The sequence below is a fragment of the Somniosus microcephalus genome, chromosome 32 (genome assembly GCF_052327205.1).
Source record: "Somniosus microcephalus isolate GS21.2 chromosome 32, FLI_Smic_1.0, whole genome shotgun sequence".
In the NCBI taxonomy this organism is placed as follows: Eukaryota; Metazoa; Chordata; class Chondrichthyes; order Squaliformes; family Somniosidae; genus Somniosus; species Somniosus microcephalus.
The window spans coordinates 31,893,941-32,030,476 of record NC_141018.1 but is presented as its reverse complement, the minus strand read 5'-3'; the positions used below and the strand labels follow the sequence as shown (position 1 = coordinate 32,030,476).

The window sequence follows — 136,536 nt, the reverse complement described above, 5'->3', positions numbered from 1 at the left end:
AATGTCAGGCAGCGCCCAGGATTGAACCTCCGACTAGTGAGCATTTATCTAAAGTGCAGCCAACGTTTTACAGCAAGATGCATTTTGCTGCCCTTGTTCATGTTAAAGCAACAAACACTTAGGGGAATGGGGAACAGCAGAACTGGCACTCACTGGGAGTGACAGTCGAATCACTTCAGGTTGAAAAATGAATTTGTTTTAATGTATGCCACTTTGAAAAATAAAAGTTTAAATCGGACTGCTTGGAGTCGGAAGGGACTCCGTACAGTCCACGCAAGCAGCAACCATCGGTCACTGAAAGACTGCAAAGATATGATAATAGGACTGTGACGAGTGTCAGCTGTGGATCAGTGGGGAGCCCCCGAGTCAGAAGGTTGTGGGTTCAAGTCCCACTCCAGAGAATCGAACATAAAAATCTAGGCTGACACTCCCAGTGCAGTACTGAGGGAGTGCTGCACTGTCAGAGGTGCTGTCTTTCAGATGAGATGTTAAACCCTGTCTGTTCTCAGGTGGAAGTAAAAGATCCCATGACACTATTTTGAAGAGCAGGGGAGTCCTGGGCCAATATTTATCCCTCAATCAGCATCACTAAAACTGATGATCTGGTCATCATCACATTGCTGTTTGCGGGAGCTTGCTGTGCGCAGATTGGCTGCTGCGTTTCCTACATTACAACATTTGGAGAGAAGGGCAGTTTAATAGACTAAACAGAAACCTGTGCTAAACAAAAGTCATAAGGTCCTTTCCAAAGGGGTTTCATAGCTATAGTAATTTATACCTTACACGACAAAGCATGAATCAGAGGGAAAGAAATGAATAGTTTAACATGGGACTCTATATTCCTACCTACCTTGTTGACCTTTGACTTCCTGTTAATAAGGTTGCTGAAACAGCCGGTCGAAATACAATGCTCACCATTGAGGAGTGTGGGAGGGGCAAGGGTTGGGCTCATTCCATTTGCAGTTTGCTCACTGATCAGCTGACAACTCAACTCAAGCAACAGCAGTCAAGCTCAGCAAGCCTCCCCTTTTCTTACCCGCCTCGGCTTTCAAATCGTAAAATTGTCAGGCAGCGAAATAACTACACTGAATCACAGGGATAAGCAGGCCTGACTGAAGCTTTGGAAGATTAGCTAGTTGAGTTAGATGCTCATGTATCATGTTCCACATATTGATGAGCAGGCTTTTTTTGTGGTGTCTGTACATCCATAGGGGCATAGTTTCAGAATAAGGGGTCGTCCATTTAAAACTGAGATGAGGAGGAATTTCTTCTCTGAGGGTCATAAATCTGTGGAATTCTCTGCCCCAGAGAGCTGTGGAGGCTGGGTCAGTGAATATATTTAAGGTGGAGATAGACAGATTTTTAAACAATAAGGGAGTGATGGGTTATGGGGAGCGGTCAAGGAAATGGAGCTGAGCCCAAGATCAGATCAGACATGATCTCATTAAATGGCGGAGCAGGCTCGAGGGGCCGAATGGCCTACTCCTGCTATTTCTTATGCTCAATACCTTTCCATACAAGTTGGCACACTGAAGAATGCTGTTCTCCACATGAACCCCATCCAATTAAAGGATGCAAATAACTCAGGGCTAGGTTAATTCTAATTTCTGACACTATCATCTCTTGACATTCACTGTCCAGGGTCACACACAAATTAAAGCCATTGGAGCAAGGGATCAAGGAGAAACCATTGAACCATCCCCTAGCAATGATTTTACATCTTCATGCTTCAGATTGTTTCAGCTTTGTGTTTGGTTTTAGTACATCAGTAAGATGAGACACAATATGGTGGCACTTAATGTTGCAAAATGCTCAGTGCCAAACTGTGAGAGGGCACATATTTTAATCCAATCCACCCAGCTTCATTCCAATGCTCTCCTGGCCAGCCTTCCACCCTCTGTAAACTTGAGCTTGTCTAAAGCTCGGTTGCCTGTATCCTAACTCGCACCAAGTCCCGTTCACCATTCATCCCTGTGCCAACCTACATTGGCTCCCAGTCTGGCACACTGCCTCGATTTTAAAATTCTCATCCTTGTTTTCAAATCCCTCCATGGCATCGCCCCTTCCCATCTCTGTAACCCCTTACAACCCTCAGATCTCTGCACTCCTCCAATTTTGGCCTCTTGCGCATCCCCGATTTTCATCACTCAATTGGAGGCCGTGCCTTAAGCTACCTACGCCCTAATCTCTGAAATCTCCATCTTAAACCTCTCCACTTCACTCTCGTCCTTTAAGACGCTCCTTAAAATCTACCCCTGACCAAACTTTGGGTTACCTCCCCTGGCTGGCGAGGAAGAGCTGAATGTCAAGTTATTCAGTTCTAAAGATCTGCAGTTCAAGCCTGCACACATGGAAGTACTCAAATGGAGTATCAAGACATTCTTCAGATCCAAAGAGCTATGAATCAAATACTCAGAGGCTTACTGTCTTTTCTCTCAGGGTCTGCTTCTAAGACTATTGAATTTATACTTTCCAAGTCAGTCCATTCTTGGAGTTGAATATCTCATAGAATCTCAGAAAGTTACAGCACGGAAGGAGGCCATTTTGGCCTATCGTGTCCGCGCCGGCCAACAAAGAGCTATCCAGTCTAATCCCACTTCCCAGCTCTTGGTCCGTAGCCCTGCAGGTTAGAGCATCCCAAGTGCATATCCAAGTATTTTTTAAATGTGGTTAGGATTCCTGCCTCCACCACCCTTTCAGGCAGTGAGTTCCAGACCTCCACAACCCTTGGTGAAGAAATTACCCCTCAAATCTCCTCTAAACCTTCCACCAATTACTTTAAATCTGTGCCCCCTGGTTTTTGACCCTCCTGCTAAGGAAAATAGGTTATTTCTATCCACTTTATCTATGCCCCTCAATTTTATATACCTCAATAAGGTCTTCCCTCAGCCTCCTCTGTTCCAAGGAAAACAGACCCAGCCTATCCAGTCTTTCCTCATAGCTAAGATTCTCTACCCCCAGCAACATCCTTGTAAATCTCCTTTGTACCCTCTCTAGTGCAATCACATCTTTCCTGTAATGTGGTGACCAGAACTGCACGCAGTACTCTAGCTGAGGCCTAACTAGTGTTTTATACAGTTGATGAAGCATAGCCCTGCTGCTCTTGTATTCTATGCCACGGCTAATAAAGGCAAGCATTCCGTATGCCTTCTTAACCACCTTATCTACCTGGCCTGCTACCTTCAGGGATCTGTGGACATGCACTCCAAGGTCCCTTTGTTCCTCTACACTACTCAGTGTCCAACCATTTGATGTGTATTCCCTTTCCTTGTTAGCCCTCCCCAAATACATTACCTCACACTTCTCCAGATTGAATTCCATTTGCCACTGTTCTGCCCACCTGACCAATTTATTGATATCTTCCTGCAGTCTACAGCTTCCTTCTTCAGTATCAACCACACAGTCGATTTTAGTATCATCTGCAAACTTCTTAATCATATACCCCCTATATTCAAGTCAAGATCATTGAAATATACCACAAAAAGCAAGGGACCTAATACTGAGCCCTGCAGAACATACATCAAGTTTGATCAAAAAGTTTGCATGCCATGAAACATCTTTAGTTGGTCGAAAGAACAACTGCGACTGAGTTAAAGACCTTTATTTGAGCACAAATGTTTTAAAAGGACATTTGCATGGAATTTTTTTTTTTAAACAATGAAAAGCTAACACCATACATTCCATTGGAAAGCTTGTTCAAGCAAATGAACATCCCACTTACATTTGTGAAATGAAAAAAAAATTACATCAGCTCACTTTGATATGATTTTAATATACAATACTCAAATGATAAAGATAAGTCCTGTAAACCAAGAGCTCTGAAGCTAAAGGGTGACAATCCCTAAATTGACACTGTGCTCATTCTGTCTAGTTTTGTGCTAAGCTCATGTACCCATATTCAGTTGGTAGTACAGCACTTGGTTATATGCCAAACTAACCTGTAGGGGGAAAAAAAGAGATCTTTGTGAATAATTCAAACAGGAATTTTGCAAGCTATATCCTCTTAAGTGTTCTAACACTTCAGTGGCAATTACACTGAATATCACAAAAATGGTTCACTCTTCAAGTTCAGGGGTCTGAAAAATCAATTTCTATGAGTGAGGTCTGAGAAAAAGTTCATCACCACCATGGGAGTACTAGTTATAATGAGTTAGGACGGAGCTTGCAGCGACAGGGCTGGAGAGCAGTGGACTTCCAACTAGTGACCAAGAGGCCAAATCCCAGTCTCAACCAACAGTCACACTTGGGGGTTTCCTATGGGCTTGGTTGAGCCAGTTATCTGGGAGAAGGACAAGTAAGAAGAGACAGACGCAGCTCAACGAAGGAGACGTTTTAACACAAGTCCATGGATTGGTCCATGGGCCTATCCTCCTACCCGAGGAAGGTACGGTTTTTTTGGAAAAGGGGGATGGGGGGGTTAGGGGGAAAAAGAGAAAAAGCAAAAAAAAAGGTACCAAAATAAATAAAGTTTGCATACCATCTAGTTTTTGCAAGTATGAACCAAAAATAATCCCAATTTGGAAGCCCTGATACAAGCATATTTTGACAAGCTGGTTATACTGTTGCCAGCATTCAGTTGCACAACAGTAGGGCAAAAAGAGGTAAACCAATTTAACCCAAAGGGGAGGGGGGTAAAGCTTTGGGAGTGGAGATCCCAGTTGCAAAGAAACTCATTTACAAAGAATTATCGGGAGATCCCAATGATTGAAGGGAACTATTTAAAATGAGTTGCGAGGAAACAATTGTTTAGCCCCAAATGAATTAAGACCAATTAAGTCACCCGGGTCATTGGCCTGAACCGTCGACTCGGTTTCGCTCGCCACAGATGCTGCCTGACCTGAGTATGCCCAGCATCATCTGTTCTTATTTCCGATTTCCAGCCGCTGCAGTATTTTGTATTGTTCATCCACATCATTCAGAGCAAACATCAAATCTGACCAATTAAGTCCTTAAGAAACCGGTTGCAAATACTTGCTCCTCTCACGCCCCCACCCCAAAAATACTTCAGATAGAATTTAAAAAAAAAAAAGGGGGGGGGTTGGTTGAGATGATTCTTACAAGGGCATTAGTGTTTCAGAGTAGAGATTAAGCAATTGCTTTGATGAAGGAAAAAAACAGCACATATATTACCATTGCCTAAAAGCACACCTTTAAATACCCATAAAAAGCAACAACAAAAAACCTACAGACAGATGCAGGAAAAAATTCAAACCAAGAAAATTCTGTAAACACTCAACAGGTCGGTCCGCGTCTGTGAAAAGAACAGATCAGTTAATGTTTTAAGTGCAGATATTTTGGTCAGACTGGAAGAAATTATAGATGAACAGCATTTTAAAAAAAGGGGGAAAAAACAAAAGGGAAGGTAGTAGGGAAAAAATTGTGCTCGTTTCCCCCCCCCCCCCCTTCTCTTTGCTCTTTTTTATAAATGCTGTTCCTCTGCCATTTCTTCCACTTCTGAGGGTTTACACCTGAATCATTAACATCTGTTCTCTCCACAGATGCTACCCGACCTGTTGAAAATTTCCAGAGTTTTCTGCCTTTAAATACCCAATTGCTTTTTAAGTAGCCGAATGTTTGAAAATTTACGATTGTAAGAAAATGATTGACGAGAGGCAAACACAAGCTATGTACTTAAAGCTTTTACTGCCGGACGTGTAGCATTGTCATGATGCTGCCAGGTTTCTATGATGCAACTTTTTTTAAAAACATGTTTTTTTTTTTTTTTAAATAAAGAAACATTAAGCCTGGCCACCATACCAAAAACTGATCGCACCCAGCGTATCCCCACACAGTTAACTAGGCTGAAGTAACGCTGCAGAATAACAGCAGATGACCAGACCAGCTCTTGCATACAACAATCATAGTGTTGAACAATACTTCAGGTGCTAGTATAATCTGCTGTGCTTAATGGATTGTTGAAGACAATTAAAACAAAGACTTACAAAAGCTAGCTTGATATTTTACCCTCTTATGCAAACGTACCTCCCCATTGATCAATACACTGGCCAATGATTCTTCATATACATGAAAAAATATATATATTTATATATATTTTTTTAAACCGTTGAGCAGCTGTTTTCCTAAAGTAGGAAATGCAATGATATTATCAAACCCTCTGTTTGAAACCCTTTGATTAAAAGCCAAATATATCCTTCCCCCTTCTTATAGGCAGACACACACCACACACATTTTGTCCAATGAAAGTGCATCTTTATAATGAACGTACAAAGAGGAAAAGTTTTGAAACAGCAATTTTCAGTATTTAGTTTCCTTGGAGGGTGCTTTGTGCAGCAGCTGAAGCAGCGGAAGCTGCAGCACTGCGCGCTGCGGTGTTGGAGAAGACCCCGTGGGAAAATTCTTCCTGTGCTCTCTGAAAGCTGGCCCCTGTTCTGCGGAATATTGAATGTACCTAGAAGGAAGGGGAAAATGGTCAAAACACAAAATATCAAAAAACACTTTTAAATTCAGATTCGTCCAAATTTACACCCAGTGCATTTCTTATTCTTCATCATTTTCACCATCAACCTGCATTTATATAGTGCCTTTAAATGTAGAGAATCATCCCAAGGTGCTTCACAGAGGCACAAGGAGGGGTGCAAGAGGTGGGTTTGAAGGAGGGGCTCAACAGTAGAGTGGGAGATGGAGGGGTTTAGGGAGAGAATTGCTATCCAGTGAAGGCACAGCCTGGTGGTGGGATGCACATGGCCAAGTCAGAAGAATGGGAAACACAGGAAGAGGAGGCCATTCAGCCCCTCGAGTCTGTTCCCCCATTCAATGAGATCATGGCCGATCTGTATCCTAACGCCATGTCCCTTCATACCCTTGGCTAACAAAGACCGATTGATCTCAGATTTAAAATTAATTGAGCGAGCATCTACTGCTTTTTGCGGGGGAGGGTTCCACACGTCTACCGCCCTTTGCATGAAGAAGTGTTTCCTAACTTCTCTCCTGAATGGCCTGGCTCGGATTTTAAGGTCATGTCCTAGACTCCTCCGCCAGTGGAAAAAGTTTCTCTATCTACTCTATCAATTCCTTCGAAAATCCTAAAAACCTCAAAACACCCCCTAACCTTCTATATTTCAGGGGGTACAAGCCTAATTTTTGCAATCTCAATTTAACCCTTGGAGTCCGGATAACATTCGGGTGAATCTTGTGCTGCACTCCATCCAAGACCAGTATATCCTTTCTAACGTGTGGTGCCCAGAACTGTACACAGTACTCCAGATGTGGTCTAACCAGGGCTTTGTATTGCTGTAGTAAAACTTCCTCCTCTTTATATTCTAGCGCATTAGATATAAAGGCTAACATTCCATTCACCTTTCTGATTTTTTTTTTGTACCTGATCACTACATTTTCGTGATCTGTGTACATGAACCCCATAATCTCTTTGGAACTCCACTGGGATGAGTGGGGAGTGGTGCTGGTAACGGTTAGAGAGATAGGGAGGGGCAAGGTCATGGAAGGATTTAAACACCAGGATAAAATGTTTAAAATTGAGGCATGGGGGGGGGGGGGGGGGTGGTGTTGTGGATCAGGAGTCAATATAGGTTAGCAAGGCCTTGGGTGAGGGGCGAGTGGGATAGCATACAAGCAGCAGGCTTTTGGATGAGCTGAAGTTTACGGAGGGCGAAGGCTGGATGGGCAGGAATAGTCAAGTCTGAAGGCTTGGATAAGAGTTTCAGTGAAAGATGAGCTGGGGTAGGGATGGAAGCAGGCAATGTTACAGAGATAGTTCTTACCCTTTGCATCAGAAACAAAGACAAGGCTGCACACACTGTGAAGAATACTGCTACCACCATCATAACCACTGCCACAGCAAGGTTTGTTTGTGTCCAACTAAGAGCCGCAATCCAACCACTGAAAAGAGAAATACAAATGGGTTTAAGTTAGTTACTTAGTGGTACGTTATGGCTATTTTACAGAACCCGAGGGCCATTGTTAAGGCAGGAGGCAAACTGTTCTGGTAAGTTGAACTAGTAAACAAATTGCAAAATCATGCCACTTCATAAACATGATAGGAAGATGAAGGGGAAACTAGTGTAGTTCTACATAATTTACAGAAAGTACATCAAGCTGCAAGTCTTTTTTCCCCCAACTGTGTAGATCACAGAGAGGGTGAAGAGATTCGCAGTTATCAGCATTGCGAATTTGGGTCTTCCAGAGATATCTACTTGGGCGCAGTATGTCGGCCGCTCCCTTAAGCTTTTTACATGAGTTGACTCCTACTGCCCTGCATCTCCGAGCGCGACAGTCAGTCCCAGGAGTGCAACAATACTCGGTCAATCTTTCTGACGATGGACTGAGCTAAAACTAGGTGAGATAACATTCTGTTCAATTCGTAAACTGCTTTATTCCACAGTAGGCAAAACAGACAGAACACAGTACAGAATTTGATACTAAATCCATTTAACTTGCATTCACATACCATTAAAATAATCAAGAATGCGTGTATACTAACTCACTCGGTGGATCCTTTACTTAACATAAAGGTACCAACTCTCCCTGATCAGAGCAGCGACTCCCCCTTGTAGCCTGCCTTTTTGGTGTCAGCCCTGTTTTTAAAAAGCCTTTCTTCAAATGATTTTGTCAACACTGAGGCACTAGATGTCTTCCCGAGTGACCAGGCACTGCTCATGAAATGCCTATTGTTGGGTCTCTGAAAGAAACCACTTCTCATCTTGCATATTAATTACCAATGGCGAGTTGCGATTCCAAAGGTGTTCAAAATAGGAGAGATTTTCTTAAGGTAAATAGGGAACAATTATTTACACCGATTGGTGTATCAGTAACTAGAGCGCATAAATTTAATCACAAAAACAAAAGAGGGGCTAGGAGAATTTTTTTTTTTTTATAAATAGAACAGTTAGAAATTAGGGTATCCAAAATATATGGGGTTATGCAAATAATACTGTGCTGAGATGATTGTATTGGAACTTGAGACAAAAAGTCTCTCCAGACTAGTATTGGACTTATGTTTTGTTTCCCTGCGGATGTTATAACATTCTGCACCGTGGCGGTGACCTGGTTTCCAGACTAGCTGTCTGCTGTGTGTGTTAGAAAGGTTGTTGACTGTATCTTTGATTTGGCCCATGTTTCTTCCATCATTGCTAATAACCATATTATAATGCTAAGTTAGGATTTTCACTTTGTTTAACAAAGCTGCTTTAAAATGCACAAGTTAATTAAGTATAACGACATAGAAGATATCTTTGGGAATTTAATGATTCATTCCATGGTACAATAGTTGCCGGAACAGTTTGGACATAAATAACTGATAACAAGCAGTCACGAACATCTGATGGCCGAGGATGGCATGTCTGACTCCAAACTAGGGAGGATAGGGACAAGGGAGATAGGAGAAATTCTGATGGGTAGGCCTTCAAAACATATAAACAATAAGCGTGTGTAATGATTGTGAAGACCCCTCCTGGAGGGAGGATCTTCATCTCGAAGCTGAGACAAAGAACTCGACGTGTCATTGGGCACCTTGGCTTAGGAAGAACCCTTACAGGCCAGATAGCCCTGTCTATATCCTACTTTAGGCCCCCTAAAAAGAGAATAAAAGAAAGATCTAAAGAGCCTTTAACACAGATGGTGAAGAGAGCTGTTCGCACACGCCAGCCGTCTGTCCAGTCGGGCCCAGTACCAGCTGCTGGTCAGTCATATGTTTCTGCTGTATAACTAGTGTGCTATATTCCATCTTGGTGTGGAGATGCCGGTGTTGGACTGGGGTGGACAAATGTAAGAAGTCACACAACACCAGGTTATAACCTGGTGTTGTGTGACTTCTTACATATTCCATCTTAAACTCTGATTAAACACAATATTCCCACCATATTGGTTTGCAGTCAATCCTGATTATTTGAAAGACTAGAGATAAGCTAACGTCAACAAACAATGCCCTACTAGAAACGGTAATAGAAGCAGAATCCAGGGCGTGGGAAATGTCAACAAAATGGGATTAAGTGGTCACGCTTTCAAAGCGCTAGCACAGGCGTAATGGGCCGAATGGCCTCCTTTGGTGCTGTAAAATTCAATGATTCTAACTGCATTTATTTGGATAAGCTGCTTTAATATTTCATACGTTTGACAAAATGCAGCTTTATAAAATCACAGCAGCACAGGACTAACAGCGGCCATTTATGACTCGATGGGAACAGAATTAAAACTTGGGAGTATGATATACCTATATAAATCTCCAATTGGATTTATTCAAACTGAAGTGCTGTCAATTATAACTCATTTCCGTTGCCTTTTAGGCACAAAGTAAAATACAATTAACTAGAAATCCCCTCCCAAAAAGATGATTCTAAAACTACAAAAAACACTGAAGCAAGCACATTTTCAGATATGTGCTTACGAGACATTTCCATATACATGTTGTACTGTTTGGAAAATTGGCATTTTGTAGCTTTACTATTTCCTACCATACAAACATCTTAAAAATAAACCCCCAGTTGATGAGGATTTTGGTTTAGTGGATTTTGTAAATGCGAGGGATGAACGGCGAAACGTATTTTTCCCTCCAGTTGTGGCGCCCATCTCGGGTACAGCTAGATGCAGACTGCACTTTCTTTCCTCGTCCTTCTATTCTGTCCTTACAATGACCCGTAACTAAAGACTCAGAAATGCACCCCTACTGAACCAGTGTGTGAAGCTTTTTGCATTTGCCGCACCAGGCTCCCTCGTGGCCTCTGAATGAGATTGCCAATTTGTGCGCAGTTTGACACGCTGGAGCCATGTTTACTGGGAACTGAGCGGAGACTGCCCAAACTTACGTCACATAGGAAAACACAGAGGACTCGTGAACCCATCAGACTGGGCTCAGTTCAGTTACGTCTGCTTTCCCTTCTGGAACAGAGTTCTTAAACAATTGGTGCAACTAAGATTTTGCGTTATGAGTATGTAAAACATTGGTGTTATTTCTGGCTCACCCAGCCTTGGAAGGAACGAGTAGTTAAGTGGCAGGAAGTTTTACCTAGTTTGGAATTTTAAGTTATTGAGGATATGAAATTAGACCAGTTTTTGGAAGCTACCCCAGGATGACGGAATCCCACAGGTCCAGCAGAAAACAAAATTTTAAGGAGATAGGTCCCTTCTTATCGACATACAAACACAGTACAGTATGGCCTCGCTGTATCAACCTCTCCTACCAAAACTCCAGATTTACCTGCTTATATTTGTTTGTTACGTGTCTCATGCCAGTGGGTTTGACTGTTTACATTTTGTTCATTAGTACTGCTGCACCCTCTTGATGGATCAATCTACCTGCACAGCAAACATCACAGCAGATACAGAGCATTGCCTCAGGCTGGTGAGTCAGCAGGGCTGAAAGGAACCCATAATTTACCGAAGACCTATTCTGAAACTCTGGACCCATCAAACATTCGCTCTACTGAAGTGGTCTTGTCCCAGTTGTTTTGGTAGGGAAAGGTTCTAATGTATGCAGTTAATTTGTAGCACACCCATTTTAAAAAAGGGAACATTACTTTAGATAAAGGTGAAGTTACATTAACAGCTGGCTGAGCCTCTTACATTATTCAAGTAATTAACAAAAAAGCCTCTCTGGCTTGTTAAGGATTTTATGCAACCAAGCTTTATAATTATATATACACAAATGTCCAAGCTCATTTGAGTCCAATCCACCTCTTCTTCCTACCGCTATTGTGAAGTTCCTGGGGACATATTGCGATGTTAAAAGCTCTATACAATTGTAACGAAACTAAACCAGCAAGTCTACCATGGACTATATGAGGAGTATGCAAAATGTTTTATAGTGCATTGAACGATAAAAATACAATATCGCCTCCCCCAATGAAAAAAAGGGACTTATCTGGGACAGGTACCGCTGAACTAATCAGTACTCTCAAGTTAGATTCCTGCTAGCAAGGTGTTTGGGCACGACTAGATCAGAATTCCATACAGCCAAGAATCAACTTTTAAAAGACTGCAATTTGAATTAGAGTTGGCCCGTGCTTCAGTAACACAATTAATCTGGTCCTGTAGAAGTTTCTACAGTTTAGCCAAAGCAGTGCAAAATTAGAATCAAGGGTGTGGGGGAATAATGCAAAACCATAAATACTCTGTACAGTCTACTCCTCAATCCAAAATTAGTCCATTTGAATTACTGGATAATTCAAATTCTTTTTGCGCTGTTTCTGAATGCTACCATTATATTTCCCTTGGTTAAATCCAATTACAGTACTGGTCAATTCAAATCACTGGATTATTCAATTTTGTTCTTGTGCAAAAATAAAACGACTCGAGTTATCAGGAGTAGAATGCGTTTTGATGAGCACTTTATATTATCTTAATCATTTAACCCAGACAATGTTAGGAGAGGTTTTGAATTGTCAGAAATACATGCAATTCATTTGTAGCACCATTTTTCTTGCACCAGTATAGAAGAATATTTATTTTGGGGCTGAAAAGAATCTAATCAACCAGTGGTACAGCAATCATAAGAAATGTGCTACAAGTGGACAACAGTCACAAAGGGATCGGCCAAGGCAAGCTAGTTTTGGGACGCCTGAGCCCAGATGATCAGACAGAGCAGAGCACATAGATTAAGGAAATAGAGGGATTTTAAAAAAAACACAAAAAACAAGCATGAGTGGGAAAGAATGGTCAGTATAAGAAATACGTGCCTCTCCAGTGACACGTCAGCACGGACCGTATCTGATCAGCTGCCTATACAGACTACTGAAATCTGTTGAAGAAAGGGTATAGACAAAGATGCAGAAAGCCACAGATAGCTCACAAAAGACTCAAAAACTCACAATGAAGAGTTAAGTTTCCCCTACACTTATCACAGAATGGAATGCTTACCTAACACCCCAGTTGGGAATGCCGACTGCCTGAATGACATAGAGAGCAATTTGACAGAAGAACACAAAGAAGAAGTAAAAGAAGTTGAACGAACTGTCAGACCTGAAAAACGAGATTGAAAAAAAATTAGTGCTTACAAAAAATATTCTCCCGACACATTTAACTCCTCCCAATCCCTCAGTTCATTCCCACATCAGTACCGCAACACTGATTCTTTTGTTACACACAAGACAACCACCTCTAAAACCAACTTTATATCCGTGATGATTCAATTACCTGGAACAAGTTCTGCTTGGCGGAGGTTAATATTTTGCCGTAACACCAACATCAGTGTTTTAATTCCACAAATTTTAATTTTGTAGTTTCAGCCTCATCCCTGGATCTCAATTTGACTTGAGTTTTGTCATAGCCGCCTGGAGAAATTTAGTTCTAGTTTTAATCTGCTCTTAAATTTTAGTCACATTTGTGCTTGAATCTCAAAAAACAAACAAGTTTCTCTGTCCCCATTTAGTCTCGTCTTTTCAAAACTTATGTTGCAATTATGTCATGACCGTTTCATCTCTGAAAACAGTCAAGAAAATGTTGAGAAATTGGAGAAGGTGCAAAAAAGATTTACAAGGATGATACCAGAACTGAGAGGTTATACCTATCAATCAGGAAAGACTGAACAGGCGGGGGCTCTTTTCTCTAGAAAAAAAAGAGAAGGCTGAGTGGTGGCCTAATAGAGGTCTTTAAAATTATGATGGGCTACATAGGGTAGATGTAGAGAAGATATTTCCACTTATAGCGAGTCCAAAACTAGGAGCCATAAATATAAGATAGTCACTAATAAATCCAATAAGGAATTCAGAAGAAACAACTTCATCCAGAGAGTGGTTAGAATGTGGAACTTGCCACTGTAAAGGAAATAGCCATATTCCAAGAGATACACCATCCTATGAACAGATTTCTGATATTAATACATGACATACTGGGTTTAAAAATCTAAAAAGCCTCAACGACACATGCTGTAAACAGAAATACAGGCTTTGGAGATAAGATGAAGTGTTAACACAAAAGTTGTAAACACCACACAAGCTTTTGAAATGGGAATTGATTGTTAATACTAAGACAATGGCCCTATTGAAACAGTAGGCTGGAGGTTCCTCTATGTCTGAACATTGGAACCAACACAATAGCTATGCCCAAGTGTTAAAAACTGACACTCTGAACAGGAACACAGAATATTAAAAAACCATGTGCCTTCGTAAAAGTAACATCAAATGAAAAAGAGGAAACACGATTATATATGCAACCAATTGAAGTAGCTAAGAAATGCAACAAACACCCTAGTTGAAGTGGTTTTGATTTACATATTGTAAAAGGTACACAAACAGAAGACTTTGTAGCTATGACTTCAATAAATGCACCAAGCAATCACATTGTGTTTGTGTTGAACTCTGAACACAGGAGTCACGATGTCTGCTTCCAAACAGCTAGGTGATAAAGAATTGAATTGAAGACCTTTGATAAGAATGACATCAGAGATAAGAGATAAATCTGTTATAACCATTTTATGATAAGTTTTGAAACACCTAAACAACAGACAGAAGTCTGCAAGCTAACAGCTAAATTGACAGTAAGTATAGAAAGATGACTAGAGATAATTAGCTTACATCAGCAGAAGACTTCAAAGGGTAAACCACTAAAAAAAATGTATAAAAATAGAGCTTTTCAGATGGAAAGTCAGAAGTTGCTGGAAAAGGCAAGCGATTCTCAACTTCAGAGGCACACTCTAAGTTTCTAATTTTGAGAGTCTCGGGGATCAAAAAGGTACTCTTATTTGATTTTGGTGGATATTCTGGATTAAGAATAATAGAAATGTACGAGGTTAAGATTTGAGAATATGGATCTCTGAGAATAAGAAATGTAAGCTATTTGTATTTTGAACTGTTAAAAGTCGCGATTGACTCAAGTTGTTAACTGTAGGTCGGCTCTTAAATAAATCTATATATTTTTAGAATTGTCTCGAATAGTATTTCTGTATCAAACTCGCAAACTCAATTTCTGTACACTCTTTTGTAAGGAGTTGCAGAATTCTGGGGGTGGTTTTCCAGACCCTCATAATATCTGGAAAGTTACAGTCTACTTAAAGTTATTAAAAGTGCTATCTGGAGGACGGTAACATCTTTATGTTATTCCTTTCTTTTAGAGAGAGGTAGCCTGGACCTTTAGGCCCAATTAAGCGTCTTATAGAATTCGACTATCTCTAACTTTAGTTGAAGGTGAACGTCTGGGGAATACGCCTGATCTGGGGTAGCCCGAAAAGGGCTAGGACTAGTAATTATCCCTTCACTACCACGGAGTGGTTGAGGTGAATAGCATAGATACATTTAAGGAGAAGCCAGATAAGTACATGAGGGAGAAAGAAATAGAAGGGTATGCTGATAGGGCGAGATGAAGTAGGCTGGGAGGAGGCTAGTGTGGAGCATAAACACCGGCATTGACCAGTTGGGCCGAATGGCCTTTTTGTGATGTAAATGCTATGTAATGTAATAAATTGGGATGTTATTCACCCAATTTAATTTCTAGCATCAGTTTCAAATGTTCTGCATTTAGTCCGAGAAAATCATTGAGGTCATTTTCTTTAAGTGTCCCATATCATTCTGCGAGTGAGCAGGAGAGCAGACAAGTGAGCCCCTTCAATGCCTGTGATAGTTCTATTCTTGAAATGGCTACCAAGAGATGCTGAACAGCCCAACCTAACTGTTCCTCAGATTTTCCCCTCTTCCTTCTGTAGGTACAGCCAGCAAGAGGGAAGACGTTTAGTTCAGGCTGGAGTTGAACCCAAGTCCCAACGATAATGTAGTCTTCCATCACTACCCAGTCCCTCTGATCCCAATACAGGAAACTTTGTGCTATCCGGCACCCACGGGACCGAGCTGCTGCTGTTGCCTAAAAAGTGCCGTACTCTCCAGAGTTAATGTTGAGAGATACGGAGATTCTTATCTCCGTATTTGACAACAAACACTGTTGCTTAGCAACAGCTTCTAAACACTCGGGTGTGGCCCTAAAGCTCTGTAGCTGAAGCTGTTGCTATAGCTACAGACCTTGCACAGCTTGACTGTTCAAACAAAGCAAAAAAAACAAACAAAAAGAATAAAAAACGGCTGCTGATTTTTGCCGGTGGCTCCAGATTGCCGGATAGCTCACCTCCGGATAGCACAAAGTTTCCTGTACTTTTATACCTATATATCTATGATATTGAAAATGTATTTTGCGGCCCTTACGGGTGCGTTCGCGCCCATAAGGGCCATACAAGTTCTGGGTTTAGGCATGCGCTGCACTGCGCATTAAACCCGGAACTTGCGATCGGTCAAGAATTTTCTCGACCAATCATCCGCATCCCCGGGAAAAGGTCATCTGCGGGCGGAGAGTTGGGTTATTTAAAAACCTGTGAAATAAGGCAAGTTTATTGATAGCCCCTTTAAAACATGTAAATTTATTTTTCAAAAAATTAAATTTTAGTTTTAAATACTTAATTAAATGCCATTTCAATTAATTTTAAATGTGTGATTTTTATTTATTTATTTAAAGTGTATAGGTATTTTTTGGGGGTTATTCCCATTCATACTTATGGGGTTTCCGTGTGCGTCCCCGGGATACGTGAGCCTCTACGCATATCTATGCACAGAGGCCCAGGAGTGCGAGTCTCCGCGGATCCCGAGTCAGAAGGTAAGTTCGTAGATTTTTTGCCGGTCGCAGGCATCTTCCCACGGGAAGTCGCTGACCGCAAATTCAGGCCTGCTATGTCTGTGCGCATTATAAATGGTTATAAATTACGATGACCACATTTAAAATGGAAACTACCTATGCTAACTTGTCATGCTCCACTAGTGGAGGCACTGCAGCGCCATCACAAATGGCAGGATAACATCTGTGCGCGCTGGTTCCATTATCCCCAAGCTCTAATACTACTTCGCCATTTGGTCTCGACTCCCCACGTGCCATGGGAGGTCGAGAGACACACGCCCCTCTCCCACAGCAAGTTGCAGATACGTTGTTTTATGCCCTGCAATGTATAATATGTTACCAGGGCCACTGAACTACAGTGATCGAACAAATCAAAATTATATTTTTATTAGAGCATTGTAGAAATATTGAGTGATTTTTTTGGTGCATTTGCCATCAGAAGCAAACTGTAAAGGCGAGTTTCAAAAGTTCGGTCACAATCAGAAAGGCAGCGTGCACTGCCTCAATCACTCTTCAAATAAAGTCAGATTTCTGAAGCAGACGCCATCTCAATATTAGCTGGAAATGCACAGGCAAAGTGAAATGAAAATCTGCAGTGACCCGGATTACACCTTACCTGAAAGCCTTGTAAACTGGCCTATACCAACAGAGGAAGGCACAAGGAGTGAAGAGCAGAAGCCACAGGATTGCCAAGCCAAAGTCTACTCCATATTTTGTTTCAACAATAAACTCAGCCAGGCAAGCAAGGAGGTTCAAGAATAGTGTGACTGCATGAACTGTTGGAAGAAAAAAAAAGATTTCAATGACTTACACTAGCACATTTAACCAGATGAGCACTTCAAAGTAACTTGCTGCCGAGAATGTAAAGTCAGATAATTATAGAATGTTACAGAGACAGACCATTCAGCCCATAGTCTTTGCCAGTGTATGTTTTTTTGTTAAAAAGAACAGATTTTAACTTAAACCTAGTCTTATCCTGCTCAAATGTCAGCCCCTTTGATATTGTTCTTTTTCAAGCAACTATCTAATTACTTTTTAAAAAAGGATTTATGCTTAAACAATGGCTTGAGAGAATTCTATAACCTAAACACCCTGTGGGGGGGAAAAAATCTCAACCTTCCCTTTTATTCTTTTTGTGATTTATCTTAATGTCCTTGATACCATCTCACCAACCAGTGGAAACAATCATAACTATTTGTGATCTTGTGGACCTCTATCAAGTCATCTCACAAATTTAACACGTGAAAAAAAGTTCCAACTTAGAGCATCTTTTCATAACTAATTCCTCAGCCTTGCCAACATCCTAGTAAATCTATACTGCAACTTTTCCATCGAGTTTGTATCCTTCCTATCCTTAAAACGGCAAATAATACTCCAGCTGCAGACTAAATAAGGCCTTGTACAAGTTCAACATCATCTTTCTTTAGTATTCTCTACAGCTGGATACAAAACCAAAAGGATTCTGTTTGACTTTCTTATGGCTCATCTTTGCCAGTGTATCTGCATGCTGTGGTCCCTCAATTTAAAATCTTACTAGTTAAGGTGCAATTCCTTTCCCTGCTCCAACTTTTAACATACTAGTTCATACTTTTCTACATTGAATTGTATCTGCCACCTTTCCGCCCATCCTGCTAGGTTTTGCTCTACTCTTTCACAATTTGGCAGACTCCAAATTTGGTATCATCAAATTTCAATTCTCAAATCCAGGACATTTAACTATATAGTAAATTAAAAAAGTGCTCCCAATATATATTAGAATTAACTGTTTTTACCAAAATGGAAATTTAAACATTGTTTTCATGCCGACATTAAAAATACGCCACTCACTACAGGAAACTCTTTTATCCGGCACAGACGGGACTGGCGTGGTGCCGGAAAAGTCTGGATTACAGAGGTATACTTACTAAGGTGCGGGAACCCCGGTTACACGGCCACAGGTGCGGGAACCCCGGTTACACGGCCACAGGTGCGGGAACCCCGGTTACACGGCCACAGGTGCGGGAACCCCGGTTACACGGCCACAGGTGCGGGAACCCCGGTTACACGGCCACAGGTGCGGGAACCCCGGTTACACGGCCACAGGTGCGGGAACCCCGGTTACACGGCCACAGGTGCGGGAACCCCGGTTACACGGCCACAGGTGCGGAACCCCGGTTACACGGCCACAGGTGCGGGAACCCCGGTTACACGGCCACAGGTGCGGGAACCCCGGTTACACGGCCACAGGTGCGGGAACCCCGGTTACACGGCCACAGGTGCGGGAACCCCGGTTACACGGCCACAGGTGCGGGAACCCCGGTTACACGGCCACAGGTGCGGGAACCCCGGTTACACGGCCACAGGTGCGGGAACCCCGGTTACACGGCCACAGGTGCGGGAACCCCGGTTACACGGCCACAGGTGCGGGAACCCCGGTTACACGGCCACTAATATAAAGTAAAACTTACCTGAACCTACTCCTGAATTTTGCCGGTTAAGAGAGATTTCCGGTTATTTAGGTGCTGGTTAAAAGAGTTTCCTGTATATCTTTCCAGTCTGAGGAACTTTTTTTATTCTGACCCTTTGCTTTCTGCCCTCCCACCACCTCTCTCCATGTAGCCATATTCTCCTCAAATACACCAGTCATTCTGTTCACCATCAGATCCCACATGGTACCTTATCAAATGTTTTTTGAAAAGCCAAACCCACACCATTTCATTTAACTATCCTTTGTTTCTTCAAAAGAATTTTATTAGGTTGCTCAGGCATGTCCTGCCTTTTTAGAAACTTATCCTGGATAGTCCAGAGTAACTCATGTTTCTCTACGTGCTTAATCATTTCATCACACATTATGGGCTCTAGTATCTTACCAACAGCTGAAGAGTTATTTGACTTTGCTTCTTTTCAGGCTCAAATACAACCCATTTAAGATAACAAATCATGGAAGCTCCTCGGTATTGCAATGGCTTTGCCTCAGGCTAATGCAAGCTAACAATTGGGCCAGAAGGTGCATTTGGTCAAACTGAAACCTGTACGTACAAGCAGATCCTTCAGTACCGACTCCGCGCAACTGCCAATAAAGGCGGCCAGCTCTGCCCCGAATTCAGAATCCGTGTCTGTGCTATTTATTTATTTAAAAATCTAAGCAAGCCAATCTCCCCAGCGGTCGAAGGATATCAAAACACCCTGATATCTGTTTAATGAGCGTTGTGATTTCAGACACCGCAGTTGTTAGTGTGAACGAGACAAATTAGGCACGTAACACATTTTACATCTCTGAAACCTTAAAGAAAACACCTCTGACATAAGAAAACTACCAGGCACTTGGTCAGAGTATTAAACAAGGCTTTAATCGACTGTTTCACAACATGGAAGTCTAGTTATCCTTCACTAGTTCCTGTTTACAAAATGTCCGAGCAAGCTGGGCCCATGCCCGAGTATTTATACACTCCCTGGACAACGCCACCAGCAGGCCGCCCAGTATATTTCATAAGTCATTTCTACATGAATAGCACGATTTATGTCAACCTCTACTTGAACTTCTGTAAACTCTCTAAATAAACAGTTCAATTCATTTGACCAACTTATATTGTTGTCGAGCCCTTGAGGCTGGATCAACTAGCTCAGTGCAAACCAAGGATGCGAATTGGTATCTTCATCACCTGTACTGTTCACTCACTTGTCTTTTACCAACTGAGGCATCACAGGAACTACAAGTTATGTTGCACCTCGATTTGTTAGCTTACACCAATAAAAGAGTTGTAACTTACACATCCACAAGTAGTACAGCATTTTTACTGTCCTCTGGAAGCCTGATGGGATCTCTTCTGCAAAGTCCTGGTAGAAGCATGGCTTGATGGGGCAGAACGAAGGTAAAGGAGGCCAGTTATTTCTTTTTGCTGTATGGAAGAATGAAGAAACTTTTTTTAAAAAAAAGCTTTCAGGCTTGTTAAAGGGGAAGAGTATTCTAAACTGCCACAGAATTCTCAATGTTCTAAAGAGAATTGATAATAAGTCATACTTTCAGCTGCTAAGCTTTATGCATTGTAATTGTTGATGCGGTCTTGGAACCAACGCATGGGACCGCACTCAATCTGACATGACCGTATTCAGTTCTGATATCTATGCACTTACTGATTCAGGATAACTGCTTTCATTATATTTAACTTCAGGTAATAATTCTCCTTTAAGGGCCAAGTGTAGGCTTAATAGTCTTGCAACACAGTGGAGGGATTGCAAGGCTATTAAATCACTTCTGGAAATGATCACAGTTCAAGGAGTTAGTTTGTTTTTTTGTCCTTTCCCAATTTTTAATCCTTTTTGCCACAACATCTATGTTTACTCTAGTGATCTTTTCCTAATATTTCATAGTGCTTTGCATCGATGCTTCAACAGGCTGCACTGCTCAATCAAATCCTAATGCTTATAAACAACTTGGATTAACATAGCAGTTTTAACTTTACAAAACAGCCCTTCCTTTTCAGCTGAGTTGGACCAGAGCAGCAATAACAAAAGGAACATATGAGAGGAGATGGCCACAGAGATAGGTTTTAAGCAAGCCGCTGAAGGTGGTGAAACATGAGGACAAGGGGGAGGGGTTTAGTGAAAGAATTCTACAATGTGAGGGCAAGATGGATGAAGGCTCTGTTACAGTCAAGGCAGGAGAGAAAATGGACAGTAGATGAGAGTTTGAAAGGCAGAAGATGATATGAGCAGGAGCATATGGCTAGAGGAGGTTATACAGGAAAGCAGAGTAAGACCATGGAGGAATTTATTGACAAGGATGAGAATTTTGAAGTTGATGCACTGAGGGATAGGGAGTCAACGGAGATTGGTGCGGACAGGAGCGATAGGCAGGGAGGACTTTTAAACAGGTTAGCAACTCCTTACCATTATACGTTTCATTCTTCAGTTCTTGCTCCTTGCGGTCTAGTTCTGCAGCTTTTCTTTCTAGCTCTTCCTGCTGTCGAAGCAGTGCCAACTGTGCAGCTGTAACACTGGCCTGTATAGTACAATAAACAAAATGTAAACCAAGAGCAAAAGCCAATATCTTTGCAGAAAAATGGCACATGTTTCTAATTTTCCAATTCCCCAAAACATTTTGACTTGTGGTAGAAGCATGGGGTGATTCAACTAGCAGACCAGTGTCAGGGGCACCATGTCCAGCCGACAGTTATATAACCCTAATGCAGGACTGGTTCTGCTAATTTTCTCTTCCTCCCCTGCCATCTTGGATCTCTACTGCCAAGCAATGCTCCATCAAGCAGTGCAAAGTAGGGCGAGGGGGATGAAGCACTGGGCTGCACAGTGCGGTGGCACGCTGGCTTTTCAACTTTGGAACTCCAGTCCAAATCTAAAATCCAAAATTGATGGGATGGAAAGTTAATCTCCCTCTCTGCAAGCGTCCAACATGAAATGAGCTTCTACCAACTCAACCCAGTTCTTGGTGGACACAGACTCACAGCAAAAATAGTCAATGATGACGTGTGAAATTAAAGAACCATATTGGTGCATTAGGAAGCACTCTTCGGAGACTGGAGATAGGCTACATCATTAGGCCCAATACAATGAGACATCTAAACTGGGAATACTGCCGCTGTCACTGCGGCAACATAGCCAAAGTGGAAAAGTGAGTCATTTTCAGAACTAACGCTGACATTTGAAAATTTTTTGTTGAATTTTTGTGCATATATCGAATATTGAAAGCTATTAAACACAAGACGAAAAACAAACTTTCTCCTGCTGTACAGACAAACTGAAGTGATATTGACAGCGGAAATGAAATAACTGATTTTTCAATTCAAGAATGAGCCACTATGTGCAAGAAAGGGTCGGGGGGGGGAAACCATATGGCCAATGTGATGGCAAACCCCATGAAGAGGCAGTATCTTAGTGGTTCCCCACCCCCAACTTGATTGACCACTTATTCAGTTGTACATATAGGGTCATTAAACTACTAAAACTGAATGAAGAAACTGGGTTACATTCTCAGACAGATATGAACTTGGGGTGCCTGTGTTTAAAGCCCATCAGGATACCAAGATAGTTATTTTTTTTCCCCAAACTAGTTTGACACAGAAATGTATCTTTTGGATAATTGATCAGGAAAAAACACATACTAAAACTGTGACAACACACATCGGTAACCCAATTTGTAATGTTGTTTAATAAAAATCTACCTTTTTCGGGATGCAGCTAGTTTGCCTACCTGATCCTATCTTCCTTCTCACCTTGTCTTTATATTCGAAAGGAACGCCCCCTAATAACCTGCAGGTCTCTGAGTACTTGGCATTGGTAATTGGAGTAGGCAATGGACTGGATAAGGTAGTCAGAAACTTCCTGGCCTGCTGTAACAGTAGAATCTGCAATACAAGCTAGACAGTCCATCTCCATGATCTTCAATAGCTGAAAAGGGCCCATCTCAAAAGTTCGCACTCCTGCCTGAAGTGTACGGTCATTGATACGTTATGATCACACACAGTTAGGTTGCACACTACATACACCCCCAATTGCAAAAAAGAAATCACATTATCAGAATGAATGATTGAAAATGAAAATGATAGAGAGAAGGAATGGTAGGGTTCCTAAATTGGGGAAAGTTGCCAAAATTTTTTTTTACAAATCCTCAAAAAAAGATACAGCCGAGAGGAAGGGTTCTTCAAGTACGATAGATGCATCTGGTGGGTGGGTAATGTTAACATACTAGCAGTTTTACATCTGCCTGTAAAGCAAAATGTACCAGTTCAGAATTAACTTTCAGCTGGAGGTTTAAAGAGGATCACAACCCTGAAACCAAGTAAACCGTATAGACACTTGGAGTACGACTGAACTTTTGAGACCGACTCTAGTTTTACTACATTAAATACGTAACACTGGCATCAACCTAAAAGCAACTGTAATTCTTTAGAAAATACTATTTAGAATAATTCTGAAATGAAATATCAGGACTCCATACTAACTTTTCAGGTACAGTAATTTACTGAGTTCACTTCAGCTGCAAAAGTGCTTCAACATTGAAAGCTCAAGTGGTTTATAAATGACATTAGATATTCCTTCTTTGAATTACTATCTCATAACTCACCCCCCTGCTGCTGGCTAATTGCCTGTGTAGATGAATTCAGGGTGCGATAATGCACCGTACTCCTTGACTATAGGTTTGGCACCAGGGAATGGGTCACAAACTTAACAGTAATCATCAATATGAAAGTTGCTTATATACATGAAGCTACAGGATAAGCCATCAAAGCTGGAAAAGGACCCTGTAAAACATGTTGACTTCAAAAAGTACTTTTGTTAGAGGAATTTTGCAGCAACGTTCCCCCCTAAGGTGCATGGGCGTGCAATCGGGAGGTCCTGCACAGGCCGCGTACAAGCTGTTGCTGTTGGAAGAGATACCGCGCAGCAAATTTAAAGGGACCATGCATGAAAAAAAAATTGAGGAAACATTGATCCTCAGGGTTATGGTTGCTTGGGACTGAATAGCAGCATTCTACAACAGGTATTTCAGCATCAACACACACAGTATCTATTACAAATAGATGTCCTAATCCTCTTCAAGGAAGCTTACACGGTTTGGGTTTGGTACTACACTGCCATTTCAGCCGGTGTAGTATGCAGCATTTCTACGTTTCCTGAAATCCAGGTTGTATATTGTGGACATCAACCAACTCCTTACCTTCATTCGCTGGTACAGGTAGACTACCCTTTATCCGAACTTCCGAAAACCAAAACCCTCTAAAAACCAAAGGTTTTTTCGGTCAGCGTAAGTCGTGCGCACGACATGACCAGAGTGGCGCACGACTTACGCTGAGCAGAGGGTCAGCGTAAGTCGTGCACACGACCCCCCGCGGAACCACCTGACTCTCTTCCAAAGGCTCGAAAGCAACGAGAGCTCTGAGTCCGCGGCGGTGCCGGCCCCTGTTCCGACCGAGCACGACGACCTGTTGGTGGAAATGCGGAACTTCATTGCATTCCAGGCTAGCAGCGACGGACAAGTCGCGGACCCCCGCCAACCCCGACCCCCGCACAAACCTCCCCGCGGACCCCCGCCGACCCACCTTCCGAAATCCGAAATTTTCCGAAAACCGAAACACGGCTGGTCCCGAGGTTTTCGGATAAAGCCAAGTAATAATACGAATGCCCCCAATCTACGGAGAAGCATTTGTTTTCCAGTCACTAACATTGAAGAAACCCTCATCATTTAAAAAGTACTTGGATATGCACTTGAAGTGCCGTAACCTACAGGGCGGGCTACGGACCAAGAGCTGGAAAGTGGGATTAGGCTGGAGAGCTCTTTTTTGGCCAGCGCAGACACGATGGGCCGAATGGCCTCCTTCTGTGCTGTAAATTTCTATGATTAGAAACCAAATTGTACTGAGATATCGGTAACTTCTCAGCTTGGTAAATTGTACATTGTACTATAAGGGGACCAACACAATCCCAAACGAGAGAAAAAAAATAAAAGACCAAAAATTGTCCCACATCTACTCAAAGGTTTTCGTGATCGAATTTCATATTTATAACAAACAAAAGCCTGGACTAATTCATGTAAAGTGTGTAAAGTCCAAATAATTGCACATGCAGGCTAGTGGCACAACACATTGATAGTAGAATGGTTACAGCACAGGAGGCCGCCATTTGGCCCATCGAGCCTGTGCCAGCTCTCTGCAAATGGCTAGTCCCACTCCCCCGCCCTTTCCCCCTAGTCCTGTAATTTTTTTCCCCCTTCAGGTCCTTATCCAACTCCCTTTTGAAAGCCACGATTGAGTCTGCCTCCACCACCCTTTCAGACAGTGCATTCCAGATCCTAACCACTCGCTGCGTAAAAAAGTTTCTTTCTCATGTCGCCTTTGGTTCTTTTGCCAATCACCTTAAATCTGTGTCCTCTAGTTCCCAACCCTTCTGCCAATGGCAACAGTTTCCCTCTATCTGCTCTGTCTAGACCCCTCATGATTTTGAATACCTCTGCTCTAAGGAGAACAACCCCAGCTTCTCCAGTCTATCCACGTAGCTGAGATCCCTCATCCCTAGAATCATTCTCGTAAATCTTTTCTGCACCCTCTCGAAGGCTTTCACATCCTTCCTAAAGTGCGGTGCCCAGAATTGGAAACAATACTCCAGTTGTGGCCGAACCAGTGTTTTATAAAGGTTCATCATAACTTCCTTGCTTTTGTACTCTATGCCTCTATTTATGAAGCCCAGGATGCGGTATGCTTTTTAACTGCTTTCTCAACCTGCCTTACCACCTTCAATGATTTGTGCACATATACCCCCAGGTCTCTGTTCATGCACCTCCTTTAGAATTGTACCCTTTAGTTTATATTGCCTCTCCTCATTCTTCCTACCAAAAGGTATCACTTCACACTTTTCTGCGTTAAATTTCATCTGCCACGTGTCCACCCATTTCACCAGCCTGTCTATGCCCCCTTGAAGTCCATCACTATCCTCATCACTGTTCACTATACTTCCAAGGTTTGTGTCATCCGCAAATTTTTAAATTGTGCCCCGTACTCCCAAATCCAAGTCATTAATATACATCAAGAAAAGCAGTGGTCCTAGTACTGACCCCTGGGGAACACCACTGTATACCTTCCTCTAGTCTGAAAAACAACCGTTCACCACTACTGTTTCCTGTCACTTAAGCCAATTTCGTATCCATGCTGCCACTGTCATTCCATGTTCTTCATCTTTGCTGGCAAGCCTATTATGTGGCACTTTATCAAACACCTTTTGGAAATCCACATACACCACGTCAACCGCATTGCCCTCATCAACCCTCTCTGTTACCTCATCAAAAAACTCGATCAAGTTAGTTAAACACAATTTGCCTTTAACAAATCTGTGCTGGCTTTCCTTAATTAATCCACACTTGTCCAAGTGACTTAACTTTGACCCCGATTATCATTTCTAAAAGCTTCCCCACTACCGAGGTTAAACTGGCTGGCCTGTAGTTGCTGGGTTTATCCGGACACCCTTTTTTGAACAAGGGTGTAACATTTGCAATTCTCCAGTCCTCTGGCACCACCCCCGTACCTAAGGAGGAATGGAAGGTTATGGCCAGTACCTCCGCATCCTAGATGCACCCCAGCCGGTCCTGGTGACTTATCAACTAAGTACAAACAGCCTTTCTCGTACCTCCTCTATCAATTTTTATCTCATCCAATTTCTCCACTACCTCCTCTTTCACTATGACTTTGACAGCATCTTCTTCCTTGGTGAAGACAGATGCAAAGTACTCATTTAGTACCTCAGCCATGCCCTCTGCCTCCATGCGTAGGTCTTCTTTTTGGTCCCTAATTGGCCCCTCCCCTCCTCTTATTACCCAATTATTTATACGCCTATAGAAGACTTTTGGATTTCCTTTTGTTAGCTGCCAATCTATTCTCATAGCCTCTCTTTGCCCCTCTTATTTTTCTTTTTCACTTTCCCTCTGAACTTTCTATATTTAGCCTGATTCTCACTTATATTCTCAACCTTACATCTGTCATACGCGCTCTTTTTATGCTTCATCTTACTCTCTATCTCTTGTCATCCTGGGACATCTAGCTTTAGTTGTCCTACCTTTTCCCCTCGTGGGAATGTACCTCGACTGTACCCGAACCATCTCCTCTTTAAAGGCAGCCCATTGTTCGATTACAGTTTTGCCTGCCAATCTTTGATTCCAATTTACCCAGGCAGATCCGTTCTCAACTCACTGAAATTTGCCTTCCTCCAATTATGTATTTTTACTCTAGATTGCTCCCTGTCCTTTTCCATAGCTAATCTAAACCTTATGATACTATGATCACTGTTCCCTAAATGTTGCCCTACTGACACTTGCTCCACTTGACCTACCTCATTCCCCAGAACCAGATCCAGCAATGCCTCCAGTACATTTCTGGCCCAATGAGAAAGATCAAGAAAGTTCTCCTGAACACACACACTTCAGAAATTCTTCCCCCTCTCTGCCCTTTACACTATTACTATCCCAGTCTATACCAGGATAATTGAAATCTCCCATTATTATTACTCTATAGTTCTTGTACCTCTCTGTAATTTCCCTGCAAATTTGCTCCTCTATATATCTTTCCCACTAGTTGGTGGCCTATAGAATACCCCTAGTAGTGTAATGGCACCTCTATTATTTCTTAACTCTAACCAAATAGATTCTGTCCTTGCAATATGCTGCATCATGGAGTGGTCAGTGAGCTCAGAGGACTGATTTCCTGCATAGAGAGTTTTCAAGAGTAGACTGCCATTTTTCCACTCTGAGGAAGTGCCAAAGTTACATCAGGCTGTTGCCACACAAGGTGCCGAATTACAGCCAGTCACTGGCAAAGGCTTGAAAACAACTTGCCTACTCAACCTCTCAAATCTGGGAAATTGTAGACGGCGGGCCCAGGGTAAAACTTTTTATTGCTCTTAAAATTCTATACAAAATATAAAACATTGTATCAGCTATATTAATTGCTGATCAAGTCAATCTGTAAGGTAAGAAAACAAGGTGAGGTGAGGAAAGAAGGTGAAGAAACTTTATTTCAGAAGGTTCATAAAATGATGAAGTCAGATTTTAGATGTCCACATTATCTGTGACTGACTACATAGACAATTAAAAAAAAAAAGAACAAAATTGCATTTATACAGCACCTCATCGCATCCTCAGAATGTCCCAGAGCATTACAACTAACTGAGATGCAGTCACTTATGTAAGCAAACACGGCAGCCAATTTGCTTAGAAATGGCAAATGAGACAACCAGTTTTTGGTGGTGTTGGTTAAGAGAGGAACATTAGTGAGGGTTCAACTTCCAGCTCCCCAATTAGTGCCATGGGATGTTTTACATCCACCTGGGCAGACAAATAGCGTCTCGGTTTGACGTCTCATCTGAAAGATGGCTCCGTCGACAATGCAGCACTCCCTCAATACTGCAGTGTGCTCATCTGTAGTGGAGCGTGAACTTGCAACCTTCTGACGCACCGATGGGAACTGAAGCAAGTTGGTTTCTACAAGGCTTTGCTTTTACTGTAATACTCCAGAGTGCTAACTGCTCAATGGATTTGTATAATGTTGAATCATCATTCCATACCTGAGGACTGGGTTCCACTGTAGGCTGCAATATTGCTGGCTGAGAAGGCGTCGTCTTCGGTCCAGCTGGCACTTTGGTAGCTGTTTCAGAAGGTGTCTAAAAGGAAACAAAATCACGTTAGAAACAAACTAAAGTGCTAATTTTGAATTAAGGAGCTACGGCCCCTCTCCACACAGATGCACTGGGAATCATAAGAACATAAGAAATAGGAGGAATAGGCCATTCGAGCCTGCTCCGCCATTCAATGAGATCATGGCTGATCTTCTGCATCAACTCCATTCACCGACCCTATCGCCATATCCCTTGATGCCCTTACTAGTCAGAAATCGACCGACTTCTGTTTTGAATATACCCAATGACTGAGCCTCCACAGCCCTCTGGGGTAGAGAATTCCAAAGATTCACCACCCTCTGTGAAGAAATGTCTTCTCATCTCAGTCCTGAATGGCCTACCCTTTATCCTGAGACTGTGGCCACTGGTTCTAGACTCCCCAGCCAAGGGAAACATTCTCCCAGCATCCACCCTATCAAGCCCTATAATAATTTTGTATGCTTCAATGAGATCCCCTCTCATTCTTCTGAATTCAAGAGAATACAGGCCTAGTTTACTCAATTTCTTCTCATATGACAGTCCCGCCATCCCAGGAATCAATCTCGTGAACCTTCGTTGCACTCCCTCTATGGCAAGTATATCCTTCCTTAGGTAAGGAGACCAAAATTGTACACAGTACTCCAGGTGTGGTCTCACCAAGGCCCTATATAATTGGAGTAAGACTTCTTTACTCCTGTACTCAAATCCTCTTGTAATGAAGGCCAGCATACCATTTGCCTTCCTAATGGCTTGCTGCACCTGCACATTCACTTTCAGTGACTCATGTACAAGGACACCCAGGTCCCTTTGAGCATCTGAATTCCCCAATCTTTCACCATTTAGGAAATACTCTGCCTTTCTGTTTTTTCTACCAAAGTGGATAACTACACATTTATCCACATTATATTCCATCTGCCATGTTCTCGCCCACTCACTGAGCCTGTCGAGATCCCCTTGAAGCCTCTTCACATCCTCTTCACAACTGACACTGCCACCTAGCTTTGTATCATCAGCAAATTTGGAAATGTTACATTTAGTCCCCTCATCCAAATCATTGATATAGATTGTGAATAGCTGGGGCCCAAGCACCGATCCTCCAACCAGCAATCGGGGTCATTTGAGAATATAAAATGTACAACATATAACACTTACATTTATATCACGCCTTATCACATCTGCACGTAATGGATTACTTTTGAAGTGCAATGAGTGTTTATAAACAAAAACAGTAGCCAATCTGCATCAGCAACATCCTACAAGCAGCTAGGAGGTGAATAAACTGCTAATGTGTATTTTTGGTGCTGTTGGCGGAGGGGGGAATGTTGGCCAAGACAGCAGGTGAATGTGTTGCTTTCCTTCGGATGCTGCCATGACATGTAATGCCCACCTGAACCAAATGAAACAGGTAGACAGAGCCTTCATCTAATGTCTTATTCAAATTAAAGTGCTACTGAAATAGGTTTGAATTCTGAATTCATTGCTGTACAGATTTGCAACCAAAAATGTCAATTTAGTAGATAATTTCTTTCTTGCTCATCTATTGTGAAAGACAGAGTTCATAAAGTGTTCTGGTTTTATTATTGAATCCACGATTTGTACAAAATCCATATGCAGACTGGCCCGTTATCCAAGAATAATGGATTTTTAATCTGTGATGCCTAATTTGGCTATTCAGGTGTCCTACATAAACCGACTCAATTGAAAGAACCCATTCCATTCTTGGCTTATCCCAAAGACATCAACGTTTTTATGTACAACTAATAATTACTTTATTACATCATTCTATATAGACAAGGATATGACCATTGTCAATAATCAGTGAACAGAATATATTGGTTTCAAACATTTAGGTCAGAATTACAGTATCAGTCTTAACTGGGTTAAGTTATTTGCATATCAGCAATATCCAGCTTCGATAATTACAGTGCATGCTCAACTAAGGGAGCCCTTTTCAAGTTATATCGCAAAGTAACATAACAGAAATTTCTTCACTCAGACTGTTGTGAATCGTTGGAATTCTCTACCCCAGAGGGCTGTGGATGCTCAGTCGAGTATATTCAAGACAGAGATGGATAGATTTTTGGAAATTAAGGGAACCAAGGGATATGGGGAGAGTGCAGGAAAGGTGGAGTTGAGGCAGAAGATCAGCCATGATCTTACTGAATGGCGAAGCAGGCTCGAAGGGCCAAATGGCCGACTCCTGCTCTTATTTCTTATAGCAAACATATTCTTATTTAAGTCTATATCTTAGATGATGTTAATATAAAACGGAGGAACAAGTTGATCAGGTCCAATCTCCTGCCTGAACTAAGTTAACTGATCTTAAACCAGAGTGGGTGACAGGAGTGCTATAACTGGCTTCAGTGCCCTGGAAAGGAAAAAGAACATTCCCATTCTTGATCCCTATCCAGTGATCCAAGTTGGAAGCACATAGATCTCAGGCGACGACCGTCAGGCTGAGCTGTGTTTGTACCCCACCCTCAAGCCTACTTGGGTGAGGTAGCGCAGGTCAACAGGTGCTCCAGTAAGGAATCAACACCTTCTAGTGAGGAGGGGAGCAGGAAATTAGCAAGGTAAAAATGAACTTGTATTCACTAACTGCTGGGAATGCCTGAATAACAGATCTAAAATAACCTGGGGATTCTTCACTAGATCTAAATGGAGAGAAACTGCAAAGTGCTACAGTACAAAGGGATCTGGGGGTCCTGGTGCATGAAACACAGAAGGTTAGTATGCAGGTGCAGCAGGTGATCAGGAAGGCCAATGGAAGCTTGGCTTTTATTGCAAGGGGGATGGAGTATAAAAACAGGGAAGTCTTGCTGCAGTTATACAGGGTATTGGTGAGGCCACACCTGGAATACTGCGTGCAGTTTTGGTTTCCATATTTAAGAAAAGATATACTTGCTCTTGAGGCGGTTCAGAGAAGGTTCACTCGGTTGATCCCGGAGATGAGGGGGTTGACGTATGAGGAAAGGTTGAGTAGGTTGGGACTCTACTCATTGGAGTTCAGAAGAATGACAGGCGATCTTATCGAAACATAAAAGATTGTGAGGGGGCTTGATCGGGTGGATGCGGGGGAGGATGTTTCCACTGATGGGTGAGACTAGAACTAGGGGGCAGAATCTAAGAATAAGGGGCTGCATTTTCAAAACTGAGATGAGGAGAAACTTCTTCACTCAGAGGGTAGTAAATCTATGGAATTTGCTACCCCAGAGAGCTGTGGAAGCTGCAACATTAAATAAATTTAAAATGGAGATAGACAGTTTCCTAGCAGATAAGGGAATTAGGGGTTACGGGGAGAGGGCAGGGAAGTGGACGTGAGTCTAGATTCGGATCAGCCATGATCCTATTGAATGGCGGAGCAGGCCCAAGGGGCCGTATGGCCTACTCCTGCTCCTACTTCTTTTTATGTTAGTCTCCAGTAGCTACTAAGGACCCTGCTGACTACTATTCACGTTAGTAAGCTTGCCAAACCCTATTATTTCCCCACATAATTTACAAAATCCAGCGTAGCTATTTTTAAAAGGTATGTTTTGTAACATTTTATATTAGTTCCACTATTGCATTAGACCAAACTATAAGATGAGCATTTAAAGTGAAACTGCCACTAAACCAAGTTTCAAAATATTCAAAACTACTTCGAAAATATTTTGTAATTAATATAGATCTTCTTACCAACTATATGTACAGAGTCAAAATAAAAGTTCTGACACGTTAATCATTTACACACCAAGATCTTTTTAAGGAGGAACTTACAGTGGATTACACAAGTTATACATTACAAGCAACTTTTGAACAAGTTTAACTAGCAAATTACAATGAGCTCAAACTGCCTGCTGGGCTGTGTTCAACGCCACCCCCAGTTACTCATCATCCAACAGCCCATCCACCTTGATGAGGAAACACTGCAACTTTCCTGGATCTGTTCCTTACACCCAGCTAAGATCAAAAAACTCAGGCTTGCAGCCAAAAAACACCCCAGGCACAGAATGTAGGTAAATAATCGCTTTCTTCTCAACTCCGATTTACCCACATAGCACAGCTGCAGGTTTTGGCACATATATAGCTTGCACTACACCTGAACTAGAAATAAGGAGCACTACTAAAGTTCGCTTTCTGGCTAAGCAGGAAGAACGAATATTAACAGTGCACAAATCAAACTTACCAGCCTGGAGTTCTCGGTGAATGGATTAAAGTCATCAATACCTTGCTGGTTGGCATTTGTCAGCTGAGTTACTGATGGATCCTGAGAAGACAGAAACACAGTGGCTGTGAGCACAAGTACTATTGGGAAAGCTTCACTGTATTAAACAAGATTCCTTCCCTGGGAGAGATGGAATCTGGATTCATTCATGGGTAACTATTAAACTTAACTCAGCGGGATAGGTGCCTCCACTAAATTTTGCTGTCATCTCAAGTGTTCTGCTATATTAGCTTTCCTCCCATCGGTTTTTCAATCTCTTCCTCTCCCTCCTATTTAAGCAAGGTCATCTTGGGACCCACAGGTATTACAGGAAACTCTTTTTTACCCGGCACCGACAGGACCGACATGGTGCCGGTTGATCAAAAAGTCCGGATTACAGAGAGGTATACTTACCAAGGTACGAGAGCCCTGGTTACACGGCACTTGTGCAGGAGTCCCGGTTGCACGGCCACAGATCCAGGCGTCCCGGTTGCACGGCCACAGGTGCAGGAACCCCGGTTGCACGGCCACAGGTGCAGGAACCCCGGTTGCACGGCCACAGATCCAGGCGTCCCGGTTGCACGGCCACAGGTGCAGGCGTCCCGGTTGCACGGCCACAGGTGCAGGAACCCCGGTTGCACGGCCACAGGTGCAGGAACCCCGGTTGCACGGCCACAGGTGCAGGAACCCCGGTTGCACGGCCACAGGTGCAGGAACCCCGGTTGCACGGCCACAGGTGCAGGAACCCCGGTTGCACGGCCACAGGTGCAGGAACCCCGGTTGCACGGCCACAGGTGCAGGAACCCCGGTTGCACGGCCACAGGTGCAGGAACCCCGGTTGCACGGCCACAGGTGCAGGAACCCCGGTTGCACGGCCACAGGTGCAGGAACCCCGGTTGCACGGCCACAGGTGCAGGAACCCCGGTTGCACGGCCACAGGTGCAGGAACCCCGGTTGCACGGCCACAGGTGCAGGAACCCCGGTTGCACGGCCACAGGTGCAGGAACCCCGGTTGCACGGCCACAGGTGCAGGAACCCCGGTTGCACGGCCACAGGTGCAGGAACCCCGGTTGCACGGCCACAGGTGCAGGAACCCCGGTTGCACGGCCACAGGTGCAGGAACCCCGGTTGCACGGCCACAGGTGCAGGAACCCCGGTTGCACGGCCACAGGTGCAGGAACCCCGGTTGCACGGCCACAGGTGCAGGAACCCCGGTTGCACGGCCACAGGTGCAGGAACCCCGGTTGCACGGCCACAGGTGCAGGAACCCCGGTTGCACGGCCACAGGTGCAGGAACCCCGGTTGCACGGCCACAGGTGCAGGAACCCCGGTTGCACGGCCACAGGTGCAGGAACCCCGGTTGCACGGCCACAGGTGCAGGAACCCCGGTTGCACGGCCACAGGTGCAGGAACCCCGGTTGCACGGCCACAGGTGCAGGAACCCCGGTTGCACGGCCACAGGTGCAGGAACCCCGGTTGCACGGCAACAGGTGCAGGAACCCCGGTTGCACGGCCACAGGTGCAGGAACCCCGGTTGCACGGCCACAGGTGCAGGAACCCCGGTTGCACGGCCACAGGTGCAGGAACCCCGGTTACACGGCCACAGGTGCAGGAACCCCGGTTACACGGCCACAGGTGCAGGAACCCCGGTTACACGGCCACAGGTGCAGGAACCCCGGTTACACGGCCACAGATCCAGGAACCCCAGTTACACGGCCACTAATATATAGTAAAACTTACCTGAACCTACTTCTGAATTTTGCCGGTTGAGAGATTTTTCCGGATATTTAGGTGCCAGTTAAAAAAGAGAGTTTTCTGTAGAACAATGGAACAACGAGCTGCATATTCTAGCCCCCCCCACACCCCTACCCCGCCACCAGTACCAATTCAGTGTGATATACTGATGCTTGACTGCTGGGCCCCTTCTGGTACATCACCCAAGTGGTTATTTCTCATGCGAGCCTAGAAAGCGTCAGCAACAATTCACTGCGGGGAGAGGGGACCATAGCCATCCACACTCCGACTGATGTCCACACATACAGTTTCCGTCAAGGGTCAGGACTGCAAATTTAGGAGGCAGAAACCCTGCTGATTTCCCCTTCCCTAGCCCAAGGGCAGCATAACTGCGATTAAATTAGTCAACACGGACATGTTATTATTAGGATGTTCAGACCATTATCCTCTGGTATCACTAAATTCGACTGGCAACAGAAATGCACAGATTCTGCATTAAAATAATTGCCTTGCAGGCATATATAACATGGTGACCATCCACCAGAAGGGAACAGTTAATAGGTAACAATTTATTATGTCAAGAATAAAACGTAGAGATTCTTCACAAGGAAATCACGTGAGCAGCTTTTTGCGTGATCAGGGGCATGATGCAATCAACTGTGAATTGCTGGTAATTGAACGTGGGACCTCTGGCCTGTGCAGTTCAGTTACACACCGTCTATCAATTGAGCCACTGGGGAGTGACAGGTTTTTCACTTTAAAAAAAATCTTATAAAAAGAGGATTTAGTGCAAATCCGCTGATCTTTAATGCCTTCAATTTACTGCCTAACCTTTTGTTCCACATCAGCACCATTAGTTCTAAAAGTTCCCTGGATTGTCTTCTGAATGTTACCCCTGCACAAAAGGAGGCACCTCTACTTTGACAAAGAAGAAATCAATTTGTCAAGTTTGAAGATGGAGCCAGATGTCAAACTGTACACTATGAACAGACACAGTTATAGTAATGCACGTCAGTCTCAGTTTACAAAGTTAAGCCTGCAATTTTGTAACTACTTTATCAGTTTGCAAGTTTTGTTCAAAAATAAGCATGTTAAACTTCTCCTCCTTGGTTTGTCGGGGTGGACTTTCAGATGTGTCAGCAATATTCCAGTTTCTTGCCCAATTGAACATTCTTCATGTTGAACACAGCGAGTGTTGACAGGCTGTTTGGACGAAAACTCAATCCCATCCATAAGGTGTCAGCCTTGGCTCAGTGGTAGCACTCGTGCCTCTGGATCAGAGGTTCAAATCCCACTCCAGACTCGAGCATATAATCCACACTGACATTTAAGTGCAGTACTGAGGGAGTGCTGCACTGTCGGAGGTGCCGTCTTTCAGAGGAGATGTTAAACCAAGACCCCGTCTGCTCCCTCAGGTGAATATTTGTCACTCTTCGGAGAGCAGAGACGTTCTCCTGATGTCCTGACAACATTTATCCCTCAACCAACATTACAAACAGATTAGCTGATCATTTATCTCAGTGCTGTTTGTGGGACCTTGCTGTGATTACACTTCATTGGCAGTGAAGCACTACAGGATATCCTGAGACATGAATATATGATTTTAATAAAATGTACTTTGTTTCTATACCCAAAATTGATGCAAATGCAATTTCAGCAAAAAACACTGGATAGTTATGAGCAGGAACCTTTCCTAACCTAATGAAACGGATCCAATTTTAGTTCTCCCTATTGCCACTCCGACTGAGATCGACAAACTCGTCACAAAACAAATATCTTATGAAGGTTCAACATCGGAACGAAGAGTCTTGCACTAATCAACTGTGTATTTCAAACATCAGCAGTAATTACAGCCTAATTGACAATCTGTTTGAATGTCACTAAATGCAGTAACAGTTGGCACATAGATAGGCACAAACAAAATAAAACTACGGTGTAAAATTGAATCATTACTGCAAATACTGGGGAGGGATTAGTCAGCTATTTTCTAGTCCGAGATCAAATTAGTTCAATACTTCAATTAATGTCCTATATTAGGTTACAATTAATGTCCTAGATTAGGTTACAATTAATGTCCTAGATTAGGTTACAATTAATGTCCTAGATTAGGTTACTACCTCAATTACAGCCCTAAGTAGTTAAGGATCGACCTACATCGCATCTGGCGAAAAAAATGCACAAGCTGGCTTTCAACTTGAGCAGCAAGTTTCAATTAAGCTGCAAACACATTGTAAGGTAGTCAAATCATCAGCATGCACCTTGTAATGCAAATTAAACTTTTTAATCATTGCCCCCACCCCCATCCTTTCCTGTTGTGATTATTTTTGGTTAGTGGCTGCTGCTAAGAGAACTTGCCTCTGATTACTAAGCTCAACCGGACTGGAAGGTTTAAACTGAAATGCACCCTCTGAAATAAAACAGACGCTGACGCACTCTGGGTTAAGGATTCTCTTGGCTGTCGTTAGGTCCTTCAATTTCCCCTTTTCCACGCGCCAGGGCTTCAATCAATAATGCAAATCAAGTAAATTCAAGTTAATCGCAAAAGAAATATGGATGACAAAGGCCATTTGCCTTATCCATCCAGAAAGACCCTGCAGTCGGCCCATCACATCATCCATTTGTTTCCTAAATGATTTCAGGTCTTATTTTAATTCCTTTTCTTCTTATTCACCTCCATTTTGAGTGAAGAACTTCCTGAAAATTGACCTAAACTTGTCTTTTACTAGTGTAGTCCTGGTTTAGTTTGACTTAAATTTCCAGATTTCCCTTTTCCATACTGTTTACTATCTTAGGTCACCTCTCAGTTGCCTCTTTTGAAGAATGAAAAGCCAAGTTTCTCCTGTCTTTTTCATATCTCAGTTCTCTATCCCTTGGGATTAGCCCTTTGGCTCTTGTCTGAAATGCCCCTTGTAGATTAGAACTGGACACAGTGCTCGAGGTCTGGATTGACGTAACTTTCTCAGATTTGTACTCCACTCTTTTTGCTACTGTATATAGTTCTGCATTCTATTTGCTTTACTGATTGCTGTTCCACAGGGGTACAGCTCAGTCTGTTTTGTACTCATTTGATTGCACTGGTTGTGAGATTTCCTCATTCAGAATCTTAAATGGATCACAGATTTTTTCAGTATTAAGACAATTAGTCAAACTAAAATACCAGCAACTTCTCAATATGGGAAATTCAGGTTGGGTCTATTACTTGAAGGTAAATTAACGTGTGATACAATGCCTGCATTCCTAAAATGCAGACACCATGAATGTTATCCAGCTAACCACCACTTTGCTTAAGGTCCCCTACATGAGTGAGAACACACATTTAGTATCTTACCCAAAAGATACCCAAAAATCTAATTTTTAAAGAAATTGAAAATGAGCTTGAGACAATTATAACAATCTGAAATCATAAATTGAATTTAGATAATATCCAAGAAACCTATTGTGGTAAACCACTGTTTGTATTCCTGTTTGTCCTGTTTGTATTCCACTGTGTACATGCCTGGACATGCCTCGGCTGACTCCTCCCACAGGTCCTAGTATAAAGGTGACTGCTCCCCAGCCCTTGGTATCCTGGACCGGTCGACCACTCGAGGCAGACCTCCATTCTGTTGTTAATAAAAGCCTTTCGTTACTCTTCTAACTCTCAGTCTTTTATGAGTAATTGATAGCGCATCAATTTTATTAACAACATTTTTATAATGGAGAAGATCCTCACACCAGCATGCCTGGACTTAGATCATCGGGAGGCGGACTCATCCACCAAGTTTACTCACTGGCTTAAGTGTTTCGAAAAATTCCTGACCGCCTCCGAAGCAATCAAATCGGACGAGGACAAACTGGATGTCCTGACCTCCAAAGTGAACCACCGAGTGTACTCGGTCATCCAAGACGCGACCTCGTACGCGGACGCTATCAAGCTCCTCAAGGACCAGTACACGCGCCCAGTGAACGAAGTGTACGCCAGGCACCTCCTGGGGAGTCGTAAATAACAACCTGGGGAATCGACCGTGGAATACCTTCAGGCACTGTCTGTGCTTGGCCGGGCCTGTGGTTGTAAGGATGTAAAGGCCGCCGTGTACACAGAGGAACTTATCCGGGACGCTTTTGTAGCGGGCCACAGATCCAATTACACACGACAGCGACTGTTGGAGCAGAGTAACCTCGACCTCAACAAGGCCTCTGAACTCGCACTATCGTTGGATGCAGCCTACCAGGGCATGGATGCCTACTCCTCTGCACCGTGGACGCCGCGGGGAATGACAGCCTGGGACACGGTAGGACCGCCTCATAGCGCCGTGCCACCCCAGCCACACCCCAACAACGGCCCAACTACCGCAGCAGTGTCCCAAGGCCAGACAGCAGTGCCCCAAGGCCAGAAATGCTACTTCTGTGGCCAGGCAAAACACCCCAGAGCGCGCTGCCCGGCGAAAAACGCGATCTGCTCGGGCTGCGGGAAGAAGGGACACTACGCTAGCGTCTGCAGGGCCAAAGCCACCCCGAACCCCAGCAGCGCCGCGTGTGGGCCATGCGGGTCGCCATTTTGGACCTCCCCGGCCGTGTGCGAATCACCGGTACAGCAGCCATTTTGGACGCCTCCAGCCACATGGGGATCATGGACGCCGCCATCTTGGACGACAGCCGGGACGCAGCAGGCCCCCGACACCGCCTCATCTGATACCCGCAGCGACACACCGACCCCTACGCTGGCATCCGTTACACTGGACCAAGCGAGACCGCACCAACTGGCCAGTTCCACAATGGACATTAAGGTAAATGGTCACGATACAATCTGCCTTTTTGACTCTGGGAGCACGGAGAGCTTCATCCACCCCGACACGGTGCGGCGTTGCTCTCTCCCAGTCCTGCCTGCGCAACAGCGGATTTCTATGGCCTCCGAGTCCCAGTCGGCGGACATCGGCGGCTACTGCGTGGTGACACTCGTAGTAGACGGGACCGCGTACGATCATTTTAAACTTCTGGTCCTGCCTGACCTCTGCGCTGCCGTCCTGCTGGGGTTAGATTTTCAGTGCCACCTTAAAAGTGTTACGATGGCGTACGGTGGACCCCTACCCCCACTCACAGTCCGCAGCCAGCAGCTTCCAAATTGCCCGCCGCGCACCAGGTGCAACCTCTCCACACTCAGAGTCACCCCCCCACCACTGTTTGCTAACCTCAGCACCAGCCCCTGGCGAGCCCAGGTTGTGGTCGTTAAGACCAGCGAGAAGCAGCGCCTGGTCATCGACTACAGCCAGACAATAAATCGCTACACCCTGCTGGACGCCTACCCACTCCCCCGTATAGCTGATATGGTCAACCAGATCGCGCAGTACCGAGTCTTCTCGACCATTGACCTGAAATCAGCGTACCACCAGCTCCCCATCCGCCCTGAGGACCGCCAGTACACTGCCTTTGAGGCAAATGGCCGCCTCTATCACTTCCTTAGGGTTCCCTTTGGCGTCACCAACGGGGTCTCCATCTTCCAAAGGGAGATGGACCGGATGGTAGATCAAAATGCGTTGCAGGCCACTTTCCCATATCTGGACAATGTAACCATCTGCGGCCGTGACTTGCAGGACCATGACGCAAACCTCGAAAAATTCCTCCGCACCGCCCAACTCCTAAACCTGACATATAACAAGGAGAAGTGCATATTCCGCACAAACCGCCTCGCCATCCTTGGCTGTGTTGTGGAACACGGAGTCATCGGCCCCGACCCCGACCGGATGCGTCCCCTTATGGAACTTCCACTGCCCCACTGCCTCAAGGCCCTGAAGAGGTGCCTAGGGTTTTTCTCCTATTACGCCCAGTGGGTCCCCTACTATGCGGACAAGGCCCGTCCGCTGATCAAGTCCACCTCTTTTCCCTTGACGGCAGAGGCCCGCTTAGCCTTCCACCGTATCAAGGAGGACATTGCCAAAGCCACCATGCACGCAGTGGACGAATCCATCCCCTTCCAGGTGGAAAGCGACGCGTCCGACTTTGCCCTGGCCGCTACCCTCAATCAGGCGGGGAGACCCGTGGCCTTCTTTTCACGAACCCTCCAAGGCCCGGAGACCAGACACTCCGCTGTTGAGAAGGAGGCCCAGGCGATTGTGGAGGCTGTGCGTCATTGGAGGCACTACCTGGCCGGAAAACGATTTACCCTGCTCACTGCGCATCACCTATTTAAAAAGATATCCGATTGCTATCCCCGATAGTTCAGCGACTTTATCCAGGGAGCAGCTGAACCATCCAAACCAGAGAGGTACCAGGTTCAATCCTGGCCTGTGTCGAGCTGGGGCAACGGCACTGGTATTACAATAGGTCTCATCATCCCGGATTGCTATCTAGCAACACCCACAGAAAGCATGCATGTGAATGGCACATGATCAGGCTCAGCTGTAGTTTCCTCCCACTGCCTCTATGGTTAAATAGTCCTAACGACACTCAGTCATGCCTCACATGAAAAATGGCCTTTTGGGTTTATATTGTACATTATAAAAAAGTATGTTTTGTGTTTACAATTTTATCAGAACAGTGAATTTAAAACATGTCTGTGTTGAGGATCCCCCTGCAATATTGACACACGCTTTGGGACCCTTGGCCCAAACTTCCAAAAGACAAGGCTACCTACTCAAAACAGTGCTTTCAGTACAGAATTAAGTTATAAAACGGAAATAACATGCCAGCACATCAAAGATACAGAAAACTGATCATCTCGAGAACCCCCAGGATCCCCATATGGGCTTCCTAAAGTCTTTGGGGGGGGGGGGGGGGGGGCACGCGGGGATTTTGAAAAACTACCGTCAAAGGAAGCAACAATTGGTCCGTCAGAAGCCAGCTCATTTGGCAACAGACCAATAAACACACACACCTCTCCCAAACACAGATTCTTGCACAGGCTAGCTACAGGCTTTAGTATTGTGTGCAGTTTTGGTCGCCTTATCTGAGGAAGGATGTTCTTGCCATGGAGAGAGTGCAGCAAAGATTCACCAGACTGATACCTGGGATGGCAGGAATGACGTATGAAGAGAGATTGGGTCGATTGGGCTTATACTCACTGGAGTTTAGAAGAATGAGAGGGGATCTCATTGAAACTTATAAAATTCTAACAGGACTAGACAGACTAGATGCAGGAAGGATGTTCCCGATGGCGGGAGAGTCCAGAACCAGGGGTCACAGTCTAAGGATAAGGGGTAAGCCATTTAGGACTGAGATGAGGAGGAATTTCTTCACCCAGAGAGTGGTGAACCTGTGGAATTCTCTACCACACAAGGCAGTTGAGGCCAACTTATTAAATATATTCAAGAAGGAGTTAGATATATTTCTTAAGGCTAAAGGGATCAAGGGATATGGGGAGAAAGCAGGGACAGGGCACTGAATTTGGATGATCAGCCATGATCTCATTAAATGGCAGAACAGGCTCGAGGGGCCAAATGGCCTACTCCTGCTCCTATCTTCTATGTTTCTATGAACCAAGTACAGTTGGTAGACTAGCTAAATTTGCCAACTAGGTACTTATGTCAAGTACAGTATCAGCACCAAGTATTGTAGCTGTGCAATAAATATGCTTTTAAAACTCAACTTACTTTTGTTTCTCATGGAGGTAACACATTTAAAATCCTGTTCTTGGAATGGCACATCTTGTTTTAAGCTGAGAATACGACAACTTAAAAAAAAAAAAAAAAAAAAAAAATCATTTATGGGATGTGGCCAGCATTTATTGCCCATCCCTAGTTGCCCTTGAGAAGGTGGTGGTGAGCCGCCTTCTTGAACCACTACAGTCCGTGTGGTGAAGGTGCTCCCACAGTGCTGTTAGGGAGGGAGTTCCAGGATTCTGACCCAGCAACGATGAAGGATCGGCGATATATTTCCAAGTCAGGATGGTGTGTGTGACTTGGAGGAGAACTTGGAGGTGGTGGTGTTCGCATGCGCCTGCTGCCCTTGTCCTTCTAGGTGGAAGAGGTCGCGGGTTTGGGAGGTGCTGCCAAAGAAGCCTTGGCGAGTTGCTGCAGTGCATCTTGTAGATGGTACACACTGCAGCCACGGTGCGCTGGTGGTGGAGGGAGTGAATGTTTAAGGTGGTGGATGGGGTGCCAATCAAGCGGGCTGCTTTGTCCTGAATGGTGTCGAGCTTCTTGAGTGTTGTTGGAGCTGCACTCATCCAGGCAAGAGGAGAGTATTCCATCACACTCCTGACTTGTGCCTTGTAGATGGTAGAAAGGCTTTGGGGAGTCAGGAGGTGAGACACTCGCCGCAGAATACCTAGCCTCTGACCTGCTCTTGTTGCCACAGTATTTATACAAATGATTTAGAAACAAAAACTTAAGTCATTAAATTGGGAGGAAAAAGTGGCTCAAGTAAAAAGAAAAAGTAACTATACAGAAGCACTATAAACTATTTGTGTATTCTACACACGTTTTTAACTAGGCTCCATTCCTTCAAATGATGTTATAATGAAAGTCAGTTGAAACTAAAAGAGCGGTTCGCTGTTCAAAAGGCCAACTATATTTGAAAAATTTGCCAATGAACGAAGTTAGAAAGGATCACCTTGCCCCCTATAGCCGGCTGCTTCTGCCCACTTCCACAGTAAATGACCATCTGTGAGCCTAGACAGCAAAGCTCCTTAAACAAAGGATTACTTTTGAACAAAAAGGAGGCAGTTGCAAGAGCACAAAACAGAACACGCAACAGATAAAATACGTGGCAAAGCGTTTACTTGCTCAGTTAGTTGGTTTAAAATTCTGGTTCAGTGGGTAAATGCATCACATGGCGTGGCACTGAGCCATGCAGACTAGAACGATCATGGGTTCTGGACCGGGTTTGCACCGAATTAACCAATCGGAGGTGGAAGCTACAATGGGACTCACATCCTTGGACTGTGGGTGTGGGAGGAGGGGGGGGGGGGGGGGGGAAAGAGAGAATAAGGAACAGAAAAGAGAGAGAAAAAATGTTTGTTAGCCAGTTGCCACTGCCGGAGGTTTATCAGGCAAGAATGGAATTGGAAATAACAGAAAATGCTGGAAATACTCAACGGGCCAGGCAGCATCCGTGGAGAGAGAAAGAGAGTTAACGTTTCAGGTCCCAGACCTGAAACGTTAACTCTGTTTCTCTCTCCACGGATGCTGCCTGGCCTGCTGAGTATTTCCAGCATTTTCTGTTGTTATTTCAGATTTCCAGCATCCGCAGTATTTTGCTATTTTATAAGAATGGAATGGAATTGGACTTGTATAGGTCGCCAAAATTCTCTATTCAGATTCATGTGATGAATAGCCAGAAACAACATTATGGTGCAAGAACAGCAGCTCGGTGATAAAAATCACACTGACGTGATGGTCTACTGCCCAAATTGTGTTGGCAAACACTCGTTTCAATTTTGCACAGCCAAACTTACTATTTTACATTTGGGCAAGGGAGCAACTGCCACCACACCTGGAACCATACCTCCTGCATGTGCTGCTACATTTGACCAGGAAGGCTAGAACAGGTGGAGGAAGGAGGGGTGAAAACAAGAGTAAAATAAAGTGAAGCTATATACAGCCCATCATGTCAAAAATGAATCTAATGCTAGCTTGATTCTTTCTTGGAGCCGCACGTCGATAGGTTTGTGCTTCTGTACATAATGATGCAGAACAGGATATGCACTAATACGATAGCAAAATGGATGTGCACTAGGGTTGTTCCAGTTGGTAAGGAACCACCCATTAAACGTAATTAAGATAGCATATTTGAGTGTCTCTCGAGAGGTTCTGAACAAAAAAAAGATATCCGCGCAGATTGCAACATAGTGTGAACGCACCAAACCTAGAACCAGTTAAAGTGACGAAAAGATGTGGAATTTAACTGGTCAAACTTGTATTCTCTGGCTTAGTTGCTCAGAAAGTCACATCTCATTATTTGTTAAAAATTTAATTGGAATTAAGGAAATCAAAATTTAACAAAGCTTTATTACAAAGGATTTGGATCGAGAGAGAGAAAACTGTACTCCCAGCCTTAAAAATTAATCAAAAATACTGTATTTTCAATTGCTTTGTATTTACATTGTTAGAATTTTGAAGACGTCAAATAAATGTACACATTTATGAATAAAAATGCACAGGAACTCTATGCATCAAAGCTTTAGAAAATATGCAACTAGATGATAGATCTGCTCCACATGCAATAACTTTCTGTTAATCTCTCTCCCTCCCATTTTCATTCTTGGCTGCCCTATCTTCTTTCCAATCTACTTTTGCTCAACAAACCATTCTATAATCCAACTAAGCTTCTATCAACACTGACATCTGGCACACTAGTTTAAGTAGTGTCAAACTACTAGCTATCTCACTGCCTGCCTGGCATCCCATCTTCCACGCTTCATAAACTTGAGCTCACCCAAAACTCTGCTGCCTGTATCCTAACTTGCACCAAATCCCGTTCACCCATCACCCCAGTGCTCGCTGACCTACATTGGCCCCCGGTCCTGCAATACCTCAAATTTAATATTATTCTCATCCTGGTTTCATCGCCCCTCCCTATCGTTGTAACCTCCTCCAGCCCTACAATCCTCCAAGATCTCTGCGCTCCTCCAATTCTGGCCTCTTGCACATCCCCGATTTTAAATGCTCTACCATTGGCGGCCGTGCCTTCAGAGTCCTGGGCCCTAAATTCTGAAATTCCCTCCCTAAATCTCTCTGCCTCTCTTTCCTCCTTTTAGACGCTCCTTAATACCTACCTCTTTGACCAAGCTTTTGGTCATCTGTCCTAATATAGCCTAGTGGCTTGGTGTCAAATTTCATTTGCTGACGCTTCTGTGAAGCACCTTGGGACATTTTACTATGTTAATGACGCTATATAAATGCAAGTTGTTGTTGATGCCATACAATATAAATCAGCAAAAGCTAATAAAGTGTATATTTTTAAAACAAAAACAGACTATGTGGACCTGCAGCACTCACCATCCATCATTACCCAATGTGTAGCCTTCATTTATAAAAATATACATGAAATAACTTTATGTTTCTACCCTTCCACATTCAATTGTAGACAAAATTTACCTTATTAAAATGTTGCAGGTGCTTTTCTCTATCAAAACTCAGCCTGCCTATATTTTCAGTTGTGCCTACTTCAGCATGCAGTTTGAAGGACATTTCAAAATCTGTTCCTACCTACAATCTCCAACATGCAAAGATGCTAGGCTCCCCAGAAACAACATTAGAGTGCAACAACATGGCAGTTCTATGATAAGCGTCACACTGACAGTCTATTGTCCAAATTGAGGTGGCAAATCAATTTCGGCAGAACCAAACTTAATATTTTACCTGATGAAAGGTCATCGACCTGAAACGTTCACTATTTCTCTCTCCTCAGATATTGCCTGACCTGCTGAGTGTTTCCAACATTTTCTGTTTTTACTTAATATGTTACCTTTTCCTCTATATACAGTATTGAGTTATGGGCTAAATATTGCACCCTATAACAATGCTAGTAAGGAGACAATAAACTGTATTTCCTCCTCCCCCACCCCATCATCTCTCCTTGCCCTTTTCTGAAGAGACGAACTCATACTAGAGTGCATTCTAGAGGTACTGGTGGGAGCCCTCTTAACTGGCATTTCCAAGTGTCGACATGAATAGCAAGTGTCTGTAGGTCAATTGACCACAGGGGGGGGGGGTGCAATCACAGCCAAATTCAATATTGTACAATATCAAGGTGAATTCTCAATAGGGGTACATTGTGAAGCAGACACTTGGAGCAGGAATCCTAACTAATGGCCTCTGGAAAGAAATAGAGGCCAAATGCACCACCATCACAGCCAACTTATATCAGCGAACAAACCCATCACAGACTAGGAACTGATCTTGGCACCTTTATCCACTGAGCCATCGGGAGAGTCCGGCTCCAGGATTATTTCTACAGCTGCAAAGCAGCATCTCAAATCTAACTAGAAATTATCTTCTGCAACACTCATCTTCTCTAACCTTGGCCAGGATATTCCAGAACGGAACCATGCACACATTAATAGTTAATTCCTGATATAAAAAGATTAACTGAGGCCTTCAGCTATAATGTTGGACCTGTGTCAGTCTGCCTCACACCATGACTTTTCTAAGTTTCTGCCAATTCCTATTTAAACAGGCCACTAGGAAGATGCACAAAAGCAGCAGAGTTTAAAATCACTCAATGATTTCTCTTCCACCTTTCGGAAAGAAATAACTTGCAAACACTCCATATGGTTTGACTGAAATCAAGAACTCAAGATGTGAGGAAATCACAGAAATGAGCCCACTACTGTGCAATATGAAGTGGCTGGGACTCGTGCCTGTACGACAATGTAATGCTACCAGACCTTTAACAGTGTCCAAAAACCAGAGTCCCACAACACTGATCCTTTCATCATCTCCAAAATCACCAGACCCAGTAATATAATAAATATACACAAATATGAATTTCCTAAAACTTTTTACATATAAAAAAAATGTATTTAGGAGGAGCAAAAGGATCCAAGGGAAAAGATTTACAAATCATTAAAGTTAACAGGGCAGGTTTACAATACCATTAATAAATGCAAACTATGCATTGGAGTACATTTCTAGAGGAATAGAATTGAAAAGCAGAGGGGTTATGTTAAAACTTGTATAGAACTCTGGTTAGACCACACTTAGTACTATGCACAGTTACAGTCTCCATATTACCAAAAGGATATGGAGGCACTGGAGAAGGTGCAAAAAAGACTTACAAGGGTGTTACCAGAACAGAGAGGTTATAACTTTCAGCAAAGGCTTTTCTCTATAGAAAAAAAAATTGAGGGTTGATCTAACAGAAGTCTTTAAAATGATGAAGGGGTTTGAGAAGGTAGACATAGAGAAGATGTTCCCACTTGTGTGCGTTGGGGGGAGTCCAAAACTAGAGGCCATGAATATATGTCACTAATAAATCCAATAAAGAATTCAGGAGGATCTTTTTTACCCATAAAGTGCTGAGAATGTGGAACCCGCTACCACATGGAGTAGATGAGGCAAATAGCATAGATGCATTTAAGGGGAAGCTAGATAAGTACAGGAGGGAGAAAATAGAAGGATATGCGGATAGAGTGAGATGAAATAAGGCAGACCAAAAACATATAGTTGACCTTTTGATGAAGGGTCCCAGACCTGAAACGTTAACTCTGTTTCTCTCTCCACGGATGCTGCCTGGCCTGCTGAGTATTTCCAGCATTTTCTGTTGTTATTTCAGATTTCCAGCATCCGCAGTATTTTGCTATTGAGATAGACCGGTTGGGCCAAATGGTCTGTTTCGGTTTCCTACATTACAACAGTGACGACACTTCAAAAATTACTTCATCGGCTGTGAAGCGCTTCGGGACATGCGGTGGTTGTGAAAGGCGCTGTATAAATGCAAATCTTTCTTTTCTTTTGTGTGCTGTAAATGCTATGTAATATACAAAAGACGACAGGCTTGCATTTATACGCGCCTTTCACGACCACCGGACATCTCAAAGCACTTTACAGCCAATGAAGTACTTTTGAAGTGGAGTCACTGTTGTAATGTGGGAAACGCAGCAGCCAATTTGCACACAGCAAGCTCCCACAAACAGCAATGTGCTAATGACCAGATAATCTGTTTTAGTTATGTTGTTATATAAACGAGAGAGAGGAGAGTCTGGTGAATCAATTGTGACAACTGGTGCTCAGATTTTTTTCTAGCCAGATTAACACTGGGATTTAAAAAAAAAGCCAAAACTTAAACCCAGGATGGTTTTGTGAGATGGGTGTGGGCAAGGGTGTTGGCCTTCGTAGCGAGAGGGCTCGAGTACAGGAACAAGGATGTCTTGCTGCAGTTGTACAGGGCCTTGGTGAGACCACACCTGGAGTATTGTGTGCAGTTTTGGTCGCCTTATCTGAGGAAGGATGTTCTTGCCATGGAGGGAGTGCAGCGAAGATTCACCAGACTGATACCTGGGATGGCAGGAATGACGTATGAGGAGAGATTGGGTCGATTGGGCTTGTACTCGCTGGAGTTTAGAAGAATGAGGGGGGAATCTCATTGAAACTTATAAAATTCTAACAGGACTAGACAGACTAGATGCAGGAAGGATGTTCTCGATGGCGGGGGAGTCCAGAACCAGGGGTCACAGTCTAAGGATAAGGGGTAAGCCATTTAGGACAGAGATGGGGAGGAATTTCTTCACCCAGAGAGTGGTGAACCTGTGGAATTCTCTACCACAGAAGGCAGTGGAGGCCAATTCACTAAATATATTCAAGAAGGAGTTAGATATATTTCTTAAGGCTAAAGGGATCAAGGGATATGGGAAGGCGGCAGGGACAGGGTACTGAATTTGGATGATCAGTCATGATCTCATTGAATGGCGGAGCAGGCTCGAGGGGCCGAATGGCTTACTCCTGCTCCTATCTTCTATGTTTCTGTTTAAGACAGACTTGCATTTATACAGCGCCTTTCACGACCACCGGACATCTCGAAAGCGCTTTACAGCCAATGAAGTACTTTTGAAGTGGAGTCATTGTTGTAATGTGGGAAACTTGGCAGCCAATTTGCACACAGCAAGCTCCCACAAACAGCAATGTGCTAATGGCCAGATAATCTGTTTTGGTTATTTGTTATATAAATGAGAGAGAGAGAGAGAGAGAGAAGAGTCTGGTGAATCAATTGTGGCAACTGGTGCTCAGATTTTTTTCTATCCAGAGTAACTCGGGGAAAAAAAAGGGCAAAACTTAAACCCAGGATGGTTTTGTGAGATGGGTGTGGGCAGTACCTTAAAACCCTTGTGACTTGACGCCTTGCAATTGACCTTTCCCCTCAAGGAAGGAGCTGCACCTGCTTTCAAGCAAAACCCTGCCAGGTAAAGAAAAACTTTCAAACAAAATGTTTTATTTTTCCCCCTTCTTTTTCCAGACCCCTTCCCCTCTCCCTAAAACTCGGGTCCCCCCGCTGCACTTTCCCAGCGACTTTCGCCTCTGAAGACGCAAAGTTACGCCCAACAAACAGGAGCGTAAGCACGCGGCGACAACCAAACTTGCTTTCACCCGCCCCCTTGCCCGGCGCCGATTGGCTGGGGAGGAGTGTCCGCCGCTCCTCCATTGGTCAGCCGCCACGTCAATCAGCCAGCCCAGCAAGTTAGGCTACCTCAGGACCTTTTTTTTTAACCGCAACGGTTAGGCCCACCCGAATATTTTGTTTACTTTCCCCACCCCATCCTCCTCCTTTTTAAACTTGCAAATTAAAGACACTTTGTTTTTACCTGAAAGGGATTTATATCCACCGGAGCCACGAAAGGGTTGGCGTCGAATTCCGACATCTTTTTTTTCCCCTCACTCTCTCTTTCCCACACCCCCCGCCTGTGAAGTTTTGCTTTTTGCCGGACAGCTCGCTTCTGCCACTCGCGCTCACTTCTGCTACTCGCGCTCACTTCCTTGTGCCAGCCGGCCGCAGACGCCGGAGGATCTGCGCACGCGCCACCAGCCGCCCGCCCTTGTGACCTCACAATGGGGGGGGGGAAGGAGGAGGAAAGTGGGCGGGGCCCGGCCCTCGACGCGCTGACGTCAGAAGGGCACGGCGCAGCTTTGGCAAACTCACCCCCCCAACCAAAAAAAAATGTTTTTCCCCATTATTTTAAAAGGGGCTGCTCCTTGATTTTTTCGGTTGCACTTCAGTCCCACGCTCCTTCTGTCTCAAAGGAGCAGGAAGAGGCCTTTCAGCCCCTCCAGGCAAGATTACCTGTAAACATCTGACATTATTCTCTGACTATATAAGCTGTGTCTTTATGCATTTCTCCACTTCACCTGACGAAGGAGCAGCGCTCCGAAAGCTTGTGATTTCAAATAAAGCTGTTGGACTATAACCTGGTGTTTGACTTCTTACATTTCTTCTCTCTTAGGCAGTCCCTCGGAACCGAGGATGAATTGCTTCCACATTAAAAATGAGTTCGCAGGTGACTGATGAGTTCAATGCGGGGTCTACAGTCTCTGTCACAGGTGGGGCAGACGGTGGTTGAAGGGGTGGGTGGGTGGGGTGCTTGGGTTGACGTGCGCTCCTTGCGCTGCCTGCGCTTGGCTTCCGCTTGCTCCCGGCGAAGAGACTCGAGGTGTTCGGTGCCTTCCCGGATGCTTCTCCTCCACTTTGTGCGGTCTTGGGCCAGGGATTCCCAGGTGTCGGTGGGGATGTTACACTTTTTCAAGGAGGCTTTGAGGGTGTCCTTGAAGCGTTTCCTCTGCCCATCTGGGGCTCTCTTGCCGTGCCGGAGCTCCGAATAGAGCGCTTGTTTTGGGAGTCTCGTATCGGGCATGCGAACAATGTGACCCGTCCATCGGAGCTGATTGAGGGTGGTCAGAGCTTCGATGCTGGGGATGTTGGCCTGAGCAAGAACACTGACGTTGGTGTGCCTATCCTGCCAATGGATTTGCAGGATCTTGCGGAGGCAGCCCTCAAGGCTGCTCCTCCATTCAATGAGATCACGGCTGATCTGCCATCTAAACGCATACGCCCAGCCTTTGGCCCTTTCTGACTCAGAGGCGAGGAGAAAAGGGAGCCATGAATGTGGTTTCTTTTTTCATATTTTACATATATATATGCATCATGGTGGATGGGATCATCCGCATGCTTGTTCTTTTTTTCTCCCCTCTCCTGTAATGGAGACCAGTTGTGGGAGGCATTGTCGGAATGGCCTTCCTCTGTTGTTGGTTCTGTTCTGGTCTCCTGGTCTTCGGTCACCCAGTGCGGAGGGGAGCGGGCTGGTCGGGGGGAATTCCTGGAGACCCACTATCTGGATGAACAAGTGAAGACGACCAAGAAGCTTGTAGAGACTGGGACCCCTGCCTTGTAGGCATGAGGGCTTGTGACTTTGTACAGAGAGCTGAGACTTGAGCTCTGTAAATGTGATTTACTAAAAAAAAAGTTTTTTCCATTATTTAAAGGGGCTGCTCCTTGATTTTTTGGTTGCACTTCAGTTCCACGCTCCTGAGCTTTGGTCACCCGGTGCGGAGGGGAGCGGGCAGATCGGAGGGAACCTCCTGGTAGGGACTGCTCCTGGGCCTGGCCAAAGTGGCCATTAATTGGTCCAGGCAGCGGGGGGTCAAAGGGGGTCATTCGGCCCGATTGCCCTGCCTCTCTTCCGCGGCTATGTTCGCACCCGGGTGGCCCTGGAGATGGAGCACGCGGTGTCCACCGGCACGCTCGAGGCCTTCCGAGACAGGTGGGTGCCGTGGGGACTGGAGTGCATTGTCACCCCGTCAAACCAAATTTTAGTTTAATTTTTTAAGTTTTAGTTAAAGTTTTATTAAGTTACAGTTAATTCACAGTTAATTTGGTTCAACACAAAAAGAGGACCAATGATGATTGACAATCCCTGATAGCCAGTCAGGAATCTTGTGCTGTTGCTGTGCCAGAAGAGAGGAGAGAAGAGGTCTTTCTCTCTCTGTGTGTGCCCTGGAGGAGAAAGAGAGACAGAGCGGAGACCACATCTGTTGCTGCAGCTACTATTTGGGGTGCCAGAGGAGAGGGAGGAGAGGAGAGATCAGGAGACCAGAACAGAACCAACAACAGAGGGAGGCCATTCCAACAATGCCTCCCCAACTGGTCTCCATTACAGGAGAGGGAGAGAGGAGAGAAAAAAAGAACAAGCATGCGGATGATCCCATCCACCATAATGCATATATATATATGTAAAATATGAAAAAGAAACCACATTCATGGCTCCCCTTTCTCCTTGCCTCTGAGTCAGAAGGGGCCAAAGGCCGGGTGTATGGGTGTAGGTGGCAGATCAGCCGTGATCTCATTGAATGGAGGAGCAACCTTGAGGGGCTGAATGGCCTCTTCCTGCTCCTATGAGACAGAAGGTTGTCCCATTCCAGAGGCCTAGAATCATAGAATGGTTACAGCACAGAAGGAGGCCATTTGGCCCATCGAGCCTGCGCCGGCTCTCTGCAAGAACACTTTAGCTAGTCCCACTCTCCCACCCTTTCCCCAATAGCCCTGCACATTTGTTTTCCTTCAGGTACTTATCTAATTCGCTTTTAAAAGCGACGATTGAATCTGCCTCCACCACCCTTTCAGGCAGTGCATGCCATGCCTTTGTTACCTCTAGACTTGACTATTCCAATGCACTCCTGGCTGGCTTCCCACATTCTACCCTACGTAAACTTGAGCTCATCCAAGCCCCGTGTCCTAACTCGCACCAAGTCCCATTCACCCATCACCCCCTGTGCTCGCTGACCTACATTGGCTCCCGGTTAAGCAATGCCTTGATTTCAAAATTCTCATCCTTGTTTTCAAATCCTTCCATGGCCTCACCCCTTCCTATCTCTGTAACCTCCTCCAGCCCCACAACCCCCCCCCCGCCGCAAGATATCCGCGCTCCTCTAATTCTGCCCACTTGAGCATCCCTGATTATAATCGCTCCACCATTGGTGGCCGTGCCTTCTGTTGCCTGGGCCCTAAGCTCTGGAATTCCCTCCCTAAACCTCTCTGCCTCTCTATACCTCTCTCTCCTCCTTTAAGACGCTCCTTAAAACCTACCTCTTTGACCAAGCTTTTTATTCATCTGCCCTAATTTCTTATGTAGCTTGGTGTCTATTTTTCGTCTTCTAACACTCCTCTGCAGCGCCTTGGGACGTTTTACTACGTTAGAGGCGCTATGTAAATACAAGGTGTTGTTGTTGTTGCAGTCCAGATCCTAACCACTAGCTGCGTAAAAATGTTTTTCTTCATGTCGCGTTTGGATCGTCTACCAATCACCTTAAATCTGTGTCCTCTGGTTCTCGACCCTTCCGCCAATGGGAGCAGTTTCTCTCTATCTACTCTGCCTAGACCCCTCATGATTTCGAAAACTTGAAAATCTAGGCTGACACTGAACAGTGCATTACTGAGTGAGGTGCTGCACTTTCGGAGGTGCCGTCTTTTAGATGAGCCGTTAAACCCCGTCTGCTCTCTCAGGTGGACATAAAAGACCCCGCGGCACTATTTCGAAGTAGAGCATTGGAGTTATCCCCGGTGTCCTGGCCAATATTTATCCCTCAATCAACATAACAAAAACAGATTACAGGAAACTCTTTTTTATCCGGCACCGACGGGACCGGTGTGGTGCCGGTTTATCAAAAAGTCCAGATTACAGAGAGGTATAGTAAAAGGTACGAGAGCTGCGTACACAGCAACAGATACAAGCATCCTTGTTGCTTAGCAACAGGTGCAGGAACCCCGGCCACAAAATCCAGGCGCCCCTGTTGTTTAGCAACAGGTGCAGGAACCCCGGTTACACAGCCACAGATCCAGGAACTGCCACTAATATGAAGTAAAACTTACCTGAACCTACTCCTGAATTTTGCCGGTTAACAGAGATTTAGGTGCCGGTAAATCGAGAGTTTCCTGTAACTGGTCATTATCAGCTTGCTGCGTGAAAATTGGCTGCCGCGTTTCCTACATTACAACAGTGACTACACTTCATTAACTGTAAAGCGCTTTGGGACGTCCGGTGGTCGTGAAAGGCGCTATAAAAATGCAAGACTTTCTTGCTTTCTTTCGTTCAGGACCACCGGACATCCCAAAGCACTTTACAGCCAATGAAGTGTTGTCACTGTCGTAATGTGGGAAACGCTGCAGCCAATTTGTGCACAGCAAGCTCCCACAAACAGCAATGTGATAATGACCTGGTAATTTGTTTTGATTGAGGGATGAATATTTGCTAAGACACTGAGGATAACTCCCCTGCTCTTCTTCGAAATAATGCCATAGGATGGCACCTCCAACAGTGCAGCCCTCCCTCAGTACTGTACTGGGAGTGTCGGCCTAGATTTTTGTGCTCAAGTCCCACTTCACAACCTTCTGACTCAGAGGCGAGGGTGCTATCAACTGAACCGTGGCTGATTTAGGCCATTTAGCCCCTCGAGCCTGTTCCACCAATCAGTGAGATCATGGTTGATCTGTTACCTAACTCCATATACCCACCTTTGCCACATATCCCTTAATACCTTTGATTAACAGAAATCTATCAATCTCAGATTTAAAATTAACAATTGACCCAGCATCAACTGCCATTGTGAGCGCAGTAGATGCAAGATGTGGCCATTCACCCCCCACACCACCATCCAGAATCCCATACATTCCTTCCGGGTGTGACAGCGATTTAACTATACTTCCTCCAGCCTAGTATTCTCTATTTGCTGCTCACAATGCGGTCTCCTTTATATTGGGGGGACCAAATGTAGATTAGGCGATCACTTTGCTGAACACCTTCATTCTGTTCACAAGCGCGACCCTGAGCTCCCTGTTGCTTGCCACTTTAATTCTCTATCCCACTTCCAGTCTGACTGCTCTGTCTTTGATCTACTACAGTGTTCCAGTGAAGCTCGAGGAACAGCACCTCATCCTTGTACTCGGCACTTTGCAGCTGCGTGGCCTTAAAATTGACTTCAACAACCTCATGCCTTAACTGCAGCTTCCATTCCATCTCTGACAGCAGGTGCTGATAAAGTGTAGGTGTAACAACACTTCCAGGGATAGGGGAGGGAGCAGGTGCATGCTTGGGGTGGGGATCTCCCATCGGTATACTGCTGGTGGGGTCATGTACAGCATGTACAGCAGGCACCTCAAAGCACTGGAGAGGTACCACCAACGCTGCCTCCGCAAGATCCTGCAAATCCATTGGCAGGATAGGCGCACCAACGTCAGTGTTCTCGCTCAGGCCAACATCCCCGGCACCGAAGCTTTGACCAAACTCAATCAGCTCCGATGGATGGGCCACATCGTCCGCATGCCTGATACGAGACTCCCAAAACAAATGCACTACTCGGAGCTCCAGCACGGGCAAGAGAGCCCCAGGTGGGCAGAGGAAACGCTTCAAGGACACCCTCAAAGCCTCCTTGAAAAAGTGTAACATCCCCACTGCCACCTGGGATTCCCTGGCCCAAGACCGCACAAAGTGGAGGAGAAGCATCTGGGAAGGCGCCGAACACCTCGAGTCTCTTTGCCGGGAGCAAGCAGGAAGCCAAGCGCAGGCAGCACAAGGAGCGCATGTCAACCCAAGCACCCCACCCACCCGCCCGCCCCTTCAACCACCGTCTGCCCCACCTGTGACAGAGACTGTACGTCCCGCATTGGACTAATCAGTCACTTGAAAACTCATTTTTAGTGCGGAAGCAAGTCATCCTCGGTTCCGAGGGACTGCCTAAGAAGAAGAAGAAGTACACCCCTGGTATAGACACCTTTTTCTTCCACCAGATGCTTGGGCAGATGGAGCCTGCTCTGCTCTGCTAGGTTTCCATGCTCCCCCTCTCCAACTTAACGAACCTGCTTTAACTATCCACAGATTCTCTGGGTTTCATATATGTCTTTTATATTTTTCAAATTTCGCTCGTCATGCCTCTTTTTGTCTCATGTTATTATCACGTCTGTCAGTCCACTATCTCCTGGTCTTCGCCCAATCACTTGACAGCTCATCTTTTTATTTTCTTGTGTATATATTTTCGTCCCTCTCCTTTCCCTCACTCTGTTGCTGTTCATCTGTAATATTTTCTGGTTCTGATGAATGGTAAGTGCCTGAAACATTAAATTGCTTCCCTCCACAGATGCTGTGCCTGACTTGATGAGTGTTTCCAACATTTTCTGTTTTTGTTTCAAATTTCCAGCATCGACAGTAGTTTTTTTTTTCCAATTCAGAGACTGGCTCCGTTCTTGGGAAGGTTGCGGGGTCAAGCTCCACGCCAGAACCTGAGCACATAACCCAAGCTGACACTTCAGTGCGATATATTTTTGAGGAAATGTATATTGTGGCGAGGTACTGTCTTTCAGATGAGAAGCTATATCAAGAGCCTGTCTGTCTGTCCAGGTGCACATTAAAGCTACTAGTCACAGAAAAACAGGGTGTTCTCTTAATTAATATACTCAGCAGGTCAGGCAGCATCTGTGGAGAGAGAAACAGAGTTAACGTTTCAGGTCGATGACCCTTTGTCAGAACTGGAAAAAAGTTAGAGACATAGAGTTCTCTTAATGTTCTGACCAACATTTCTCCCTCAAAAAAAAGGTCATTTATTCCTAAAGCAAAATACTGCGGAGGCTGGAAATCTGAAACAAAAGCAGTAAATGCTGGAAATACTCAGCAGGTCAGACAGCATCTGTGGAGAGAGAAACAGAGTTAACGTTTCAGGTCGATGACCCTTTGTCAGCCGAAAGGTCTCCACAGATGGTCATTTATTATTTGTGGTACTTTTCTGTGCATAAGTTGGCTGCCATACTTTGGAGGTGCTGAGGATGTGATTAATTACTAAATATAAGTAAGTGTAAGTTTTTCTTTCAACAGTATAAATTTAGGAAGGAAAAAAATCAAAAGCCTAACGTCCATGGACAGTTATAGAGGACCTACACGACAAAGAGCCTTATATGAAAGCACTAACAGCTCTCAAGCTGAAATTTCATTCCTCACCAGCCCCTCTTTGAAACAGAAAACTACAACTCCCGGCAGGCACTGCGGCCACGCACGCAATGGCTGTGTGCATAAGGTCGGCGACGTCAGACGTCGGGGTACGTGCACCTGAGCGGAGTGATGGCGGCTGTGAGAGGTGAGCGGGAGCTTTCGGACGCCGTTGAAAGGAGGGAAATGGCGCCCGTCACCGAGTGGGACTGAGGTGACCACCGGGCAGTGGGTGTGGTGGGGAATCGCCCGGTGTCCGTGGCCGGAGTGACTCGGGGCGGCTGGTGACCTCTTCAAGGGTCGTTGCATTGATGCTGCACCCCTCCCCCCACCAGCAGGCGCAGCCGCAGTGAAACCTCCATCCCATCCCTGCCTGCATACATGCCATTTTGCAATATTAATCTTTTAATATTGCAAAATTTTTAAGGCGTCACTTGCTGGCACTCTCTCCTCTGAGTCAGAAGGTTGTGGGTTCAAGGTCATTTCTCTCAGGCAGTCCCTTGGAACCGAGGATGACTTGCTTCCACACTAAAAATGAGTTCTCAGGTGACTGATGAGTCCAATGTGGGACCTGCAGTCTCTGTCACAGGTGGGGCAGATGGTGGTTGAAGGGGCGGGCGGGGTGCTTGGGTTGACGTACGCTGTTTGCGCTTAGCTTCCACTTGCTCCCGGCGAAGAGACTCGAGGTGTTCGGCGCCTTCCCGGGTGCTTCTCCTCCACTTTGTGCGGTCTTGGGCCAGGGATTCCCAGGTGTCGGTGGGGATGTTACACTTTTTCAAGGAGGCTTTGAGGGTGTCCTTGAAGCGTTTCCTCTGCCCACCTGGAGCTCTCTTGCCATGCCGGAGCTCCGAGTAGAGCGCTTGTTTTGGGAGTCTCGTATCGGGCATGCGGACAATGTGACCCGTCCATCGGAGCTGATCGAGTGTGGTCAGAGCTTCGATGCTGGGGATGTTGGCCTGAGCAAGAACACTGATGTTGGTGCGCCTATCCTGCCAATGGATTTGCAGGATCTTGCGGAGGCAGCGTTGGTGGTACCTCTCCAGTACTTTGAGGTGCCTGCTGTACATGGTCCATGTCTCTGAGGCATACAGCAGGGCGGGTATCACTGCTGCTCTGTAGACCATGAGGTCATAAAGGTAAAAACCAAGCGCTAAGGTTTATTTCTGGAGGGTTTGAATTGAGGCTGGTGAAATGGGCAGATGCGTGGCAGCTGAAATTTAATGCAGAAAAGTGCATTTTGGCAGGAAGGCAATATAAACTAAAGGAGACAATTCTAAAGGGGGTGCATGAACAGAGAGTACCTGGTGTGTACAAATTGGTGAACGTGGCAAGGAAACCTGAGAAAGTGGTTAAGAAAGCCTATGGGATCCTGGGCTTCATAAATAGAGGCATAGAGTACAAAAGTAAGGAAATGATGACGAACTTTATAAAACACTGGTTCGGCCTCAACTGGAGTATTGTGTCCAATTCTGGGCACCGCACTTTAGGAAGGATGTGAAGGCCTTAGAGAGGGTGCAGAAAAGGTTTACGAGAATGATTCCAGGGATGAGGGACTTCAGTTATGCGGAGAAGCTGGGGTTGTTCTCCTTTTAAAGTAGAGACGGTTGAGAGGAGATTTGATAGAGGTGCTCAAAATCATGAGGGGCCTAAATAGAGAGAAACTGTTCCCATTTGGAAGAAGGTTCGAGAACGAGAGGACACAGATTTAGGTGATTGGCAGAAGAACCAACGGCGACATGAGAGAAAACTTTTTTTACACCGCGCGTGGTTATGATCTGTATTGCACTGCCTGAGAGAGTGGTGGAGGCAGATTCAATCGTGGCTTTCAAAAGGGAATTGGATAAATACCTGAAGGAAAAAGATTTGCAGGGCTACGGGGAAAGGGCGGGGGAGTGGGACTAGCTGAAGTGCTCTTGCAGAGAGCCGGCACGGGCTCGATGGGCCAAATGGCGGCCTCCTGTGCTGTAACCATTCTATGAAAAGCAGGGAAGTTATGCTAAACTTGTATTGAACCTTAGATGCAAAAAGCTGGTCACTTACTATTTGTGGTGCTTTGCGGTCCATAAATGGGCTGCCATGTTTGCCAACATAACAAATGTGACACTTCAGAAGTAGCTCATTGGAGGTGCAGTGCCTTTGGAGGTCCTGAGACCACACTTGGAATACTGCGTATAATTCTGGTCACCATATTATTATAAAAAGGATAGCGAGGCACTGGAGAGGGTGCAAAAAAAGATTTACAAAGATGATGCCAGAAATGTGAGGGTGTGGATGAACAGGCTGGGTCTGTTTGGCTGAGGGGTGACCTAATAGAGTTCTTTAAAATGATGACAGGTTTTGATAGAGTATATACAGAAAGAATGTTTCCAATTGTGGGGAAGAGCAAAACTAGAGGCCATCAATATAAGATGGTCACCAAGAAATCCAATAGGGAATTCAGAAGAAACTTCTTTACCCAGAGAGTGGTGAGAATGTGGAACTCGCTCCCACAGGGAGTGGTTGAAGCGAATAGTACAGATGCATTTAAGGGGAGGCTAGACAAGCATATGAGGGAGACGGGAATAGAGGGTTCTGCTGATTAGTGTTAGATGAGGAAAGACGGGAGGAGGCTCGAGTGGGGCATAAACATCAGCGTGGACTGGTTGGGCCGAATGGCCTGTTTCTGTGCCGTATATCCTATGTAATTCTATATACAGGAAACTTTGTGCTATCCGGCACCGACGGGACCGAGCTGTTGCCGTCCCATCAAAACTGCCGGACAAACCAACGCTAATGTTGAAACATACGGAGATTTTGAGCTCCGTATCTGGCAACAAACCCAGCTTCTAAACAGTCGGCCGTACCTTGCAAGCATCTCTGTAGCTTAGCAACAGCTTCAGCGAGCCTGACTGGTGGGGAAAAAAAAGCGATGAAAAGAAAAAAAACGAAAAAAAACCTAACGAAACGGCTCCTGATTTTTGCCGGTGGCTCGAGCATTCCGGATAACACAAAGTTTCCTGTAATGTAATCCCACTCCAGAGACTCGAGCACAAAAATCTAGGCTGACACTCCCAGTGCAGTACTGAGGGAGTGCTGCACTGTCAGAGGTGCCGTCTTTCTGATGAGACGCTAAGTAAGGGGTCGGCCATTTAGGACTGGGATGAGGAGAAATTTTTTCGCTCAGATGGTTGTGAATCTTTGGAATTCTCTACCCCAAAGGGCTGTGGATGCTCAGTCATTGAGCATATTCAAGGCTGCGATTGCTAGATTTTTGGTGTCTACGGGAATCAAGGGATATGGGGATTGGGCGGGAAAGTGGAGTTGAGGTCGAAGATCTGCCGTGATCTTATTGAATGGCGGAGCAGGCTCGAGGGGCTGTATGGCCGACTCCTGCTCCTATGTTCTTAAACCAAGGCTGCATCTGCCCCCTCAGGTGGACATAAAAGATCCCACAGCACTATTTCGAAGTAGAGCAGGGAAGTTCTCCTCGGTGTCTTGACCAATATTTATATCTCTACCGAGATCACGTAAAAAAACGTCAGTATCATATTGTTTGTTGTGGGATCTTGCTGTGTGCAAATTGGCTGCCGCGTTTCCTACATTACAACAGTGTCTACACTTCAAAAAGTATTTCACTGGCTGTAAAGCGCTTTGGGACGTCCTGAGGCCGTGAAAGGCGCTGTATAAATGTAGGTCTTTTTTACTTTGAAGTGACTATCTCAGAGAGCACGCATGCCACCAGAAGATATATTAAAATGCAAAGTAAATCGCTGTTAAGAAATAAAAATGCAACGACTGCAAATCTGAAATTAAAAACAACAGTGTCTGAATAGCGGCAAATAAAGGAGGTAATCTTTAGGGTGTAGATACTTGGTTGGAACTAATTAAAACTTCCTAAAGTTGGACGAATATTCTGCAGTTTTACTTGATTACTTTTGGGAATCGGGGAGAATTTATGCATTTTTTTCCCCAAGAGACTAAAAAGATGGGTTATAGAGTCCATGGTAGGATTGATTGATTGTACACGGTCCACAGAAGGATCTATTTGGCTCCTTGTCACTACATACCTTCTTGTCTGCTTGCCTTTTTTGGAGTGCACTAGTATTTCTGTTTTATTATACATGCGATCAATGGTCTGAATTAACCTGCACAGTGTTTGGTCGCAGCAAGCAAAGATTTGTGGCTTTTTTTTTTGAGCTGGTTACTATATTCCTGGAATAATCAGTGAGAGACGGATCAATAGGTTTCACGTAATTATTCCAAATACAAGGCAGGGACTAACTTCTTGATCTTTTAATGTATGCTACTATGATTAAAATTCAGTGAAACAAGAGTGCACAAAGGCCCAAAGGACCTGATTTATAGGCCGTGAGCGAGCTGGAACCTGATGTCCATCAAGAGACAATGGTATATCAGTCGTGCTTTGTGGCTCGGCAGCGTGCATTCAGTTTATGCCCTATTTGGGTAAATAAAATGAGAGACGGTCTGAAGAATTTTAGATCCATACTGGTGTGCAGATTGTGGACTGGTTTCATTGAAACCAGATAATAGTGAATAATCAGTCAATCATATCCTCTCTGTTAAGTACGACAAAATGGAATTGATGCCATGCATGGTATTTTTATAGAATTGTCATAGAACCATACAGCACAGCAGGAGGCCATTCGGCCCATCGTGCCTGTACCAGCTCTTTATCAATTAGTCCCGCTCCCCCTGCTCTTTCCCATGGCCCTGCCATATTTTCCCCCTTCAAGTATTTATCCAATTCCCTTTTGAAAGTTACCATTGAATCTGCTTCCACCGCCCTTTCAGGCAGCGCGTTCCAGATCATCATAACTCGCTGCGTTTAAAAAAATTTTTTTAAATCGCCTCCTCTCGCTCATCAGTTCTATACTCGCTCATCATGTTGACAGGTCCATCCTTCGAATCTGAATATTTAAACCCACTGAACAGAGAGATTGCAGTGTTAGAATCCTCAGATCCACTAAGGATGTTCTGGAGATTATTACAATGAAGTTTTAATACTGCCCTCCACTTGTTTCCCCTGCCTAATATATTCTTAAGGCTAAAGGGATCAAGGGATATGGGGAGAAGGCAGGGACAGGGTACTGAGTTTGGATGATCAGCCATGATCTCATTGAATGGCGGAACAGGCTCGAGGGGCCGAATGGCCTACTCCTGCTCCTATCTTCTGTGTTTCTATGTTTACATACGTAGAATTACAGCACAGAAACAGGCCATTCGGCCCAACTGGTCTATGGCAGTGTTTATGCTCCACACGAGCCTCCTCGCACCCTACTTCATGTAATCTTAACAGCATCTCCTTCGATTCCTTTCTCCCTCGTGGACCTATCTAGCTTCCCTTTAAATGCATCTATGCTATTCGCCTCCGCTGCTCCATGTGGTAGCAAGCTCCACATTCTAAACATTTAGACGAGTAAACACCAGGAAGCGAACCACGGCCAACGATCTTACGGGATCCAAATTAAAATGAAGCCAATTTAAAATAAAAAATAAAAAAAAGTAGCAAAGTGGATCCGTGGTGTGTGCCAGCTTGTGTTGGCAATGCCCATACACCATTAGCAACCAAATGACCGATGATAAGAAAGAGAAGATTTGTATTCTTCATCTTGCCCGTGCGCAAATTGCATATCAAAATCTGTCAAAGTACAGAACACCGTTAAATCAGCTAATATCAACTGGGGCCGAACACTCGAACTAACGCTGGTAAAAAGAGGATCTTTTGTAACTCGGGTGTCCGGTATCCGTTATAATTCAGTCGTAGCTTGCTATTTTTATTGCGGACCCGTGAGATATTTTCAGCTTTACAGCCAATGCAGTACTTTTGAAGTGTAGTCACTGTTGTAATGTAGGAAACTTGGCAGCCAATTTGTGCACAGCAAAATCCCACAAACAGCAATGTGATAATGACCGGATAATCTGTTTTTTAGTGATGTTGGTTGAAGGATAAATATTGGCCGGGACACTGCTCCTCTTCGAAATAGTGGCCGTGGGATCTTTTACGTCCACCTGAGAGAGCAGACGGGGCCTCGGTTTAACGTCTCGTCTGAAAGACGGCACCTCCACCAGTGCAGCAAAGTGTTTATTGTCGAGGTTTAGCTCCAGGTGCATGGCAGTGTCTTGTCTCGGAAATCATGCCCGCGCAAGGATTGAAGATCGCGTAGCACAAATTAGACCGAGTTGGCACCCTTGCCTCCCGATCCTTCCATTCCAATAAAGCAGGGAAAGTAATGAAGAGAGCGGTCAGGCAGCCTGCCTCCACGGTCCAGCAATAAAGGCAGGTCAACAAGTAGGTGAATTAAAGGAAATAAAAGTGTTCTGGTTTTTAAAAAAAAAAAACCTGCAGTGTGGAAGTTTAGTAAACTTAATAAACAAAGAAGGACTGTATGAGATGTTTCCAGCCCTCTGTACAGTACATAGCGGGCAAAGCCTCGGACATGGGCTATGATACTGTTTGGAAGGAGTCCAGTGGGAATAGGTTTACAATAGACTTGCTGATCGACTCGTGATATAACAAATGAAATACACATGATAGATTAATGAATGGATACCCGGGAGTGATTCCAAGGAGGTAATCTAGTAAAGGAGCTCGGCTCAGATTTTGAATTGTGGAATAACCGATAGCTTGGAGTGATTTTAAGGTGGTAATGTGATTCGAGGGTTCAGTTCATGTCCGAAAGTACTGTACAATAACAAAGGTTGAATAGCTGCTTTTATGCGCCCAGTTGTAACCATGGGTCCCTGGCAGGGATCAGCTCGCTTGTCATAGACCAGGAATTGAATGCTCCAATCTGTATGGTTCACTACCACGTCACATGAATTGAGAAAATTCTCTTTAGAATAGAGGAAACTTAGAGGTGAGCTGATAGAGGTCATTAAAATGAAGGAAAAGAAAAAGACAGACTTGAATTTCTATAGCGCCTTTCACGACCACCGGACGTCCCAAAGCGCTTTATAGCCAGTGAAGTACTTTTTGAAGTGTAGTCACTGTTGTAATGTAGGAAACGCGGCAGCCAATTTGCGCACAGCAAGCTCCCACAAACAGCAATGTGATACTGACCAGATCATCTGGTTTTTATTGATGTTGGTTGAAGGATAAATATTGGCTGCTGTTCTTCAAAATAGTGCTGTGGGATCTTTTACGTCCACCTGAGCGAGCAGACGGGGCCTCGGTTTAACATCTCTCCTGAAAGACGACACCTCTGACAGTGCAGCGCTCCCTCAGCACTGCACTGGAGTGTCGGCCTAGATTTTTGTGCTCAAGCCTCTGGAGTGGTGTTGATTTCTTGCTGGGGTACTTTCTCCAAACGCATATGTACTCCAGTACACTGCGCAAGCCTTGATGTGGGCCTGTTTGATTGCAGAGGGCATCACAATTGTGTCTTTACCCGTCATTGAGATGTGTGGGAGTCACTGGAAGATCATTCCTTCACCCCCGGCCCCAGCACAGCGCTCCGTCTGCTGTTCCTGCTGACATCAGTGAATTGTAATCAAACCCGGGACCTTCCGGTCTGTGTGGCTCAGTACCACATCAGGTAGTGCGTTCACCCACTGAGTCAGCTGGTTGGTTTTCAATCATCGCCTGTGACTCGCAGGTAAGATTGTACTTTTAGAATCACTGCAGGGTGTGTATCCATTTTAATTTTGCTTATGTGCTCCATATTGATGCTCAGTGACCCTCTCGGGTAAAGATTAATAATCGCAACACCATCGCTGCCAACTTCTATCATTAAATAATTCATAATTTATTCCTTTTTCCAGTACAGATTACATCTTGGGGCCACCAGGTCACAGTGACTGAATAAGTCAAAAAAAAATCTGCATTTATTTCCTGGGATTCCAGGGTTTTTACTGTTGTGTGGATATAATATTACAAACATATATTACCAAAAATCTTGTGTAGAACACTCACTTCCTGTCCACGAACCTTACTTCCCGTTACCACTATTTCTGGCCAGGTTTTTGTGTCAACGTTAGCCCTTGTAAATGGCCGTGTCCGCATTTCCCATTCGCTCTGCTGTGTCCGCTGAGGCAGAGAGGCTCCGGCCACTCGGTGGCTCTGTGGAGTGTGTTTCTACAACCTCTTTCCCACCAGCTTGGATATTAGAAAAAACATGCACTTATCAACCAATCGTGGGCAATGCTGCAGGTGATTTACTTGCGAAAGAACAGAAGGGTGAGAAAGACCACCAGTGTTCACCCTATCTACTAGAACAGTGCATAGAAACATAGAAGATAGGAGCCGGGGTAGGCCATTCGGCCCCTTGAGCCTGCTCCGCCATTCAATGAGATCATGGCTGATCATCCAAATTCAGTACCCTGTCCCTGCTTTCTCCCCATATCCCTTGATCCCTTTAGCCTTAAGAAATATATCTAACTCCTTCTTGAATATATTTAATGAATTGGCCTCAACTGTCTTCTGTGGTAGAGAATTCCACAGGTTCACCACTCTCTGGGTGAAGAAATTCCTCCTCATCTCTGTCCTAAATGGTTTACCCCTTATCCTTAGACTGTGACCCCTGGTTCTGGACTCCCCCGCCATCAGGAACATCCTTCCTGCGTCTAGTCCTGTTAGAATTTTATAAGTTTCAATGAGATCCCCTCTCATTCTTCTAAACTCCAGCGAATATAAGCCCAACCGACCCAATCTCTCCTCATACGTCATTCCTGCCATCTCAGGTATCAGTCTGGTGAATCTTCGCTGCACCCCCTCCATGGCAAGAACATCCTTCCTCAGATAAGGCGACCAAAACTGCACACAACTGCACAGTCTTATGCACCTCCCTCCTGGCTTGTCCAATGCAATCTTGTGAACCCGGAGATTTGAAAGATTGGAGCCCAAAGTGGGGAAAAGATTAAACGTCCCGCTTGGCTTGTAGGAATTTTCTAAATATCCTTTTGCTTGTATGGTGTGGATTAGCAGCTTTCTACTACATGGTTGGTCAGAAAGTTAAAACCAAGTGCTGTATCTTTGTTCTAACATGCACCAAATTTGGAAATCAATACATTTTGCGCTGTAATTTGGAGACCGATTGAGATCTTCAATTTTTTGTTTCCCCAGTGTTTCCGCTGAGGTGTGCGGTGCAGCACTACGCCTGGGGGAAGGTTGGCCCGGAGAGTGAGGTGGCAAAGCTCATTTCAAGCGATGATCCCTCGGTAGTCATTGAGCAAGAGAAACCCTACGCTGAGGTATTTTGTTCACTTCTCTTCAAACAAAATCCGAGAGCCTTGTTTTAAGTGGAAGGTGAGCTTTCAAAGGGGGGGGGGGGGTCTCGCTGTCGGGCCACTCATTTTCTTGGGAATGCGTGAACTTTACTTTTCTCCTTCTTCGGCTGCGGTTCCCATAGTACTGGTGCCCCTCTGGCCTCCCATCGGTGCTGCTCTGAGCTGGGCGCCAGTAGGTGTTGAAACCATTCTCTTGCTCTCTGTTTTTCTTTCAGAGGTTGTGCTTGGTCTCTGCCCAGCTCTTCTCATAGGGACTAATGTAAAAAGACTTGGTTTGAGTATAAAACAAGGCTTTAATCAACTGTTTCACAACCATGAGATTCTAGTTACATCACTAGTTCCTGGTTACAGAAACATCCTGAGCAAGCTGGGCCCACGCCCGAGTATTTATACTCCTTGGACGGCGCCACCCGCTGGTCGCCCAGTGTTACTTCGAGTCATTTCTTCATGAATAAGATTCATGACATTGACATTGGATAGATCAGAAGCTTGGGGGGATAGGGCAGGTTGCTAACACGAGCCCGCGTCTCTCTTGTGCTCGTAGCAACTCTTGAAAATAATAAATTAAACAGTTGAATCAGCTTTGCCCTTTTTTTTCGGCTTAGCTTGGCTCAGCACTTTCAGCTGTTTGTGGGTTCAAGTTCCTGAAATTTGAGCACATAATCTAGACTGGTATTTTAGTACTGTTTTGAGGGAGTGCTGCATTGTCAGAGGGTGCCGCCTTTTAGACAAGACAGTAAACAGGCCTGTTCAGGTGGATGTACTGTATGGATGTAATGGCCTTCCTCATCCATATTTGTCCAGTGATCTAGGGGGAGAAATTCGGTATCGCCCCGTTTGGGGCGCCATTATCGGCCGGGCGCAAAGTTTAGCGCCTGGCACTAATTACCGCCTTCGACTGCAAACGTGGCTTCTATCGCCCCTGGAGGTGATTGGAGCGCTAAATCAGGCGCTACACACCTGTCTTAAGGTGCTAACGCCGAGGAGCGAGGTGCTACCTCAGAGCGCTGGTGAAGCTCATGTGATGTCAGTCAGCAATGGAACACAGACACACTGGTGCCGGCCAGTTCTTAAAGGGGAGGGTCGATCTTGCTCTTCATCCACATCCTGCTCATTGCAGCCTTGAATCTCGGCCTGGAGAGACCTGAACATCAATTCTGCTGGAAAGAACAATGGAGAGGACCAGGGAAAGAGCTCAGAGTGCAGCCCCCATAGTCTCTTCTAAATCGATGCAAGGAAGGTCAAATCAAAATGAACCTGCAAAGTGCTGCTCAGTACCCAAAACTCCTTCACACAGCGTTGAATCTCTCCAGAAGTCTCTCTCTCAGAATGCGTGGTGCAAAAATGTCGCCGACAAAAAAAGGCAGGAAGCGGTCACCTTTAAATAGCGCTCCCCCAGTCCCTTCCTGACTGCAAAACGCTCCCCACAACTTGTCGTTGCAGGCGGTAAGGCAGGGGGCGCCACGCAATATCTAGTCCGGGGCGCTACTGGGGTGTTGCACACTCGACTGACGTCACGATCTGCGAGCGCAGGAGATCGTGGCGGTAGTGTTTAGTGCCACCGCAAAATGTCTGGTCAATTTCGTGAGTGGCGCAAACATCGCCGCGCCCGGGCGCTAGTTGCGTTGTGCCCTCTTAGGGCGCTAACGGAAGGCGCAAAGCAACTGAATTTCCCCCCCCTAGTGTCTAGGCCATTCAGCCTAATCTAATTCTTCCTCCTCTCGGAAAGGCTTACCATTCCCAACCTCCCCCCCCCCCCAATAATCCCAGGGTTTTTGCCTCCATGACCCAATCTGGAAGTTTGTTCGATGTGGTGATCGCTTATTGACAAGTACAGAAAAGAAGTGTCCTGTATACTGTAATGACAATTCTGCGCTAAATATTCTGGTGACAGTCGTACCAGCAGCAAACAAATCAGTGTGGTGGTAAATTATACTTTTCTGCGCTGGACATCATTGAGTCACCTACAGTCCAGATGGGGAAGAAGGAGGGCTGATCAATTCAGCTGGCAGTTTAAAAAAAAAAAAAAAGTTCAGGATAACACAAAATTATTCCTGACATATTGCTTTTATTTATGGTGTTACCGTGCTAATGAGCAACACCATAACACAAGAACACTAAAACTGTGTGCAATGTAATTAAGAAAACACATTTTACAAGCTGGCAAAATATATTAGCTAGCTTGGAAAGTGATGCTGTTTTGTTGTGATTTTCCATTAGTTATGGATGGGCACACATCCCAAAGGGGACGCAGTCATCAGCGACAACAGGATTTCCCAGAAGACACTCGGACAGTGGATTGCAGAGCATCCCGAGTGTTTGGGGTCAAAGGTGAAAGACATTTTCCAAGGACAGCTGCCTTTCCTGTTCAAGGTGCTTTCGGTCAACATTTCGCTATCTATTCAAGCTCATCCAAACAAAGTAAGCAAAGAAATGGCTAAGTTAGGACTCTGTGTTCCCCAGTTGACTGGGCAAATAACCACATTTGTTGTGTAGAGTCTACACTTCGTTTGATCTTGGTCATATTTTTTTTTGTACAGTCAATCTAAAATTCTGAACGAAACTGTGCTTTTAAGAGAGGAAAGCTTTGGCCTGGAGAATTGATGTCATTTCGAAAGGTGTTGAGCTGAAATAAGTCCTGTACTTATTCTCTTTGGCAGCGATTTCCACCTGCAAAAATGTTGACCCACTTCCAGATGTCCCTGTCCTGACTTTTAAAGACCGGGGCAGTTACCCAAACAGTGCTATTATTGCAGAATTATATCTTGCTAGTATCCAGCAATTTAAAGAACGTGTTAATGAGTTAACACAGAACTCTCAAGACGTCATGCTTGTTATGCTGAAGAATGTCTGACTGGCTCCAGACTGGCAAAAATGTGATGAATTGTGGTATTCCCCTCATGGGTCCCAGTTTGCTCTCGGGTAACGGTGGAAGTCAGGTCAAACTTCCTACGTTTCACTGCCTGTTCTCCTGGATGCTAAATTGTCATTTTTAAAACTTTGCAGGAGCGCAAACTGCTTAATTTGTAACCCACACAAAAATCAACGGTACAGAGTGAATGAGAATGCATTGGACCAAATTGCATGCCCACATTAATCAAGTGTACATGCAGACTGAGCAACCATGCAGCACCTTTGTGTATATACCCTTCCACTTGGACCGACGAGCGCACGCACCCACTCGTAATGACCAACTGTGCGGATTAGTTAGCTATGCACATGACCCATCTGCGTGTAAAATTAGTCTTTCCAAATACGCCGAAGCAAAGAAAGTGACTCCATTCACAGTCCTTTTTTTGTATACTGATGGCGGCTGGGTGGTGGAGAGAGTTTACACACACTACTTTCACTTCTGACACTTTTAATTCCAGCCAGGTCAAAGGTCTTCTGTCTCTCTGCCAGCTGTAAAGGTCCTAAATGAAGTAACGTTTCAGTAGTTTGAGTCAAAGACGAATACACAGTACAGAACTATCCCTAATTTAACTGATGCAATCTGATTGGCAATTTCACTCGAGGCCATAAATATAACTGGTGTGTATTTACATGGGTGCATTAGGAGGCTGGAGTTAAGGCACTGGGGGAGCATATAAATATAAATCCACTTTAACTATTTATAATAGAATCATAAACGTGTTATTTATACATGTAGCTACGGTTTTGCTAGAAATGGTGAAGCAGAAATCCTCCCACTTTATTGGGGCAGAATGGGCACGGCTTTGCCTCCGCATTGTTGGGACAGAGTGGAGTGAGATTGACCCTAAGTTTTTGCTGTACAGGTTGAGTGTCCCAAATCCGGAGATCCGGACTCTGGGACGATTGGTGGCAGGGGCCCGGAATCCGTAAAATGTTCTGGAATCTGGACACCCTGAGGGAGGCTTACCAAAAACCGGAAATAGCGCCAACCTGAGCTCGGGCGTTTCCCGGACTTCGGACACCAGAAACACATTCCGAAGTCCGGAAAAACCCGAAAACCGGCTCGGCCTCGGTCCCGAGCTTGCCGGATTCGGGACGCTCAACCTGTACTTGACTTGGAAGTTCTTCATCCTGTTCCCTGTCCCAGGGCTGAAGCACAAAAAGTTGCAATAAATTGGAAAAAAATATAATTTTTTTTTACAGAAATCAACACTCAGTGCTGAATTATTATAAAATTTATATGTTCATTTTCTGAACTGTTCAGATGTTAAGGAATAGTCAGCGCTGCATTGTTGATAGCTAAAGGAGTTTGTGTCTTCCAGGAGCTCGCCGTAAAACTCCATGCTCAGTTTCCAGATCGCTATCCAGATAAAAACCACAAACCAGAAATGGCCATAGCACTGACTCCGTTTGAAGGGCTGTGTGGATTCAGACCGGTGGAGGAAATCGTTGGATTTTTGAAAAGTAAGATCATGATCCACCCCTGATGTGTACTGGTAAGAAACCGAGGGAATCTTGATAGTAGATTTACAGATAAAACGCTGCATGCTTTTTCCGTATTCTGAACATATCGACATGTTATGCCCAGGAATCACTGGAGCGGTTTTGATCGTTCAGTCCTCCTGTTAATTTCACTGCGGGTGACCGCTGAGCGATCAGTGTCAGCTGGGCTCATTTGTTAGCACTCACTGAAGGTTCATGGGTTCAAGCCACATTGCAGTCTTGAGCACATCCAGGCTAACACTTCAGTGCAGTAATAAGGGAATGCTGTATTGTTGGATGTGCTGTCCACTTGCCTGCTCAAGTGGACGTAAAAGGTCATATGTCACTATTTGGAAAAAGAGCAAGGAGTGCTCCTAGCGTCCTGGCTAACATTCTTCCCCCAACCAACATCATCAAACAAGTGTTATCTGGCCATTCATTTATATACTGTTCGTGAGACATTGCTGTAAGCAAATTGGTTGCTGAATTTAGAAAAATAGGAGCAGGAGTAGGCCATTCGGCCCTTCGAGCCTGCTTCGCCATTCAGTATGGTCATGGCTGATCCTCTATCTCAATACCATATTCCCGCTCTCTCCCCATACCCCTTGATGCCTTTTGTGTCTGGAAATCTATCGATCTCCTTCTTAAATATATTCAGTGACTTGGCCTCCACAGCCTTCTGTGGTAGAGAATTCCACAGGTTCACCACCCTCTGGGTGAAGAAATTTCTCCTCAGCTCAGTCCTAAATGTCCTACCCTGTATCCTGAGACTGTGACCCCTCGTTCTAGAGCCCCCAGCCAGGGGAAACATGCTCCCTGCATCCAGCCTATCTAGCCCGGTCAGAATTTTATACGTTTCAATGAGATTCCCCTCTCATTCTTCTGAACTCTAGTGAATACAGGCCTAGATGCCCCAATCTCTCCTCACACGACAGTCCTGCCATCAACATTTCCCAATCTATCACCATTTAAATAATACTGAATTTACCTCTAAACAACAGTGACGATCCTTCAAAAGTAATCAGTTCGTTGTAAAGAGCTTTGGGATGGACTGAGGATGTGATGAGGCACTTTATAAATGCAAGTTCTTTCTATTATCACTCATACAGTAATAGCTGGGATATCAATTTATAATTTAATAACAGAAATATTTTCCAAAGTCAATGGCATATCCATTAATGAATCAAACTGAAAAGAATTATTGGTTGAATGTCCTTTGTTTCTTTTTCCCCTCCTGATTTTGTCCTTTCATCTCCCCAGTGCTGAAGTGAGTGACTCGTATGGGAGCAGGGTTCCTCATTCAACTACCATCCTCTAATAGAAAACATAGAAGATAGGAGCAGGAGTAGGCCATTCGGCCCCTCGAGCCTGCTGCGCCATTTAATGAGATCGTGGCTGATCATCCAAATTCAGTACCCTGTCCCTGCTTTCTCCCCATATCCCTTGATCCCTTTAGCCTTAAGAAATATATCTAACTCCTTCTTGAATATATTTAATGAATTGGCCTCAACTGCCTTGTGTGGTAGAGAATTCCACAGGTTCACCACTCTCTGGGTGAAGAAATTCCTCCTCATCTCAGTCCTAAATGGCTTACCCCTTATCCTTAGACTGTGACCCCTGGTTCTGGACTCCCCCGCCATCGGGAACATCCTTCCTGCATCTAGTCTGTCTAGTCCTGTTAGAATTTTATAAGTTTCAATGAGATCCCCTCTCATTCTTCTAAACTCTAGTGAATATAAGCCTAATTGACCCAATCTCTCCTCATACGTCATTCCTGCCATCCCAGGTATCAGTCTGGTGAATCTTCGCTGCGCTTCCTCCATGGCAAGAACATCCTTCCTCAGATAATACCTTGTGCAAGTGGTCATTCTCAAAAACGGAATACGGGCGGTTCAATTGTGTGAGCCCTCCCAGTCAAGCCTGACCCGCCGCTCACCAGACATCTGCACATGTGCATTTGCAGCAATTATCCGTATTAATTAGGAACAGGCACTTTGGACGACACTCTCCCTCCACCGTTCTGATGAAGTGTTACACCCAAAGCATTAGCCTGCCTTTCTCTTCTGGGTGCAAACCGAAACGTGTGTTACCCACGTTTTAGCAACACTCGCTGTTTTGCCCTTTTCATCTCCGAAACGTGTGCTTTGTTGTAGGTGTTCCGGAATTCCACGCGGTGATTGGCGGCGAAGCTGCAGAAATGCTTGAGAATAGCACCGGTGACCCACGCAAGGTATCTGAAGCTTTGAAGAAGTGCTTTACCAGAATGATGAACTGTGAAAAGAAGGCCTTTGTTGATCAGCTGAACATGTTGGTGAAGAGGGTGTTGGAGGAAGGTTTGTGACCATAATCTGACTGAAGAACCATGTTAAAAGTCAAATGCAAATCAGTTTGCACTTACGGAACTATTGTTTGTAGTGAAATATTTCTTAAACATTCTTGCAAGCAAGTTCTATTGGGGAGAAAGCAGGGACAGGATACTGAATTTGAATGATCAGCCATGATCTCATTAAATGGCGGAGCAGGCTCGAGGGGCCGAATGGCCTACTCCTGCTCCTATCTTCTTTGTTTGCCGACAGATGGAACGCTTAAACAAATATTTGCATTTATCTGCCGCATCACAGCTGTCAGAAATGTCTCACTGGCACAAATTACTTGAAGTGCAGTCACTGTTATGCAAGTATGTGTGACGGCCATTTTACCCACACAAGCAGCAATGAGTTGAATGACGTGTCGGTGAGAGAGAGGAATGTTGCCCAGGACACCAGGAGAACTCCCTGCCCTTCAAGTAAATGCCATGGGCTCTTCAGTATCCGCAAGGATGGACTAGGCTTAATGCCTTATCTGCGGAACAACATCTGTGGCAATGCAGCACTCAGTCATGCCTTGGCGTGTCCGCTTAGTCCTGGAATGTGCCTTGAACTCTGAGGTGTTCGGTGCTACCGACTGAGCCAAGCTGACACTTAGTGGCTAAGTAACCAAAAATTAAAATCATAGAATCTCAAAGCACAGAAAGAAGCCATTCGGCCCATTGTGCCTGTGCCGGCTCTTTGAAAGAGCTCTCCAGTTAGTCGCACTCCCCCCTGCTCTTTCCCCATGGCCTGGCAAAAGTTTCCTTTTAAAGTACATTTCCAATTCCCTTTTGCAAGGTACTATTGAATCTGCTTCCACCACTCTTTCAGGCAGCGCATTCCAGATCAGAACCTCTTGGTTCGTAAAAAAGATTCTCCTCATCTCCCCTGGTTTAAAAGCACAGATGCTGGGAAATAAAACACAGGAAAATGCTGTAACTGTACAATAAGTTGATCAGCATGGGAAAGAAAGATGGTTCAGTGTTTCAGGCACCCCCCTTCAATGGAGCTGATAAAGGCTCCCAGCTGAAATACTAACCTACTGACTGCGCCTCAACATTTTTATGTTTTCAGATTTCCAGCATTTGCCACTTTAACTTTTCACCCCCTCGCGTACATTTCTATACATTACTTACCACAGTTTGGAACTAACAGATGCCCCGTGTTCCATAGCTGCCGCAGGCAAGGACACTACGGGAAGTAACGGCGAGCTCTTGCTGCGGTTGCACTCCCAGTTCCCGGGCGACGTTGGGTGTTTCGTCATCTACTTTCTGAACCTGATGAAGCTGCAACCCGGGGAAGCAATGTTTCTGGGAGCCAATGAACCCCACGCATATCTTTATGGAGGTGAGACTTCAAGTCTGCTTATAAAATGACAAGACAGAAATGAGAACTGTCACCATGAACCCGATAATATCTCCTTATTTAAGGAAGTATATGACGTAAGAAAACTACTAGGCACTTGGTCTAAGCGTTAAAGCTTTAATCAACTGTTTTACAACATAGAGGTCTAGTTGTGTCCTTCACTAGTTCCTGTTAAGAATGTCCTGCGCAAGCTGGGCCCGTGCCCGAGTATTTATACTCTCCCTGGACAGCACCACCCGCAGGCCGCTGAAGAGTATTATTTCATAAGTCTTTCTTTCATGAATGACTGATTCATGTCAGGATATACTTGCATTGGAGGCAGTTCAGAGACGATTCACTAGGTTAATTCCAGAGATGATGGGGGGTTGACTTATGAAGAAAGGTTGAGCAGGTTGGGCCTATACTCATTGGAATTTAGAAGAATGAGAGGTGATATTGAAACATATAAGATACTGAGGGGGCTCGACAAGGTAGATGCAGAGAGGATGTTTCCCCTTGTGGGGAAATCTAGAACTCGGGGGCACAGTCTCAGAATTTCTTCTCTGAGGGTCATAAATCTGTGGAATTCTCTGCCCCAGAGAGCCGTGGAGGCTGGGTCATTAAATATATTTAAGGTGGCGATAGACAAATTTTTGCAAGATAAGGGAGTGAAGGATTATGGGGAGCGGGCAGGGAAGTGGCTTTGAGCCCAAGATCAGCCATGACCTTATTGAATGGCGGAGCAGGCTCGAGGGGCCAAGTGGCCTATTCCTGCTCCTATTTCTTATGTTCTTAAAATGTAATGGTTTGGCTGTTCAATTTTTGCATAGCTGCACTGTAGGGTTTTTTTTCACACATTTTGGTAAAAGCATAATTGTGGGTGTTTTGGTCTAATTAAACTGTTAGTTAGTTCATTTCTATGTCCTTCACATTTGGACTGGGCCTGGAGAGAGATTCTGAGTCGTAGGTGTGTGACCAGTGGGAGCAATTAGAAGTGATTGCACAACATTAAAGCACATTAGCTTAAATGCAATATTTTACCTATGCCGTGTTCGTATCATTGTTGACCGAGCAATCAACAATGTTGACACAAAAGCGTGACCAAAAATAGCGACAACAGGTTTGTGAGTCAGAAGTGTGCAAGGCTTTTAATAATTTGCATCGTTGGGAATGATTGCACCGATATCTTTACTATTTCCCCTTCAATCCTGTTTTAAAAGGATATATGGCCAAATCATGCAGTAAAAATGACATTCTAAATCTGGTCTCTGGCCCTGATCTAACTCCGAAATGAAGCAGTGTGATTTCCATCCCCAGGGAGGCTGTATACCTCCAGTGTAGTTTCAGACTGGGTGTAAAAGGCACATAGGAGGTCCCTCCTTTATAAAATGTTATTTTTATATATTTTTTTTGGTTGGCATTTGTGCTGCTTAAATACTTTCAATTTGAGAACCAGTTGGTTTTTTTTTGTATGGTGTTTTGAGTTTATTACTGCATGTTTTTAATGAGCTTACCCAGATTTTTCCTCTGTACCACTTTGAGTTTGCCCCCCCCGACCCGTGCTCACGTGTGAGTAAACACGCATAGAACTGTCGCCTGTTCAGCCAGTGTTTGTAAATGAGGTGCTGCTGACTGCAAATTGATTCTACAGCTATCTGTCTAAGGAGTTAGTCTACATGGTATTAACAACAACTTCTTATATTTATACAGCACCTTTTAATGTAATAAAACGTCCCCAGGCGCTTCACAGGAATGTTATCAAAATTTTTTTTGACACCGAGCCATATAATGAGATGTTGGGGCAGGTGACCAAAAGCTTGGTCAAAGAAGTAGGTTTTAAGGAGCGTCTTGAAGGAGGAGAGAGAGGTGGAGAGGCAGAGAGATTTAGGGAGGGAATTCCAGAGCTTGGGTACTAGGCAGCTGAAGGCACAACCGCCAATGGTGGAGCAATTAAAATCAGGGATGTTCAAAAGGCCAGAATAGGCGGACCGCAGAGGTCTAGGGGGATATGGGGTGGAGGCGATTACAAAGGTAAGGAGGGGCGAGGCCATGGAGGGGATTGAAAACAAGGATGAGAATGTTAAAATCAAGGCGTTGCTTAACTGGGAGCTAATGTAGGTCAGCGAGCACAGCGGAGATGGGTGAGGGGTACTTGGTGCGAGTTAGCACATGGGCAGCAAAGTTTTGGATGACCTCAATTAACTGCTTTTAATGGACATTCATTCCACAAACGTACGACAATATTGGGAGGAAAGGCTCTTCAGTTTTACTGGGTGCTTGCCAGTTCTGCATCTAGCCTCTGGTTCTGCAGTCTAATGAGCTGTTATGATTCTAGTTGCTGTTGAGATATTTAAACGATAGCCTGTGAAATAACTTCGTGCGTGCTGATTAACTTTCTTTTATCTGTTCTAGATTGTATTGAATGTATGGCGTGTTCTGATAACACTGTGCGAGCTGGCCTCACTCCAAAATTCATTGATGTTCACACCCTTTGTGAAATGCTCAGTTACATACCAGCACCAGCAAGTGCGAAGATCTTCCCGTTTGTTCGGGATCCTCGTGATCCGTGTGTTTTTGTGTATGATCCTCCGGTGCCTGATTTCACCGTGATAAAAATAGAGGTACGGCTTAAGCTGTTGTGCAATTGTCACTCCGCGGCTGCCGAATACTTTGGCCTGATGCATCTTTGGGTGCATCTACGTACCAGCTCTGGCATTGCGTAGGGTGAACACACTCTTCTGGTGTTGGGACTACAGAAGGAGATTGTTTAATGACAGTGAGGATGCAATGGAGGAGTCAATGGGTGTTACAGGAAACTTTTTTTTTTTTTTTATCCGGGACCGGCGTGGTGCCGGTTTATCAAAAAGTCCGGATTACAGAGAGGTATAGTAAAAGGTACGAGAGCCCCGTACACAGCAACAAATCCAGGCTTCCCTGTTGCTTAGCAACAGGTGCAGGAACCCCGGCAACAAGATCCAGGCGTCCCTGTTGCTTAGCAACAGGTGCAGGAACCCCGGTTACACAGCCACAGATCCAGGAACGGCCACTAATATGAAGTAAAACTTACCTGAACCTACTCCTGAATTTTGCCGGTTAACAGAGATTTCCGGTTATTTAGGTGCCGGTAAATCGAGAGTTTCCTGTTCATAGAATTTATAGCATAGAAACACATCATTCAGCCTAAAAGGTCCATGCTGGTGTTTATGCTCCACACGAGCCTCCTCCCATTCTCAGTCTCACCCTATCAAGATATCCTTCTATTCCTTTCTCCCTCATGTGTTTATCTAGCTTCCCCTTAAATGCATCTATACTATTCGCCTCAACCACTCCTTGTGGTAGTGAGTTTAACATTCTCTGCGAAAGAATTTTCCCGTGAATTCTTTTAGATTTATTAGTGACTATCTTATATTTATAGCCCCTAGTTTTGGATTCTCCCACAAGTGGAAACATCTCTACACGTTCCCCATTGCACCCCTTCATAATTTTTAAAGACCTCCATCAGATCATCTCTCAGTTTTCTCTTTTCTAGAGAAAAGAGCCCCCGCCTGTTCAGTCTTTCCTGATAGTTAAACCCTCTCAGTTCTGGTACCATCCTTGTAAATCTTATTTGCGCCTTCCCCAGTGCTTCTGTATCCTTGAAATGCTCAACCGGTCAGGCAGCATCTGCAGAGAGAGAAACAGAGTTAACGTTTCAGGTCGATGACCCTTCGTCAGAACTGACCTGAAACGCTAACTCTGTTTCTCTCTCTACAGATGCTGCTTGACCTGAGTATTTCCAGCATTTTCTGTTTTTATTTCCGATTTCCAGCATCCGCAGTATTTTGCTTTTATACTTCTATATCCGTTTTGTAATACAGGAAACTCTTTTTTTTTATCTGGCACCGACGGGACCGGCGTGGTGCTGGTTTATCAAAAAGTCCGGATTACAGAGATTTATAGTTAAAAGGTACGAGAGCTCCGTACACAGCAACAAATCCAGGCTTCCCTGTTGCTTAGCAACAGCTGCAGGAACCCGGCCACAGACCAAGCGTCCCTGTTGCTTAGCAACAAGTGCAGAAACCCCCAATTACACAGCCAAGAATCAAGAAACGGCCACTAATATGTAGAAAAACTTAACTGAACCTACTCCTGAATTTTGCTGGTTAACCCGAGATTTCTGGTTGTTTGGGTGCCGGTAAATCGAGAGTTTCCTGTATGGAGACCAGAACTGTGCACAGCACTTGGAAGTGTGATCTTAGCAAGGTTCGATTATAGGTTATGTAAATGCACTGATCAGTATATACTGAGGAGAGAGCTGAATGTGTCAACTTCCATCTCACCTGAGAACTTTATAATCAAAAATAAAATCTCTTTAACCCAGGTTCCCAGTTCAGTGCAACGATGCACGGTGGCCCCCATTGATTCTGCGAGCATCCTGCTGGTCATTCGGGGCGAGGCCACGGCCACCGCTGCCCCGTCTCAGATCAGCATCCGACGAGGATCCGTGCTGTTCATCGCAGCCAACGAGAGTGTTGACATGTGTATTGACTCGGCGGATGGGCTGCTGCTTTTCAGGGCGTGCTGCATGCTGTAACCTCCCTCGACCTCCACCCCGGCAGTATCCTTGTGATTGAAAATGCACTATTCTGTAGTACTGTAGGCCAGTGGACAGATTGCAAAGGCCCCAGTGCATGTGAACCAGGTTAACCCGGAAGATTCAAAACTTGACACTTTTTATTTAAAAAAAAAAAAAAAAAAAAAATTTTTTTACCGTGACTGCTGCCAACGTCTCTGCGCAGAAATGTTAACTTTGATAATCCTTCAGAAACGCCATAAGCTGATAGAATCGCCAATTCAACTTTTAGTTTTTCTTCTTTTCGGCTCAGTTTCAGCAGCGCATTAATGTTAACTTTCATAAGTCGTTAGAAGCGCGACTTCAGCTTTTAATTTTTCTTTTTCTTTTCCTGACACGGCTCAGTTCGGTATCAGCGGTTTCTCCCGCTCCCCCCGCTCCCTCCCCTTCCTTTCTCACCAACCACTGTGTCTGCGCACGTGCAACTACTTTATTTCGTTGGCCGCAGCCGCTTCCTAAAACTTTCCATTAGTTAGATTATTTTTTCTCTAAGAATATCCATTTCCTGTCACTGTTGTTGTTTGCTTTATTTCAGTCGAGATGATCCGGTGTCTTTTTTTTTGTAGCTTTGTACTGCAGCAACAACAAATTTGTTTTACTTAACTGTTTAGCTCCACACACTCCCACTCCTCAGATCCACGAGGTTGCTGAATTAACAGGGTACAGCCTGGCTGTTCCATGACGCTTACCTCACTTCCCCACTATGATCTGCGGTCAGAGGACATTTAACTTGCTGATGTCCGATGATGGGGGAAAAAAAACCTGTTTGTAAACCGTGTCGATAGAACATTGCTGTTTTGGAAGTCCGAGCCAAAGTTGTTAGATTACTGAGGTAAAGAACAGTGGTCCACCTTCCTAGCATTTAATTTCTGATATCGGGACAGTTGGATAACCGGCAGCTGCTATAAATCCTAGCCATTCTTTAAAACATTTTTAGTGGGAAAAATGAGTCAATTCCCTGTTCTATTTAATTTTTAAAAATTCATTCCTGGGATGTGGGCAAGGCTGGCATTTATTGCCCATCCCTAATCGCCCTTGAGAAGGTGGCGGTGAGCCGCCGCCTTGAACTGCTGCAGTCCGTGTGGTGAAGGTGCTCCCACAGTGCTGTTAGGGAGGAATTCCAGGATTTTGACCCAGCGACGATGAAGGATCGCCGATATAATTCCAAGTCTGGATGGTGTGTGACTTGGAGGGGAACTTAGAGGTGGTGGTGTTCCCATGCATCTGCTGCCCTTGTCCTTCTAGGTGGAAGAGGTCGTGGGTTTGGGAGGTGTGGTATTCGACGAGGATTTCTTCACCAGTCCAGCTGTTACATCACACACAAACTGGATGATGCACCAGATTTTTCAACTTTAAGGGAATTGTGTTTTTGAAAACTCCATCCTGTTGTTCAGATCCTCCTGATAATTGTGTTGCAAATCACAGAGACATAAAGCACAGAAAGAGGCCATTCGACCCATTGTGTCTGCGCTGGCTCTTTGAAAGAGCTATCCAATTAGTCCCACTCAATTTTCCCTTGTAAGTTATGCGGCCGTGCAGCGCTCTGGACCTCCCGCGCAGCCGGCTCACCGACTTTTAAATGCAAAAATCGCGCATGTGCGGATTTTTGAATGAGCCGCGCGGCCCCCCCCCCCCCCCCAAAAAAATTAAAGGTCCCACTCCCCTGCTCCTTCACCATAGCCTTGCAAGTTTTTCCTTTTCAAGCATTTATCCAATAGTACTGATTTTGTTTTTGATCATGTTTAAAATGATACCATGGTATATTGGGAAATAACAACAGAAAATGCTGGAAAAACTCAGCAGGCCAGGCAACATCCGTGGAGAGAGAAATAGTGTCAATGTTTCGGGTCGAAACCCTTCCTCAGAACAGTCGTGACGAAGGGTCACAAACCTGAAACGTTGACTCTATTTCTCTCTCCATGGGTGTTGCCTGGCCTGCTGAGTTTTTCCAGCATTTTCTGTTATTTTGGATTTCCAGTGTCCGCAGTATTTTGCTATCATATTATTGGGACGTTGTGGTAAACCACTTTTATCGTTACACTATAGTTATCACTGTTGTATTGTTATCACCGTTATCACTGTTGTATCACGATACGAGGTCGCCTCTTGTCGCGCTGTTATACCTGGGCTGACCACCTCCGACTCCGCCCATGGCTCCACCTACCTGCCCAGGTATAAAGGTAGTCGACTGGCTGGTATTCCTCCTTGTTGGACCCGATCACCCACGAGGGTGGGCTCTGTTATTTAGTCAATAAAAACCTTTAGTTACGTTCCTAACTCATCGCTTTTTATTGGACGAATTGATAGGTATATCAATTTTATTGACTAAATTTTAAAGATGTCTACTACTGGCCAGCCAGAAGCCCTCCCAGAAGCACAGCCACACCAGCCGGCTTGGCTGCAAGCCCTCAAACCACCGTACCTGGATCTAAACCCACAGGCAGCAAACGCAGCCCTCAACCTCAAACACTGGCTGGACTGCTTCGAATCCTACCTGGAAGAATCCGGCGCCCCGCAGAGATCCAAACTAAGACTTCTGAACGCCCAAGCGAGCCCGAGAGTATACGCACTCATCCAGGACACGACTACGTACGAGGCCGCTATCAACCTACTGAAACAGCAGTACCGCAGCCTGGTAAATTACATGTACACCAGGCACCTCCTAAGATCCCGCCCGCAACAGCCAGGAGAGTCTGTAGCTGAATTTTTACGGGCGCTAAGAGCACTCGGCAGGAACTGTGACTTTAAAGCGGTGACGGCTGTTGAAAATACGGAAGATAATATCCGCGATGCCTTTGTGAAAGGCCTACAGTCCGACTACTCACGGCAAAGACTGCTTGAAGCTAAAGACCTCGACCTGGACAAAGCTGAAGCCCTCGCTCTCTCCCTGGAGGTGGCCCATCAGGACCAGGAGGCGTTTTCCAGGTACTGCTCGCGACCCTGGGACTCGGGCCCGACCCCTACCGCAATACCCTTCGCAGCGCCGCCCCCGGGACCTACCTCAGCGTCGGCGGACCGGGCCCGCCACCCCCGGTACCGGCTCCGACATCGGGCACCCGCGATCGGGCCGCCGGCTGCTTCTTTTGCGGCCAGGAGAAGCACCCGAGGTCGCGCTGCCCAGCCAGGAACTCTACCTGCGCAACCTGCAGGAAGAAAGGCCACTTCTCTAAGGCCTGCAGGAGCGGATCTTCAGAGGCCAGCAGTGCCTCATGCGAACTGTGGGGGCGGCCATCTTCTTTCACGGCAACTGAGGCCAGTATCCCCACACGTGAGTCATGGGGGCGGCCATCTTTGATCAAGGCAACCGACCCCAATAGTGCCTCATGTGAGTTATGGGGGCAGCCATCTTCGCCATTTTGTCCTACCTCGTGGGAGACGCCATTTTACCCACCACGCCCGACTGCCACCGGGCCCCCGGACCCGACGACCGCCTCGCCCGCAGACGACAACGACTCGCTTACCTACACGCTAGCCTCCGTCACTCTGGATCAAGCCCGCCCACACCACCTGTCCAAGTCGATGATGGACATCAAAGTAAACGGCCACGCCACGACCTGCCTGTTCGACAGCGGAAGCACGGAGAGCTTCATCCACCCAGACACGGTGAGCCACTACTCCCTCCCTGTCCTGCCAACGCGCAACCGAATCTCGATGGCATCGAGGTCCCACGCCACGGACATTAGCGGCTACTGTGCTGTGACCTTGTCGGTTAAGGGTACAGAGTATAAAAACTTTAAACTCCTCGTCCTCCCCCAGCTCTGCGCTGCCGTCCTACTAGGGCTGGACTTCCAATCCCACCTCCAAAGTGTAACCCTAGCATACGGTGGACCCCTCCCCCCACTCACAGTCGACAACCAGCGAAGGTTAAACCGCCCACCGCGTAACACCTGCAGCCTATCCACCCTCAAGGTGCCGCCACCTTCCCTGTTCGCTAACCTCACCCCCGACTGCAAACCCGTCGCTACCAAGAGCAGGCGGTACAGCGCTGGGGACAGAGCTTTCATTAGCTCTGAGGTGCAGCGTCTCCTGAAGGAGGGCATCATCGAGGGGAGCAACAGCCCCTGGCGTGCCCAGGTCGTGGTCGTTAAGACCGGCGATAAAAATCGCCTGGTCATCGACTACAGCCAGACCATAAACAGATACACGCAGCTGGACGCATACCCCCTTCCCCGCATATCTGACATGGTCAATCAGATTGCACAATACCGCGTATTCTCGACCATCGACCTTAAGTCGGCCTACCACCAACTCCCTATCCACCCCGAGGACCGCCAGTACACCGCCTTCGAGGCGAATGGGCGCCTATACCACTTCCTTAGGGTCCCCTTCGGTGTCACCAACGGGGTCTCGGTCTTCCAAAGGGAGATGGACCGGATGGTTGACCAGAACGGACTGCAGGCCACATTCCCCTACCTAGATAACGTCACCATCTGCGGCCGCGACGGGCAGGACCACGACGTGAATCTGGAGAAATTCCTCCGTACAGCCCAACGGCTGAACCTCACCTACAATAAGGAGAAATGTGTGTTTAACACCTCGCGCCTTGCCATCCTTGGCTGTGTAGTAGAGAACGGACTCATCGGCCCCGACCCCGAAAGAATGCGCCCCCTCATGGAGCTACCCCTCCCCCACTGCCCTAAGGCACTTAAGAGAACCCTGGGGCTCTTCGCCTACTATGCCCAATGGGTGCCCAATTATGCGGACAAAGCCAGACCCCTCATGAAGTCCACATCCTTCCCCCTTACGGAGGAAGCGTGCGCAGCCTTCTCCCTCATTAAGGGAGACATTGCCAAGGCCACTATGCACGCAGTGGATGAGTCCATCCCCTTCCAAGTCGAGAGCGATGCATCCGACTTCGCCCTAGCCGCCACCCTTAACCAGGAGGGGAGACCGGTGGCCTTCTTCTCAAGGACCCTACAGGGCCCTGAGATCCGACACTCGTCGGTCGAGAAGGAGGCCCAGGCGATTGTGGAGGCGGTACGACGCTGGAGGCACTACCTGGCAGGCAAACGATTTACCCTCCTTACCGACCAACGTTCGGTCGCTTTTATGTTTAATAACAAGCTGAGGGGCAAAATCAAGAATGACAAGATCTTGAGGTGGAGAATCGAGCTCTCCACCTATGATTATGATATCTTGTACCGGCCAGGTAAGCTGAACGAACCCCCCGATGCTCTGTCACGAATTACATGCGCCAGCGCGCAAAGTGATAGACTTCAGACCCTCCACAACGACCTCTGCCACCCCGGGGTCACCAGACTTTACCACTTCATTAAGGCCCGCAACCTGCCCTACTCCATCGAGGAGGTCAGGACCATAACCAGGAACTGCCAGACCTGTGCCGAGTGCAAACCGCACTTCTTTAGGCCGGACAGAGCAAGCCTGATCAAGGCCACCCGCCCCTTCGAGCGCCTGAGCATCGACTTTAAGGGGCCCCTCCCGTCCTCTGACCGTAACGTGTACTTCCTCAACATTGTTGATGAGTACTCCCGTTTCCCCTTTGCCTTCCCCTGCCCAGACATGACCAGTACCACGGTCATTAAATGCCTGAACGACCTCTTCGCCTTGTTCGGGTTCCCAAACTATATACATAGTGACCGGGGCTCCTCTTTCATGAGCGAGGAACTCCGTCAGTTCCTACTAGCGAGAGGTATTGCAGCAAGTAGGACCACCAGCTACAACCCCCGAGGGAACGGCCAGGTGGAAAGAGAGAACGCGACGGTATGGAAGGCCGTCCTCTTAGCCTTAAAGTCTAAGGGCCTCCCAACCTCCCGCTGGCAGGAAGTCCTCCCGACAGCGCTGCACTCCATCCGGTCACTACTTTGCACTGCCGTTAACGCCACCCCCCATGAACGAATGTTTGTTTTCCCCAGGAAGTCGACTACGGGAACCACTCTACCAACCTGGCTGACCTCTCCGGGGCCCGTCTTGCTGCGAAAGCACGTGAGGGCCCATAAAACAGACCCCCTGGTCGAGAGGGTGAACCTCCTGCACGCCAACCCCCAGTACGCCTACGTGGCTTACCCAGACGGGCGGGAGGACACTGTCTCCTTACGAGACCTCGCACCCTCGGGCACTCCGGAGACACCACCTTTACCCCCCCCCCCCCCCCCACCACCCCCCCCAATTCCAGCCCAGGTAGACGGCATGCCGGAACCCCACGAGCCTTCGCCGACCACGCAGACACCAGCACTAACACCGGATAATGCAGCACCGCCGCTGCAACGATCGGAGAGGCTTACGAGGCCTCCGGACAGACTGACATACCAGAACTGGTAGTACACTTCACCCCGCCGGACTCAAATCTAAACAAGGGGTGAATGTGGTAAACCACTTTTATCGTTACACTATAGTTATCACTGTTGTATTGTTATCACCGTTATCACTGTTGTATCACGATACGAGGTCGCCTCTTTGTCGCGCTGTTATACCTGGGCTGACCACCTCCGACTCCGCCCATGGTTCCACCTACCGGCCCAGGTATAAAGGTAGTCGACTGGCTGGTATTCCTCCTTGTTGGACCCGATCACCCACGAGGGTGGGCTCTGTTATTTAGTCAATAAAAACCTTTAGTTACGTTCCTAACTCGTCGCTTTTTATTGGACGAATTGATAGGTATATCAGACGTTGATATGGAGAGGACGTCCTGTTCAGATAAGCTTTGGAAGAAAGCAATATTTTAATTAACTGCTGCTAGAATGTTCAGAGTGAGAGTCTGTGTGAAACTTGTGTCTCGCTGTGAAGTCTCCTACCAAAGCCTGCCTCTGACAATCCCCCATGAAAATGGAGTCTCTCTTCAGCGGGTTCCTGGCCCGAGTTACTAACCAGCCGGTTGCACTCCACACTTTGCACCAGAATGAAATGCCTCCAGCTCTCATCACTGCAGCCTGTGCAGTACATCTGGGGTATGAACACTGGCAAGTGGAGGGAGATCACTGTGAGCCCGAAGCAAACATTAAAAATGTATTCAGCCAGTTACTTGACCCACCTGCGAACTTGGAAAACTTTTGTTGGCCGAGAGGCAGATATCCCGCCAGCCAATGTAAAATTTAACCAGCACGTAAGTTAGCCAATGAGAAGAGCTGTTCTTTGCTCGACTGACTAATGAGCACGACATAGCTGGCAGTATAACTCCATCCTGGCCATTCCACGTTGTGTCAAACCAGTATCTAACAGCATACTGACATACTGTTGGGGCTGTCCTTGAGTGATTGCTACAGACAGGTATCTAAACAGACGGTGTTGAAGGCATGTTGTCTTGCACTACATTTGCTAATTTTATTTACACAGTGAACATTTACCTCAGAACTTAAACATATTACACTGCCATAAAATGAGGCTCCTTTGTATAGTCTGGAAGCTGAGTTTAAAAAAAAAGAGAGACGGAGGAAACGGAATATTTTAATGAACGTAGTTGGGAGTAGATTTTTTTTCATCCAGAGTTTTATGGAGCTGAAGGACTCATGTTAAACCTTTATCTTAAATTGAGAGGCTAAGGATCCTGGTGGAGAACACGACGAAGGTTGAAAGCAGTAAAACAGGTTTGGCTGCTTCAAGAAACCATTTTGATTTTGAAGTGGAGGGGAAATTTAAATTAGTATCGGCTGTCTTCCCCTAAACACTTTTGAGCTGCGGTTCTATGCTTAGCTTTTTATATTGGGCTTAATTTAATCTTATAATAAAGCCTTGAACTGATCTGAGTCAATTGCTGCCACTTCACTGGTGCTAATAAGACGTGATTGTTAGGAATCATAGAAATTTACAGCACAGAAGGAGGCCATTCCACCCATCGTGTCTGTGCCGGCCGAAAAAGAGCTCTCCAGCCTAATCCCACTTTCCAGCTCTTGGTCCATAGACCCTGTAGGTTACAGCACTTCAAGTACTTTTTAAATGTGATGAGGGTTTCTGCCTCTACCCTCCTTTCAGGCAGTGAGTTCCAGAACCCCCCCGCCCTCTGGGTGAAAAATGTCCTCAACTCCCCTCTAATCCTTCTACCAATCACTTTAAATCTATGCCCCCTGGCTATTGACCTCTGCTAAGTGAAATAGGTCCTTCCTATCAACACTAGGTGCCTCATAATTTTATACAATTCAATTAAATCTCCCCTCAGCCTCCTCTGTTCCAAAGAAAACAAGCCCAACCTATCCGATCTTTCCTCATAGCTAAAATTCAACCGCCTTGGCAACATCTATACCCTCTCCAGTGCAATCACATATTTCCTGTAATGTGGTGACCAGGACTGTACGCAGTACTCTAACTGCGGCCTAGCTAGTGTTTTATACACTTCAAACATAACCTCCCTGCTCTTATATTCTATGCCTCGCAGGCGGTAACATAAGGGAAGGCGGGAGGGTAAAGGAAAGTTACAAGTGAGGTAGAAAGGGACTCTGGTGCTTCTGTATGACATGGGAAGCAGCTCGCAGCAGAGCAGACACATGACCAAAAAACCCAAGCACAGGCCAGTGATCTAGAAGTACTGCCCTCGCTGTTCAAGGCCTGCGATTTGTGCTGCTTCCAATAAGTGATCTTGGAACCCAAGGTCCTGGACCGCTGCCGGGAGGTGCACTTTGCTTCCTTGCTGCTGCTGGGTATTGTTGGCGCAATAGTAGCGTGTGTCTGCAGTTGGCAGGGCATGTTATCAGTGTACAAGCACCATTAAGCTTTAGCTCCTAATTGTTCAGTCACCAGCATAGTTGCAGGGTTAATGATTGATTATCGTTGCTGTTTGTATCTAGAGATGGTGACATTTTTTTTAAAAAGGCTGAAAATCTGAAGTAAAATCATTAAATGGTGGAAAGAAAACAAAACCAGGTTTGAAGTTTTGTGTGTTTACCCTCATTTAATGGGTGGGGGAGAAATAGAAACAATGGCAGCACGGTGGCATAGTGGTTAGCACTGTTGCCTCACAGCGCCAGGGACCCGGGTTCGAATCCGGCCTCGGGCGACTGTCTGTGTGGAGTTTGCACATTCTCCCCGTGTTTGCGTGGGTTTCCTCCGGGTGCTCCGGTTTCCTCCCACAGTCCAAAGATGTGCGGGTTAGGTTGATTGGCTATGATAAATTGACCCTTAGTGTTAGGGGGATTAAATACGTGGGGTTACGGGGATAGGGTGGGATATGTGTTGGTGTAGGGGTTACGGGGATCGGGTGGGATATGTGTCGGTGCAGGCTCGATGGGCCGAAATGGCCTCTATCTGCACTGTGGGGTTTCTGTGATTCTGTGAATAGATACTCCAGTCACCTGGAGGAAGTTAACGGGTGAATGACCTGTGAACTGCTTAACAGTGAAGCAAGAACCTGTTGGATATAAAAGATCATCTCAGTGAGGCAATGAAAAGGATATCAGAAGCATTAAAGTATGCCAATAGCTAGGGTGATTAAACAATTAAAATGGGATAATAGCAAAATACTGCTGATGCTGGAAATCCGAAATAACAACAGAAAATGCTGGAAAAACTCAGCAGGCCCGGCAACAGCCGTGGAGAGAAAATAGAGTCAACGTTTTGGGTGAAAACCCTTTGTCAAGACTAAAGAAGCACAGGAAATGAAATAGATTAAGAGGCCAGGCTGGGCGAGAACAAAGGAGAAGTGAAGAGACATTAAGAGGTATTCAAAACGAGACGAGATGGTGATAGGACTAGTGGAGACAAAAGACGGCTCAGATTAGGTGTGACATGCGCTGGCAGAATGGGAGACAGCTGCCATTTTCTGTTATTTTTAAATGGGATAATGCTGGAGAAGGAAGTCAACCAGATCCAGACTGCAATAAAAAAACCAGGTCAACGCAATGGGCACAACCCCTCGCAAAACCCCCACCAGAGCTGTGTTGTGGCAAGTCTCGATCCACCTGTCCTTTCACCCAGTAACACTAGCATTTCTGTTCACCATTCCGGGCCTCGAATGAGCAATTTCCAAATCGGCTCGCACCCACTGGAGCTCAGAACTAGAACTGTGACTCAGATTTGAAGGAATGTGGAGTCCAGCCAGTATAAATGAACAGCTACATTCTTCTGGTAGATTACCAGTATTGTAAAAACATTGTATGTCGGGGACTGACTGTTTACCACCCCACCCCAGTAGTTGCTGTGCACTCCCCAATTTGTGTCAGCTGCTTCTTCTACTCTTGAAAGAGTTTAAAAACCAAAATAAAAATGATGTGCTTCTTAAGGAATGTGCACGTGCTACCCTGGGAGGTTTTGTTGGTAAGTGCTTCACTTGGTGTGGCACTGAGCTGAGAAGACCAGGAACATCTCAGCAATGATCTCAATTCAATTTTATTTGCCATGTGTAACCAGTACAAGTACAATTACAATGGAATGCTTACTCCCCGTAGGGACGCGTCAGCTATACATACAGCGCCGTGTTCAGAAAGTCAATACAATGGCTTCCAGTGGCAGTGGGAGCACGATGTCCCTCAGCCGCTCCGTCCTCCTCGTCACCGCGGCCTCCTCCTCACTGTTGCCGGCTCCACGTGGTGGCCTGCTTCTCCCGCTCATGATCCGACCTCTGACCGCCATGCCCGGCTCCCCTCCTCCTAGTCGGACTGCGAGCTTCCTGCCATGGAGCTGCCGGCCGACGTGCTGCAGCGGGTCGTCGTGGCTGCTGCTGCTGCTCGTTGCGCTGTGGGCTGTGTTGCGCTCTTCAGCTGCTCTCGGCCGGCATGGCAGCCGGGGCCGCTACTGCTGCTCTCGGCGCCCCTAGGGCTAAGGAGGAAATTCAGAACAGCGCTCCCACCCCCAGTTGCTATCCAGAGGACCCCTGTGCTGAGGACAGATTCAAGCTTGGCCTTGCTGACACTCTAGGCTCGCATGTGAAGAATGATGTGCCTCCCGCACATTGAGGGAACTAGATGTAATATCTCCACGTTTGCAGACGACACAAAGCTGGGTGGGCATGTGTGCTGTGAGGAGGATGCCGAGAAACTCCAGTATGATTTGGACAGGTTGGGTGCTTGGGCAGATGCAGTATAATATGGATAAGTGCGAGGTTATCCACTTTGGTGGCAAAAACAGGAAGGCAGATTATTATCTGAACGGCAATAGATTGGGAGAAGGGGAAGTGCAACGAGATCTGGGTGTCCTTGTGCACCAGTTGCTGAAGATAAGCATACAGGTGCAGCAGGCAGTTAGGAAGGCAAATGGTATGTTGGCCTTCGTAGCGAGAGGATTCGAGTACAGGAACAAGGATGTCTTGCTGCAGTTGTACAGGGCTTTGGTGAGACCACACCTTGAGTATTGTGTGCAGTTTTGGTCGCCTTATCTGAGGAAGGATGTTCTTGCCATGGAGGGAGTGCAGCGAAAATTCACCAGACTGATACCTGGGATGGCAGGAATGACATATGAGGAGAGATTGGGTCGATTGGGCTTATACTCGCTGGAGTTTAGAAGAATGAGAGGGGATCTCATTGAAACTTATAAAATTCTAACAGGACTAGACAGACTAGATGCAGGAAGGATGTTCCCGATGGCGGGAGAGTCCAGAACCAGGGGTCACAGTCTAAGGATAAGGGGTAAGCCATTTAGGACAGAGATGAGGAGGAATGTCTTCACCCAGAGAGTGGTGAACCTGTGGAATTCTCTACCACAGAAGGCAGTTGAGGCCAATTCATTAAATATATTCAAGAATGAGTTAGATATATTTCTTAAGGCTAAAGGGATATAGGGAGAAGACAGGGACGGTACTGAATTTGGATGATCAGCCATGATCTCATTGAATGGCAGAGCAGGCTTGAGGGGCTGAATGGCCTACTCCTGCTCCTATCTTCTATGTTTCTATGCCCTTACCCAGTCTGGCCTATATGTGACTCCGGACCCACAGCAACGTGGTTGCCTAACAAGCCACTCAGTTGTATCGAAACCATCCACGGCAACTAGGGATGGGCAGTAAATGCCGGCCTTGCCAGAGACTCCCACATTCCAAGAATGAATTTTAAAAAAAACTCTGCATGAAGTTAGGAACCCGAAAAGGGTGGGAGCAGCTATTGTCGAGGCATCCAAGCCTGGTTATCCTTTTAAGGACCCTGAAGCTACCCACTTAAGGCTCCAGATCTGGTCATAAGTGAATTATCACTTTCTCCCCTATTACTTCAAACACTCATGCAAGGTGGTTAAGGGTTTAGCCAGGCTTGAAGTGGGAGGGAAGGGTATAAGATGGATTCCTGACAGACCGAAGATGTTGTCTGGTCCGTTAATTGTGTCAGAAAGAAGTGCGTTGGTCAGTGTTTTTGCTCTTTGGACTAGCTCACTGGTTTTAAGAGTAAATTTGGTGACCATTGCAGTTTGCTCAGTGTATAAATGAAATGATCACCAGTGCACTGTAACTAAAATGATGTTCAATTATTTACCCATGTTCTTAACTGAAGACTGGGATAAATGTTGGTGTTAGTGACTGACAGTAGGGTGAAGGAATTGCTGATGCAATGTACACAGTTTGAAATAAAATATGGGATGACATTTTTCACGTGCCAAGACATTTTTAATCCATGTTTGCCTTTTTCACAATCATTAATTCGCTGTGCCATCTTAAATTGATAGATGAAGAAAAACTGACTGCTAGAGATCTGAACTGCAAGCAGAAAATGCCGGAGAAGCAGCCAGTCCATCGGCATTTGGAAGAGAAAAGATGGTATTGAGTTAAGGCCCTTTGTCAAAACCTACTCCCTGCTTCAAGCGTCTCTTAAAAACTTTGCGACTGGCTTTCTATCTTTCCCCTTCCAGCTCCTTTTAATTTTCCCACTTTTTAAAGTAATTCGCGACCCTTTCTTAAAAGTGCTATATAAATACAAGTTGCTGAACAGCCAGTCAGGGGCTCTGCTGCCATGATCTTATTGAATGGCGGAGCAGGCTCGAGGGGCCGTATGGCCTACTCTTATGTTCCTATGCCTGCACCAGTTCTGATAAATGGGTTCCAGCCGAAACCTCTCTTCTCTTTCAGATGCCAGCAGATGCTGTGAATCTCCGGCTGGTTGTCTTATTTTTGCCCTAAAATTTACCGCTTATTGTTAGAATAAGAGTAAAGGAGCACTCTCCATTGAAAAAGATTTTGGCAAACTTATGAGAAGTGCCTTGTATTTTTGACCCAATGACAGATATGCTTGGGAATTTTTTTGTTTCTGTTTACACTTTTTTTCCCGCCCTGAAGACATTAACAAACTAGCGGCTTCAGGAAGCTCCACATGCATGCCACAGATATTTCATAAAAGAACATATGGGGAGGGTACAGATTATGACCATGTTAGGCATAGTCGGAGGAAAAGGAGCTTCCTGGCATGTGTTAGAGCTAGATACCACTTCCCAGCTTGCTCAAATTAAACCCCCATCAATGGCCTATCCCTCATGCCCTGTTTGCCCCTGCATTGAACTCCACATCCCATATTCTAGCCACGATCAACGGACTAACAAGGCAAGGGAACACACAATGAATGGTAAGACCCTAGGAAAGACAGAGGATCAGAGGGACCTTGGTGTGCATGTACATAGATCCCTGAAGGCAGCAGAACAGGTGGATAAGGTGGTTAAAAAGGCATATGGGATACTTGCCTTCATTAGCCGAGGCATAGAATATAAGAGCAGGGAGGTTATGATGGAGCTGTACAAAACGCTGGTAAGGCCACAGCTGGAGTACTGTGTGCAGTTCTGGTCGCCACACTATAGGAAGGATATGATTGCTTTGGAGAGGGTGCAGAGGAGATTTACCAGGATGTTACCTGGGCTGGAGCGCTTCAGCTATGAAGAAAGACTGGACAGGCTGGGGTTGTTTTCCTTGGAGCAGTGAAGGCTGAGGGGGGACCTGATTGAGGTATACATAATTATGAGGGGCATAAATAGGGTGGATAGAAAGGAACTTTTCCCCTTAGTAGAGGGGTCAATAACAAGGGGGCATAGATTCAAGGTAAGGGGCAGGAGGTTTAGAGGGGATTTGAGGAAAAACTTTTTCACCCAGAGGGTGGTTGGAATCTGGAACTCACTGCCTGAAAGGGTGGTAGAGGCAGGAACCCTCACAACATTCAAGAAGCATTTGGATGAGCACTTGAAATGCCATAGCATACAAGGCTACGGACCACATGCTGGAAAATGGGATTAGATTAGATAGGGCTTGATGGCCGGCGCGGACACGATGGGCCGAAGGGCCTCTTTCTGTGCTGTATAACTCTATGACTCTACCTCTACAATGTTGCCTACCTCCTTTACTATCTTCCCGTCTCGTCCCCCCCCCCCCACCCAACACCAAATGCCACTGAAAGTCTTGCCACCCCCCCCCCCCTTCCAGGCTTGGCTCCACTGGCTAACTCGAATTGGCCAGCTTTTAATTAGCAGAGGAGAGCGTTAAATAGTACGGTCGTGGGCAGCTGTGTTTTGGGTGGAACCGGAGGAACAGGCGAGTTCCTAAATGGAGAACACGACGGCAGTGAGCGAAACAACAGCCAGCAATCATCAATTAGGACTCTGGCTGGGAACACACCTGTCGGCCCCACTTCCAACACCTAACACCAGTATCTTACCGACAATCAGTACTTGTAGGACACAGTGGCAATATGCCCCGTAATTTTTTTTTGGGTGCGTGGCCCATGCACAGTTTTGCGTATTAACATTGAAAAAGCTGGTGCGAGCTGTGCGGCCAATGGGGACCGTTGCACAGGAGGTAGGAGCAGACCGAATTGTCGTATACTGGAATGCACTGCCTGAAAGGGTGGTAGAACTATATTCAATAGTAACTTTCAAAAGGGAATTGGATCTACACTTGAAAAGGAAAAATTTGCAAAGCCGTGGGGAAAGAGCAGGGGAGTGGGGCTAATTGGCTAGCTCTTTCAAAGAGCCAGTACAGCCATGATGGGCCGAATGGCCTCCTTTTGTGCTATTGTTGCGGGGTCATTGTTTAATTCATAACACTCCCGGTTGCTGGGGGCACTGTCGCAGTCACACTACTGCTCACAAAAAAAACTTGCATTTACATAGCGCCTTTCATGATCACCGGACATCCCAAAGCGCTTTACAGCCAATGAAGTACTTTTTGAAGTGTAGTCATTGTTATAGTATAGGAAACGCAGCAGCCAATTTGCACACAGCAAGCTCCCACAAACAGCCATGTGATAATGACCAGATAATCTGTTTCAGTGATGTTGATTGCGGGATAAATATTGAGAGTCGATGGGGCCGCGATCTAACGTCTCATCCGAAGGAAGGCACCTCCGACAATGCAGCACCTCCCTCAGCACTGCACTGGAGTGTCGGCCTAGATTTTTGTGCTCAAGTCTCTGGGGTGGGACTTGGACCCACAACCTTCTGAGACAGAGTGCTACCCACTGAGCCACAGCTGACACCGCTGGAGGGAGCTGTCACACTCACATTCCCGTTGACAAAAAAAAAGAGACTTGCATTTATATAGCGCCTTTCACGACTACCGGACGTCCCAAAACACTTCACAGACAATGAAGTACTTTTGAAGCATAGTCACTGTTGTAATGTAGGATATACACTGAAATGTGTCCTTGTTACCAAACTGAAAGTCACCATCAATCGTTTCAGTTGTTGTGAAATAAAATGGTTTATTGACTTAAAAAAATAGTACATTACTTGAACTGTGCTGGAGTGTCAGGGTAGAATTGTGATCGAGAGTCTGGAGCAGGACTCGAACCCACAACCTTCTGACTCAGAGGCGAGAGTGCTGCCAACTGAGACACTGCAACACGCGTAACACTCCCATCCGCTGGGGGCGCTGTGGCTCTCACACTCCCATCCGCTGGGGGGCGCTGTCGCTCTGACACTCCCATCCGCTGGGGGCGCTGTCGCTCTGACACTCCCATCCGCTGGGGGCGCTGTGGTGGGCTGACTCCCATCCGCTGGGGGCGCTGTGGCGGGCTGACTCCCATCCGCTGGGGGCGCTGTGGCGGGCTGACTCCCATCAGCTGGGGGCGCTGTGGTGGGCTGACTCCCATCCGCTGGGGGCGCTGTGGCGGGCTGACTCCCATCCGCTGGGGGCGCTGTCGCTCTGACACTTCCATCTGCTGGGGGTGTTGTGGCGGGCTGACTCCCATCCACTGGGGGTGCTGTCGCTCTGACACTCCCATCCGCTGGGGGCGCTGTGGCTCTCACTCCCATCCGCTGGGGGCGCTGTCGCTCTCACTCCCATCCGCTGGGGGCGCTGTCGCTCTCACACTCCCATCCGCTGGGGACGCTGTGGCGGGCTCACTCCCATCCGCTGGGGGGGCGCTGTCGCTCTCACACTCCCATCCGCTGGGGGCGCTGTCGCTCTCACTCCCATCCGCTGGGGGCGCTGTCGCTCTCACACTCCCATCCGCTGGGGGCGCTGTGGCGGGCTGACTCCCATCCGCTGGGGGTGCTGTGGCGGGCTGACTCCCATCCGCTAGGGGCGCTGTGGCGGGCTGACTCCCATCCGCTGGGGGTGCTGTGGCGGGCTGACTCCCATCCGCTAGGGGCGCTGTGGCGGGCTGACTCCCATCCGCTGGGGGCGCTGTGGCGGGCGGTCAGGTTCCCGGGCCGCTCCTGGGGCGGTGGGTGCTTGTCGGCAGCGCCATGGTGACGGCGGACCGGGCCGGGTCACAATGTGCGGCGGCCGGGCCGGCGATGGGCGACCGGGGAGCGAGGATCGGCGCGCCGGGGCTGCCTAGGGTGGACGCCGAGTAGTCGGTGGCGGGATGAGTTACCAGCCGGAGGCCAGCGGCGAGGACGGGTCCGGGGCGCTGCAGCACCGCCGGCCGGCGTGCCCCTTCGAGCCGGTGCAGAAAGGCTCCGGTAATGTGTGGGAGTGGGTGTCAGGGTGCCCAGGTGTGTAGGGGTGGGTGTCGGGGTGCCCAGGTGTGTAGGGGTGGGTGTCGGGGTGCCCAGGTGTGTAGGGGTGGGTGTCGGGGTGCCCAGGTGTGTAGGGGTGGGTGTCGGGGTGCCTAGGTGTGTAGGGGTGGGTGTCGGGGTGCCCAGGTGTGTAGGGGTGGGTGTCGGGGTGCCCAGGTGTGTAGGGGTGGGTGTCGGGGTGCCCAGGTGTGTAGGGGTGGGTGTCGGGGTGCCCAGGTGTGTAGGGGTGGGTGTCGGGGTGCCCAGGTGTGTAGGGGTGGGTGTCGGGGTGCCCAGGTGTGTAGGGGTGGGTGTCGGGGTGCCCAGGTGTGTAGGGGTGGGTGTCGGGGTGCCCAGGTGTGTAGGGGTGGGTGTCGGGGTGCCCAGGTGTGTAGGGGTGGGTGTCGGGGTGCCCAGGTGTGTAGGGGTGGGTGTCGGGGTGCCCAGGTGTGTAGGCGTGGGTGTCGGGGTGCCCAGGTGTGTGGGGGTGGCTGTCGGGGTGCCCAGGTGTGTGGGGGTGGGTGTCGGGGTGCCCAGGTGTGTGAGGGTGGGTGTCGGGGTGCCCAGGTGTGTGGGGGTGGGTGTCGGGGTGCCCAGGTGTGTGGGGGTGGGTGTCGGGGTGCCCAGGTGTGTGGGGGTGGGTGTCGGGGTGCCCAGGTGTGTGGGGGTGGGTGTCAGGGTGCCCAGGTGTGTGGGGGTGGGTGTCAGGGTGCCCAGGTGTGTGGGGGTGCGTGTCAGGGTGCCCAGGTGAGGGGGGGGCGGGGTGTCAGGGTGCCCAGGTGAGGGGGGGCGGGATGTCAGGGTGCCCAGGTGAGGGGGGGGCCGAGATGTCAGGGTGCCCATGTGAGGGGGGCGGGGTGTCAGGGTGCCCAGGTGAGGGGGAGCGGGGTGTCAGGGTGCCCAGGTGAGGCGGGGCAGGATGTCAGGGTGCCCAGGTGAGGGGGGGGGCGGTCGAGCAGGATGTCTGGGTGCCCAGGTGAGGGTGGGAGGAGGAGGCCAAATGCCCCGGTGTGAAGATCATGGTCCTCGGTGTGGGGTGGGCGGTCAGGTACCCAGGCGTGGCGGTGAAAAAACCACAGAGCAATCGGGGCACTATTCGAGTGCCCTGTGCATAATTAGAATAGTCCTAATTTAATAATAAAATGATAGTGCCATTGATATTTTATTTAAATAATTATAATTGTGTACCATTTTACTTTGTGATTTTTATTATAAAATTATGAACTGTTTAAAAACATTTGTAAGTTACTTTTATAATCTTTAAATGTATTGTCTAGTTTTATAAAATTGAAAATATGAACTGTGGCCAAGCAAGAGTTGGTGCTTTCAAGAGAGGTTAAATGGACACTTAAATTTTTCCCCCAAAGTTGTTTTCCCTTTCCCCTTGTAGCCTGTCCCTTTGGGATCTGTGGTGGAACGTGTGCCACCTGCTCCCCCAGGTCCTTGTTGCAAGAGAGTACTCTGTGCCGCTAGCCATGACACTTCCAGCTAATTTTTCTCCTCCTTGCCCTATCCTACAGCCTTTGCTCCGATCAGGAACTGGTGGAGAAAGGCTCAAACCTACATTTGTATCACTTCACGAGCTTGTTTATAGCTAAGAGCGGAACATGTCAAAATTAGGCTTTGTTTTTGAAATCAAAGTGAGTCAGTGTAATTACTAACGGATACCACTTGACTTCTGCACCTGGGACCCATCTCGCACCTGGGCATGTGATGTTTTATTTGCTTTCAATCACAGCTGCCATCTTCTCAGGAAAAAAAAACATCCCCTCAGATTATTTATCTTTATTCAAAATAAAAATTGATGTTACTTTATGAGCGTTGCTCATTGGAAGGGGATATTCGCTCACTGGTGGAGAGAGAAAGTACTCGAGATTATTCCTCCAGTGCAGAATACAAGACTGACTAGCTCTTTCAAAGAGCTCTGGCACTGGCATGATGGGCTGAATGGCCTCCTTCTTTGCTGTATCATTCTATGAAAACACCTGTGGATAGAAGTTCGGACATGCATTATATGTCTCTTGGGTAGAGTTACATTACATAGAATTTACAGCACAGAAACCGGTTTTGGTCCGTGCCGGTGTTCATGCTCCACACGAGCCTCCTCCCACCCGTCTTCATCTCACCCCATCAGCATAACCTATTACTTTCTTCCTCGTGTACTTACCTAGCTTCCCCCCCTAAATGTATCTCTGCTATTCACCTCAACTGCGCCATGTGGTAGCGAGTTCCACATTCTCACCACTCTCTGGGTAAAGAAGTTAGCCACTGTGTCCTAATGCTGTGGTACAATAGATTACAGGGTTGTCTGAAATTCCTCTAGCTGGAGGCATTAACCCATTTATTTTAAATGGGTTAATGCTTCCCCTAAAATAGCAGAAAGGGTTTTCAGATGAATGCACTTGTAGCTATTATCCCACAATACAGCTTCAAGGCTGTAGTGGATGTGAGATTTGGTTCCGGGAATAAATGTAACTGATGCACCTTTTGGCTCCTTCCCAATACATTTTTACTTGTGCTCGACGCAAAAGTTAGCTTCCATAGACAAACCCATGCCTCATATGAGCCGAAACTTGACACAATGCTCAAAATATCAAGGATGCAGGGCAGACAATGCACCCTTCTACTTGCTGGGGTAGGTACCAGAAGTAAAATATGGTCCACCCAGCGTATAGTCCAGATTTTTCCCAAACTGCCATAGGCTACCAGCCTATGTAGCTCAGGCTACGATGTACTAAATCAATTGTCAAAAAGTACAATTATACAGAAGCAATGATTTTAAACCGTCCTCAATTCTCACCATTTAATTTAAAACTTTTTCCTCAAACTAAATGTTAGATTTTTGTTGGGCATGGGTATCAAGGGATAGGGAGCAAAAGGCGGGTAAATGGGGTTGAGGTACAGATCAGCCACGATCTGATTGAAGTGGAACAGGCTCAAGGGGCTGAATGGCCTGCTCCTGTTCCTATGTTAATGTGCAAGATAATTACAGTAAACGGAATGAGCATCCTACCTTTAGAGTCGAGTTCTTCAAGAGATAGTTCTGGTCACTATTCAGCAGTTCACAATTTGTGTGTGTCTGAAAATTTTGCAACCCAAAAGCACCTGTCGCTGTATGTTTTGTCCTGATTGTGCAGACTAAATCTGCTTGCCTTTTTAAAAAATTGCCTCTCCTCTTTCAGACAGGACTCCGAGTTGGCTGTCGTTTATTTGCTGTTGGGTTCTGACCATCCTTGTCTTTCTGTTGGTGGTCATCACTTTTCCAATCACAGGATGGTTTGTTCTGAAGGTACGCGATCCAAAACACAAAATCGGATTTGTACTCCTCCCCACACCCCCCCCCCGCCCCCTTCCCCTTCCCACAGTGGCCCCTTTCTGTAGCGGCACTGCGCTGCGGTGTAGCGGGATTACGTCATAGAGAGCAGGAGGCCCCAGACTACCGGCCAGCGCTGGTTTACCTGAAAGCTGGGACAACTGTGAGTTAGGGGTGGGAAAAACTCCACCAGACCTCCCGCTAGTGAGTGACTCCTTCTTGCAGATGTGGGATGACGTTAAGTGTGAATAGGATCAGGTTTGTTTGTGGTGCTGGAATTCTGATTATGGCAGAAAATCCTTCCTTGAAATAAAAAGAAAATGCAATTGTAAAATGATATCAACTTCACTGAAAGAAAGAAGGCTCTGCATTTATATAGCGCCTTGTATCGCTCGAATGCAGTGACTGCTGTGGAGGCAGCAATGTTGCACATAGTAAGATCCCACAAACAGCGATGAGGTTAATGACCAGTGAATCAGGTGCTGTTAGTTGAGGGAGGAATATTGACCAGGACATCAGGGGAACTCTTCAAATAGTGCCAAAGAGATCGTTACTATCTACCTGAGCCACTGGGACAGGAAGGCAGAGCCTTGGTCTAACGCCTTAACCGAATAGCAACACAACACTCCCTCAGTACGTCACTGAAGCGTGGGCGTACGTTTTGTGCTCAAGTCCTGAAATGGGGCTTGAACTCAACCTTCGGACTCATAGGCGAGAGGTAGACCACTCAGTCCAAACCGACAGTTAAAATGTTGGATACGTACGGAGAGCCAATCTTCCCGAATTTACTGCCTCCAGCCACCCCCTCCTACTCCCACAAGCAGCTTCCCTCTTCTCTAATAACCCAGCAGCCACGTTTCATGAATTTGATTAACACCAAGAACCGTGGTGGCTGTTAAGTTTCCGGCGATTTGAATAAGTCAGATTCTGCTTTGATTGCGGGGGGGCTCCAGGATTTATACTAGTGTTTTCAGACTGCCACCTGAGGCTCTGACCCATTTTCCCATGAAAACCACAAATCGTTGTCAGCCCTGGCTCAGTGGGTAGCCCTCTTGCCTCTGAGTCAGAAGGTCGTGGGTTCAAGTCCCACTCCGGGGACTTGAGCACTAAAATCTAGGTTGACACTCCCAGTGCTGCACTGTCGGAGGTGCTGTCTTTTGGATGAGACGTTAAACCAAGGCCCCCGTCTGCTCTCAGGTGGACGTAAAAGATCCCATGGCACTATTTTGAAGAAGAGCAGGGGAGTTCTCCCTGGGTGTCCTGAACAATATTTATCCCTCAACCAACATCACTAAAACAGATTATCTGGTCATTATCACATTGCTGTTTGTGGGAGCTTGCTGTGCGCAAATTGGCTGTTGCGTTTCCCACATTACGACACTTCAAAAAGTACTACATTGGCTGTAAAACGCTTTGGGACGTCCGGTGGTCGTGAAAGGCGCTGTAGAAATGCAGGTCTTTTTCATGGGCCTCAGTTGCTGCATAGACCGCACCGTTGAGCTGTAGACGCTTTGTGGTGTTGGGTAGAGGGAGCTGGTTCTTGCTAACAGCTGTTTCTCTTTACAACTGCAGTCGGTGCCGCACTACGAGCGGTTTGTGGTGTTCCGGTTAGGAAGGATTATCGGCGCCAAAGGCCCTGGAGTGATCCTCTTGCTGCCTTTCATTGACCAGTGGCGGAAAGTTGATATCCGGACTAAAACTTTCAGTGTCGCACCGTTTCAGGTAGGTGACCTCTCCGGCCCTGATTTCTAGGAGGTACAGGAAACTCTCGTTTAAACGGCACCTAAAATATCCGGAATTCTCTATTAACCGGCAAAATTCATACTCCGAAAACAACACCTCAATAACCGGCAATGTTGCCGAGTCCGAGTCTCCCGCGGTGGCCGAGTTAGTCAGTGGGGGTAGTTCTCCAAAATGCCACTACTCGGCTTCTTGGCGCTGTCGGAAGTCCGAACACCTCAATATCAGGAGTCTGACGCTGCCGGTAGTCTCTTCCGATCCGCCATTTTACTGTGTGTCTCCAGCGCTGCCGGTAGTCTCTTCCGATCCGCCATTGTTAAGTAATTAAAGAGTTATGGATTACCCTCAACTGGCAGTACTGTGCTTAATCATAAGAACATAAGAAATAGGAGCAGGAGTAGGCCAATCGGCCCCTCGAGCCTGCTCCGCCATTCAATAAGATCATGGCTGATCTGATCCTAACTGCCAATCTACTATCACAGAACCATCTCCTGAATCTAACAGAATTAGACACACGAAATAGGAGCAGGATCAGGCTACACTGCCCCTGGGCCCGCTCCGCTACCCACAGGGCCATGACCGATCCGAACCTAGACTCATGTCCAAATTCCTGCCTGCTCCCCATAACCCTTTATTCCCTTTACTTCTAGGAAACTGTCTATTTCTGTTTTAAATTTATGCAATGATGTAGCTTCTACAGCTTTTTGGGGCAGCATATTCCATGGACCTACCACCCTCTGAGTGAAGTAGTTCCTCCTCATCTCAGTTTTGAAAGAGCAGCCCCTTATTCTAAGACTATGGCCCCTAGCATCTTCCACCATCCATTTAACACAACATTCTGTAGGTGAGTACCCAATTACTGTATACTGCACATTTCTTGATTTAAAAAATTTTTTTGTTTGCTAAAAATAGCCTCGGTAGATAACCCTCTCCGTCATCCGGAATTTTTAATCAACCGGCTCCATCCCGGTCCCGTCGGTGCCGGATACCAAAGAGTTTCCTGTAAATCTGAGGAATTAAATTACTGTTGGTGATCTTAGCGGAAGAAACAGCAAACGTTACTTCTGCCAGGAGCCACGGATGAAGGTGAGCCAAGGCCGCAAATGGTTCCCAAGGCCTTTAGCAGTCCTAAAACAAGGAAGTGTAGCTTAGAACTATCCCTCTAAAAGTGGAATTTAACTCACTGCCCTTGCCTTGTGTTCCCAGTGTATTGTTTTGTTTCTCTTGTGTGGAAAAGCCCTTATTTTTATTTTCTATTTGGTTTTTGTGCTGTGGGTTAAATCGTTGGCCGACAGTGTGCTCCCGTGAACCTGACGTGTGATGGCATTGACACAACAATAGTAAAAATGGCACTGGCAGAATGATCGACAGCTGCCATGTGAGAGAGAGAAAAGAAAATGATAGGGGCCGAGGTTCTGGTCTGAAATTGTTGAACTCGATGTTGAGTCCGGAAGGCTGTAAAGTGCCTAATCGAAAGATGAGGTGCTGTTCCTCGAGCTTACGTTGAGTTTCATTGGAACAGTGCAAGAGGTCGAGGGCGGAGAGGTCAGAGTGGAGCGGAGAATTAAAGTGACAGGTGACCGGAAGCTCGGGGGTCACCCTTACAGATTGAACGGAGGTGTTCCGCAAAGCGGTCACCCAATCTGCGTTTGGTCTCCCCAATGTAGAGGAGGCCGCATCGTAAGCAGCTGTCGATCATTCTGCCATCACCATTTACACTTCATCTAGAGTCATCTTTTGTTTCTTAACCTGTCCCATTACCATCTCCTTTTGCCTCGCACCATCATCCCTTTTGTCTCTTAATCTCTCCTGCCCTCCACCCTATCACAGACCTTCCCTTTTGTTCTTTCCTCCCCTCCCCCCTCTCCCTGCCCCTACACTTGCTTAAAAACCTGTTACATCTCCAACTTTTTCCAGTTCTGATGAAGGGTCATCGACCTGAAACATTAACTCTGTTTCTCTCTCCACAGATGCTGCCCGACCGGCTGAGTATCTCCAGCATTTTCTGTTTTTATTTCAGAATTCCAGCATCCGCAGTATTTTGCTTTTGTACTACATAAGCTAGGGTTGTATTCCCTGGAATTTAGAAGGTTAAGGGGCGATTTGATCAAAGTTTTCAAGATATTAAGGGGAACTGATAGGGTAGATAGAGAGAAATTATTTCCGCTGGTCGGGGAGTCTCGGACTAGGGGGCATAGTCTAAAAATTAGAGCCAGACCTTTCAGGGTGGTAGAAGTTTGAATCTCTCTTCCGCAAGCGGCAATTGATGCTAGATCAGTTGTTAATTTTAAACCTGAGATTGATAGATTTTTGGTGACCAAAGGTGTTAAGGGATGTGGGCCAAAGGCGGGTATGTGGAGTTAGGTCGCAGATCAGCCACGATCTCATTGAATGGCGGAACAGGCTCGAGGGGCTAAATGGCCTCCTCCTGTTATGTTCCTATTTGTGAGATCTCACACCACACCAGAGGCACTGGAGATCGCCTGGTACCAATGTTCCCTCTAAGCTGCACGTCACGCAGTAATGGGAAAGGTCCCGCGCATGGCCGCTCGCCGGCTTTCACACTGTAAATACCGCGTGTGCGCAGAAGTTTAAAGGGACCGCGCATAAAAGAAATGGGCGCAGCTTACAGGGAACATTGCCTGGTACTTGTGGCAGTACGCAAGCAAGGTTTCAGGCCCTTACGGGAAGTAGAATTTAAAAATAAACATACTGCCGATCTCCTGGAGGAATAATGTGCAGTTGATCACACTGGCAACGTGTGCCCAGTACACATTATACAAAAACACATCGTCGGTGAGAACGGTGATTTTAAAAACCTCTACCTAGTACCTACCTCAGAGTGCAAATTAAAAAGCGCAGAGAACATCTTAATAAAACTACATACAGCAGCTCGAATGTCGTTTGCAGTCCAGTTTCTAACCCATAAATCCATACCAATGACCACACGTCTGAACGGCAGTCTGAATTCAGATGTTGTGACCCAGTATATCACATATAACTCCTGACCACAGTTTACTTTCTCTTTTTACCCCCCCCCCCCCGACCCCAGTTTTCACTCCTTCTCTCCTGACTGCACTGACCTGTGTTGGGGCATGGTTCCACGGGAACGTAGAATCACTAGCACATCTTCCGTGGCATTGCTCATGGGAGGATATCCTATTTTATAAGGAGTTATGCCACCTTACCGATGGTATTATTCCACTGCTAAGGGCACCGCTTTGTGCAATTGGCCTGTCCCTTTTAAGGCCGCAAAGTCCAGTTGCTTTACGTAGGCACGGCCTGAGGTCAATTAGAGATTAATTGCGGTTAGACGCCTCCTGAGCTCCATTACAGTGCAATTGTTTCTTTTTAGATTGGCGACTGCGTGTAAATCCTTGCCTCCACCCCCCCCCCCCCCCCAATAGCTCTTAACGATACCAACTGGAAATGACTGGCATTTTGTTGTGTGTGTGGCCCAGAATTTTTTGCATGCGAGACAAACTGTGACACCTGAAGTGTGACAGGCAGGTCTTAAAAATTTTACAGGAAACTTTGTGTTATCCGGAGGCTAAGCTCGAGCCACTGGCAAAAATCAGGAGCCGTTTTGTTAGGTTTTTTTTCTTCTCGTGGCTTTTTTTTCCCCAACAGTCAGGCTCTGGAAAGTCTCTCTGGAGCTGTTGCTAAGCTACAGAGACGCTTCCAAGGTACGGGCCGACTGTTTAGAAGCTGTTGCTAAGCAACAGTGTTTGTTGTCAGATACGGAGATGAAAAGCTCTGTATGCTTCAACATTAACGCTGGTGTGTCCGGCAGTTTTGAAGGAACGGCAACAGCTCGGTCCCGTCGGTGCCGGATAGCACAAAGTTTCCTGTATTTATAATTTGGCACATCGGAGAATGCATTATTTTATAAGAAAAAGAAAGTTATAGACCATAAAACACAATACATTATACTTCTGTGAAAATGTAGGTGTGTGTGTCTGTCTCTTAAAGCCTCCAGTCTAAATGCTGTTAAGTAAAGACTGGCTGAGTTCATAGTGGTCAAGTAAAACGCTGCAGACATTGAGTCTGGTATTCTGTGTTCTTGGGACAGTTCCTTGATTTCTCCATACTTCTTTCAAGCGTGACATAGAAATTTGAGTGCGCCATTTTGAAGTGTAGCAGAGAAGTGTGACAGGAAGAAATTGTGCTGCAGACATACCTTTTTATAAGAAGATAGATAGATATATTTGCAAAATGGAGTTGTAATTTTTTTTTCTTGCTCCATAAACAAGCAAAAAAAAATAAATCATCTAATCTCACGGTACATCACGCAGAAGGAAGGGTAAACTTTCATCTCTCTCACACAGGCAACATGCAAAGATGGAGCTCTGATCCTTATCAGTGCAGAAGTCCACTACCATATCTGGAATCCAGCCCTCTCGGTGGCGGTAGTGCAGGATATCAACAGCACCGCGATGTTCACTGCTCAGGGCGTGATGATGAACTTCCTGCTCAGGAAAAAGCTGGTGAAAATCCAGAACGACAAGAGTAAAACTAGAGACCAGTTAGCGGTGAGTAAGGTATTTTTTCAAATGTTATTTTGACTGCTGCCACTGAGCACCAATACTGGAGCCCATGAGGGTTGTGTGCGGCTGCCTTGCCGTTCATCGTATCGCAGTCTCTGCTGCTGTTAGAATTTTGTCGTAAAATTGTGGCCGCGGTAATTGAACAAGATAACTTGCGTTTGCACTGTCCAGGTACAAGAAGCCTCACCTTCACTGTAAAATAGTTTGCAGGAAACTTTTTTTATCCGGGACCGGCGTGCTGCCGGTTTATCAAAAAGTCCGGATTACAGAGTGGTATAGTAAAAGGTACGAGAGCCCCGTACACAGCAACAAATCCAGGCTTCCCTGTTGCTTAGCAACAGGTGCAGGAACTCCGACCACAAGATCCAAGCGTCCCTGTTGCTTAGCAACAGGTGCATGAACTCCGACCACAGATCTAGGAACAGGCCACGAATATGAAGTAAAACTTACCTGAACCTACTCCTGAATTTTGCTGGTTAACAGAGATTTCCGGTTATTTAAGTGCCGGTAAATCGAGAGTTTCCTGTATTTTGAATAGAAGTTGCATAATAACCGAGGTATTTCACACTTGGTATTTTGCTCCGATCCCGAAGGCGGTGACTCTCATCACAGCCCTAAAGCATGTTCCCTGTAATTTTTTCTTTTGGTGTCCAGGCCCTTTTAACTGACTGCGCGGCCCATTCAATTTTTCCCGCATGCGCGTTTATTTTACGTTGAGACGTCGGTGAGCGGCCTGTGCGGGACCTCCAGAGCGCAGGTTAACGGGAATGTTGATTGATGGAGAGAGCCCTCTAGTTCTTCGTAACCCAACTGGCCATTCTTCCCGCGAGAGGCTTGGCACTGAGCGTTGGCCATGGGGGGCTTTGCTTCGAACCCCATTCTGTCCTTGCGCCTCGGGGCGTTATTGCTACCTTAAACGACGTTATGTAAAAGCAAGTTGTCGTTCTCCCCTAATAACCGCACGTGCGCTTTGCAGCAATGATCAGAAGCGGGAACGCTGGCTGATTTCCCCCCCCCACCCCCTTCTCCCTAGCCGCGGGTGCTTCATCCAAGCTGAAATCCGCCAACTCGGCACAGAGCATGGATCAGACCCGGGTGTGAGGTGATCTCATTAAAACATAAGATTCTTGTGGGGGGGGGGGGGGGATTGACAGGGTAGATGCAGGGAGAATGTTTCCCCTGGCTGGAGAGTCTGGAACCAGGGGTCATAATCTCGGAATAAGGGGTCGACCATTTAGGACTGAGATGAGGTGAAATTTCTTCACTCAGAGGGTGGTGAATCTTTGGAATTCTCTACCCCAGAGGGCTGTGGAGGCTCAGTCGTTGAGTATATTCAAGACAGAGATCGATAGATTTTTGAATATTAAGGGAATCAAGGGATATGGGGATAGTGCAGGAAAGTGGAGATGAGGTAGAAGATCAGCCGGGATCGTATTGAATGGCCGACTCCTGCTCCTATTTCTTATGTTCTTCTGACTTGTCCCAGATGCGTTAAACGCGGCGTCTCTCTATTCCCGATTGTCTGAGGAGGATGTTAGTGTCTCCATGGCCTATTCAGAGAAGAGCAGGGAGTTTTCCTGAAGTCCTGACCAACATTGCTCCCTCAACCAACATCGCCCAAAAAGAAACCCCCCAGTTAATTGGTCATTCGTCTCACTGCTGCTTATGGAATCTTGCTCGTCAAAATAGCTATCGCCTTCATTTAGATAACAGTCACTTTAAAGTCATCTTTCGTATGCGATGTGCTTTGGGATGTTGCTGCGATATATGATGAAGCACCACATAAACAAAACTTTTTTTAAATATAATGCCAAGCTAGGTTGAGAGTCAAGCCTATAAAATCTTTCCTACCTCCAATGTTCATGTGTGTATGTCCTGATGCCATTTTAGTGGTTTGTATCAGACTAAACTTCTCTTCCCGCTCCCGCATCGTTACCTCTGGAGTCCCCCAAGGATCGATCCTTGGCCCCCTCCTATTTCTCATCTACATGTTGCCCCTTGGCGACATCATCTGAAAACACAGCGTCAGTTTCCACATGTACGCTGACTGCGCTCAGCTCTACCTCGCTACCTCTTCTCTTGACCCCTCCACGGTGTCTAAATTGTCAGACTGCTTGTCCGACATGCAGTTCTGGATGAGCAAAAATTTTCTCCAGTTAAATATTGGGAAAACCAAAGCCATTGTTTTCGGTCCCCGCCACAAACTCCGTTCCCTGGCCACTGACTCCATCCCTCTCCCTCTCTGTCTGAGGCTGAACCACACTGTTCGCAACCTTGGTGTCATATTTGACCCTGAAATTAGCTTCCGACCACATATCCGCAGCATAACAACGACCGCCTACTTCCACCTCTGTAACATCGCCTGTCTCCGCCCTTGCCTCAACACATCCGCTGCTGAAACCCTCATCCATGCCTTTGTTACCGCTAGACCTGACTATTCTTATTCCAACGCACTCCTGGCTGGCCTCCCACATTCCACCCTACGTAAACTTGAGGTCATCCAAAACTCGGCTGCCCGTGTCCTAACTCGCACCAAGTCCCGTTCGCCCATCACCCCTGTGCTCGCTGACCTACATTGGCTTCCGGTTAAGCAGCGCCTCGATTTCAAAATTCTCATCCTTGTTTTCAAATCCCTCCATGGTCTCGCCCCTTCCGATCTCTGTAATCTCCTCCAGCCCCACAACTCCCCGAGATATCCGCGCTCCTCTAATTCTGCCCTCTTGAGTATCCCTGATTATAATCGCTCAACCATCGGTGGCCGTGCCTTCAGCTGCCTCGGCCCTAAGCTCTGGAATTCCCTCCCTAAACCTCTCTGCCTCGCTGCCTCTCTTTCCTCCTTTAAGACGCTCCTTAAAACCTACCTCTTTGACCAAGCTTTTGGTCACCTGCCCTAATTTATCCTTATGTTGGATCGGTGTCAATTTTTTTTGTCTTAAAATACTCCTGTGCAGCGCCTTGGGACGTTTTACTATGTTAAAAGGCGCTATATAAATACAAGTTGTTGTCGTTATTACTACACTCTGACACTGCATGCCATCTCTCGGACCTGTGAAGGAGCTGCTTTGACTCACCATCTCCTATGAGCTATCTTCATATAGTTATCCTCTCTAAAGATACGCAGAAGTTATGCGTAGCTCCCACAGTGGCTCAGTTGATTAAAGCCAGCATCTAACTCAACTCTACAGACCAGAAGGTCTCCGGTTCAACTCCTGGTCCGTATTGAGTGTGCCAATCAGCGGGGTTGTGTGGAGGAGAAAATAGGTAATTGCTGGAAAACGTGTGTATGTGTGTGTAGAGGGCGGACAGGATTTGGCTTAGGAAGCATCAACAACAATGCGCATTTATGTAGCGCCTTTAACATACTAAAATGTTCCAGGGCGCTTCACAGGAGCCGCATAAGATATTAGGACCCTTGATCAAAGAGGTAGGTTTAAAGGAGGGGGAGAGGTTTAGGGAGGGAATTCCAGAGCTTAGGGCCCAGGCAGCTGAAGGCACGGCCGCCAATGGTGGAGCGATTAAAATCGGGGATGCGCAAGAGTTGGAGGAGCGCAGAGATCTCGGAGGGTTGTAGGTGATTACAGAGATCTGGGAGGGTTGTAGCGCTGGAGGTGACTCCAGAGGTCGCGGAGGGTTGTAGCGCTGGAGGTGATTACAGAGATCTCGGAGGGTTGTACCGCTGGAGGTGATTACAGAGATAGGGAAGACCATCGTCAAATACATTTGTGTAAAGAATAACCACTTGGGTGAGCTCTTGGCTGGCTCGTCCATGAAATCATGCTAAGGCTGAGGCAGTGCCTACAGGCGAAGGAGGGGAAATTACAGCATTTAAGATGGGTGTGTGTTTATTTTAAAAAGCTAAATCTTGAACGAAAGCTCTGAAGAGTTTGTTTTTGTTTTTGCTCTCTTTTTTCCCCGTGCAGTTTGAGATCAACGAGAAGACCAAGTACTGGGGTCTGGAGGTGGAGCGAGTGGACTTGACTCTGCACAAGGTGTTGCAGCTCCCAGAAATGATTCTCCAACCACATGAGAATTTACCACCCAGCACTCGGCTAGACAGGCTTCCTGTCCCTCTCCGGAGGTTAGCTGTGCAAATCATGCAAAAAGCACCACGTTCTGCACAGCCTTCTGTACAATCCAGCAAGAGTGAAGGTTAGACAGCGTTCTTTTAACAGACTGAACTATAGAACGCTGTGAACATATATAAAAAAAGACTTGCATTTATACAGTGCCTTTCCCGACCTCAGGATGTCCCAAAGTGCTTTACAGCCAATGAAATATTTTTGAAGTGTAGTCGCTGTTGTAATGTAAGAAACGCGGCAGCCAATTTGCGCACAGCAAGCTCCCGCAAACAGCAATGTGGTAATGACCAGATCATCTGTTTTTGTGATGTTGATTGAGGGATAAAGATTGGCCCAGGACACCAGGCAATAACTCCCCTGCTCCTCTTATAAGTAGTGCCATGGGATCTTTTACGTCCACCTGAGAGAGCAGACGGGGCCTCGGTTTAACGTCTCATCCGAAAGACGGCACCTCCGACAGTGCAGCGGAGAGCTCCCTCAGTACTGCACTGGAGTGCCGGCCTTGATTTTGTGCTCAAGTCCCTTGGAGCGGGACTCGAACCCACAACCTTCTGACTCGGAGGCGAGAGAGTGTGCTACCCACTGAGCCACAGCTGACACTGTGGTAAATTCAGCTCCCCGGAGGCATAATGCTGCAGTGTCCAAGCTTTTGGTCTATGTGGGCACCTCACGCACCACCATGTTCCCATTAATTAGCTTGTATTTCAAGTTGGCGGTGCTGACAGATTTCAGTGTTGTGATTTATTATTTAGCCACCAGTGAGTCTAAAGTGCAAAGTGCAGCCCGTTCCAAAGCTCCCGGGCCACAGAATGCAAATGGGGCAAGCCAGAAGTACAAATGGGACTGCGTTGCCAAGGCTTGTAGGCCACATGTGGCTCCAAGTGTAGTAATCCAGACGCCACCCCCTCACACAGTGGGTAGAGGCACTGCCTGGTGTAGCACGAAACCACACAAACCAGAAGGTCCCGCGTTCCGATTTCCTAGTCCGTGCTGAGTTGGCTGCTCTCGACCAGGGCCGCAGTTGGCCTCGGCGTTCCGGGCTGGGAAGTGGGGGGGGGTGGTGGTGAGAAAATCTGCCAGGATTCTCGTTCCCGATGGCTGCTCTAGTACCCCTCGCCCTCGCGGCTGGAGTTTGTGAATGTATGAACGTGGGGGTGAGAACAAGGCTGTGATGCCCTCCGTGAGCCTGCTGTCAGTCCACTGCCCGGTTCATGCAAGGATTAGCTGCTTGGGTTGAGTTACTGGAGGACCACCGATGCCTGGTTCACCATACCCTAGCGAGAGTCTTGGTGAATTTGTTGTCAAATAATTGTACTTTAAAATACAGGATCAGCAGAGTATTTTATTAGCTAAGTTAATGGAAATAGGCATCTGATGGGCTAGTTTTATTAAATGATTTCCTTTTATGTCCCATTTCCCCCCCCCCCCCCCTTCTGATCTGAAGGAGTTGACTCCTTGCTCGGAGATACGGCTGCCAGCCCTCCAAGATTATCCTGGAATTCTCCAGGAATTTATGGATTATTAATCTGGACACTGCTGGGAGCAAACCCTGGACACAAATCATAGGGACTTTAAAAAATATTTGTTTTTCTTTTTCTTTGAAAAGAATGAGAGGGGATTTCATTGAAATTCTGACCGGGCTAGACAGACTGGAAGCAGGGAGGATGTTACCCCTGGCTGGGGGGTCTAGAATGAGGGGTCACAGTCTCAGGATACAGGGTAGGACATTTAGGACTGAGATGAGGAGAAATTTCTTCACTCAGTGGGTGGTGAACCTGTGGAATTCTCTGCCACACAGGGCAGTTGAGGCCAAGTCACTGAACATATTTAAGAAGGAGATAGATTTCTAGACACACAAGGCATCAAGAGGTATGGGGAGAGAGTGGGAATATGTTATTGAGATAGAGGATCAGCCATGGTCATATTGAATGGCGGAGCAGGCGCGAAGGGCCGAATGGCTGACTCCTGCTCCTATTTTTCTATGTTTCTATTTATTGGTCTTGTGTATATGTTGGAGATGGGGAAAAGAGGCTGTTTGACTGGGCAGTCAAGGATCATCCTGTCGGGTAATGAAGAGTCTGTTGGCTTTCCAATTGGCTGGGGGAGGCGGTGCGCAAGGATGGACATGTCAGGCGACCGATGGCAGGAGCGTGGGGGCGGGCAGTTGGAAGCAGGAAGTCATGTGATGAAACCTCGGAATATGTCCAACCAAAGTTGGCGACCCTACTGGGATATGGTTCCATAGCGACCAGGCATACGAACCGCAACTTGTTTTTCCCTTTCCTAACCATTGAGGCCAGTTGTAGCGCCCTGTCTGCCTCCCTGGCTGTGAGATCAGCTACCTCCGACCCAGTCTGTGAGGCTCAGCTACTCTCAGCAATAACAATTTGCATTTATGTAGCGCCTTTAACGTAGTAAAACATCCCAAGGCGCGTCACAGAAGCTTCATCAGGCAAAATTTGACACACAGCCACAAAAAGAGATATTAGGACAGGTTGGTCAAAGAGGTAGGTTTTAAGGAGTGACTTAAAGGAGAGAGAGAGGGAGAGGTTTAGGGAGGGAATTCCAGAGATTGGGGCCTTGGCAGCTGAAGACACGGCTGCCAGTTTGGTGCCGATTAAACTTGGGGATGCACAAAAGGGCAGAATTGGATCCGTGCTGAGATCTCGGAGGGTTGTAGGGCTGAAGGAGATTACAGAGATAAGGAGGGGGGGCGAGGCCATGGAGGGATTTGAACACAAGGATGAGAATTTTGAATTTGAGGCGTTGCTGGACTGGTAGCCAATGTAGGTCAGCGAGCACAGGGGTGATGGGCGAACGGGGCTTGGTGCGAGTTGGGACACGGGCAGCCGAATTTTGGATGAGCTCGTTTGCAGAGGATGGCAGGTGGGATATCTGTAAATTAAACTCTCTGCCTTAACCAGATACGCAATTATTGGAAGCCTGTGAGATTTTTTTTTTCCTCTCTGAGATGCTGTTTGTGTTTCTTTATAGAATTTGAAGAGCCTGGATCTGAAGAAATTGAGAGTGACTCTATCAATCCAGACTGGGTACTTTCTAAAGTGAGGCTGCTCCTTTCTGAGGACCTGGTGAAACAGATTGGAGCCAGTTACCTTTTCAATGTTAACCAAAAGAATGGAACTCGGCAGTTGTATTATCTAGATCTCACCAGAGGTGAGCTAGACGTTCCCTCATTCACATTGTCTAATACTGCTCTGTGTAAAGATAATAGTGACACAATTGTTTTATATTGGAAAAAATGAGATTGTATTTTCGTTACACTATTTTGAAGAGCGTGGTTAGACCCACAAGTCGGAACGCACCAGTGATCGTGCCGCTGCATCGCTTGTTAAACTGATACCGAGTCACTTAATGAGCGGAAATCTGAAGTGTATGCCCCCCCTGGTGCTGGGGCTGCCAGCCTGCAGCATATTGACTACAGTGTACCTACCGTATGTAGCCCATGACCCCCAGTGCTTGGATAGTTTCAATTTGCATTAATATTTCTTGATGGTTTTAAGATATTATTTGCATTTTTAAGTTGCACTATGGATAGGCAGAGGTTTTTTAACCGCCACTCTCACTTGATCCTGTTTGTTTTGATTGAATTTTGTGGATCTAAGGGCAGTTCTCCGCATTTCTTCCTCATTGGTGAATACCAAGATCTATCCAAGTACATGAGGGAGAAAGGAATAGAAGGTTACAATGAAGGAACGGCCGATATACTTCCAAGTCAGGATGGTGTGTGACTTGGAGGTGGTGGTGTTCCCGTGCACCTGCTGCCCTTGTCCTTGGTGGCAGAGGTCGCGGGTTTGGGAGGTGCTGCCAAAGAAGCCTTGGCAAGTTGCTGCAGTGCATCTTGTTGATGGTACACACTGCAGCCACGGTGTTAGACATATCGGCCGTTCCTTCCATCGTCACTGGGTCAAAATCCTGGAACTCCCTACCTAACGCCATCATGGGAGCACCTTCACCACACGGACTGCATCGGCTCAAGGAGAAGACCCACCACCTCAGGACAGCTAGGGTTGGGCAAAAAGCATGTCTTTGCTACGTCACTCACCTCCCGAAAACAAATTTGGAAAAAAGGAGTGAGAATAGCACGAAGTCAAGAATACTCTTGTGTAAGACTGATTTGGTTTCTGTACGCTAATTTCATAAAAATACGATATGCTTGAAGATCAATTTCAAATGGAATAGCAGGCTGCTGAGGTTGGGGCTCAGGTATCTAGCCCTTCTATCTGACCAGAGAGCACTTGATGTAAATACTTTATTGCCGAGCACCAATATTCTTTGTGATAATAAAGCAAAAAAATCTTCCTAAGTAAGATACAAGAACAGAAAATTCTGGAAATATTCAGCAGGTCAGGCAGCATCTGCGGAGAGAGAAACAGAGTTAATGGCCCAGAAATTCGGGTCGGGGGCTTCCCGCGGGTGCAAGCCCCCGACCTGCACTTACCTTGCGCGCCGGCAGTTGAGCTGTAGGGCCCCATGGAATTCTGCTCCGGGGCCTGACCCAGCTGCCGGCGCGCTGTGCTTGCGTGTCCCAGGGGCGTAGTTAGTGCGATGCGTCCCCTGGGATCATGTGAGCCATGGGCAGCCAATCGGAGGAGGGAAAAGCCCATTCATAAGATTGACAGGTAGACCTGTCAAAACTTATAAATACTACGGGCCCAAAATAGCAGTAAACCTTCAAATAATTTTTTTTTTAAATCACACTTTTTAAATAAACTATAAATTACATTAAATAACTATTTTAAACATTAATTTAAATTTTTGAAAAAAATAATTTTATATTATAACGGGGCTAAAAATAAACTTACCTTGCTTTAAAGTATTTAAAAATAATAAACCTGTGGAAAAAAGTTTTAATTTTAATTAATTGACCACTTACCTTGCAAAAAGCAGGCCTTACGCCTGCTTTTTAAATGTGTAAATCCTGCAGGCTTACCCTCCCGGGAAAACCTGTATTTAAAAAAAAAACCTAAGTTCAAAGCACACGCGCAGCCTCCCCTGCGTGCGCGTTTGACCTCTGAACCCCTTCGTTCAGGGGATCGGAAGTGCCGGTTTCCCGCGCATGCACAGTGCATGCAGGAAACCGGCAATTCCATTCAGCCTACGGGTGAGTACCCTGTGCGTACTCACCCGTGGAGAGCCGAATTTCTGGGCCAATGTTTCAGGCCGATGACCCTTCGTCAGAACTGGAAAAAGTTAGACATGTAACAGGTTTTAAGCAAGTGCAGAGGCCGGGACAGGGGGGATGGGAGTAAAGAACCAAGGGGAAGGTCTGTGATGGGGTGGAAGGCAGGAGAGATTAAATGACCAAAGGTATGATTGTATAAAGTAAAAGGAGATGGCAATAGGACAAGTAAAGAAACGAAGGATGGGTCTAGATGAGGTGTAAATGGGAATGGCAGAATCATCAACAGCTGCCATCTGGAAAAATGGGGGCAGAGGTTATGGTCTGAAATTGTTGAACTCTATGTCGAGTCCAGAAGGCTGTAAAGTGCCTGATCGAAAGATGTTGCGATCAGTTATTGGCTGTCTATAACCTCCTCTTGCTAACTTTCAGATTCTGGCAAGGCAGGCTATGGCATGCCTGACAGAGACCCTGATGTGACTCTGGAAGTGACCGACGACACCATGCAGGCCCTGTTCTCGGGGGACCTGAAGCCTTTGTCCGCCTACATGAGTGGCCGGATACGCATACAGGGCGATTTGAAACTTGCAATGAAGCTGGAGGATCTGATCAAGAAGCTGCAGCAACGGTGATGCAGCAGAGATGCAATCGCACGCCCGCCTCGGACACAGACTCCCGAGTGTCACCTCTTGTATTTTATTTACATTTCAGTTATTTTCTCAAAAATGCTGTACTAATGTATTGTTAATAGTTTGTGGACCAATAATCCATTCCTGGAAAAAAAATAAAAAATTTGTAATACTATGTTACATTGCTATGTTATGCGATAATACCCGTCAGGTGCTAGGTTACTACGGGAAACTCTTTGGTATCCGGCACCGACAGGACTGGCGTGTTGCCGGTTGATTAAAAATTCCGGATGACGGAGAGGGTTATCTACCGAGGCTATTTTTAACAAACAAAAATAAAAAAATCAAGCAATGTGCAGTATACAGTAATTGGGTACTCGCCTACAGAATGTTGTTAAATGGATGGTGGAAGATGCTTGATTAAGTACAGTACTGCCAGTTGAGGGTAAGCCATAACTCTTTAATTACTTAACAGTAAAACAAAACTTATACAGTAAACGACTGTATACAGCGCAGGAGAGTCAGACTCCTGTTATTGAGGTGTTCCGACTGCCGACAGCGCCAAGAAGCCGAGTAGTGGCAGTTTGGAGAACTACCCCCACTGACTAACTCGACCACTGCGGGAGACTCTGACTCGGCAACATTTCCGGTTATTGAGGTGTTGTTTTCGGAGTATGAAGTTTGCCGGTTAATAGAGAATTAAACGAGAGTTTCCTGTATTAGCTTTGCTACTCTCATCCAAATCTCCCCAATGTTTTTATGCACGAGTTATGATCTGGAACGCACCACCTGAAAGATTCATTAGTAACTTTCCAAAGGGAATTGGCTCTATACGCAAAAAGGAAAATTTTGCCGGGGCTAGGGGGTAAGAGCCGGGGGGAGTGGGTCTAATTGGCTAGCTCTTCCGAAGAGCCGGCACAGGCACGACGGGCCGAATGGCCTCCTGTGCTGGGCGATTCTGTGTCGTATCAGCTCTACAGCTGTGTTGAACGTGTGTTCACTACATAGCAAGAGTAGAAAAATAAACTTGTTAAAATGATTCAGTCTTAATTAACAAATAGCTGGTGGTGAGTTCAGTGAGACATTTACACCAGAACCCGCTTCTGCTAGGAGTGGTCCGGTAATGAGTCACAGTTGGTGCTGTGAAATATCCTCTTTACATGCGAAGGCATTCCTGGTCTGTGCGGACACTCTTCGGCTACACACAGTTGAAGCATCGGGGGAGCCCTGAGACTGTTTATCTGCTGAATTTTTCAGATTAACGTTGCTTCCCTTTTATCCCATGCTGCAGCCTGCCCACCACCTCCCTCCAGGTATCGGGGTGTAAATCTCTCGTCCTTAAACCAGGGCCAGCTTGGCCTCCAGCATACTTTTAGGGAAACGAGACACGTACTTCAATCTGGAATTAAATCAAATCCTCTAAGACTGTTGCATTAAAGAAATTAGTCTAAACTGTAGGAGTTTGATTTCACATGAATATTTTTGGAATTTCTTTGTACAAGAGCGGTGGGGGGAAGGTGACCTGAATTGCCTGGACTCTGTGGGAAGGGGTGGGGGAAATAACAACATCCTGGTGTCTGCATTTGAACAAAAGCCAAAACTACGGTCCAGATTCAACTCCCAGGAGACACAAATTAAAAATCAGAAGTATAAAGGGAAGCGAGGTGGTGCATTTTCACCCAATACTACCTTTTTTATAGAATAAGGTACCAGGGGAGGTCGTTGAAGTGGGCAGTAGAAGTGGGATTGGGAGACAGATGGGTATTTACAGAAGGGTAAGAAAGTGACGTGTCAAAAAGGGGATGTCAAAATTGGGCTTAATGACCTATTGCTGAAATTTGCTTTCTTTGCGTTCCCAATTTTTTGCACCACTTTTGCCGTCTCTTACTTTGTCTCCACCCCCCCCCCCCATATGGTTTGTGTCATGTTGAACTTCTGTGCATGTATTTCTCTTTGTAAAGTTGCTGCTAATTTGTGTGTCCGACCACCATCTTGTGCCACTCCCCAGGTACGCGACTAGTTACGCCGTTACAAAGCTTACACTGCTCCTTGGATGCTCAACACATTAGGTTGAAAACCCTCCATCTGTTGTTTTAACAGGTGCTCTTAATGCATAGGTCAGTGCTGCTACTGGTGTAGACAAACTTAATTTCCAGGTGCTTGGCGTCATCTGAGACCCACAGCAATGTGGACCCATGATTCTGATGCCCGGGTAAGGGAGCTGGTTTCATCCTTGGCCAACCACTCCCAACGTGCTTCCTTTATGCGAGTTTATAAGAGTCAAAACGCATTCAAGGAGTCCAGCTCCTCTGTCCAAATGTAATTATTTTTATTAAAATGTTTAGTAGATCGCAATTTTATTACCAATGGGCAATTAACCGACGCCTAAAACAGGTGATCTGGTCATTATGACATTGCTGTTAGTGGGAGCTTGCTGTGTGCAAATTGGCTGCCGCGTTTCCTACATTACAACAGTGACTGCACTTCAAACAGTACTTCATTGGCTATAAAGCGCTTTGGGACGTCCTAAGGCTGTGAAAGGCACTCTATAAATGCAGGGTCTCTTCTAATGAAGGTGAATTGCCTTTTTTTTCCAGCTTGATACGTATGTACTTGAAAGCTGTGTTATTTTTTACAAAAATCAAGATCCGTCTACGATTGAGACAATGTGAAGAAATAAGTGCAGTTTTGGTTGTGCCTGTAAAATGTAATCACAGAAATCACATCACAGAAACCCCACAGTGCAGATAGAGGCCATTTCGGCCCATCGAGCCTGCACCGACACATATCCCACCCGATCCCCGTAACCCCTACACCAACACATATCCCACCCTATCCCCGTAACCCCACGTATTTAATCCCCCTAACACTAAGGGTCAATTTATCATAGCCAATCAACCTAACCTGCACATCTTTGGACTGTGGGAGGAAACCGGAGCACCCGGAGGAAACCCACGCAAACACGGGGAGAATGTGCAAACTCCACACAGACAGTCACCCGAGGCCGGATTCGAACCCGGGTGGAGAAATTCTGATTCGTTTCTATGTTTATTCTCTGCAGTTTGATGCTCGATAACGTGAATTTTTTGTACTGAGGTCCAAATAAATTTGTTAACACTTTGTTTTTCGGGTCTGTGCTATCGTAACAAATGGTTCATTCCATACTTGTGGTCTATATGAGTACCATGCAGCGTCCAGTATACTATACCCATTTTCTATCATGATTGGCTGCAGTTAGTGTTCATAAAGGGTGGGTGCATAGAGCTTTGGGTTTTTTCTGGGTAAGTTGCTACCCAGTTTCCTATCATTTTTATCCAGCAGCCTGATGTCTTGCAGCTGAGAGGACAGGTGCGCAGCCACGAGGAGGCACTAAGTTCCACCCAGACGTGACTTGCCCCTCCACTTGCCCTTGTACCTCCAGCCTTTGCTCCGTGCCATCCAGCTCAAAGCGACTCAGATCAACTGAGACCTAAGGGCCCAAATCTGTCCCCAGTCTTGGGCTGACCGCTCTGCTCTGGAGATGGGCCAGAAACATCATTGCTGTGGCAGGGCCTTGGTGAGACCACATCTTGAGTATTGTGTGCAGTTTTGGTCGCCTTATCTGAGGAAGGATGTTCTTGCCATGGAGGGAGTTCAGCGAAGATTCACCAGGCTGATACCTGGGATGGCAGGAATGACGTATGAGGAGAGATTGGGTCAATTGGGCTTATACTCGCTGGAGTTTAGAAGAATAAGAGGGGATCTCATTGAAACTTATAAAGTTCTGACAGGACTGGACAGACTAGATGCAGGAAGGATGTTCCCGATGGTCGGGGAGTCCAGTACCAGGGGTCACAGTCTAAGGATAAGGGGTAGGCCATTTAGGACAGAAATGAGGAATTTCTTCACCCAGAGAGTGGTGAACCTGTGGAATTCTCTACCACAGAAGGCAGTAGAGGCTAATTCATTAAATATATTCAAGAAGGAGTTGGATATATTTCTTAAAGCTAAAGGGATCAAGGGGTATGGGGAGAAAGCAGGGACCGGGTACTGAATTGGATGATCAGCCATGATTGCATTGAATGGCGGAGCAGGCTCGAGGGGCCGAATGGCCTACTCCTGCTCCTATCTTCTATGTTTCTATGTAGGGCAACCACTGGGTCAAGCAAAATCTTCCAGATTTCACACAGCCAAAACTAACTCTGAATAAGTTTTCTGGCACGGATGCCCCAATCCGCCCTCTGGTGAAGTTTCTCATCGCAGAAGCAATTGGCTCTAAACCAGCTATTAAAGGACTGACCTCTTGTGTTTTGACGCAACCTATAGAATCTTTGAGGTCAGAAGGGTAGCATCCTTGTCCGGTGGCTTGGTACAGCTTTTGCCATTTCTACTACCCTCATTCTGTTATACTTGAAGGGCTTGAGGATCTGTTTGATTGAAATTAAATCTTGGGGATTTCTGATTGAGGGTAAGAGAAGAGGATGACAATACTCTCTAGCCTTAGAATAGACTCAGAAATTTACGGCACAGAAGGAGGCCATTTGGCCCATCCTGTCTGTGCCAGCCAAAAGAGCTCTCCAGCCTAATCCCACTTTCCAGCTCTCAGTCCATAGTCCTGCAGGTTACGGCACTTCAAGTGCATATCCAAGTACTTTTGAAATGCGATGAGGGTTTCTGCCTCTCCCACCCTTTCAGACAGTGAGTTCCAGACCCCCACCACCCTCTGGGTAAAAAAAGTTCTCCTCAACTCCCCTCTAATCCTTCTACCAATTACTTTAAATCTCTGCCCCCTGGTTATTGACCTCTGCTAAGGGAAATAGGTCCGTCCTATCCACTCTATCTAGGCACCTCAATGAAATCTCCCCTCAGCCTCCTCTGTTTCAAAGAAAACAAATCCAGCCTATCTAAACTTTCCTCATAGATAAAATTCTCCACTCCTGGCAACACCCTCGTAAATCTCCTCTGCACCCTCTCTAGTGCAATCACCTCTTTCCTGTAATGTGGTGACCAGGACTGCACGCAGTACTCTAGCTGAGGCCTAACTAGTGTTTTATACACTTCAAGCATAACCTCCCCATCTCTTATATTCTATGCCTCGGCTAATAAAGGAAAGAATTCCATATTCCTTCTTAACCGCCTTATCTACCTGTCCTGCTACCTTCAGGGATCTGTGGACATGCACTCAAAGGCCCCTCTGTTCCTCTACACTACTCAGTATTCTACAATTTATTGTGTATTCCCTTGCCTTGTACCTTACTATCTCTTTGTTGATTTATCTTGCCTTTTCAACCTTGCTGGTGACCTTCTAATTGACCCTTTATTTTCCACACGTGTTTCTTCAAACTTCCCATTGGGCATTGACCCACAACTAGCCCAAATTGGCATGAAAATGGCAATCTTGCTGCAGAGATGGATGGTTTGGTTAAAAAAATAAGCATGGAGAGCTCGCTGAGTTTAATTCTCCAACTATGACAGTTTGTTGCATGGTCCTTACCTACTGCCCCTGGAAATTCTGACGATCACGGTTGGAGTTGGCCAATGGTTTGGACTTCTCCTTCACCTCCAGTGTGACCTCTCATTAAATTCAGTTTAGGAGGAGCTGAGTCAATGACCAAACCAAAGGTGACGTGAGGAAAAAACTTTTTTATGCAGCGAGTGGCTAGAATCTGGAATGCACTGCCTGAAAGGGTGGTGAAGGCAGACTCAATCGTGGCTTTCAAAAGGGAATTAGAGAAGTACATGAAGGAAAAAAATTTGCAGGGCTACGGGGAAAGGGCGGGGGAGTGGGACTGGCTGAAGTGCTCTTGCAGCGAGCCGACACGGGCTCGAATGGCTGAATGGCCTCCTCCTGTGCTGTAACCATTCTATGATTCTATGACCTCCACCCTACCGAGGACAGGCAATCTTGAGAGAATCCCAGCAGTACTCCACTTGCCTATTTGTAGATTCCGTAGTTGATAACCTGACTAGAGATGAAGTGCTGGAGGCCCACTTGTCCGATAAGGAGCCTTGTATCCATGGAGAAGGAACATTCTTCTAGGGTACCAAATTTCCATCTGTGAGACTTTTGTATCCTTGGGTCCAGGCAGTAAGGATGCTGTGTGCCCCATGCACTTGGTGAGATGTATCCAGTGCGATGTATTGTTAGGACAATCCAAGTAAGAGATGTCTACATGTGCCTTCTATCAAGCAGACTGTGAAGTTACTCTGGCTGCAGTTATACCTGTGCTCCCAGTATGAGATCCACAGTTGCAGAGTACAATTCACTGTCAAGCAACACTTGTGTGTTACCACTGGTTCTGAATCATACTTTGGTGACAAAAACAGGAAGGCAGATTATTATCTGAATGGCAATAGATTGGGAGAAGGGGAAGTGCAACGAGACCTGGGTGTCCTTGTGCAGCAGTCGCTGAAGGTAAGCATGCAGGTGCAGCAGGCGGTTAAGAAGGCAAATGGTATGTTGGCCTTCGTAGCGAGAGGGTTCGAGTACAGGAGCAAGGATGTCTTGCTGCAGTTGTACAGGGCCTTGGTGAGACCACACCTTGAGTATTGTGTGCAGTTTTGGTCGCCTTATCTGAGGAAGGATGTTCTTGCCATGGAGGGAGTGCAGCGAAGATTCACCAGACTGATACCTGGGATGGCAGGAATGACATATGAGGAGAGATTGGGTCGATTGGGCTTATACTCACTGGAGTTTAGAAGAATGAGAGGGGATCTCATTGAAACTTATAAAATTCTAACAGGACTAGACAGACTAGATGCAGGAAGGATGTTCCCGATGGTCGGGGAGTCCAGAACCAGGGGTCACAGTCTAAAGATAAGGGGTAAGCCATTTAGGGCAGAAATGAGGAGGAATTTCTTCACCCAGAGAGTGGTGAACCTGTGAAATTCTCTACCGCACAAGGCAGTTGAGGCCAATTCATTAAATATATTCAAGAAGGAGTTGGATATATTTCTTGAGGCTGAAGGGATCAAGGGATATGGGGAGAAGGCAGGGACAGGGTACTGAATTTGGATGATCAGCCATGATCTCATTGAATGGCGGAGCAGGCTCGAGGGGCCGAATGGCCTACTCCTGCTCCTATCTTCGATGTTTCTATGTTTCTATGTACTCTGGGTGCAGGAGAAGAGAGTTTGGCACATGCATGTGTAGAGCTCTACTCCCGGCTGGCAAATTCTGAATGTCCTGAGCACACAGGAGGGAGCAGCCACACTCTTCTATACCAGTCAGGAACAGGAGGAGGCCATTCAGCCCCTCGAGCCTGTTCCGCTATTCAATTAGACCACGGTCGATCTGTACCTCAACTCCATTTATGCTGCCTTAGCCCCGTATCCCTTGATAACAAAAATCTATCTATCTCAGCCTTGGCAGCTCCAATTGACCTAGCATCCACCGCCTTTTGGAGGAGAGAGTGCCAGATTTTCTTTGTGTAAAGAAGTGCTTCCTGACATCACCTCTGAATGGCCTGGCTCTAATTTTAAGGTGATGCCGCCCTGTTCTGGACTCCCCCCACCCCCACCCCCCCCCCCACCAGAGGAAATGGATTCTCAATATCTACCCTGCCAAATCCTTTTACCATTTTAAAAGCCTCGATCAGATCACCCCTTAATCTTCTATACTAGCCAAGCTTATGCAAGCTGTCCGCATAATTTAGCCCTTTAAGCCTTGGTATCATTCTGAATGTTGAGGCCACACAGTATAGGCAAAACAATCTGCTTGAATAAAATGTTTGAACAATGCTGTGTTCCACCGCAGTCCTGCGCTGTGTCCAGTATTGGACTCGGTGCAATGTGACAATCCTATTCCTGAAGGCATTGCCTCTCTCTGGCGTATTACCCCATAGTTCCTGTCTGCTCCAGTACCAGAGTGGCCAATCTTTATGTATGAGTCCAGGCAGAGAGCATCACGGGATATTTTACACTAAATTCATACACAGGAACAGGGGGAGGCCATTCAGCCCCTCGAGCCTGTTACACAGGAACAGGAAGAGGCCATTCAGCCCCTCGAGCCTGTTACACAGGAACAGGAGGAGGCCATTCAGCCCCTCGAGCCTGTTCCACCATTTAATGAGATCACGGCCGATCTGTATCCTAACTCCATCTACCCGCCTTGGTTCCTATAATCCCTTAATACCCTTACCTAACAAAAATCTATCAATCCCAGTTTTGACATTTTCAATTGACCCCTAGCCTCAACAGCTTTCTGGAGGAAGCGTGTTCCAGATTTCAAATGAGATCTTCCAACACATGCTAGCCTCTCCATGTGATATTTGGCAGTGGAATGACTGCCGATAGAATATTAAAACCAATGTACACGCTACTCCTCTGAATTCAACGCTGTTTTTCAAATGATATGACAATTCAAGATTTAACACTAAATTCCCACTTTCCCTGTGTTGATGCTCAATTCAAATTATTGGATCCTTTAAATATAAAGTGTCAAAAGAGACACGACTTTGAGTTATCGGGAATACACTGTAATTATACGCAGGGATGGGCAATTTTATTGGGGTTGATTCTGGGATTTAACACAGCTTTTACGATGGCTGACTTTTAAGTGCAGTTGAGGTCTCTGCCGCCAGATGGTGCCAAACTGCTGGGCATTGCTGCGCTCGCTGATAATTGACATCAGGTAGGAGACCAGATAGAGAACCCTTAAACATCAATTATCCTCAGCATTGTTAGGGGGCGTGTTTTTTTCTAACAATAGGCGTGGTGCAAACAAATTGCAATTTTTTTGATTGTGCAGGGACAATTAATAGGCAACAGCTGGTGCTGTTATGTGTTTGCTGCGGTATTAGAGCCAGGGTCAATGTTCCATATTGGAATTTGAAATAATCTTGCAAACAAGAGGAAACAGAATCACAGAGCAGTACGATATTTAAATCAATATTAACAAGGTGAGGAATTTGAAAACATAAGTATGATATGCAAGGGCAGCTGGTATTGTTAGCTGTGGCTCAGTGGGCAGCACTCTCGCCTCTGAGTCAGAAAGTTGTGGGTTCAAATCCCACTCCAGAGACTTGAGCACAAAAATCTAGGCTGAGACTCTAGGGAAGTGCTGCACTGTCGGAGGTGCCGTCGTTCAGATGAGACGTTAGACCAAGTCTGCTCTCTCAGGTGGATGTAAAAGATCCCATGGCACTGTTTTGAAAAAGAGCAGGGGGGTTCTCTCCGTGTCCTGGCCGATATTTATCCCTCGATAACGTCACTAAAAAAAAACAGATTATCTGGTCATTATCACATTGCTGCCTGTGGGAGCTTGCTGTGTGCAAATTTGCTGCCGCATGGTATGTTGGCCTTCGTAGTGAGAGGGTTCGAGTACAGGAACAAGGATGTCTTGCTGCAGTTTTACAGGGCCTTGGTGAGACCACACCTTGAGTATTGTGTGCAGTTTTGGTCGCCTTATCTGAGGAAGGATGTTCTTGCCATGGAGGGAGTGCAGCGAAGATTCACCAGGCTGATACCTGGGATGGCAGGAATGACGTATGAGGAGAGATTGGGTCGATTGGGCTTATACTCACTGGAGTTTAGAAGAATGAGAGGGGATCTCATTGAAACTTATAAAATTCTAACAGGACTGGACAGACTAGATGCAGGAAGGATGTTCCCAATGGTGGGGGAGTCCAGAACCAGGGGTCACAGTCTAAGGATAAGGGGTAAGCCATTTAGGACAGAGATGAGGAGGAATTTCTTCACCCAGAGAGTGGTGAACCTGTGGAATTCTCTACCACACAAGGCAGTTGAGGCCAATTCATTAAATATATTCAAGAAGGAGTTAGATATATTTCTTAAGGCTAAAGGGATCAAGGGATATGGGGAGAAAGCAGGGACAGGGTACTGAATTTGGATGATCAGCCATGATCTCATTGAATGGCGGAGCAGGCTCGAGGGGCCGAATGGCCGACTCCTGCTCCTATCTTCTATGTTTCTATGTTTCCTACATTACAACAGTGACTACACTTCAAAAAGTACTTCATTGGCTGTAAAGCGTGAGATCGTGAAAGGTGCTATATAAATTTGGGAAATAATTCAAAACGAATATAATTTTTAGTTGTCTACTGAGGTACTGTGATTTTTCAAGCTGCGAGTCCTTGGTGGAGCGAAAAGGCATATTTGACAATTATTCCCTTAAAACTAAGGGGCAACCTGTTCCCGAGAACGGGTTCACTGTTACAGATTTAAAATATTTGTTTCGGCTTTTCGTGGTATTGAAGTTCTGTTTTATTCTGGCGGTGCTTGAAATCCAGAATCTCAGTGGTCGAGTAAAGTATTAACAAGCCCACAATAGCAATAACAGGTTAAAAACTCCCACTGTATTACCACCCTTTCATATGTTGTCAAGTCTTGCATATAAATGCAGCATCAACATTTAATAAGGTACAATACTGGTGGGCAATTTTAAGGCAAAACTCCTTTTATAAAGACGTCAAGAAGCTGGTCGTCACTTGAATAATTAGTGCGGAATGTTCGTGTCCAAAATATTCAGTAATAGGCTAGATAGAATGTGTCTGTTGTGAGTATTCAAGGGAGGCATAATTCCTTAAACCATATTGCTACATTTTATAGAGTTTTACTGGGATTGCAATTCTGGCTTTAGGTCGTTTATGCATTGTGTTCAAATCAACTGTGAATCGACTGAAGATACCACAAACATTTCAGTTTTCTGAAAGCAGTGACGGAGAAGCGATGGGAATGAAACCGATTACAGTTCAAACAGGCAGCAAATTGAGTTCGTGACAAGACGCTGCTCGGCTGGAAAGTAAGATGGTCATTTCAATCCCGTGCCACGGATTCGATTAATTGGATATGTCGCTAATTGAAGAGGCCGCAGCTGGAGTCAAAATATACAGGAGAGAGTAAAAACAAAACCAAATAATATCCCACACCCAACTCCCACCCACTAGAGAATAGAACATCAATAGGGTGAGAAGACAAACCAAATATTTTAAATAGGAAAAGGTGAACAGGCTGGGACTCGAGAGAAGGCTGAGGGGTGTGACCTAATAGAGGTCTTTAAAATGATGGAAGGTTTTGATAGAATGGATACAGAGAGAGTGTTTCCACTTGTGGGGAAGAGCAAAACTAGAGACCATCAATATAAGATAGTCACCAAGAAATCCAATAGGGAATTCAGGAGAAACTTCTTTACCCAGAGAGTGGTGAGAATGTGGAACTCGCTACCACAGGGAGTAGTGGAGGCGAATAGTACAGATGCATTTAAGGGGAGGCTGGACAAGCACATGAGGCAGAAGGGAATCGAGGGTTCTGCTGATAGAGTTAGAGGGGGAAAGACTGGAGGAGGCTCGAGTGAAGCCATGGACTGGATGGGCCGAACGGCCTGTTCCTCCCACATGGCAGCTGTTGATCATTCTGCCATCGCCATTTACCCTTCATCTAGAGCCATCTATTGTTTCTTAACTTGTCCCATTACCATCTCCTTTTGCCTCGCACCATCATTCCTTTTGTCTCTTAATCTCTCCTGCCTTCCATCCTATCACAGACCTTCCCTTTTGTTCTTTCCTCCCCCCCTTTCCCTACCCCTACACTTGCTTAAAAACCTGTTCCATCTCCAGCTTTTTCCAGTTCTGACGAGAGGTCATCGACCTGAAACGTTAACTCTGTTTCTCTCTCTCCACGGATGCTGCCTGACCTGCTGAGTGTTTCCAGCATTTTCTGTTCTCATTTCAGATTTCCAACATCCGCAGAATTTTGCTTTTGTATGGCCTGTTTCTGTGCCGTATATCCTGTGTAAATAAGACTTGAACTGATTTTTTTTACAGGGGAAAGAGCAGGGGGGAGTGGGACTAATTGGATCGCTCTCCCAAAGAGCCAGCACAGGCATGTTGGGCCGAATGGCCTCCCTCTGTGATGTACTGTTCTATGAAGAATGAAACTGTGCTATGGAACCGGATCCCCTCATTTAGTTTAAAGGAGATGTTAATGCTGATTATCCAATTTAAATCTGGCCAAAGGAATTGCTGTTAGAAAAGGCACGGCATTTCAGTGGACAACTAAAAAATGTGTTAATGTTCAATTATTTCCTGAATGTAAATGGTGAAGTAACACTTGTATGTTATATTTCTCAGTAAAGTGTGTTTTGAAATTCATCACTGTTAATATTGATTTTAATGATTGTGTTACTCGGTAATCTTTGATTTTTTTAAAAATTGTTTGCCAGATCATGATTTTAGCAGAGATGAGTGGAGAGGGAGAAACTGTGTCCAGTGGCAGGAGGGTCGGAAACCAGAGGACACAGATTGAAGGTAATTGGCAAAAGAAGCAGAGGGGGAGATGAGGAGAATTTTTTTTACGCAGCGAGCTGTTGTGATCTGGAATGCGCTGCTTGAAAGGGCGGTGGGAGCAATAACTTTCAAAAGGGAATTGGATAAATACTTGAAAGGGAGAAATTTGCAGGGCTACGGGGAAAGAGCAGGGGGGAGTGGGACTAATTGGAGAGCTGTACCAAAGAGCTGGCAGAGGCACAATGGGCCGAATGGCCTCCTCCTGTGCACAGAGATTCTGTGCAAACAGAAAGTGCAGGAACTACACGGCAGGGCGGGTGAGCCAACATCTGGCGGCGCACTTACACTGCAGTGGCAGAGTTTCTGCTCAGGCCCTGACACTAATGTTCGGTGTAAATCCAGACTCAGCACCTGAACTGACCTAGGGAGTAATCTCTCATGTTTGAGACTGTACGGAGTGTTACCCGAGTATGGTGTCAAACTGGGCTTCCCCAGACCTCCCGGACACTCCTATTGCCACTTTGCAGTTCATTGAAGTATTTGTTGGTAAAATGCTGAGATAAAAAGCAGCATGTGTGAGTGTTTTTTGATTGTAGTGTGTGTTTTACTTGTTTGGTTAATTATTGGTTATCTGCTAAAATGGTGTGGAGAGCAGGGTGGGGTCTGGTGGGAGAGAACGGTAGGGTCTGGATGGAGAGCAGGGTAGGGTCTGGATGGAGAGCAGGGTGGGGTCTGGATGGAGAGCAGGGTCTGGATGGAGAGCAGGGTCTGGATGGAGAGAACAGTAGGGTCTGGATGGAGAGCAGGGTCTGGATGGAGAGAATGGAAGGGTCTGGATGGAGAGCAGGGTCTGGATGGAGAGCAGGGTCTGGATGGAGAGCAGGGTGGGGTCTGGAGGGAGTGCATGTACAATGTCCAGGAAAATTGAGAGAAATTTTTGCCCTTTGATGTCGAATGCACTAAATTAAATGTTTTTTATTTAGACGACATTTGCTGACATCCTTCAAAGATATAGTATGAGTATCACAAATATCATAGCGACAGCTAAAATACAATGTGGCGAGGTGCAGGCCATAGAGTGGGACAGGAAGGATTGGCACGAAAACCCCAGGCACTTTATCCCGTGCAGATTTCTTCTGAAGCTAACATGCCTTCAGCAGAAATCTGACTTAGTATAAGAGTAAAAAGGCTGATTCCTGGTGACATTGACAGAAACTGAACTGCAGGAGCTGGGGCAGTTTAAAAAAAAAAAAAAATTCTCTCTAGATTCAGCCTGCAACAGAACTGGCCGTGTCTGTACACAATTTAATCAATCGCATTTTTCACCTTTAATCTGTCACAATATTTTTGAAAGAGTCACTATGAGTTACCAACCCAGTTGATGATCCCCGGGAAGTGGTAATTATGACAATTGAGTCAGTGTTGGTTTGTTGCCTGTTCTGTGACGGACGCCAGTAGCCAGAATGAGAACTGCTCTTGACCGATTTGTGAGACCCAACGTAAGTGGATGGCAGAGCTGGCGAAATCTGATTCGCAACATCTCCAGCTCTGGGCAGGTACCAGTTCTGCCCCGAGTGCTAGTCGCCCTTCAGAACGCCAACGGCAACTCAGACCTCAGGATATTCAAGTATTTGTGGTTCACTGGGCAGCACTCTCTTTCTCTCGCCTCTGAGTCAGAAGGTTGTGAGTTCAAGCCCCCACTCCAGGGACTTGAGCACAAATATCTAGGCTGACACTCCCAGTGCATCGAAGCTTTGACCACGCTCGATCAGCTCCGATGGACGGGTCACATCGTCCGCATGCCCGATACAAGACTCCCAAAACAAGCGCTCTACTCGGAGCTCCAACGCGGCAAGAGAGCTCCAGGTGGGCAGAGGAAACGCTTCAAGGACACCCTCAAAGCCTCCTTGAAAAAGTGCAACATCCCCACCGACACCTGGGAATCCCTGGCCCAAGATCGCTCAAAGTGGAGGAGAAGCACCCGGGAAGGTGCCGAGCACCTCGAGTCTCTTCACCAGGAGCAAGCAGAAGCCAAGCACAAGGAGCGCACGTCAACCCAAGCACCCCACCCACCCGCCCCTTCAACCACCGTCTGCCCCACCTGTAACTGAGACTGTGGGTCCCGCATTGGACTCATCAGTCACCTGAGAACTAATTTTTAATGTGGAAGCAAGTCATCCTCGGTTCTGAGGGACTGCCTAAGAAGAAGAGTGCTGAGGGAGTGCTGCACTGTCGGAGGTGCCGTCTTTCGGATGAGACGTTAAACCGAGGCCCTCTCAGGTGGAAGGTGGATGTAAAGGACCCCACAGCCACTATCTGAAGAAGAGCAGGGGAGGTGTCCTGGGAGCCAATATTTATCCCTCAACCAACATCACTAAACAAATTATCTGGTCATTATCACATTGCTGTTTGTGGGCGCTACATTACAACAGTGACTACACTTCAAAAAGTACTTCATTGGCTCTAAAGCGCTTCGGGACGTCCTGAGGTCGTGAAAGGCGCTGTAGAAATGCAAGTCTTTCTTTTCATACCTCAACTTTTTTTTTAGAAAAAATATCCTTTCTTTTAAATTATTCCCCACCTTTCCTTCCCCCCCCCCCGCTCTCTTGAACACATGGGCTGGCCCTGGATGTGGCTACACTGACAATCTGGTATTTTACCCAAGTGACCATTCACCACATGAGGGCCGAGACAGAGTGTCAGCAGGCTATGCGACCATGGAAAGCATCACAGCTGTACCCGCCCTTGTGTACCTTCTAGCAGGGCCCACTGAATAACTATCAGAAGCAGCAGTACTGGCTGGTTTATTTCCCCCTCCCTACCCTTGGGCACTAAGGGTGCTTCCTAACTATTGCCCCAGGTGAGATTAGCTAACTCAGCATCGACTAGGGATTGAACCTGGGCTTTGCTGAAACACTGGGGTGTAGGACGTGTATTTTTTAAAGCATTTTATTTTCATCTAATGAGGAGTGTTATTGCTGTGAGGAGGCTTTCACATTCCTCACCATCATTACAACCAAATGCAAAACTCCCATTAATGAACGTTTGTATATGTTTGAAATGCTGTTCAGTGGCAGAGGTAAACTGTCAGCTGCATCATTGGCCCAGTCTCTGCATCCAACAGCACTTTCAATTCATGGAAGTGGTGTGAGACTAGATTCATTCCGCGCCGGAGTCACATTCTTTATTGATTTGCTCTCAGGATGTGGGTGATGCTGGCAAGGCCACATTTATTGCCCATCTCTAGTTGCCTTGAGAAGCTGGCTAGTTGCCTTGAGATGTTGGCTAGTTGCCTTGAGAAGCTGGCTAGTTGCCTTGAGATGTTGGCTAGTTGCCTTGAGATGTTGGCTAGTTGCCTTGAGGTGTTGGCTAGTTGCCTTGAGGTGTTGGCTAGTTGCCTTGAGAAGCTGGCTAGTTGCCTTGAGAAGCTGGCTAGTTGCCTTGAGAAGCTGGCTAGTTGCCTTGAGATGTTGGCTAGTTGCCTTGAGGTGTTGGCTAGTTGCCTTGAGGTGTTGGCTAGTTGCCTTGAGGTGTTGGCTAGTTGCCTTGAGAAGCTGGCTAGTTGCCTTGAGAAGCTGACTAGTTGCCTTGAGATGTTGGCTAATTGCCTTGAGGTGTTGGCTAGTTGCCTTGAGATGTTGGCTAGTTGCCTTGAGGTGTTGGCTAGTTGCCTTGAGGTGTTGGCTAGTTGCCTTGAGAAGCTGGCTAGTTGCCTTGAGAAGCTGGCTAGTTGCCTTGAGAAGCTGGCTAGTTGCCTTGAGATGTTGGCTAGTAGCCTTGAGATGTTGGCTAGTAGCCTTGAGAAGCTGGCTAGTTGCCTTGAGGTGTTGGCTAGTTGCCTTGAGGTGTTGGCTAGTTGCCTTGAGGTGTTGGCTAGTTGCCTTGAGAAGCTGGCTAGTTGCCTTGAGAAGCTGACTAGTTGCCTTGAGGTGTTGGCTAGTTGCCTTGAGAAGCTGGCTAGTTGCCTTGAGATGTTGGCTAGTTGCCTTGAGATGTTGGCTAGTTGCACCTGGTTCTGAATTTGCATCACCAGGCATATCATCTTGATACCACCTCGACCTCAAAGGGAGCCTACTTACCTCCCTCTTCCTCCCTAAGAGGGATAGTCATTCTTGGGACTGAGATACCTTGTTGGGGCAAAGTAGAGTGTGTTTAATGCTATTCAGCCGTGCTTAGAGAGTAGCACCCTCGCCTCTGAGTCAGAAGGTTGTGGGTTCAAGTCCCACTTCAGAGACCTGAGCTCAAAAATCTAGGCTGACAGTCCCAGTGCAGTACTGAGGGAGTGCCGCACTGTCGGAGGTGCCGTCTTTCAGATGAGACGTTAAACCAAGGCCCCGTCTGTGTTCTCAGGTGGACGTAAAAGATCCCACGGCACTATTTCATAGAAACATAGAAGATAGGAGCAGGAGCAGGCCATTCGGCCCCTCGAGCCTGTTCTGCCATTTAATGAGATCATGGCTGATTCGAAGAAGAGCAGGGGAGTTCTCCCGGGTGTCCTGGGGCCAATGTTTATCCCTCAATGGACATAACAAAAACAGGTGATCCGGTCATTATCACATTGCTGTTTGTGGGAGCTTGCTGTGCGCAAATTGGCTGCCGCGTTTCCTACATTACAACAGTGACTACACTTCAAAAAGTACATCATTGGCTGTAAAGCGCTTTGGGACGTCCGGTGGTCGTGAAAGGCGCTATAGAAATGCAAGTCTTTTTATTTTAATAGGCCATCTGGTAGTGGCTTTTGCTGATATTGGGCGGCGGAATTGGGAAAAGGTGTCCATTTCCCGACACTAACATAACTCACCTTAATCAGTGCAAATACGTGGATGGGGGAAAGTAAGAAAAAAAATATAAACGCCTTTAAATAAATAAAATAAATTGCAGATTAAACATATTTTTTTTTAGAAGAGCCAGCGGCTGCATGGTGTGTTATTTCTGTAGCGCCTGAGCTGCAAGGGGATGAAGATGAAACACTTTAAAAGAGCTCGCGGACATGTCTACCACAGTGAGAGCTAAAACCGCGGTATCTGAGATCCCAGCAGAAATGACTTCAAGCCCACTGCAACAGGAGCGTGGCGGTGATTGGGGCGCCGCGCTGGACATCTGAATGTAGAAAAGACTGTAAACATTAATTTCATTTTAATTTTTCGGGGGGGTTAGTGACAGCAAGTTAAAAGTCCCGACTGTGGCCAACAAACAACAACAACCACCACAGACAGATCTTACAGGCTTCCTCTTGTGGCCTTTCTAATCTACAGACGCTGCTCCTGACTCTTTTTGTATATTTCAAAATCAATTTTGCAGGGGCTATAGCGGAAAGGGCGGGGGGGTGGGACTAATTGGAGAGCTCGTTCAAAGAGCTAGCACAGGCACGATGGGCTGAATGGCCTCCTGTGCTGTATCGTTCTATGATTCTATAAAATTATTTATTTGAGTGGGGGGGGGATAGCAATGTAGGAACAGCTGAAATATTGCTGCTAAATGTCTGGCCTCCTTCTGTCCTGTATCATTCTATGATTCTGATTTTTTTTGGACGGGGGGGGGGTGGGGTTTAGTTGGGGACAGCAATGTAGGAACAGCTGAAATATTGCTGCTAAATGTATTGGCGGCTGAATTTGTACTGTAGATTTTAAGTAAAGAAAAATCAAAAGCCAGTCTTTTGAGACATCACCGCGGGTTGATCGCAATATTTCGTTGTTTCAACACACGGTCACAACACTTCCATTAACAAGGCAACACTGCGAATGTTGCCGATCTGAATCAAAGACGGAAAATGCCGCAAACACACAGTGGACCAGTGGACTACCTGTGGGGAGAGCAGATGAATTAATGCTTCAGCCACACAGGCCCCTTAATGAGCATTGGAAATGGTAAAAGATGAAGTTGCATTTTAAGATAGAACAAGAGGAAATTGACAAACAGAGATCAGGACAAAGAATTGTACAGAGCTTCTTCAGGTTGTTACCATACTTCTCTCTTCCATTTTTTACCGATGTGTGGGACACAGAAAGGGTGAAGGAAACCCCATTATCTGATTCAGGAACACTGTATTGAGGAACTGATTATTGCTGTGATTTTTTTTAATGCAGGTTATTTTTTAAATCCCAATGCTGGGCTTCAAGAATACATTTAAAGCCTTAATTTCCTCCCGCAGGCCCTGGGCAACATGTCTCGTGTGCCATTCCTTTATGTGGTACTGACCCGGTTGATTTTAAATAAGCTAGGATTGCGTTTAATTAGGGCACATTTACCCGGGCACTGCTTAGCAGAGTAAATGAAACCACCTTTGGGGTTGAAATTGCAATGACAGTAAGAAACGATATTTGTATGACATTCCGCTGCCCGCTGTTTTAACGGAGGCACTAGATTTATTTTGAACGGGTTCACGGTTAAAATAGCGGGCAGAGAGGAATTTCATATAATGGCCTTACTAATATCACACAGGACGACTGTGGGCCCTTTGTGCTGTTTAACCTGCATTTACTACCCAGGTATCGCCATTCAGTAAAAAAAGGTGTTTTGATATCTAGGGTAAAGTTTGGTTTGCACTGAATTTTCTAAGCTTTTGTGGTGGTGTAGATAATATATATAATACAGACATTAAGACAGGTGGCACCCTTTCACCATGGTGCAAAATTAATTTATATATACGTATGCGTGTTTAGATATACATATATGCAGATATATGTGAGTGTTTATATGTGTATATATATTTATAGATGTGTGTGTGTGTATATATGTGTGTGTATAGATACACATATATGCATATATGTGTGTGTATAGATACACATATATGCATATATGTGTGTGCGTGTGTGTCTTTGTGTGTGTGTATATATATATATGATTCCTGGGATGAGGGGGCTGTCTTATGAGGAAAGGTTGAGCAGGCTGGGTCTATACTCATTGGAGTTTAGAAGAATGAGAGGTGATCTTATTGAAACATATAAGATTCTGAGGGGGTTTGACAGGGTAGATGCAGAGAGGATGTTTCCCCGAGTGGGAGTATCTAGAACTAGGGGGCATAGTCCTCAGAATAAAGGGTCGCCTATTTAAAAACGGAAATGAGATGGAATTTCTTCTCTCTGAGGGTGGTGAATCTTTGGAATTCTCTTCCCCAGAGAGCTGTGGAGTCATTGAATATATTCAAGACTGAGGTAGACAGATATTTGAGCTACAGGGGAGTCGGGAAAGTGGAGTTGAGGCTAAGATTAGATCAGCCATGATCTTATTGAATGGCGGAAACAGGCTCGAGGAGCCAAATGGCCGACTCCTGTTCCTATTTATTATGTTCTTATGTGTGTGTATACATGTGTGTGTATAGATATACATATCTGCATATATGTGTGTGTATTTATATGTGCGTGTATTTATATGTGTGTATGTGTGTGTATATACATCAGATACTTTGAGTATTTGTTGTGTTATATGTGTAAGCAGTTAATTATTTCACCAAACCTCTATATCTGTTTTGAATATTTTCCACTGTGACACAAGACGGATCGGATCGCCATTAACTCGGACAAAATACAGGGATATCGAACAGAGATTTCACAGCAAGATTCTCCCAGCGACTTCAGGCGGCCATCGAATCCCACCGTTAGCTTGAATGGAAACCGCTGTATTGTACTGTAACTCAAGTCAGTAAATTCAGGACCTTATTTTCAATGGGAAACCACGGAAGAAATGTTGAGGATTTAAAGGTTCTCACCCGTGATAAAGGACAGTTGATTTCATTGTTAAAGGACTAACACTCTCGGTGTTAAATTTGTCTCAGTTTCATCATAAATACCAATCTTGAGTCCAGTCTAGATTTTTCTCCTTATTTTGTTCCTCACTCTAATTGTAGACATTATTATTATATGCATCACCTGCGATTATCTGGAGTTATTTCAACTGGACAGAATGACCACCTGAAAAAAATAATAATCTCTCACATTTTGATTCTATGGAAACTGTTGAATTTCCCCGTCCTGTAAGATTCAGTTAAGCGGCTGAGGGCGCACAAATTTCAACATTATATTCTTAAAGCTCATTTAACCCCATGAACTTCTAAACCTCATTCCATCTAAACATGGTCCGGGATCATTTTTAATATCTGGTCCAGCTGTAAATTCGTTCGGAGGTGGGATTCGAGCGGGTTGAGACATTCCAATTCAACTTCTCAACCCCAACACACATTACAGGAAATCTCAACACACAGGTTCCAAAAAAAATCTCTCAACACACAGGCTGCAAACGCATATATATATTTATAAAATCAATCATTTCCGTTTGATCTCAACCAAGAATATTAATTCCGTGGATTATCACTGTCGAGTTGTCAATTTATCGTTTGCAAAGTTTTGATAGGATTTAATCCCCCCCCAAAATACGGAAATTCCCAGTATTTACATGACTGCATTCCTATTGACTAATTTGTTGTGTGTGAGGCGCTTTGAGGTTAGATAAATGCAAATCATTATTTTATCTAACTGGGCACGGATAAGGTTTACTATTATAGCAAAACTCCTTAAATGGTGTTAAAATGTTTCGGAAGTATAGGTCCAGTGGGGATTGGGACCAAGGTTTAGTTGAGATTTAGGGGTGGTCGATGGATAGTCGAACACAGGGCGCCAGGTGAGGCTGCAGCAATGGGCTGGGTGTTCGAGTTAATGCCTGATCGCGCCCGCCTGATTTCCTTCGGGTTTCCCCTTTCTCTCCTGCGCACTTTCCAAGTGCACAGTGCTGCAACAACTATTGTACGACGCTCCCTTAACACGGCAAAATGCCTATTGCTGGCTCATCACTGGTATAGGGAGAGGAGAGCAAGCGGCGAGACGGGCTGTATGTAGCAAATCGAAAATCCGACGCTGCATATCGGCGTGTGTGTGTGTGGTGTGCTGGGGGGGGGGGGTTAATTGGAAAAGGGAATATTTTGACCAATTATACATCCATGCAACTGACCCCGAACTCTGTTTCCCCCTTTACAAATATTTTGAGCTGCTAAAAGTATTATCCGATATATATCGCAGATAATACATAAATATATAGAGATTATATTACATAAATATATATTTCTGATCATATATATATTCTTTAGACATCTATCTATCTATCCCATTCATCTGAAGTGGACACAACCCATCAGCTACATACCGAGTGTGAGATTCCAGGTGCAGTAACCAGCCCGTGTCC

General features: G+C 46.1%; 3 protein-coding genes and 1 long non-coding RNA gene across 8 annotated transcripts; 3 read left to right on the top strand and 1 right to left on the bottom strand.

Annotated features, from left to right (window-relative positions):
* Window positions 1-3,586: 3,586 nt before the first annotated feature.
* Window positions 3,587-50,048, bottom strand: scamp2 (secretory carrier membrane protein 2). Of its 3 annotated transcripts, XM_085972312.1 has the most exons (11): window positions 49,824-50,046; window positions 32,858-32,938; window positions 28,603-28,698; window positions 22,770-22,901; window positions 21,430-21,541; window positions 20,310-20,438; window positions 17,177-17,336; window positions 12,829-12,930; window positions 7,740-7,857; window positions 6,227-6,409; window positions 3,587-3,938 (listed from the first exon to the last, which is right to left on the bottom strand). In XM_085972312.1, the coding sequence occupies exons 1-10, from the start codon at window positions 49,878-49,880 to the stop codon at window positions 6,263-6,265; spliced, it is 1,134 nt and encodes a 377-aa protein (XP_085828438.1). In that variant the 5' UTR covers window positions 49,881-50,046; the 3' UTR covers window positions 3,587-3,938; window positions 6,227-6,262. The 3 variants fall into 3 exon arrangements, with proteins under 3 accessions (XP_085828438.1, XP_085828439.1, XP_085828440.1); XM_085972313.1 differs by lacking the exon at window positions 12,829-12,930 and having other exon boundaries at window positions 49,824-50,048; XM_085972314.1 differs by lacking the exon at window positions 22,770-22,901 and having other exon boundaries at window positions 49,824-50,043.
* A 7,032-nt stretch (window positions 50,049-57,080) lies between these two features.
* Window positions 57,081-79,007, top strand: mpi (mannose phosphate isomerase). Of its 2 annotated transcripts, none has more exons than XM_085972310.1 (8): window positions 57,081-57,129; window positions 66,043-66,170; window positions 68,427-68,627; window positions 70,442-70,583; window positions 72,755-72,934; window positions 74,123-74,296; window positions 76,706-76,914; window positions 78,654-79,007. In XM_085972310.1, the coding sequence occupies exons 1-8, from the start codon at window positions 57,114-57,116 to the stop codon at window positions 78,864-78,866; spliced, it is 1,263 nt and encodes a 420-aa protein (XP_085828436.1). In that variant the 5' UTR covers window positions 57,081-57,113; the 3' UTR covers window positions 78,867-79,007. The 2 variants fall into 2 exon arrangements, with proteins under 2 accessions (XP_085828436.1, XP_085828437.1); XM_085972311.1 differs by having other exon boundaries at window positions 57,106-57,195; window positions 66,043-66,225.
* Window positions 79,008-95,397: 16,390 nt separating this feature from the next.
* On the top strand, window positions 95,398-115,313 carry stoml1 (stomatin (EPB72)-like 1). The gene is made up of 7 exons (XM_085972309.1): window positions 95,398-95,654; window positions 98,873-98,979; window positions 100,576-100,725; window positions 105,072-105,275; window positions 109,211-109,439; window positions 112,364-112,543; window positions 114,942-115,313. Exons 1-7 carry the CDS (start codon window positions 95,558-95,560, stop codon window positions 115,139-115,141), a joined length of 1,167 nt encoding a protein of 388 aa, XP_085828435.1. The 5' UTR covers window positions 95,398-95,557; the 3' UTR covers window positions 115,142-115,313.
* Window positions 115,314-123,920: 8,607 nt separating this feature from the next.
* Window positions 123,921-135,921, top strand: LOC147097378 (uncharacterized). 2 transcript variants are annotated; one of them, XR_015074345.1, is made up of 3 exons: window positions 123,921-124,017; window positions 127,299-127,383; window positions 134,857-135,919. It is a non-coding gene; the product is annotated as an uncharacterized LOC147097378 (long non-coding RNA). The 2 variants fall into 2 exon arrangements; XR_015074346.1 differs by lacking the exon at window positions 123,921-124,017 and adding an exon at window positions 125,728-125,879 and having other exon boundaries at window positions 134,857-135,921.
* Window positions 135,922-136,536: the final 615 nt, after the last annotated feature.

Coding starts and splice junctions, on each gene's coding strand:
- scamp2 (XM_085972312.1), bottom strand. CDS start 49,880: ATGTCGGAATTCGACGCCAACCCTTTCGTGGCTCCGGTGGATATAAAT. Junction 12,931..17,176: donor CCAGTTTACAAGGCTTTCAG/GTAAGGTGTAAT, acceptor CTCGTTTTTCAG/GTCTGACAGTTCGTTCAACT. Junction 6,410..7,739: donor CTTTGTTTCTGATGCAAAGG/GTAAGAACTATC, acceptor CCTTCCTTCTAG/GTACATTCAATATTCCGCAG.
- mpi (XM_085972310.1), top strand. Junction 68,628..70,441: donor TTCAAGCTCATCCAAACAAA/GTAAGCAAAGAA, acceptor TGTGTCTTCCAG/GAGCTCGCCGTAAAACTCCA. Junction 70,584..72,754: donor AATCGTTGGATTTTTGAAAA/GTAAGATCATGA, acceptor GCTTTGTTGTAG/GTGTTCCGGAATTCCACGCG.
- stoml1 (XM_085972309.1), top strand. CDS start 95,558: ATGAGTTACCAGCCGGAGGCCAGCGGCGAGGACGGGTCCGGGGCGCTG. Junction 95,655..98,872: donor GCCGGTGCAGAAAGGCTCCG/GTAATGTGTGGG, acceptor CTCCTCTTTCAG/ACAGGACTCCGAGTTGGCTG. Junction 105,276..109,210: donor AAACTAGAGACCAGTTAGCG/GTGAGTAAGGTA, acceptor TTCCCCGTGCAG/TTTGAGATCAACGAGAAGAC.